Source organism: Myiozetetes cayanensis, unplaced genomic scaffold, assembly GCF_022539395.1.
Source record: "Myiozetetes cayanensis isolate MyiCay16 unplaced genomic scaffold, myiCay2020 scf4, whole genome shotgun sequence".
Taxonomy (NCBI): Eukaryota; Metazoa; Chordata; class Aves; order Passeriformes; family Tyrannidae; genus Myiozetetes; species Myiozetetes cayanensis.
Window position 1 is genome coordinate 47,216,839 of NW_026087631.1, and position 144,179 is coordinate 47,361,017.

The window sequence follows — 144,179 nt, forward strand, 5'->3', positions numbered from 1 at the left end:
GTAAGCAGGATTGCAATTTCATTTCCAGGTTGTCACTGTGGGGGACATGCCTTCTAAGAAGTCCTCAAACTTAGCAGCAATTCTTCACTTCTAGGACTACCACTGCAGACAAGGCAAGAGATTCTGAGCAAAGGGAAAAAGTTGCCTTCTTTCCCCCAGCAGATGTGGTAAGTACATCTCATGAGCACCAGGTGGAGGCTGTCACTACTACATCAATTATTGGGAGAGGAAATTACAACTTTTGCAAGGCACCAAGCTATTTAAGGAAGTTTTTCTGGATGCTAGAATCAGGCCAGGGTCAATGCCATTTAGAGGGTGGAGCTGGCAAGGGATTGGGTTTATACAATCATCCCTCAAATCTTATTCACATTAGTTCTGCCCTTCTCTTCCTCAGTTATTCAACTTCTCATATCCTAGTGATTTCTTATTTTCTTTTTAAAGAAAAGATCTCTAGCAGTATGTACATTTAAAAAAAAAAAAAAACAACCAAAAATCAAAGACTTTATGTTTGCACAGATAAATTGAAAGTTCAGAGCAGGATGCAGACCCATCTGTGTGCACATGGTGAGTTTTGGTGCCTGTGCTGCTGCCCTGAGCAGCTGTGTGCTGTTGCTGCTCAGAACCACTGAAACCACAGAAGAAGGTGATTTTTGTGCTGCCTGTAACAAAGCCCTGAGAATCTCATATTAAAGTAACTGACTGGGAAGCCCTTTTGAGTTAGGGTACTGGAGGCATTCTGCCATCTTCTCAGACTGGGGAATAGTAACATAATGTTGGACCTTTACTACAAATGGAAGGATTCAGAGGCTTCATATATCTATCCTTGCCCAAAGGCTTCATTTTTGGAACCTCTTAAATACCTAAATGTATTTTACCTGAACACACCACAAGAGATTTCTACACCTTCTGCTCATGGTTCACATCTGCAGGGCAACTGATGGTGATGTCTGTGTAAGCTCACAGTCACAGCATGTGACACAGTAACTCCTGCAGCGTTTGAACCACACCACACACAGGGAACATATTAAATATTGATGGGTCCTTTCCTTTCCAAGGGTAAACCTGCCAAATTCTTACATCTCCTAATACCCATCCTGGAAGAGGCTCAAAGCACTAAGTTTTGGGAAATATAAGAGTAGACTGTGCCACTATTATTTTAAGTGTTGAAGTGTAGCAGAGGCATGTCTCTCAGCTCATCTTAATCCCTGGTGCACAAAAGAGAAAAAAGAATGTTCTCCCTTTCTATTCAAAGCAACTTCAAATGTTAGGTGTTGTTATTCAGAGCAACTTTAAAAGTCAGATGTTGTTTAGTCACAGACCAGTATAAAAAAAAAAAACTGAATCCCTGCTCCAAGAAAGGGATTCCAGTGAAGCCTTTAAAGCTAGTGAAGTAGAAGGAAGTATTGGTTTCTCTAATAAAATTTTACTGTAGGCTCTAACCACAGCTTATCTCTACCTACTGAATTTGTTTACAAGGCTTTGCTTGACATATTAACGCCGGTACAATTTCCAAGACTGCAGGACAGAAAGAACAGGAAGAGAGAAGATAAGTGGATGGAAAGTTTACCCATTTCATCCCATTAGTTGAGACAAGAGTGTACAATGTACTGGCAACAGTATAGTCAAAAGAAGATGGGAAAGAAAAAGAAGGAACAGAATTAGACGAATAGACAATTAAAATACTTACAGTTGGGGTATAAAATAAAGGTTAAAGTATATCAACATCACCCAGAATACATGTTAATAAACTGTGTTCAACCTTGAAAATTGAATGCTTCAAATGGATGCAGCATTCCACATTCCATGCTGCAGTGATAACTTAGTAAAACAAGTACACACCACTCTAATTAGCACTTGGGCTACCAAATTTCAAATACTTTCTAAAGTTCTGGAACAAATGCCCAAGTTTACTCAGTTAAACCCAATCCAAAAAAGAACTTAAATGACACTTTGCTTAACAATGGAGCTGACACCAAATACTCCTGTACAGATACTAAGATAAAATCTGTGTGGGGAAAAAAAAAAAAAAAGAAGTGAAAACAACTCTTCAAAATATTATAGCCTTGTATTTGGTCTTTATTAACTATTCTTCAACGTATAGTCGACTTTGACCAAATGAAGCTTAATGAGATAGCACAGTATCATTTTTTCATCACACAGAAAATGTTTGGTCTCTAATTTCATAGGGTGTCTGAACTATACAGAAGCCCTTGTATTTAAGGTGTTGCCTTGTAAGTTTGTCTCTGATACAACCTAAGAAAAGAGTTGTCTGTAAATCCTGAATGTTTCAGTTTGAGCAAAACTAGATGCAGGTTTGCAATATTGTTCAAGTATTTGTAAGCTAAGAATTTAAGTACCAGTAGGAATCAAATTTTACATTGACCATTAAGAAAAAAATAGTTTTCCCAGCGTGCTAAATGAAATCACTGGGGACCAAGTCAGAGCAAGCAGATATTGTTCCCAAGCTTTTTAAAAGAATGCCTGTTGTTTCAAGAGGAACCGTTAAAGTGTTGTTTAGCTATCTCAGCCTTTTCTTTGCCTCTATACTTTCTGTGTGTCCTCAGTTATAATTCATAAAGGCTGAGAAGTTCACAGAAGACTGGCAAACACATTGCTGGTGGAGGTGATCGTGCCACATCCAGAGGGTGGCCAGCCACTAGTGGGGCTCCCCAAGGCTCAGCACTGGGGCCAGGTCCATTTAATATCTTTATTGGTGAACTGCATGAGGAGATTGAGTGTACCCTCAGTAAATTTGTGAATAACAAGCTGGGTGGTAGTGATGACATTTTAAGACCTGAATTTTTCACCAAATTTGCTTTTATTTCAATACTAGAAAAATATAATCCTTTAAAAATAACATTTACAAAAGCCTATGAGAGGAACACACTGTTTTTGAGTGTTGATGTATTTAGCAACTCAGATTTACACTAGGTCACAACAAACTCCCAGAGACATTAAATCTAGAGTCTTCCCAGTGACAAGATTTTCTTCTTTTGACTTCTCGCAAATGGTAAATTAAATCTCTAAAGAAAGGTGAGACACTCTTATTCCTCTATTCCAAGAGCTTAAAACTCTGAACCCTCTAAATCAGTACAACACATTTAGTTTTAAGAAGTCACTTGCACATTATCATTTTTCTTGTAACAGTGATGCTTTTATCCCTAATAACTCAGTAAAAAACTGTCCCAACAGATATCCTAACACAAGGCTCCTTATAAAGAAGAAACAATTCATTCCAAGGGTCTGTTCTCAATAAATGTAAACTGAATGTGCTCATTCCTTAAGGAAATACAGAGCAGCACTAATTCACACAGCTCTAGGATTGTGGAACACACAATGCCCTCCCCTTGAGTCCACCACAGAATGATTTCATACGTCAAGTAGAAAGCCACAAAAAGGCAGAGGACACAGAATGAATGTCAAGGGGATTTAGCTCAGTTTAAGATGTTTGCCTCCTCTCATTATTCTAGAATACGGATAAAGCACACTTAGTATTTTAAGTAAATTCTCCTAAATGCTTTAGATTCCAGCCTCTGACTCCAGTTTTAGAATTATCTGGAATTTAATTAAAATAAAAAGCTGCACTTTGAAAGGGCTCATTCAGAGCTGCTGGTTTATTTTCACTTTAACAGAGAAACCCTAAAGAGATAGTAATATTTATCCTAGAGTATTTGATTTTTAATGCTAGTAAAATGCAGTTCTTTTTAAGTTCTTAAATTAAGAATAGTTTCTGAACATAATGAAGGAATCTATTTTAATAAAACATTGTAAAACCAAAGACATTGACCAATTACACAGCATCAATCTTAAGATGATAACTTCATCAACACTCATCACTACTGTCTGCTTTTCCTACATTTTGAATTTCCAGTGTCACTACACTGCAAACTGCAGTCATATTCATAACCTTTATCTATACCAGTGTTTTAAGCCTTTTGCATGATGTTGTAATACATTTGGTATTTGCAAAACCTACAGATTTCTTATAAGAACCAAAGTGCCTAGTTATCTAAAAAGGCACACAGAAACAGGATAAAAAAGACTTGGTTTAGTATTGGAAATGCTTTCAGTAGGTAATCAGTCTTTCTTGTTTGATTATTTTAGTGCGGTTTCCTCAAGTAATTTTTTCTTTCTTTCATAAAGCTTCAGCTCTAAGAACTCTCTAGCCTCCCTTCTGGGGTCTCCTCTATCTTTGACCCCTACCCTCTGAGAGTTCAAAAATATTTTATGCAGTGCATGAACCCAGACTTTTGTTCAGCTTCAAAGGAGGATAAGATTTTTTTTTTCAGATAAGATTTAACCGGTAGGTTGGCTTGTGCTGGCCAGCATTATGTTGTGTGCCATAATTTTTCTACATTTAGACCACTGTGTGCTTCCTACAAAGACAACTGTGCAGCTGTATGCGATCTTCCTTTTAAATCAAACTGCTAGAATGCTCCAGCCTTTGCTTTACTGGATGACCAAAAACAACTGCAAATGGTCTAACACTTTAGATTATTAAGAAGGAATTTCACTGAGTTGTAATCAAGGGTGTTCTTCCATGCAGCTCTTGGAATAGCCTTGGATTTCATGCAGGAAGTTAACCAAGTTCAGGCAGTTTTGTAAGGCAGTTTTGGGGAAGTTTAACCAAGTTTTGAAGCCATTCCTTCCCCTCTGGATAGCTCTGGGAGACAAACTTCCCAAAAAAGTGAGGTAGAAACAGAGGAAAGGAACGCTCAGCTTGGCAGGGAGGGTCTTTTTACAAGACTGAAAAGAAAAACTAACTAGCAATTAAAATACAGTTTGGGTATGGCTTAAACATTTCATTTTTTTTCCCTGGAGTTAACATATCTTCCCATTTGCTTTCAGAAAGCTGAGGGAACTCAAGGAGCAAAACTGGCTGGACAGAAGAACTTCAGCCTCAGACAAGAATTTACAAGTTGTTCAAGTGCTAGGCCCGTGCAGCCAGAGCCCATGGAGAAGCTTACTTGGTGCCTGTGGCGGAATGACAAGAGCAAAGATGCCATTACTTCTTGGTGTGCTCCTTAGCCCAGAAACAAAAGAGCTTCACCAGCATCCTGTATATCTATTAATATTTAAAGACTTAATGGGAAGTAGCTATTCCTGATGAGTGGTAGACAGATGAAAGAGGTGGATCTTTAAACTTTCCCACCTGTTTTTCTCTGGGATTTCTTTAGTGAATTTAAGATTTCTGACCATATCTGAAAAGAAAGAGGAAAGACTAAGTTGAGATAATTGACACAGGTTAATTCTGCTTATTATGGATGTTTTGTTGTTGTCATTCCTCTTACTCTTCTTATTTCTTGGTTTTTACTCTTTACTACGAGAAGTTTCTTTACTACGAGAAGAATTCTTCCAAGGGCATTAGTGTTATTTTTATTGCAGCGGGTCTGGTAAAGAACTGCCACTGCCCAATTTAGCAAAGTATTTTTACTGACTTCCTAGATGCTCATTTAAAAATGAAACGGGTAGAATAGAGAAGAAAAATTGCTTTGAGAGGTGAACAATCATTAATCTAGTATGGGGCGAAAACTAATATAACTTTCCTGTCCTCTCATACATATGTAATCATGAAGTTATTTTTTTCTACCTCCTTTGTATTCCATTTCTCTGCTCTCAGAAATACAGAGATCAATACCATATTAATAGTATTTGCATTACACCTCATCTCTGCCTGGCACCATACAGGCTCCCTAACATCTCCAAAATTTCACTGGAGTTAAGTTTATAAATCCAGCAGAACACTTGTAAAACACAGAAAGAAGACAGTTAGGTATGTATGAATTTATCAAACTGGCACCTCCAGAGTGTTTTGTTAAGTCCATAGCCAGAAGCACAACCATCACTTTAAACTCCTTCCTTACCCAGAAGGCAGCTTTCATGATCTAAAAAACCCCCCAAACTTGTAGTGTATGTATCTATCTATCTATCTATCTATCTATCTATCTATCTATAAAATAAACCATGCAGAACATAGTTCTGTCCCTGTCTGCAGTTTAAACTCCTTGGTTAAAAAACATCAGTAATTACTTTATTACACGCAAGTGGCAGCAGAAAATTTTAAAAAAACCACAACTCTATACCTAGATGAAAAAAAATTCTCTACCGATGACATTTCAAATAATTGCTACTGTCTAGGAGCTTAAAAGCACAAAGAAAGAAAAGAGGCCAATACTTGCATATTCTAAACTATCTTCAGGTTTCTGCCGATCTTTCTTTTAAAATTTAAGTCAGCAAGTCTAACACGGTTCATTCAATTTCTCATCCATTTTTAATGGAAAATGCAGTTACTGCAAAGCTCTTCAATCTCTTGATCAGAAAATAAGGTATTGTTCCAGTCTGGGGGGGTTGGCGGAGACAAAAGTAGATGACAAGTTTGGAGGTAAGACGACGATGTTTACACCTCTGAAGTGTTACGGCTGGCACGCCGCTCTACGTTCTTCCGCCGCATTCTCTGACGGAGCCTCCTCCTGCCGATGGCGGCTTGCGCTGCATCACGGAAAATGTAGTCTGTCTGGGAAAACCAGTCTGCCGGAGGGCAGCCACTCAAATTACGGCTTCTGCAGGGCACGGCATGCGAGCAAGTGCTGCTCGCCGGCAGTGTAAGTGTCGTTTTCAATGCGAGTCGCCAAACAATGCCACTTAAACAAGCTAAAGTTCCAAAATATTTAATTAATAGAAAATATTTGAGTTTAACTTTGGTTAAGAAAAATAAAACACATTGATTACTCAACAATGACGCATCAAAGCCTCGGCAAATCCCACTGCCAAGACAAAACTTCAAAATATTAAAAATATTTATTTTTAAAATGCAATTAATTACTGAGACAAAAATGCTGGTTGCTCCGCAGTGACAGGAATACCAAAGAGCCCCTCCGCGCAAGGGAAGGTGGTGTGGGCTGCTTGCTACTCCTGATCCTTGCCATGAGGCACTTCCATGCGGTGTTCCAGGAGCGGCGGAGGCGTGAGCGGCGCTCTGTGCTCCGGAAAACGGCGGCGTCAGTGGGATCCCCAGAGACCCTCAACATATCTGTTTATACACAAATACATACATTTTTCAGGAAGGACACTTAATTTGAGGCTCGGCACAGGGACCCAAATGGCGCGGTTTTTTAAGGATCGCCGAGAAATACCCCGGCCCTCCGATCTGTCGCCACATTCTCAGCACCCACCTGGGCAGACGCGGTGCCTTCATCGCAATCCAACTGATCCACAGCAGTTCCGCACAGCCCGGCCATTCACCCCGGGGCTCCCGGGCTCTCCCAAACCGGGACATCCGCAGAGCCAACCGGGAGCTGGCACCGGGACGACGGCGCTTACCGTATTATTTATAATCGAGAGAAAATAAAAAAATCACCCCCCGACAGAGCTCGGGGTTTGCCTCACCGAGGAACGTCAAGAGTTTGTTACAGGGACGCGCAGGGACTCCCGCCACACAACGGCTTCGTCCGTCCCGCCCCTGAGGCAGGAGTGCAGGACATTTCTGTCCCCACTCCGCCCCAGCCTTTATCGTATTTCCCGTCCGCAAGTCACAACTCTCCCCACCCTTCCGGCTTTCCCGGCAGAGGTGACCTGATTTAGGCAGCGGCTGCGGGCCCCGCCCCCGCATTCCATTCCCTATATGGCGGCGGAGAGGGGGCGCCGCCGGCCACGCCCCCCTTTTCCCACCGTGCGCGCGAGGGCGCGCCCGGGCTTGCGCGCGGTGACGTAAGCGGGAGAAGGGGCTGGGACCGAGGGGGGTGGGCGCGCCGCCTGCTCCCCCCTCCCCTGCCGGGGCCGGTCTATTTACGTTTCTGAGCTGATTTGCATAAGGCCACGCCCACAGCACCGCCCCCCGGGCCCCGAGGCCACGCCACCTTCACCATATTAGGGCAGAGTGGGGCGTGTGTCCGGGTGCTCGCGGGCCCTCGCCCCCTTCCTGGAGCCGTTTATAGGGTACAGCCACTTCCGCTGTCGGCTTAGAAGGGGTGCGATCATGGCGGAGCGCGGTCAGCTCCCCCACCCTGCCAAGCGCCTCTGCTGCAGACCCGGCTATGGCTCGGGCTGCAGGCCGGGGCAACGGGCGGGCGGCGCCGGGCCCGGCGGCGGCGCGCTCTGCGCCGGATCTTCTTCCGTAGCCGCCGTCGCCGCCCTGGGGCTGCTGCCGCTCGGCAAGACCCAGAGCCCCGAGTCCCTGCTGGACATCGCGGCTCGCAAGGTGGCGGAGAAGTGGCCCTTCCAGCGGGTGGAGGAGCGGTTCGAACGGATCCCGGAGCCAGTGCAGCGCAGGATCGTGTTCTGGTCCTTCCCCCGAAGCGAGAGGGAGATCTGCATGTACTCCTCCTTCAACACCGGCGCCGAGGATCCCGCCGCCGGCCCCGGGGGCGCCGCCGCGTCCGGCGGAGCCGGGGACGCCACCGCCGCTGCCGCCGACGAGAATCGCTTGCCCTTCCGCAGGGGCATCGCTCTGCTCGACAGCGGCTGCGTCGATAACGTCTTGCAAGTCGGTGAGTCACCGGCCGGCAGAGAGGGCACCGGCGGCCGGGGCCACGGGTCTCCCTCTGCGCGTCACCCGCCCGCCGTTCGTCCCTCCCTGCGCCCGCAGCTCTGCGGCCCGGCCCGTGCAGCCCTTCGCTCCCTGGCTGTACCGTGGGCCCGGCAACTTCCTCCGCCGCTCTCCTCCCCCTCGCGCCCGAGACGCGCAGTGACTCCCCTGGCTCCGTGACACGGACTCGGTCTCTGCCGGCCCCCTTTAAATCGCAGCCCGGCACCTCGCCGTGTCCGCTCCCGGCCTGTGTAATCCCGTTTGGCTCTGCCCCCCTCCCGGCGCCCACCCCCGGTAATCCGGGTCACCGCCTTACCCCGAGCCACAATAGAGAGGAGATGCTGCTCCCCCGTCCCGGGGGGGAGACTCCAGTGGAAATGAATCAGCAGAAGGACGGCCGGCGGGGGAAGGAGGGGGGTGCGGGTTGCGTCGCCGTCCAAAATAAAGACATAAAAGCGTTGCGAGACTCCGGCAGCGGGAGTGCGGGGGGGATCATGAAACAAAGGCATTTCTAGGGCATCGGCGGCGAGCCGGAGGGAGGGGGCGCGATCCATGCTGCCGGGGTTGGTGGGGCTGGCGTGGGGGCTTTGGGATGAGCCGCTTCGTGACAAAGCGGGGGGTAAGCGCAGGTCTTCCTCCTTCTGGAACAATGTCCCGTTCTTCTTCCTCCCCCTCAGCCCAGCCGCCTGCCGCTGCTCTTCACCCGCTGCGGGCATCCCTGGTTAACTCCTCCCTGCCAGTGTTTAAAGGGCTGCAGAGGTGGGTACCCCCCCTCCACTTTTGGGGATTGTCTGCCGGAGGCGGCCGACCTTCCATTCAGGAAATGGAAGGGGACCCGCCCCCGGCAGATAGCCCCGTCCGCCGATGGGTGATGCTCTTTGTGCGACCCGACCACTTTGTTCTCATTTTGATGTTGTTCATTTGCGTCTTTTTTTGTTTTCGTCCCAGTTTTCTGTCGCTTCCCCTCCTCCTCTGAAAACGGAAAGAGAGACAAAAGAGGTTACTGCTCGCCTTTTGTTGACGGCGGCGGCTCGGTGTGTGTATGTGTAGGGCGCCGGGATCCCTCCCTTCATCCTCCCACAAAAACCTCGGCCCTGCCCGCTGCGGGCTTGACTTGGCGGGCACCTTCCAAACGTGCCGTCAGTTTTTTTGCCGAAGGGAAGACGTGTCCCTGCTCCTAGGTTCAGTGCCCCTCCCTTCTGCCTAGGGGGACTTTTTTTTTCTAAATCTAATTAACTTTGTTATAATTCTCATCTTTTGGCTTTCTCTTTGCAAAGGTCTGAGGTGCATCTGTGGTTCCTCAGGACTAGCAAAACCAGAAGTAGGGCTTTTTTTGGTTTGGTTGGCAGTGCTGAGATTTTTTTTTTCTCTTTTGCTTGCACTTGGTTCTGTTTGCAAGCAATGAGGAGTGACAGGAGTGCACATAGGAAGGGTTTCTTGGCTGATTGCATTTGAGCCAGGAATTTACTGTGAAACTAAAGCCAAGGGGCAATAAATAAAAGATGCAATCTTCTCTAGGAGACAGACACCCAGCATGGGCTTTGCTTTGCTTGCTTTCAGCAGTGGAATAGGCCTCAGTGAGTAGTTGTGTGAAAGAAAAAAAGTAACTTTTTTGTATGTCTTCAAAGCGGGGGTGAGGAGGGCTGGGGGGCACTGAGTAATGCTGGTAAGGGTCAATGTGAGGAAAGAAAACATGCATAAATACAACTGAGGTGTTGACTGCTTCTTCTGGAGCCCTCATATGCATTCCAAACAAATGCTATACTTACTGCTGTAAATACATTTGCTTTGTTGTATTCCCCCCTCCCGCCCCCCCTTATGTGAGCCTCCTTTGAAAGTCTGCGCAAAAATAGTGGTGGAAACTGGCGATATGAAAGATGTCAGTTGTTTTGACAGAGGCCTTTGGTGAGGGAGTTGGGTAGGCTGCGCCTTGCTCTACGAAAGTTCTTGTGTAATTGGGTAGGTAGCTGTGTGTCATTAAGGCCAACTCTTGCTGACAAGATATTCCTTGTGAAGCAGAAAGGTGCAACTGTTAAGTCAGTTCAAATAGAGTAAGTTGTATTGGGCAGAGAATGGAATTGGTTCCATATAATGTGGCTGAATATGTGGCATTGGCGACAACATTGAGTTTATGTAAGTGCACGTTTAGTGACCATATAAATGTTAACTTATGTTCTTTGCAGTACGAGTAATGGAAACTCCGAAAATGTTTATTACTGTACTATAGAAAAGTGCAGTTACTGGACAAAGTAAGATTTGTTACATAATTTTAAGCGCATTACTTGTAACCTGAAGTATTATTATAAACAGGGAATGCAAGATTTGATTTCTGAGAGACGCATGAATTTCAGTTGAGTAGTAGTTAAGTGGAACTGTTTGCTTCTGAATTTTACATTTTAAATTTTCTAGTGTAGCCCTGAATAAACGTTCTGACAATTTTATCATGGTAACTCATTTCAAGCAAGAGGATTTAAAAAACCTTGTGTCCAAGCTTTGCTAAAAATCTTCATGTGATTCTTCATGCCCCCCAACTTAGTCTTGTGTCTTGTAACAAAAATCCAAAGTAAAAAGAAGATGGCATTTTAGTGATACACACAAAAGATGTTCTTGGTAATCAGGCAGTAAAGTAGTCTGCTAACCTATTTTGAAGTTGAGTAGTATCGTTGTAGCGTAATAATTAGCCTCACTTAATTTTGAAAGCTTTTTCTCCAAAGAAGTTGGCTTCAGAATTCCATTCACATCTAATTTATTGATGTATTTATAGCTTTTTGATATGCTTCAATTGGACATGAAGGATTTTCTTTTTTAGTTTGTTTATTTTAAAAAAAAATAGAGAATGCAGGATCCTAAAGCAAACTTTCCCAGCTGCATGAAACAGCTCTTCTACCATGCGTGTTTTAAATTTATTTCAAACCAAGTATTTTTAGTAAAAATTACAGTCTAAGCAAGGAAGCACTTTGTGAGTAAATACAACAATCTGGAAGGAAAATTAGAAATTGACTGGGTTTCATTAAGATTCCAGGAGCAAGCAGACAGTTTTAGGTGGTGTCTGTTTGGTTTCTGAGGTTAGTCCTGAATTAGTACACAGTATGGTATTGTCACAGCTGTGGCTGTCAAGGTTAGAAGGAGGTGTGATCCTTCAATAGCACAGCTGACCTGGTGAGAGTCCTTAATGCAGCTATTCTAGGAGAAGAAAAAACCCCTTGTGCCTCTGCTGGTATGCCTCTTGCTTAGGGAAAGGCAGACTGCCTTGGCTGTAGTGCTATAGAGCTCAGCTAGCTCAGCTCCACTGCTGTAGCTGCATCTGTGTTATAGGAGCGCTTGAAGCGGTTATTTGTTTTGGGGTTTTTTTTTGGATGTGTCATACAAGTACTCCTGCAGGAACCCTGCCTCTCTCTAATTTGAGGGTGGTTTGTTTTTTTTTTTGCATGGACCCTGCTTGTGCATACAGGCCTTCCTTAAAGGAGTTATATGGTAACATGTGGCTCTGTAAACTCCATAGTTGTGCCTCTTAGGTATGAATGGCAAGGGAGTGAGTTGGAGGGAAGGGACTACTAGGGAAGGAAAACAATATAAAGAATTCATTGACTGGCACGACAGCTCTAGAATATAAGGTTAATATTATGAGCTAGAAAACTACCTTGTCTGTGGAAGAGGATTCAGCCGAAGAACATCATTATGGAGCTGCAGGCTCATTTTTTTTGAAACATCTTCAGTGATATGTGATTGGGCGATGTAACTAAAATACTCTAGAGAAAAGGAAAGTAAAATTTCTGTGTTGTAAACTACTGGTTAAAGGTCTGTGTATGTTTCTTTTGTTGATTCTCAAATGAAGTTAAAGACTTGAGATTTTTTTTCCTGATTCTCTTTTAATGAGAAGTATTTATCTTCTGACTCAGAGGTGCTTTTATCATCTGTTATTACAGCTGATTATTTCCCTCCTTTTCCTTTTTTAAAAAATATTTTTAAATATGAGCTGAAAGTTGGTGATTACTTCCAAAATCAGGAGAAGTCATTTTTTCACCACGAAGAAGAGAATTCTTTAGAAGATCATGTGGTTAGCTGCTGCATGTAATTCTGATGGCATGTATATTGTAGTTGGCAAATTTCAGATCCTTTCAATGGATGATGATTCAAGTTAAGTTTTGGTTCTTCCTAGCCATCTTTACTAAAAAACTCTTAAAACCTTTGAAATTGTGTAGCAAGTAAAACAAAGGTCATTTCTCTTCTTTCGGGGCTCAGTTATGAGTGCCAGTGGTATCACATGAAACACCTTTCTATTGATAAAACTATCACCATCATCATCATCGCAGCTAGGCTTTGCGAACGAAGATTTGAGAAGGGCTCTACCCATGCTTGCTACAGGCGCACTGATGGCTAAAAAGGCCAATGCGAGATAGACAAGTCCGGTTGCAGAAGGCACAGCAGAAAGACTCCCCAAGTGATATGGATAAGACGTGATTCTTTCTGCGTTGTCTTTTCTCCTCGAGAGTGATCCTGCGTGTGTTCTCAAAAGCAGCAGCAGCGTTATAGATGGTGTGTCTCCAGGCCTCCCGATTGGAGGCCAGGTGGAGACCATTGGAGACCAATGGTGGTGATCAATATGGCCAAGGCTGAGGGATTGTTTCAGGCAGTCCTTGTATCTCCTCTTCAGGGCTCCTCTCTTGCGGTAGCCAGTGGCAAGTTCCCCATAGAGCACGATCTTAGGGAGGCAGCAGTCCTGCATCCTGGAGACGTGCCCTGCCCAGCGCAGCTGAGTCCTCAGCAGCATGGCCTCAATGCTTGTGACTGCTGCCTGTTCAAGGACAGACGTGTTGGTCACACAGTCAGTCCAGTGGATGTTTAGGATTGTACGGAGGCAGCGCTGATGGAAGCGTTCTAAGAGGCACAAAGTGGTGGTGGTAAATGACTCATGATTCAGACCTATGTAAAAGGCAGACAGTCCAATGGCTCTGTGAACGTTGATCGTCTTTTTACTTTTCTTCAGGTGTTTGTTTCGCCACACTCTTTTATGGAGTTTACCAAAGGCTCTGTACACCTTTGCTAACCTGTTGTCTATTTCTGCATCAATCTTACCGTCTGAGGAGATGATGCTTCCCAGGTAATTAAATTACTGGACTCATTTGAGCTCTGTTTCGCCAATGATGATATGGGGATGATGGGAGACTTCTTGAGGTGCAGGCTGGTATAAAACTTCTGTTTTCTTCAAGCTGACTTCCAGCCCAAAAAGCTCAGCAGCCTCTGTAAAGCAGGATGTTAAACGCTGCAGAGCTGCTTCTGTGTGGGTGACGAGGGCGGCATCATCAGCGTAAAGCAGTTCACGGATAAGATGATTTAAGGTCTTAGTGTGGGCCTTCAGTCTCCTTAGGTTGAAAAGGCTTCCATTGATGTGATATCGAGCGTAGATACTGTTTTCTTCATCGAGGTCTGCTGTGGCCCTTTGGAGCATCATGCTGAAGAAGACTGTGAGTAAAGGTGGTGCAAGAACACAGCCTTGCTTCACACCATTGTCTATGGGAAAGGGCTCAGAAAGTGCATCGCCATATCTGACTTGACCGCGCTGGTCCTCATGAAGCGAGATGATCATTTTGAGGAACTTGGGGGGACATCTAAACATTCCAAAATCTGCCACAGGATAAAACTATAGCAAGTATTTTATTAGTAAAGCTAGCACAAATGTTCTATTGTGCTTTGAGTTGAAGTGACAGTGTAGCAGACAAGATGATCTTCACTGATGCATGTAATATGTATGTAATTGTTGATGAAACCTGTGGAACAGATGGCTTTAGTAAAACTATGTATTTAATGAAAGTAATACTGAGTTGCGTGACTAAACTAAGGCTGTCATTAGTGGGAATGCAAGCACTGTGTTTTGTGTTAACTTTTTATGACCTGTGATACCGGATTGTTCTGGTATGTGTAGTTACCTTTCTCCAAGGGGAAAACATTGTGTTAAACTCCGCCTGTTTGAAGAAGACAATTTTGTCTGCCGAAAAAACAATCATGGTTTCTTCTGCTATCAGCCTAAGCTGGTGTTTGGCTAGGAAGGTATGAGTAAAATAAGTAATGCAGAGTTTGTGAATACAATATTGTGGTAGAGGGATTAACAAATGTCTGACTTTTTGCTGGACTTCTTTTGACTTAGTTCCAAGACTACTAGAGTCTTGCAAAAATGTCTTCATTGATTCCAGTTTCAGTTTGCTTTAAGAAATAACTACCAATATTTCCAAGTTCCAGAGCAGAATTAAATAAGCTCATTTTTAAATATTTCTTCCTGAAAGGGAGATATCTAATGCATTCCAGTTTCCATGTTAGATTTGGAATGTGATTGGGGAATGTGCAAACTATTTTCAGTGTGTGTGCTCTGATGTACTGTCCTTGACCCTAAATAATTTCTTTGGAAACCCTGAAAAAAAATAGGGAAAAAGAAGTGAAAAGGCTGTCTTTTAAGACCAGATCACTGAAGGTGGGAAAACTTTGTAAATCAGCTCCTGCCTTTTATTCAGTCATTCTAAAAATATCTAACCTGGATTTGAAGAGAACATAAGCATTGTAGACTGATTTCAAGATCTGAAAACAAAACCTTATACTAATTGTGAATTATGGGGTAAATGTAATAGGACAGCATCAATACTGCTCTAGAATTCATTTAATTTAAGGAAAAAAATTATTGCAAATTACTTCCCATCATGATTTTAAAAGCAAGGACTCTATACAGAAATTTTATATTGGTTATGTAATAAAATTTTTTGTTGCTTTAGGTCCCCTTAATTTCAAGACTTTCCTCACTTCTGAGAAAACAATTTTTGTTTTCAAAGTCAGCATTCTGTTTTAGAAAGTAATTCTGTCTTTGTATATGATTGGTGTGTAGCAGTGCTTGAATTTAAGCCAGTTGTCATACCAGCAAACTTATGCCTGCTTGTACTCTCTCACTCTCCCTGTACTCTTAAGATTCAGAGATGAACAATTTATTAAAAGCAAAATCTGTATGTGAGGGTAGGCTGGAGCTATTTAAGAGTTAGCATATGACAAACCATTTTCCTTAAAGATCAGTAACTAGTTGTGCATTTTCCTGTGTCACCGTTTTGTTGTTTTTTTTTTTTTTTCAACTTTTTAAAATTGAACATTACTTAAGACTCTGGTAAAGTTCTAATTTAAAAAATGTAATCTACTCCAAGTGAAACAAAGTATACTGTCACATGCAGCAATTATTACGGGTGAAGGGTAAAGTATGTTAGATGGCACGCTCTGTCTACATGGGTTCAACTTAAATGTCACCTTCTGTCTAGGTAGTCTAGTTATGTCAAGATAAAGCATGACATTTCATAGTAGTGTAACAAAATATGAGTGCAAAGCCACCGTAGTTTAGAAAAGTAGCTGACATCCCTTAACTTGCTTTCTCTTTAGCTGGTTTTCTTTATGGATTAGGTAGGAGAATTTACTCTATCTTTAAAAAAAAAAAAAAAAACAAGGTAAAAAGGACCACCCTATTTTAACTGACAAAAGCTGTCCTAATTATGAACATACTGTCTGTGACATAAACTAATCTGAAATCTCAAAAAGCTTTCATGTGCAGCAAGGGTACAGATTTAATGCGAATTCTGATTGCCTGGAATGCAGTCAGCCTGACAGCACGTGAGTACTACTCTCCAACAACTGTGCTTGTTCTGGGATATCTGTCTCCTTGAACTCCAGTTTTTCCTCTCTGTTTACCATCTAAGACTACCTGTGTAAAAAACTTCTTTCAGCTGGGTACATGTGCAGCCCTTGACATGCTATCATAACCTTCTGTGACCTGGATCACTAGAGATGTTTGGTACTGTAGGCTGGTTTGCATTCTCCTTACAGCTACATGACAATTAGCATGATTTATGTGATGCCCTTGTGGCACATTATGCTGACGAAGTAGTAATATTGCCTTGGCCCTGCTATGGAAGACCAGAAAGTCTGGAGAACTTGAGATGTAAGTCATAATCTTACGATAGTTGTTTTCTGACTTAATTCTGCAAATGTACAAACAGACTGGAGGCGTGTAGCCTTCTAAATCGTAGAGAATTCCTTTGTGGTTGAGTCAGAAATGATAAAAGGCCTGCTGTACAAGTTGGATGTGGATACTTATTCTGATGTGACACCATTCAGTATAGGCTGAAGAGTCTCCTAATGGGGAATTTTTACCAATACCTTATTAAACCTTTCTGAAAAATCGAAACACTTGAGTAATGTTTAAAGTGTATTTTAAAGTAATTGTTATGTGAACCATTTTTATATGTGCACCAGTTTCATAAAGGAGAGTTCCTCTTTTATTTTTTTTTGGGGGGGGGCATTTTTATTATTATTATTATTATTATTATTATTATTATTATTATTATTATTATTATTTACTCTAGCCCTCTATTCCTCTTTGCAAGTGAATGCATTTGACAGTCTTGAAATACCTGGAAATTTTGCTGTAGAAAAGCATGGGCAATGGCTGAGAATGTCTGATGTTAATTAGAGGGATGCAGTAAGTTTAAATTCACACTAGTAGAGGTAGCTGGACAGATAAATAAGAAGCTCATTTACTTGATTATTGTGTTAAAAATTCAGGTGATCTACCTTTATCCTGCTTTATTTAAGAATCTACCTGTTTACATAAGTCATTTTTCATTGTTAATTGGTGTCAGATCTTTAATATGTTATAGCATCGTTGGAAAAATAACTGGGGGGAAAAGGCATAATGAGAAGAAATTTCACATAAGTATGTCTTAATATTTATTGTGTCTTTAATTTTTTTTTTTATTTTACAAAAGTTAATTGCATTCAAGTGATTGTTTTAAAGGCTGGGAAAATGAGCTGTTGCATAGCTGTATGACTTCTAAGAAATGAGACACTTTATTGAACATGTGCCAAATTTAACTGCTGATAGTAATGCCGTGACAGTGCAGGAACTATGCAGGAGTTGTGCAGGTGACTACAGTGTTTAATTTATACTCACTAATGAAATAAAAAACATTTGACCATTGAGGCACCTAAAATTGGATAAAGTTTTATGAAGTTTGAGACAAACATACAGTCTGGAAGAACAGAGGATCAGGTTTGCATGCATTCTAATTATATAAGTGTTTTTAAGCTTGTATTAAAAGCAGGTTGTTGTGTTAAAGGCTTTAGCACAGGCTGTCATTTGTTTCCTTATGCTTAAAGTTTAACTCTTTCCTTTTCTAAACTAGTGACCTGTCTGCATAGCAGTGTTCCATCATGTGTGCAAGGCATAGAGGCAGCACAGACTCTTTTCCACAGTTCAGCTTCTAACTTACCCTTGTCATTTCCACTTATGGTCAGCTATGGCTATGAAAGAATGGCAGATAAAATCTGTGTTAAGAATTCATTACCTAATGCACCTACATTTTGTAATAATCTTCTTGAGATCTTCTGGAAAATGTGAGCAAATCATTGTAGTGAAGAACCATACAGTAAGCTATTGGTTGCTTCCACAGCAGTTACAGACTTTGCTTTTACTCTCCTGTTTGTGGCGTGCACTGCTTTGGGAGGGTGGAAAGTAGGCTTAATAAAACAGTTGTTTGCATATTTATAAAGCTGACCTTAGTGACCACATTAAACATAACTTGTGCTTCTTCAAGACAGTTCTGTGGAGTCTGCTGATTTTAAAAGTTCAAGAACAGGGAAAAATCGATAGTCTAAATGAATTGTTTAATATAGTAGCTAAAGAAAAAGTCTGGAATGCTTTCATTTTGAAGTACTATGTTATGACTAATGACTGCTGGGACAATTGGTTGTGCTGCTGCTGCACATGCAAAATGAGTCTCAGTTCTTCCATTGATTTTGATTGTAAACTGAAACCTTGCAAACTGACTACAGTTAGTGTCTTGAGGATAAAATATCCAGTCCATTATATTCTGTTTCTGGATTTAGTTTAGCTATATTACACAGAAGCCTGAAACTTCTTAGAGTAGGGTGATGAAGTTGATGTAAAATGCACAGCTATTTTTTAACTTCCTTTTGTTGCAAGCCATGATATGTGAGAGCACCATCATGCAGCTTTCCTGGTCAAATATGAATGCATGAATTAATAGAGGTGACTGTAGCTCATCGTGCTAATACAAGAATGGTAGGCAGTGACTAGGAATGAGTGGGTTGTGATGTAACATATACTGTGACAGTCTGATGGGATAAGGAAGCTGAGAATAACTTGATCAGTCCTACATAAAAATTTTAGAGATAGCATGCCACTTAGCTTTACTGAGAGTTTTCAGTGATCAGTCATTGTCATCTATCCTGGCAATACTTTACAGACTTGATTTCTAGGTAATTATGTAGATGATAAAGGTAAGTGGCTGTTTGGTGGCAGGAGTGAAGTGTTTAGGAGTAAACAAGAGTTTGTCTTACTGAATAATATGTGCTTAAAGAGAAGAAAGGTAGTGAAATGCTGAGTAAAGATGCTTTGTAGATAAGAGGCTAGGAAGAGAAGTGGGGAGGTGGTGATACCTGAGATAAGGTAGAAGTCAGAGACCTGATGTACTTAAGGAGGATATAGTTCTCTCTATAGGGTCAACTTTTGATGGGTGTTAGCAAAGCCTTAGAAGCTGATAGATTCTTTCCTACAAAATGAAACACAGTTTTCAAAAGGGAAAACAGATAAACAAAGTATAACTTAGCTGTTCTGTAGCTTTTGAAATAGTAAGATATGTTTTAAGTTTTGAAATGGGTGTTCCCTCTCTTTTCAACTTTATGTTCCAATTTCAGTTTTATAAATAAGATGTATCTGATGTACAAAGGTAAGCTCTGATTTTTCAGATAGCACTGACTTTCTGTGAATTTGAAGGGTGTTTGTCAGATTTTACTTTATTAGAAGCAGAAGCTGTTTCTGTTGAAATGGTGGAGGATTGACCGTTACAGTGGTAGAACAAAACTGTTGACTTCATTTTGTGCAACTGTTTGAAAGAGATTTATTCATAGCATGAAATATGCATTGATAAAATCATAAACTATAACTGAATTTCATTTACTGTAGGGCATAGTTAAATTGTAATTTAAGTCTCCTGAGCAGGCAATAAATAGCTTAGCTTTAAAGCATTGCATATTATTGCAAAAAGAGAATATGTGTTTTCTTATTTCTCCCCCCCTTCTCCTCCCCCCCAGTTGTCAATATTTGTGGTACCCACATTTATGAACAACAGATTTTATTTTTTTTTTCCCAGGGCTATATATTGTCCTGACCTGGGAGTAAGGATGGGGAGTGCAGTGAGGAAAGACAAGAATCTGATGAAGAGCGATGCACACCTTTATTAGCTCTTTTTCAGAACAAAAGTAGGAAGGGGAAAGAAGAAGAGAACTGTTGGAGTTGCTACAGTGTTGATCAGCAGGACTGGAGAAGTTTTTCCTGTGGATAATAGGAGACCATGTGGAAGACAAATCTGACATTAATAGGGATATAAGATAAATAGTAATGTTTGGTAACATAGGACAGATGTGGGTGTTGTAATCACAACAGCTAAAAGATCCGAAGTTTTGTCGCATTTAAAAGAAAGGACTTGTATATGCTCAGCGGGACAAGGAAGGGTGCTGATGCGATCAGAAAGGTAAATACTCACAGCATGTAGAGTAAGCTTAAAGGAGCAAGATGTCAGTAAGATCAAAGCTGCTATTTGTTGATACTGAAAGTGTGAAATGATAGCTAGTGAAATGTTGAACTGGATGAATGGAAAGAGATGTGAATCATGGGCATGAGCTTCAGTGAATCTTGCCTGTTATGAGGTCTGTCTTCCCCTACCTCCTTGAATAACAAAAAGAAATTTAGAAGTAGAGATAAGAGTTGAGAAACTGCTACTGAAAAGAGGAAGCAGAGGAAGATGACTGAACAATGAGACAACTAAGCTGTGATTTTTTGGAAGTAGAAGGAGAACCGCAAAAAGTAGTAAAGGTTTAAAATTCAGGGAGGGGAATCAACACTTTATAGAAATGCTGAAAGGTACAGGAATCTAAATCCAGAAAATATCTCCACTGAGGACCATGCTGAAAGCCATCCCACTGAGATGCACTGCAGGAAACAGCAAAGGCTCAATGGCAGAACCACATTCCAGGCAAAAGGGCCTTGGTGTATTCAATGACTTTGCTGTGGGAGTGAGATGGTGATGTGGGACAGGGTTGTGGTGTGATATCACACAGGCACCTCAGTCAAAAGTTAATGAGTGAATGAGGTGGGAGAATCAGTAGCATAAGAGTGCAAGAAGTTTGTATATTAGCCTGGCATGCATGTAGCTTGTTTGGTAGGAATGGGGTTGTCTGTAGTTGTGTTTTGGTCCAGAACCCGGGAGGTATAGCATGCCATTCAGCCTTGGTGAGGAAATAAATGTCATGAGCCTGTGAATGGAGGAGTGGGGTGTAAGTGAGTATACCGAAGTCAGAGCAGATCCACTTGTATTGCAACTGATGCTGAAGTGCCAGAAGCAGAATGGGAAGGCTGTGTTTGTAGGGTTGACTGGAGGTTGGACTGCTGTGGAGGTTGCCTGCAATTTAATCTGTGTTCAGTAGCTGGGTACAAGTAATGTACCCAGCATGTTCAGTGCAGGCTGGAGGGACCTTTGATGGCCTCATCCCCTGCAGAGCTCACTGCCCTCTCACCCTGCTCTCTGCACTCAGCAGCTCCACTTCCACAGGCAAAAGCACTGCTGGACCTTTGGTCAGTTGGCTTTGGCAGAAATGGATATATTTGCAAGCAGGGGGCTGTTGCAAGGTTTATGGGCAATATGTGCTGTAGATGTCTAACAGCAGTGCCCCAGTGTAGTGGTTGCAGCTCGCTGACCCTGACGTGGGCACGCTGGTGTGGCAACACAGGGCCTCCACTACCTTGAGCAGTGTGTATGAGCTCTTCGGAGGCTCTTGTACCAGTGTACAAAACCTAGGTTGTGTCCTAAAGGTGGTATGCTGAACAAGGGCTGAAATCAGTAGTCTGTGGTCTTTGTAAATATGGGTTTAAAGCTCAAATACAGGTGCAGTGTTTGTATTCTTTTTAAGGCTGACAACCTTAGGTTGCCTGACAAAGATCATAAATGATAAAGGCCTTACATTCTGAGAGCAGTTCTAACTATATTTCCAGCTGCAATTTAGCAAGAATTATCATTCTTGCCCCCGGTTTATTCTGGGGAGTGGGCATATTCTGGTTTGCCAGGCTTGCAGCCCTAAGGAAGCTGCTGATGTGGAAGCACAGTATGGCTGTAAGCACTGGAGTTCTTCTCCAAAAGCTCATTCCAGCAGATTTTACTACCTCTTGTTACTCAGTGAACTCCTCCTTGGATGGAGTACAAAAGACGCCTATCAAAATTGTTTAACATTGTGAAATACTCACCATGAATATGGTAAATGAAAGAACTGACTTACTTACTGTGCCTTGGCTCATATACTGCTCTGTTCCTCATTGCGTAACTTAGAACAACAAATGCACATTGCTGTGCTTATACACTTGTATTTTGCAAAAGTTTTTTGTGATTGCCATTTGCACATTTCACCCACGGTGATGATCGCTGTGTGTTATCCACCCTGAAGTTATGTAATTGCTTCAGGCTGGTTTAAATTCAGACTGCTGTCAAAGGAACGCTGCAGTTCTCCTCAGACTTGCAGCTTGTGCCAGGGCTTGTGGAGCTGTGTTGTGAGCCAGAGAACTGACGTTATGAATTCAGATCTTGCTGGGTGAGTTTCACCTGGTTTATTGGCCAAGAAAATGCTACTGTTGATGCAAGGGAGAGGAGATTGCAAGAGGAGGCACTGAGAAGGGCAGGGCTCCTTTCTGTGTCGGCCACACTTGGACTGGCCTAAAATGACCTAACTGCTACTTGGGGAAAGGAGATGGCTGCTGTGCTTGGGAATTTACCTGTGGCAAAAGGCAGCCTGTTTGTTTCAGAGACCTTAGCACAGGCCTTTCCCAAGCCCAGGTTGTGTGTTGGCCCATGTGAGTGAGCTGTTTTCCACATCGCTTCTTCATCAACAGTGGGGCTTTTTTGTGTGTTACAAAACCTTGACCAAGCCATGAGTACCTCTCCCACACTCTACCAGTGGTTAAAAGAAAGAGAGATAAATGTTTGCTTTGAATATAAGAAAGAGGAAAGAAATACCTAACCAGTTGTGCACATTCATATCTGTCTATATTTGCACAGCTGTTGCAAAAGATACTTTTTGCCTTCAAAGTTCATACTTTTTCTCTTGAGGCAGTGCTGAACTTCAGCACTACTTTCAAAGTAGTTTTTCTCCTTATTATGCAGTTGTTTGGTGACCTAATAGTGTGTTCAATGCTTATTTTCGTCATAGCTGTTGACTTCCGTTGCTAAAGTAAGCATTCAGAGCTTTTTGTCTGATGAGACCTGATGAGCCAACAGAGCTAGGAGCGAGGTGAAGTCTCTTCTTTCCTTCTTGAACTTTGGTCTGTTGCCACTTGAGTCTCACTGAAGGCTGCAGGGTTGTGGTAGTGTAACAGAGACTGTAGTTGTCTACCATGGTCTTTTTTACTGGTAGAATTACTTGAAAAAGAAATGATGGAGCATGACTTTCAAGAAGATTTCAAGCTGAGTTTGTAGGATAGGCTTGTGGGGGGGGTAAAAAACCCTTACTGCTTTTAAATTCAGTATTTTTATATGAACATCACCGAGAGTCTAAAGTAGCTTTGTGGTGTTCCAGTATCATTACAGCTTCCCCAAACAGAACAGCAATTAAGCAGAATGTTGGTACTTTTGTATAACTTCTGTAGTGTGGAAGCTAAATGACAGCTACTTTGGTAAGTGAGGTGTATTTACTGAAATGGTCTGTTTTCAGAACTCAAAGCCAGTGTATGATTTATTCCAGATGGACCTAACTAAGGTAGAACTTAGGCTGCACATAACTGATGGAGTTATGAAAGCCGTGTTCCACACTGTGCAGTGCAGATGAGGCCATTTTTAGGACAGAAATGGCTTCCCTTTACCATAAAGAGAGATTTCATGGAACTTCATGTGCCTGTCTGGGAGAGGGTGTTTAGCTTTCTCAACTGCTTATGCTGGGCAGGATCAAAGCTTATTACTGCTTGCTTTCAACAGTAGCCTGTTTCAGTGAGGAAGGATTCATCTGTGTTGCTCACATCCTAGAGCCCTTCTACAGCTCTGCCTAGATAATTGTGGCTGTCAGAACCGTTAAAGCATTCATGAGCAAGACACCAGGTCCTTCAGTTGTACAAAGCTTAAGCAGGGTACTTTACCTTTCTGGGTTGTCTCCTGCTGGAAGGAGAAGACATGCATGACCTGCATGACCTCCAACTGCTAACAGTGTCTAGATCCTTCCAAACCTTTGCAGGTGGTGTTTATTGTACATGTTTATCCAAGATCCTAAATGAAATATTTTTTGTTTGAGGAAAGGGAAGTTTATGTAGTCTGGAATCCTTTCTGCTCTATAGCAACCCTGCCAAGAATCTTATAAAATTGATGTCTGCTTATTTTAGGCTGATCACAGGTGCTTAATGTGATACTTTGCAAGCTGACAATGACTTCTGCAAGCCAGGCTTTTTAAAGAAGTGCCAGCTTGAACTCTTGTCTACTTAGGAGAATGGAATGCACTTAGGTGTATCAGTCTTTCAGTTTTTATACAAATCAGTATTGTTTCATGGTTGTCTTGTTTTGGACCCCTCCACCCCTATTTTTGCCTTGCTCTTTTGAAGATAAATACAATCAGGAGAAACTGGCTTTTCAGTACAGGGTTTTGAAGTATGCACAGTGCTGTTGCTCACATGAAGTTAATGAATAGGAAAAAGAACAATCTCCATGGATAATGCAAGAGGTTCTTTAAACACACTCAAATAAGACAAAAGTGTTCAATTTTGAAGCTTGGGTAAGTTACATTCAGCATAAGAAGCACAATCCCAGGAAGGCTGGAGGCTTATGTGGCCTGGGTGAGGGAAAAGGAGAGGAGCAGTGCTTGTAGACTTCCTTTATCTTCGTTAAATTCTTAAGTTATTTTGTCTACTATGGGTGGATAGATATGCTTCAGTTTCTATATTTGCACAAATCCAAGATTGTGATTCATGTAATTCTAGAAAAAGTATGTAAAATTTTTTTCATAACTAAGTTTTGTCTTCAGTGTGGGGAAAACTATTTTTGCCTTTACTTATTGGACAGTCAAAAGAGGGTTAAAACCCTGAGATTTTTATGCACTGCAGTTGAGTGAGCATACACAAATCTGCCAAGTGTAAAACTTACTTGGATTAGTGGTTTTTAATGGAACAGGCAGCTCAGACTGGATATTTAATCACAACTCTGGGGTTGAGTGAAAAACAGTCTACCACCAAAATCCAAAAGGACACACCTAGTTCTTTGCATACACTTTTGCTCACAAGTTCAGAATTTTATGAAACTGGTTCAGGAATCCTGACTTGCACTTAACCATCCTTGCCAAAGCTCTCCAGAAGCATTACGTAAATACCCTCACAGCAGCTGGAGGTGAGAATGCTGCCTGTGGGTGCATGGCCAGAAGCTGCTCCCTGTCAGCTGCTCACTGTAATTTCCTCTCTTTGGACTTTTATCTTTTACATTCCTGAAAGACAGCTGAGTACTTTCCACCAAGGGCTAAAGTCGTGTAGTTTACTTTCCAGTCACTTTCCAGACTGTCCACAGAGCACTTTCCATGGAGCAATGAATGTGCCACAAACTGTACCTCTGCATATTTTTTTTTGCTGCAGTAGGTGTGAAGTTATACAAGGTTGTTTGACCTAGCAGAGAAGTTTAAAACTACTCTTGGATTTCAAATCTAAAGATATGAGGAAAACCTAATACAGGGTTCAGATTACTAGGACTTCTACAATTGTTTTATCTGCTTAAGTGCTGTTTAAATTCAGGCTAGAGTTGCTGTTGGTTATGCTGTGCAGATGGTAAGTTTAGTTCATCTAGTAGTCTCCTTAAGTGTATCCATCTTTAACCATAAAACTGTGCAAACTAGGATCTGGGACTCCTGCAATTATTTTTAGCACACAATTTCTTCTAAATGCATCCCAGAAGAATGTAGTGTGCACAGTGATTTGGTAAGCTTCCCTCAAGTTGAATCTGTCACAATCAGGATGCAAGTCCTTGATCAGTTGTAGCGCACAATACTTTGGCAGAAAGAACAGTCACTGAGCCTCTAAGAGGTGTCCATTAGTATTATCTTCCCAAGAATAGAGCAACACCAGATAATAAGGAAAATAGATGTTGTGTGCATAATGATTGAAACTTTGGCTATTGAGAGGCCTCAGAACATTGGTCATTTGGATCACTTCTGTGAAACTTGCTTTTAGATAGGAGTGGCTATTCTTGACTTAGATCATTGTGAACACTTAGTAAATTGAGATATTAAAAGCAAAGTGTCAGTTTTGGAATCACTGGCATCCCTAAAAGAAGGAAAAATGTATATTGAATGATGAGTTATGGTGAATATACAGGTTCACACTGCTTCTCATTGAGCTTCATGATGGTTTAGTTCGTTTCTGTCTTCCTCCCCACTCCCATGTAATAGTGATGAGAAGGGAGTTTATTATAAAAAGACAGTTGAAATTTAAACCACCTATTTGTAAGCAGAATGTGACATTGGCCTCCACAGATGCAATGGTTGTGAACTTTTTGAAATCCTTCAATTCTTAATTGCTTGAAATGCGTTCCTGATGACTGCAAGCTTTTTCATCTTTTTGCATGGTTAGTCAGAATACAATTTGGTGCATCTTTATAAACCTGCTTTAATTTGATAAATGCAGAGAGCACAAAGGAGAAACCTCTGCTGAAGACTGGAGTAGCATTAATCAGTGTAGTCAGTTAGCAAAAATGTGTTTCCTCAGAAGAGCAGATATGCGTGCTGTATCTTGGTCATCATTTGAAGTTAATACTTGAAATAATATATCCAACTGGGAACTGTGCCGTAACTGCAGGTTATTTTAAGAGGGGGGAAAAAAAACATAGTAGGTGAAAGGAATCTGTGACTTTTAACAATTTCACTGAAAATTGTTAAGTTCTTGAGCATGCCTGAAAGGTGGAATAACTTTTTCTTCCGTTGACAGAGTTCAGAGTTAACATACATTATCCTGTTAGATCTACATCAGCCCGCCTAGTCCGCTTAAAGCAGGAACAAGAGCTGTGAGAAAACCTTCGTTAACCCTGTGTGCTGATGAAGACTCTGCTGTTCCTCTCATTTCACAAGTCGCAGTTACAGGGAGATCGCCCATTTTTGGCATTCTGTAGTTGATTACATTTATCGTGCTCTTTACACAGGCTGATTTTGAAGGCTAATAAAAATAGGTGTGGGGAGATGGACAAATTGTCCAGAATATATAGAAATGCTTATATGTTTTGGAGACTTTTGTCCATTGTAAACACAGAAACTACTTGCCAGCTTTTGTTTTCTGCCAGTGATAATAGATTTTCCATACATCCACAACTGTTTATTGTATAAACAGCTGAAAAAGCTCAGGTTTTCAGGGGTAAGGTGAACTGGCCTTAGGTAGAACAAAGACCTTTGGGAGAGTAGGAGAGACTTTTGTGGGTTTTTTTTTCCCCTCCTGGAACACCAAAGTAAAGGCAGCTGGCAATATGAGTGGAAATTAGAAACGTGTCTGGAAACTTAATTCCCCCAACTGTGGTGTTACTGAAGTGCGAGGATTTATTTTTACCTTACTACCTTAAAGGATGTTCATATTTAACAAGTACAACTATGCTTTTTAGATTGTGAAAAAAAAAAAAAAAGGGGTAATGCATGGAGAATAATTCTGTTAGAGCAACGGATGGGCTTGCACAAGTGGTGTGATTTGTCTTGTGGTGAGGAATGAGGGAATTGCTGGGGTTAAGCTAGATTAAATAAATAAACAAACCCTCTAGGTCCTGGGGCTTTTGGGTTTTCCTGAATTCAGCATTATGTGGGAGTGTTAGAGAAATAATAACTAAAAATAAGCAACCCCTGATGTTAGTAAACCAGTATCTGATATGCTTGCTTTTGTAATGCTCCTTCCATAGCCATGATACTGCTTACTTTGCGTATGTTATGACTTAGAGAACCTTAAAGGAATGCTACTCATCTCCTTAATTTTTCTGTGTGCCTCAACCGTTACCACAAAATCTTGATTTAGCTCTGAGAGTACTTTAGCTCGAGTGTTTTGTGTATTCTGCCAATTAATCCTCTAACTTGGCAGCAGTGCTTGGAGAGAATTTTCTTAAGGAGAAATGCATGTTCTGCTTTGAAGGAATGCTGCTACTAACATTTGTGACTGGGTTGGAGGAGAGCTGTGGTAGCAGAGATCAAACCAAGTTCTCCAGGCACAGAGAAGAGGAACTTGACTGCAACAGCATGATAACAGAAAAGCAGCCCAGCTGCACTGTGCAGGATAGATGACATATAGAAAGTAATATCTGCCACAAATGGAGCAAGGCAGTGTTGCACAGTTCAGCTGGTTTGTTTGCTGATGGTGAATTGCTTTGCCGTGGAGAGCAAAACAAAAAAGTTTTTATTACAACCTTCAAAAATTCTTAAAGAGCAAAATAAAAAGTTTTTATCACAACCTTCATAATTGGCAACTGGATGTTTTTGTCCTTTGGTTTATAAACAGTTATGAATCTACCAGTCTAAAACAATAACAGAAACTACTTTCTTTTGTAATTTGAATAACATTTCTAATATGACATACTACTACTTTTAAAATGCCTCCTATTGAATGTTCTGGGAGGCTTCCTGGAGAAAACTTATTAATGAAGTTATTACACTGTATTAGTTGAGGTTTATTTTTTCTTGTTCATTTTTGTGCCAGTCATAAAGTCTCTAAACTGCGGAGGTTCTAAGACCCATGTCTTGCATATAGAAGGCATTGAGCTTAATTACAGCAGACTTGAGTGTTTAGGCTGCTTTTACAGAGGACAGGATGTGGTGTGTTCACTGAACAATAGAAAACAATTTAAAATTTGTTACAGCCACCTTTGTTCTAAGCTTCTTACACTTGTTTTTAAACCACTCTGATTTGCAATTATTCAGCTATACTGTCTGTAAAGAGCAAAAGATTGTCAGAATTTAGAATCCTTTTCTTAAAGAGCATAATAATGTATTTTTGAAAACTGATATGTGCAGGGTTATCAAAGCACAGAATGCTCAACAATAAATGATCACTCAACAATAAGTGATTTGTACTATTCAAAATGTTCTTCTGTATGAGTGAGAAAGTTGAGCTGATTCTTGACATAGAAAGATAATAGATAGCCATCACTGTTCACCCCCCAACCCAAAATGACCTATCTCTACTGTAGATTTAACATTTTTTTGTTTCCTTTTTTTTTTTTTTAATCTTGCTTGTGGTTAGCTCTGTTAACTATTTAAGGCACCTTTTGCATTATGTAGAGCAGCATTCTTAGAGCTCAAGAAATCATTTTGGGTTCTGTTTGGCTAGATATCAGTATCATTATGTTCCCTTTCCTGCTCTTCTGGCACCCTTCTGAAATTTTTATTTGTGCTCTGTTTTACATCTGCTGCAAATGAATTGTGGAATAAAGTTTCTTGCCCATGACCCTCATTGCTGTAGTTTTTCTTATCTCATGTAATTTGAAAGCTTCACTGGCTTTTCTTTAGTTTGATACTTAGATCCGTTCTTTTTCTTACTGTGCTTATTATGGATGGTTTCTGAAATTCTGCGTAGAAGGTCTTAAACCTTTTTCAAGGGGGCATCTGCTGTTCTTGAAATGTAGTTCTTCCTGTGAAGAGCTGTATACAGTAACAGTTCTTAAAAGTTTTAATTTACTTTTCCTTTGCAGTTTGATTGTCTCGGTAGAAACATGGGGCTTGGCTGAACTACACTGAGTCTGTACAGTATGTCACTGGACATTCTTGCTGATAACATAACTTTGGCTGCATCTGCAGTTGAAGAACATGAAATCTTGTCTTGCTGTGATGAACCTTAAATTGAGTTTGCAAGAATTACATGTGCTGTAAGGCATACACTACTAATGTGGAACATACTGAAAGCTGATTAAGTGATTGCAGAGGTTAAGTCTGATTTTCAGCAAAACCAGAAATGGCTGAAGTCAGATTTGTAGAGTATTTTATACCTAGGTCTGTGCCTAAGTATATAGCATAGCAACAGTTATACAGGTAATAACTTTGTGCATGTTTGTATTTGTTGACACTAAAATGTCTTAAGATTAAACACAATAAAAATAGGTCCTCACTGGTTTCTTTCAAGAAATTACTGCTTCATGAAGAATGAGATTCCTAAACAAAACAACACTGCCCCTTTTGAGCTTTTCACATCTTTCAGCAGGCATTAACCACTTTTGTGTTTGTGGGCAGTTGAAATTAAGCTTTAGAATTTTTAAACAGTTATCAATATAGCTTAACCCTATTGCCTTCTTGGTTTATGTGGTGGTAGTAGTGTGGGTGTTTTAGTTTTGGTTTGGTTTTTTTTAAGTGATTGGCTGAATTAAAACTCTTTAGTTTTTAGGCAGAATTAATCCAGGGAGAAAACTAGTTCTGTTTCTGGGATTTTGACCTCTCAGTCAAGACTGAAGAATATTGATTGGCATGCTTATAAAACTGATAGGACAATAAATACAAGCTCTTTAGGGATCACTTATTTTATCTGACTTCTTCCAAAGATTTCTATCTAGTTTAAAGCCAGGGCCTGGCGTATTGGTAAGGAAGTCACTATGATAGTAAAAAAGTGCTTCCTTAAGTTCAGGAGGAGCCTTCTGATTTTATTTTGGCTTGGCACTGGGCATCACAGAGAAGAGTGTGGCTCTCCCTTTAGGTATTTGTACAAATTGAGGTCCCCCTGAACCTTCTCTTCTGCAGGCTGAACAGTCTCAGCACTCTCAACTTCTTTTCCTATGTGAGGTGCTCCAGTCCCTACATCATGTTTGTGGCCCTTTGCTGGACTTTGTTCAGTATGTCCATGTCTGTCTTGTAATGGGGAGCCCAGCTCTGGACACAGCACTTCAGGTGTGGCCTCAGCCATGCTGAGCAGAGAGGGGGGGATCATATCCATTGACCAGCTGGCAACACACTTCCTCCTGCATCCCAGGATGCCACTAGCTGCCTTTGCTTCAACTAACAATTAAGAGAGCACTTTAACTTTTTCTGGTTTCAGACTACCCTTAAACCCAAACAGTAGTGAAATAAAAACACTTAAAAAGCAATCACAACTCCTCATTTGTCCTGCCTGTGTAACTGGAACAGTTTCCTTTGTAACTTTAAGAGGGGTTAGTTTTCAAGCTTGCAGCTTTAAAACCAGCTTTGACATCAGTCTGTTAGTGGATGGGGATTGGAGTTGGTGCTGCTTTCAGTTATGAGGAGCTACACCATTAGTTCATGTATTGTATATTCTTTTCTATTAGCATATTGCTTGCTAACCACTGGTTTGTTGTAGCTGTTTCTATGATTTGCTTGGATTTATGCTTAATAGAACTTGGTTGCTTTGGTTGTCATTGACAAGACTCTTGAGGAACGAGGGTATTCATGTAAAGTTTACCTGGAATGCCTCTTTTCCTCACTTCTCCGTTTCCCTGAGGTTCTTGAATAGAGCAAAGCATGGGTAAAGAGGAATTGAGGATATCTCGTGGAGAAAGTTTTGTTGTTATATCTTCTGCATACAATAAGAAACTCCCAAACTGTTGCAGTATGGGGGGCTGTAATAAAAGTTGCACTTTTATTAGAAGAAGAAAGCTCTGTAGTGCTTTAACCTTCTGTCTTCATTATTAGCCTCAGTTGAAATGGAAACACTGGTGTTTGCGGACAAAGCTCTCTCTTAGGATCTGTTCCTTCTCCTTTCTTTCCTCTCTTCTTCTTCTGTCCACCAACAAATGTCAAGATAGCTCGACTATTCCAGAATGTAAATATATGTTATGATGAATCTCCTACAACTAGATATTACTTAAAACCAAAAATTATAACTGCCAAATACATGTGAGTGGCTACTTTCTGGACAAATAGTGAGAAGTGTTTTAATATAGAATAGAGAATGCTGTGTAAGTGAAGTAGTTTTCAAGCCAATGATTATTTATCCTTAATAAGAATTGTATTTTTGCAGGTGCAGTTTATCACAGCTAGAGAAAGTGAAAAGAAAGGGAAACAGCTGCAAAATTACATTTGAGAAGTGAAATTATTTAATGTTTCTTCTTTTTTAACAGCAAACCTTTTCTTGGAAGTAGTCTAAGAGTCTCTCAGTTTCCACAGTCTATGACTTTTCCATGTACAGTAAGACTTGCAGAATAAGCATTTTCATGCTGGTGACAGGGTAACTAAATAGCAAGTGTGTACTGGTGACTTTTTTCCTTCACTTAAGAAAAGTTGGGGTTTCTGTTTGCAGTACAAGCCAGAAGCTAGCTTTCAAATGGAGTGGTAGACAACTGTTCTGTGCTCCCCTCTCTTCCTCATTTCATGCTGTTTGAAAAATTGGTTGTGTTTGCAGAAGATAAGTACTGCAGGAAGGATTTAAAAAAAAAAAAAAATTAAACCAGCTTTATTTCCTAAAGCTTAGATGCAGTGTCTGCTATTGTTTCTATTGTCATTATAATAAACAGCTTCTTTCTCTCATCTTTTGATTACACTTGAGAAATACAGGTAGGTTGTGTTTTAGAAGGCTGTTGTATGGTTAGAAGTCTGGAAAGCAGGTGATAAAATAGGTACAGATACCACCTTGCAGTCAAAGTCTTAGCCCTTACTCTCAGAAGTTGTGCAGCAATGATAGAGCATCATAGATGTTTGCAAGTAATTCCTCCTAAATAAAACAAAAAGAAAGAAATAAGAATGTGTTCTGGAAACAAGTAAGCAATTTGTGTTTGACTTTTAACTTCAATCTCAGAAATCTAATATATGCAAATTCTCACAGTCTAAAATGGTCTTTCTTTTGGGGAATTTAGGCCTAATTTCCTACTTCCTGTCCCAACAATGCAGACATACTTATGTCTTTGAACGTTTGTTGGAAAGCCTCAAGCATGAATGTGTAAGGATGAAGTCATAACCACAACCTAATTGTCAAATACTTACTACTTGTTGGGTATATCCATTAGGTGGACCTGAATTGACTTGGAATCTGTAAAGCTGTAGCCTTTCTTTGTAGTCTTGAAGACCTCTTGAGTGGGTGGACATAAACATGCAGGAAAAGGTCATGCTAGAGACTATATGGCTGACTTGAAGTGTTTTGTTTAGAATACATTATAGAATGTAATGTACTGTCGCTTTTAAGAGGATGTTAGAAAAATTCTAAGTTACAGAAATAGACGCTGTTGACCTTGAAAGTAATACAGAGAATTCATGGTATTTAAAGATAAGTTCATACATTGTGTAATGGATCACTGAAGATGTGTGACTAGGTAAAAATGTAAAATGTTTAGTATCATGCCAGACATAGGAAAGTATCTGAAATACAGCAGAGAATTCATTATTGTTATGTTAGTGACAAGTGAACTTTGTTCATTCACGTTTCCTACACGCTATGAACATGTTTAATGAAGTATTCATTTCACCAATCCCATCAATACTGAAGTTTTGCCTTGCATCTTGCTTAAAATGATTTCAATTCTGTCATCAAAATTGTTAAGAAAACATCTGAGTTCAAGACAGCTAGAGTAAATTTGATTCTTTCAAGATTTAATTTAGGGGAGTTTGGAGTTCTTTACACAGTGCACAGTGAAGTGAAATAGTAATGGAATTTAGGGACTGAAGAGCGTCTTTATGGGTTTGAATTTAAATACCTAACCAAATGAGGCAAATGGATATTTTCAATCCAAAAGGCAAAGTTGTTTGGGTCTAAGCAGCTTGGTATGGCAGGGCTGCTGCTGCAAGTATGTGGGTAGAGTTTTTGTTTTGGTTTGTTTTCCTTTTCTTTTTCTTTTTTTCCCCTGGCAGAGAAATTACAGAGTGATAAAATTCCTCTTGGCTCCTGTTCCAGTCCTCTGCCTCTACAGGACACTATTGCTGGCACCAGAGAGCAATGTAACTGAGACTATATCATGGTGTTTCAGACTTTCTTTTAAGTTCTGTACACTTCACACAGTTTTCTGATCTGTTTTGTCGAGATGACAATGACAGAAGGGTTCTCATCAGAAGGTGTAAGTAGGCAAATCAGTCTGTTTGCTCTGGCTGAATGTGCTTCAGATCATTTTCTCTGTAATTAGGAGTGGCAGGGTGGGCTGACCTCTTGTTTTTTCCTAAAATTTTTGAAATGCATTGTAGAGGTCTGTTAGGTTCAGGCTTTGGTGAGCAGACGTGCTTCCATTTGGCCAGAGCAGAAACCCTGTCTTCAGTGTCTTTAGGTTAAGAACGTGTTATTTTGTGCATAGATTAGGCCATGTCTCATGAGGTTACTAGGATGAAGCCATATTTCCTTCTCAGTTCTCTCATTTTGCTCAGGGGCAGTGAAGCAGCAGGAGAAACTTATTTGTGTACACGAGTACAGAATTCTAGCTAACACATTTCATTTGACAGTTAAATATTTCGCTCTCACCTGTAAATTATTCATGTCTTTGCCTTCTACAGTAATTCCTAAGCTTGTCCCTTCAATCAAAAGCCCTGAAACATGACACATGGAGCGGATTCTCAGTAGGAGTTTTGGCATAGCTTTGGCTTAGATGTTATAATTTATGCCCTTGCATAGTGACTTAAGTATGATATCAGATTTTCAGATAAAATCTGAGGTAACCAGTGCTGCCTAATTAAAAGATTTGAAAGGCTGCTCTTATAAAAATACTTTTAAAAATTTGGATTCCCTGAAGTAACAGCAATGTGAGTTTGAAGCACAGAACTTTGATTATGACTTAGTCCTTGAGAAATATTTTAGTTTAGGAGGAACAAGAAGGAAATTCTGCATAAATGTTGTTCATATTTCATTGTTGCTAAATTCTTTGTATTTAGAGCATAGGGGACTTTTCTCCAACAAAGTTGGCCATTCTGAGTAAACAGGTACTCCCTGGGGACCATTTTTTTTTTTGCCTAAAGATCTTTGGAGAAGATGACATGCAAGGTTGTTTGGTTTCTACGTCTCAATTTTGCAAGCCCAGTTTCTGGTGTTTTGTCTGTTAGGAAGCTTCAGGAGGCTTTCCCAACAGAGGTTGTTCTGAGGCTACCAAGAGGTTACGTGGCTACTGGTCTGCTTTGACCTTCATTTTTGTCTTCTCAGGGGGACTGCCCCTTCGCAAAGGTAGTGTGGATCAAGCTCCTTGAGACCTCGGTACTGTTGTCCTTAGCTTGGGCAGTCCTTCATGTTATTTACATCCTGTCCCTAACTTGGGAACAAAATCATGTAATGCATCAGGATACAAATGACACCCTCCCCTGCCTCCCTCCCCTCACAGCATTCTGTAAATACAGATAGAATTGAAGGCTTTGTTATTTTCTGAACATGTTTACTGTAGGTCGTGGTGTTGCTGTGATGACATCCTGCAAATTATGCATTTTACTAGTGTGCCTTTGTTTTCCTGTAATGGTAGCTCTTATTGGATAGTAACTATTACCCACATTTTTGGCATTTGTTGAAGTGGCTTTGAGTCACTAATGCCTCCTAATTTTGTCCTATAGATATTACATGTCAATTTTTCAATGCACTTGGCAATTTTTTTCCTTTCTTTTATTTTATGTTTTGTCTCAGCAATGTCATTTTTAAAAAAATGGCTTTTCTGTGTGGGTGCAAGACAGGAATGTTTCCAATTTTTTCTGAACCATAAAAATGTCAATAAGGGTAGTTACTCAGAAGAGTCTGTTTGAAACAGGTGACTTTGTAGCATCTTATGAGCTGTGTTTAAGTATCTGAAACTCATTCTTTTATTTCAGTTGTTTGATACACAATTTTAGGACTGTATCGCTGGAGCATAATATATTGCCGTTGTATTTTTATGTTTTATTTGAACGTAATGTGATGATGCCTTTTCAGTTGCTAGAGTTGCAATTCTGATTAGCCAATGATGCTTTCTTACAGGTTATTGCATTTTATCATGAACACTATATTGTAGGCACAAAAATACAAGAACGTTTGTAGTTTGAACCAGAACAGCTCTTATTAAGGGCTGGAAGATACCACAATAAACTTCAGCATGTTATGTGAGTGGGATTTGTGTCTCTTGTAGATGCTTGGCATTTCAAGAAAACAGGTTTAACCCTTGTTAAAGGTTTGCTAAACTGTTCTGAGAGTAACTAGCAGTATATACTCTGAACCATGTCGTAATGAATTGCAGAGGTTGGAACTTGGTGTCTTTCACTTGAAATTGCAAGGGATAACATTCCGTGTATTCAGAATGCTTGTTGAAGTACTTCATGAGTGGTGTGTTGTGGTGTCTTGTTAGCTAAAGGTAGTGGTGACAATAAAAAGTGTTCAGGGCAGATGTTTTCTTATCAGGTGAGTAATATACTGACATGTAGGTTCTGGACTTTTTACAATTTCAAAATGCAATAGGGAGAGAACAAATGTTACTGGGGGGGTGTGTGTTCACCTGCTGTCTTTGTATGGTAACTTGCATTATCGGTTTAACTAGACTTAATTACTTTGTAATTACTTTTTAAACTACTAAAAACTTTTAAAAAAATAATTGCTAAGATGTGTTAAGTGTTTGCAAGTACACTTTACCACATGCTGTGGGAACTCTGTATATACTTACATATGATTTAGGCCTATGATTGTTTCACATACATTTTTTGCACTGTCAGTATAAGCTGGAGTCACTTTCAGCTGCTTTGTTCTGTCTTCATGCTACTTCTTTGCTTGTACCAGCAGAATTGTTCTGGTTTGGATTTTTTCCTTTTTATTTTGGTGTGTGGCCTGGTGTGATGATTTAGATCAGGGAACTTAACCAGTGAAAGATAGTGGGGTTTTTATCTTTTTATTTGTGTGGGGTTTTTTTCCCTCCTAGCTGGGTCCATTTCTTTATCAGTTGAGTATATAAGACCACAGAAGGGAGTTTTGGTAAAACTTGATAGGACAGAGTAGGGGGCAAAAATGAATGTCAGTGTCTGATGGTCTTCTGTAGCTTCTGCCACTTCCCTAATGTGAAAAGTAACTGAGATGAGTTCATGCCTGCAGGTATGTTAGACTGAAGTACCATGTTCTTCCTAATCCTTAACCATTAATGAAATACTTTATTACCTTAATTCTCCTAGTCTGTGCTTATGCTAAATCTCTGTCCAAGGAAGAGCATGGAGTCCCCTTTGTTTGTGGCTTATAGTTTCTCCTACCAAGCTCTTAAATTATGTTTAACCTGGCGGATGAAGTTTTTCCAAAAAACAAGATGGAAGGAGAAATCAATAACCATCCCCTGCTACCCAAAACTAAGAGGAAGAATAAAAATACCTGACAACCAAGTACTCCTTTCCTTCAAGTGGCTCTTTCAAAGATATGGTTTACCTGATGTAGTTCTGCATGTAAAAAAAAAGACCATGTAAAAGCTTAAGTGAGTGTCCTCCTATCCTTGTCTTTTGCTTGTTGAAAAAAAAGAAACAAAAAGGTAATGTATAGTTCTGAAATATGTTGAAGTTGGCTAAGAAAAATGGAAGGAAAGTTGTTTGTTCCCTCTGCAGCATCAGTCATGCAAGTCCTTGCTGTAGAGTTCATGATACTGAAACTCTAAACCTGATAATCAAAGCTTTGTTGATACACTGTAGCATGTGCTTGAAAACGCTCAATATCTTTGCACTTAACTATCCACTGCAGTACAAACTGTAAGGGTGGGAAAAGGACAAACTATGGTCGTTTGAAACCCCCTTTTTTAGACCTCTTATGAATGAAAATTGGGTTTGTAGATATGACCAAGAATGAGATCTTTTCAAAGTGTGGAGATCTTTTCAAAGAAGAAAACTATGTCTTAGTCTTCAGAAATGAAATGCAAGGCTTCAGTTTGTTCTTAAGTAGAACTTGTGAAGAGTTGCCAGCTTTAAAAAGGGTGCAGCTTAGCACTGGAGTTTGTTTTAAAAATATTTGCAAGGCTAGTAATTTATATTTAAGAGCAATAAAAATAGAAGGTGTTTATTCTTTATAAGAACTGCCTTGGCCTTTCTCACGAAATGGAGATTTTTAAGCTGAGCTGTCCTTTGGCTTCCCTTTGCTTCCTTGTTCATGTGTTAGAAAAGGTTTTAACCTCTCTGGATTTTCTCTTCACTGTTAGAAGCTTTTTATAATCATTCTTATCTGCCTTACAAAGAATAATTTGTTTAGACTTTAAAAAACCATTATCTTTGGCTGAGGGTGGAGATTTCAGTAGATGACTGAAGGACCTTTTCAGAGCTTGTGTATGCTGCCACCCCAGTACTTCCCATTCACCTCTACCCTTACCCACCAGTACTGTATTCTACAGTGTTTATTATTTTGTCCTCTTTGTGCAAGATCATGTGTAAACTTATGTTACCAGGCAGCCCTAGCTCTGTAAAGTTTATTTTTAAATTATGCTGCAAGAAGATTTAGGAAAAAGGGAAAAAAACCACAAACCAAACACAACAACAACAAAAACAGAGGGAAGAGAAAGAGTGAATGAGAAAGATGTGAACACATGGTTTCTTTCAGAGGCTAAATAGGCAACTAAAGTGTTCAAAAATCATTACTAACATCTTCTCAAATCAAAAGGCTTAAGAAATAATTATAAAAAACTTAGAAGATAATTTTGAAATTCCATAGTTATTTGCTTCTTGTAATGCTTTAGGCGTTTGTAGTTTTCAAACTGTCCTTTGCATCTAAAAAGAGAAGCTTAAAAGTAATCCAGCGGATGAAAGGCAGACACAAATAAAACTTTACTGTTTTGAATAAAAGAAACTAAACAGCAAGTTGAAAACCATGAGAAATTTAGTATTGTGATAATTCTAGGAAGATTTTTGAAGATTACAGCTGCTGCCCATCCTAATATCAAGATGTTCAGCTTTTTCAGATGGTGAACTAGTAGTGAAACACAAATGTGGTGATACTAAATGATGCTAGGATCAGTCACTATCCATTTTTCAAATCCCAGAGAAAGATTTGAACATGATGCGGTTGGTTTCTCTGCTGATGACCTTTTTTGAGGAGTACTGAGATAACTGAGATGAAATATGGTGAAAACTATCCAAAGGACATAATTCTCTGACAGCATTACGTGGAATCACTATGGGAAAATGTTATAAACATGGTGGAAAATTTAAGCCTAAATTTAAAATGTCTGTCCACTGCTACATCTGAAGATAATGGTTATTTCAATTTTGTAACATACTGTAGTGACTAAAAGGCTGATATACTAATTGTTTCGCAGCTTGTGTTTTATCAGCAAAGATGATTTAGGGGCATTGATGGAACAGAAAAATCGGAGGAGGCTCACAGGGAGGAATTTTTTGGAGTTCACACAAGTACCACAGACGAAAACCTCAAACTGTGAAGGTGGAAGCTCAGTAACTGAAATTCCTTCAGTGCTGCTGTCAGTTACCCAGTGGAACGTTTCTGTCAGTTTTTGGAACTGGCATTGTTAGAAGGATTTCAGGAAGGTTACTACCTCAATAAATCCATGGTAGATACATGGATAAATCAATGGTAGATAGATGATATGATAGATCAGATACAGCAACAGATCCTTTCCAACTCAGTTATCTATTAAATATAAAAGAAGTTCAGAGATCATATATTTTGAAGCAGAGACCAAATTTGTAACTGTCAAGAAACCTAAAAGTTATGGCCTCCACAGAAAGTGTTGGCACCCCCTAGTGTGCCTGAGTTTTTTGTGTTGCTGTATGTGCTGATGAAATCTTGCCTTAAAATATGTATGTTGTGGCAGTTGCAGTAGCTATGGGGAACTTTTTATTCAAATAAATGCCCTGGTGCTTTGAAGGCATTGAACTGATTTATTCCATGCATTTAGATACTGGTGTCAGTTATGCATTCAGATAAAATACTTTTGCTTGTTGTAGTTAACTCCTCAATTTGTCCAGTTTGCCATGTCATGCAATCTGGACAAGATTTACAAAACTTAACATGAAAGGAGTTGTAGAAGTGTTCAGTGTTTGTTGATATTTAAAGTCCTTAATAGTATCCGTTAAAATTGTGCATGCCACATGTGTGGCAGTCTAATAACACTGTAGTTTCTGCTCTATTTTGATGACTGGAGCTTCTACACTGCCTAAGAGTGGTGATTACAGAAGGAAAAGGGACTTCCTCTTGAAACCATGCTTTAGACTGAATGGAGGAAGTGTGAGGGAAGAGTCATGCTTTTCTTTCACCCATCCTACCTGCTAATTCAATTTAGGAATACAGGTTGATGCTATGATCTCTCTTTCAAATTAAAATGCAGCATGAAAATATTTCACTACAGAAGTCAAAAGTTTTTTTGTTTTGCTGGAAACTGTCCCTGAGCAATGTCCTGTTCTAAGGAATACCAGGTAAGATGGTTATCTCCCTGTTCTGTTTTCTTTAAGTGGGAAACTTTAAAAATCAGAACTTTTTCCAACTAAGAAGGTGAACATCCATTTTGGGAAATCTAGCTTGTCATTTAAAAAAAAATGTAACTGTAAACTTAGGAGTCATTGTCAATGCTGTATTTGCCCCTCTTCAGGAAGGTCATGAATTTTTTTTTAATATTTTCCCCTTCCAATTTGGGTTATCTGACATGGTTACAGGCATATGATTACTTATGTTGTAAATGATAGTGGGGAGCTGGAAATAGCTGATTTAAACTAAACATCTGTAAAAGCTTTTCTGGTTTTTGTGTACAATTTTCGGTGAGAGTTGTACCTTGTCAGCAGTTTACTTGCTAGCTGAATTAAAAACTCTCTCTAATTTTACTAACAGATTATTTGCTTCAGGTTTGCAGTATATGTAATGCTGTGGTACTGAGATGCTGCTGATGCTCAAAAGGAGGAATTTTATATAATATTTCATAGGGTGGCTGCTGTTTTAAGATGAGTGCCCCTTGCTGGTTAAGGCAGCGTGTACTGGATAGATATTCACCTAAAAGGGCAAAACCTCTGTATGTTCTAGAAAGTGTTTTTGCATGGCACGCACTCTAAAACCCAGAGCTCAACTTGATTCATAAAGAATAGGGATCTGTGATGAGAAACACAACATTGTAGCAGATCTGTGAGTGCTTAATCTGGGAATTGTTGCATGCCGTTGGTGACACTTGTGCCTGTCAGTGCTAAACTAGTTTGAGCCCTTGTGTTTAACTTCTTAAAAACCTCTTTTGAAAAGAGTGTCAGGGACAGTGAGACTTAACTGTGATTTGCATTATTCTTGGTCTTACTTTGAAAACAACTCGTATGTGTTTGGAGGGGGAGAGTTTGAGCAGCAACAGTTCCATGACTGTAATGGAGCTGCAGTTGGGGAGCAGAAGTCTAAAAATGGGTTGTCATGTTCAGAGGGTCACAAAACATCATGGGTGGAGTGGTGGGAAGAATTTTATATACTGCACCATCTACAGAGGTCTGGAATAGGAACCCTTTCAAAGGTAGCAGGGCTATGTGAATGCAGTGTGGGAACTAAAGTGTTGTGACCTTCAGAAAGCTTCCTTCATTTTCCTCAGATTTGTAGAGGTTATTGGAAAACATTTGTATAGCAGATGTAGCTGGCGGTAACCACAGCTATTCTTAGCCTCCTCTCCACGTCTAGTTTTAGACGTGCTTGATCTGAGCCCTCTCTGAGGGCACCTCGGCGTGACCAGTGCATCCTCCATGCTCGCCCTGTACCGAGCCCCAGTGCAAAGCCAGCGGTACTCTGCCTGTTCTCTGCTCGTGTGCATCGACCATTGCGAACGGTGGCACCTTCAGGCTCCATGTATAAATATCATATATGAAAATGTGATTAAAATCAGAGCTACTGTCTCATGCCTAACTGTCAGCACGCGGACTTGGGTAGAACTCTGGAGGAAATTAGGGCTGTGTTCCTGCCAGGTTTGCATCTGCTGGGCCGTGCTGGGGCTGGCTCCTCACGTTGCAACCCGCGGTCCTGGGCGAACGGGACGGCGAGTCCCCGGTCGGTGCAGCGTCCCGGTCCGTGTGTCGGCGGAGCGCGGCCGCGGCCCCGGTGCTGCAGGGGTTAAAGGCGGCGGGGCTGCGGCGCTGTGCAAAGCCGTGCAGTGAGAAGGAAGTGCATTGCAGAATGCTGAGCTCAGTACCCTGGCTCCCGGCCAAGCCCGCTCTTGCCTCGCCACAGCTGAGGACTCCGTGAGTGAGGGAGTTCCCTCCCACCCGCGGCCTGTGGAGCTGTTCAGGAATGCCGCCGCCTGACGTCAGGGAGTCGAGCGGTTCAGCCCGGGGACAGACGGGCGGGCCCGGCCGCGCCCCCGCGCCCGCTCCTCCCCGAAATTCCATCCCAGGCTGCGGGAGGAAGGCGAAGTTGCTGTTTACCGAGAAAAAGCAAGTGGCACACACACGCATCGCCGACCTGGCGCTTTTGTATTTCGTATTTGATGTTGCAGGTGAGCCCGTGGAGAGCTCTGAGCTCTCGAGGTCGCAGGGCTAGTGGATTTTGGGGAGCGGGGTGTGCCCTCCGCCGCCGGAGCTCCTGCCCTGCCCTGCTGTCCGTCGGGTGACAGAAGCGCCGTAGCAATAAGGCACCATGGTGCCATCACAGCCCCGTGTTTCTTGAGTTAGGGGAGAGCTTATGTAGGAAGGTATTTGGAGGGTGGCAAAGTGTTAAGCTTTCCGTTAGAAACTAATAAAACTACGTTGGATTTGATTGCTTTCTGAGCGATGTTCTCTTCAGTTCTTTAACTGGGTTCAGGGCAGATCTGTGCTTCTGGATTATTATGAAACAAATGCAGAAAATGATTACAAAGAATCTAGGCCGTTTGAGAGTGACAGAAAGCATGTTTCACTATCAGCCTTACTTTCAGTAGAGATAAGTGGAACATTACTTAAATATTTCCCTTTTTAAACGGATATTGGGAAATAGGTTGAGTGCAGAGACTTCTTGACTGCCTTGATTCTTGCTAAGTAGGTCCAGGCAACTTTTTTGAAGCTGCTGGTCTTTTAATTCAGTTTTTTGGGGCCTACCTTTCCTCCTATAACCAGTCATGTTGTTTGTAGTCTTCACTATTAAAATATGCAAAAATTCTAGGGCAGTGTCTATCATTACAAGTCCCTGATCAGTGTGCACTTGTTGCAGCGGTCTAATGCTGTTGTAAATTAGACATAAAGGTTGCAGGACTCCATTCAGAATTTAAATATAAATACATGATGGACTTTGCTAACTAATAGTTCTGTGAAGGAGAGGTGAAGTGGAAAAAAACCCTCAAGAGAAGCCCATTTCTCTTTCCTCTTCTGCTTTTCCTATCCTGTTAATGATATTGCAGATATAGGTGGCATACCTGTTCCTAGTAGTGAGGAAGACAAATGAGAGGACAGTTAGCAGAGTGGAGATAAAAATTTCTGAAACTGTTAAAAACTTGTTCATGCAAGGCAGGTCTAGTTCATGAAATTAACTGTCAGATGGTGTTGTAGCCAAGTCTTAACCAGAGCCAAAAACGACCAGAAATACTAATATGGAAAAGACCTTTTAAAATTTGTTTGAGTCATCATCTAGTCAGTGGTTGGAGCTTTAGAAGTCAGAAATAGTAAATTTTTTCTGTACTGCTGACCTACTGCATGACTCTGGGTGAGTCACTCTGGTGTATATTGCTTTCTCCACTGTCCTTTTCCTGTCTTGTTTGTTGGAGATTATTATTAAATTTTGTGAGTGCTGCTGGACAGTGCATACCACAGTGGTGCCTCAAGTTCTGTCTGAGGCATCTGGACAGTAGTAATACAGTAGTGTGACTACGAGGAAGCCTCTGGGTTGCCTCTGTGAATCAGACCAGTTTACACCTCTCATTCCAGCAAGCAAATCTGGAATTTCCTCTTGAGTTATGAAATTACTAAGTCTAGTTAAATGCAGCATAAACTATATAAAACAGAAGTTTGGAGCTTTCAAACTTTCTAAATAGTGCAGGCTGTGTAACAGAAATTGCCTACAATGGGTTTGAGCCACGAGAAACTCACTCTCGTTCTGCATTTCTGGAAAGAATTGGCACCACATAAAATTTAACATTTACTTCTCAAATTCACTGTCAGAGGTTTAATTTGATGTGTGGAGGTGGATTTTACTAGAATATCTACCTAAGCATGATTTTAAAAAAACTTAGATCTATGAATTAGCACAACAGAAACTCTGTTGGTTGTGTAGTCGGTTTTCATTGGTGTCATGGTATATATGTTTCCTATATTTCATGTTTCACTTCTCTTAAAGCCTGTTTTTATGTTCAGTTATACTTCTTGTCCAGGTACCTCAGAGTCCCTTGTCATCCTGACTCATAGTGAAAAGTAACTTAGAAGCAGTTGACTGAGAGAGAGAGGCCCTTCTCCTTTAAGTAAGTGAACCCAGTAACACATCTACTAAGAAGTCCTGTGGAGCATAGCATTTACTGTAAGTCTGAAAAAAAAAAAACAAAAAAAAAAACAACAAAAAACAACCAACGAACCAAACACAAACAAACCAGTGAAACCAACCAACCCAAAACCAGACGTATAGAGGAGCACTGGTGCCAAAGTGGCACATGTTTTCCTGTTATTGCTCTGCTGGCTGATGGTCCTGTCTTGCACAGGCGCTTATCCATCTGTCCTGTGCAGTATTAGCAATTCAGTACAATGTTAATGTAAGTGTGCAGGAAGAAAACTGCAAAAGGCTTCTAAAAAAGCTAAAACAATGTAGTACATTGTTTTACTTGTACTGCTAGTACAGCTGTTTTGTCCCTCTGATAATGGGCAGAGAGTAATAGTCAAAAGATCGGACTCCCATGTGTGTACTAGCTGCTTTCCCAGGATGATTCTCATTTCTGTGACAATGTATTAAGTGCCATGTTGGTTTTTTTTCCTGTGTCAGTTATTTTGGCAAAAGAGTGATTGGACTAAATTTGTGTCCTTATTTTAAATTTTAATAACTGAAGACATTTGAAACACAACATGGACTTGCCTCACTTCTTTTTCAGAGGCATACACATGCAACTTCTACAGAAAGTACTTTAGCAAGGGCTCTGATTAAGACAGCACTTCTTGTTCCCCTCCTTTCTCCCACTAGGTCTTTTGGACATCGCATCTGGTGAACTCCTGCAGCCAGAGCAGCTGAGAGCAGAACATTCACAGCTGGTGGTTAAGTTAATAATAAATTAGGCAGCTATTTGATTAAGTAAGAAAATAACACCCAACAGAACCAGTTTCCTGAGTATTATGAGCAACCAAAAGTCATGTGTTTTTAAGTGCAGCAAAGGCATTTCTAGTGATTCTGACAAGAATACTTTGCAGAAGATGACAGTGAAAGTTTTCCAAGTGTCTCCTTCCTCTCCTCCCTCCACTTTTTTTCATGTACTATAGCACAAAAAAGGCTTTGTTTTGCTGCTGGTTTTAAATTTGCATGGCGTGGGGGTGGAAATACCCCTCTTAAGCTTTAAAATATCAGAATGGGTTTGGTAGTTGTTTGATGTTGGTTTGGGCTTGTTTGGTTTTTTTTTTTGGCCTCTCCTCTCTGGTTTGGTGAATCAGGAGGATGAAAATCTCTCGATTCTTGCCTTGATGGGATTTGGACATGGTAGTGGTGGCAAATAAACAACCTTTCAGTCTCATTCCCTTTGCTGTGTATCATTTCCTTTTCCATTTCTTCTTCCCCAGACGCTTGGCAGCTTTTGCTTCAGATCTGTCTGCCCAGCATCCCATATTGTCCCTACACCAGGATGTGAGCTATTGTGAGAGTGTAATTGGTGCCCTTTGCCAGGAGATCCTGGGGCATTGCAGGAGTCTCAACTGAGCAGCAACAAGGAGGAACTGAATGTTAATATGTCTGGGAACCCCATGCCAAATGCAATGTGTGGCTCTAAGAACTCTGTGGCACCACTTGATGAAGGTGGCTGGCTTGACTATGTTACGTACATTTTTCTCTAATGATTCAAATAACAGCAAAATAACTGTCCCCAGGGGACTGTGGCTAAATGAGTAAATGGAACATTTTCTTAAACTTTTGTTAAAATGTCCCTGTAGAAAGTTTGTTAACTTTGAAATCTTGTATCTTTTTGATTCAAACCTTGGTTTGAATTTTATACCCTTTTAATTGGAATTTTTATTTGACCATATTCCACTTTTTTACCTTCCTCTGTAAAACATAAACAGCATTTTATTACCTTTAGTAATAAATGGCATAGCTTATTGTGCTGAGTATGTGTGCATACCAAAAGCAAGACAACAGTTGGCATGGTGTGGATGTGGCTGGCCTGTGGTAGCAGGAGGCCCAGAGGTAGAAAAATCTAGCTCCTGCGCAGTTGAGAAGAATTTAGTTAAAGAGATTTGGTGTCCTCTTTCTTGTTAATGGCTTCTGATAGCTTAAGTATCGATGATTATATAGCACAAAACATGATATAATCTTGTTCTAGTCTTGAAGTATATTCGCAGAGCTGCTTGGTGCTAGCTGATAAATTCTTGTAATAGTGTGGTACTTACAGGGATACTGTAATAGTACATTGAGATACAATGTTGTCTGCATTCCTCTACTGCTTTGATATTTGTTATATCTCTAGGAGCAGACTGGAAGAGTAAGGTCTTGTTTTCAACTTCATGACATTTTGGAAACTTCTTGAAGTTCAGTTATGCTGTTTGAAGTGACAGTTGCTGCACAAATCCTTATAATCGACGTGTTGTTGTAAAGCTAACTGGAATTAAAAATAATAAGGAAAAATAATCACAAGTTTTGTTATAATTGCTTCTGCCTGTCTGGTATTAAACTACAGTGGTTTTAGTAAGAGTTTATTAAAAACCTATTAGCTGAAAAATGAGTAATGTAAAAGTACAGTATCTGTACTTTTGTGCTGATAATGGTATAAAAAAATAATTACTGTGTGTTCAGAAACAACTTCTGTGGGTAGCTCTGTACTCACTTTTCCGTGCATTGATATTTCAACAAATAACACAAATAACAATCACAGGAAAATGACAAAGCAGCACTTTATAAGCGAATCTATGCAGGCTGAGTTGTTTCTTTGCTCAGTGCTATTTTTTTACCCTGTTTTGGCAAAAAGCAGTGAGAGAGACTCTTTACGTTGACAGGTGGGAACGTGAAGACATTTTTGCCTTTGCTTGCCTCTGTAAGGATCTGTTGTATGAAATTTTTTTGTTGTCTTCAGAACAATAGCTGTGTTTTGTATTACCCATTTACATTTTTTACATGTGAACTAGTGCCTAGCAACATACAGGCAATGCTTTTGCTGCTACAGATTACTGTCCCAGAGTGTATACTATCTGGCTGTTAGGTGAGCAGGATTGTGAAGTGTCTGTGTCTCTATGAGTCTGTTACATCTGTGAATTGTTACATTTGGCAGTGGAGTATTTGAGCTGTGGGGCATCCTGAGTCTCAGAAAGTACTGTGAAAGAACAGAGAGGAGGTTGTGTATTTTTTCGGTTTTATGGTGAATGTGACTTGTTTTTCTTAAATAGAAATTTCCCCTTGAATAGAAATTTACCCTTAAAACCCAATTCCCAGTGAATTCTGAGTGATACTCTTTGGCAAGCAGAAAGTTTCCCAGAGGGGTTGCCAATATAAACATCTTGCGTGCGCGCTACTTTGGGTTCCTCCTGCTGTCCCACCTCTTTGATACAACTTAGTTGGCACTGGCTTGGCCAGCCACTGTTATTCAGGCTGCTGAAGTTGAGCTGGTGCTAGTGCTTGGGAATTACGGCATAAAATTAGTCTCTTTACCCAGCAAGACAACCATGTAGCGGGGAACATTATCTGCAGTTTGTTGTCCTGCTTCTGTCTACTGGGAGGGGGAAACGAATGCAATGCAGCCCAATGGATTTTTAAGAGCTGGAGGAAGCAAATGACCAGGTATGAGCTTTGGCTCAAACTGTACCCTGATTGGAATACTTTGAGTTCAGCATGATTTTTTGTGAAGAATATTTGCAGTTTTTTGAATGACCTTGTAGCTTATAAGGTTTTCACAGAAATGCAATTCTTAGTTTAGCTGGTGGTGGTTATGAAGAGTTGATGAAAACCACAGGTGCTTTTGGAGGTGTAAGGCCTGGTGTTAGAGACTCTGGTCCCAAACACTTATGGTTATCTAGTTTAAAAGCACATAGGCTTTGTTTATTACTTTTTAAAAAACCAACACTTATATGTTATATAAACAATTGTATTTATGTTATGAGTAATGATGTAGTTTATTAAAATCAGGACTAGCAAGATGAGCAGTATTGTGTTGATGGCAAGTCAGTGCGAAGTATGCTTGGAAGTTGTTTCCGTTATTGGGAATTTCACATTGTGAAACTTGGAGCTTGTCTCTGTGGAGCGGATGGAGAAAGTTTTATACGATATGCCAAAAAATATTTCTTCAGTAATTAAAGATTATTTTTTGTTTGCCACCATTTGAATTACCTGCTTCATTTTTGAGGTTTAATTAAGATACAGTCAGCTTGTGCTGACATGGATGTAAAATCAATTCCTAGTTTGCCTGAGGAAAAGGCTTTTTTTCCTTTTGGGGTCTGGCTATGTATTTTTTGTTAAAGAAAAAATCATTAGCAATTTAGAGAGCAGAAGCAAATAGCCATTTTTAAAATTCATGGCCTCAAATGTTAATTTGATGCTTTGAGGCATAAATGACCTTTCTAACCAGCCCAAACTTGTCAAACAAAGAAATTACAGAAATAAAATAATTTGTTCTAATACAACAGACTGCCTTTCAGGGAGAATTTCAAAACAATTCTGCCTCCGCCTTTTGAACAGCATTAAATTTTGTCTTGTGCTACATTTGAATTTAGATTTATGTGCATCGTTGCAGAGATGCTGAGGGAATCTAGGCACCCTGTGCAAATTCACCTACAGACTTCAGCTCCTAGAACCCAGGGCAAGTGAATAATGCTTTCACCCATAGCTACCCCAGCTGGTATTACTTAGCACTGGAAAAGCAGATAGGTGTGGGCCAGAAGCTGAGGGGAGGATTAAAAGGGGATTTCTTTCTTGCCACAGAACTGCAGAGTGAGGGAGAAAGAGCAGAGAAGTAAAACTAACGCTACTTCTTGAAACCTTTCATATAAGTATTTAGATTGCTGTATACACCTCCAAGGTCAGATTTTAAAACTAAGTAAAAGGATTTCCTAACTACTAGGGATTTCATTGAGACTAGAACTGTGATTAAGTCTATCCTGTACAAACAGGAAAAACACTGGTTACATCAATGATAAGCCTGTCATTGTCAGATTTACTAGAGAAAAGAAATACAGAAAAGGTCAAGGTGGAAGATACAAGGCAATATAAAAAATAAGTGTCTTTTACAAGATAATGCATTCTTTTCTACCTCTATGCAAGAAGATAAACTAAATTTGGTACTCAAGTAACATTCTTCTCTGTCAGATGTGCTTGTAACAACTGAAATTTATCTCTTGAAAGGGTGACATGTTTCTGAAGCAAGCACCACAGTATAAGCTCTTTCTTTAGTATATAAGTCAGTAGTATTCTGGTATCACTGTTCTTGTTTTACTGCTTGCCTGTTTTTGCTTACCTATATTTGTCTTTGCTAACATTGATCTACATAAAAAAAAAGATTATCTAATTATTGAATTTCTTGCAACTTCAGAAATTGAAGTATGTCCTTTAATTATTTGCTGTTTTTTCCTATTACTTACCTGAACAGAGATTTACATGGCACAGTCTGCTGTATAACCTATGTTTATCTATCTACAGCATAATCCTGATGTAAGTTTCTCACATAAATGTGAAAAGGTCACACTTGTCATTTTCAAATGCTCAGCAGCTGAGCAGTGTCATAAAATCTCTGGATCATATTGCTAATGTTCATTAATATTTGGTTACTTGAATCTTTTATGTTAGGTTTTATTTTATCTTAGGGATGAAAAGCACAGCTTGGTATGCAAATATTTGAGGAAAGTTAAAGTGATTCCTTCATTTTTTCATTGTGGGGTTTTTTTTAAGATCTTCGGAAAGTTGTTTTGTATAAGATGGGAAGAAGAGAAGATACTTACTTGTTTACTTTCTCTCTTGGCTTAATAGATTGTTCATATATAACCCCTAATGATAACTTTTCTGACACTTCAGGACCCATTCATGAAGGTATTTTACTTTGATAGACTCACAGATTTCCATGCATATTGCATGATCTTCTCATAAAATTAGGTTGTGTTGGATTTTTTGATTGCTTATGGTTCATGGTTCTTTTTGTTTTGATTCCTAAGAAGAAGCAGCTGTTCTTGTGGCCTGAAATTTTGTACAAAGCACTCAAGGCAGATCAGATGCTATACTTGGCCAGATGCTAAACTTGTGTGTATTGAAACATGTCACTTCTTACAGAGACTGAGTTTCTCTGACTCAAGAGAGAGAAGAAACAGAAGTCTTATCATTGCTTTAAAGAGAATTCAGTGTTTTTTTTAAACATCAACCTGTGAATAAATTTCAGGAAGAGAACAATGAGATCTTTCTTTTCTACTGCAGTGTCTGCAAGATCAGCCTGCGGAGCTGTTCTAGGCTGTAAAGTGCTTGATCAGTCTGCGATGTTCATTCGAATGTAAGAACAAGCTGTGATTGCCCCAAGGAATGCATATGCATATACCAAACCAAGGCAGAGTTGCTAGTGGAAAACTTAGGCCAACATCACATAACTCAACTTACTGAAACAAGTATGAACAACAGTTCTTAATTATCCCATAGCTTACTAAATTTGCAGTTGAGTCTGGTAGTTGATCCAGGTTGCTGTCAGATGATATTTTCTTGCACACAGACACATATACTTTTGCTTTAAATTTGTGCAGGTATTTCAGTTCTAGTTGTGCATATCTTAAGCAACTACTAGTTGCATTTTATTTGGTTATGTGAGTACTGACGTGAATAAGTATCTGGATGGAGCTTTAGGTGATGTTTTAAGCACAGCAGAACTTGGAAAAAAACCAAAAAGCTGCTGCAAGAATGCTGTCATTGGCTTTTATGCAGCCAAAGCTTATCTGGTCTCAGAGGCCGTGGCCTGGTTTTTTGGTTTTTTTTGGTTTTGGTTTTTTTTTTTTTTTTTTTAAGGAGATCGAATTCCTCTACATGCCTATAAGATATCTACACATTAATTTTCTGAAAATGCTTCTTCACCTGTTTGGCCTTAAGTGTGTTTTGTGCTGCCATGACAACTCAGTCACAAAGAGCGTTGAGTTTGTGCTTTCCAGGCCTGATTAATACAGTGTACTGCGATTAGGAATAGCAAAAAAACACAAAGGCTCTTTTCCAACTTAAATATTCCCATTGCTCTCAGGACTTCCCCAGCTTTCATTGTGCATTGTTTCAGGTTAGTCATAATTGAAATATTTTGTTGAGTGTGGCTCAGACAGTGGGAAAAGCCCCTGGAATTTATTGGAGCTTTCAGCCTCTGAGCAGCATAGTTTTGGGGTCTCTTTGAGAGGGATCTACAACTTGCTATGTACCTGAAGAACAACTGGACATACTATTATAACAGCATTTCCTATGTTGTATGTACTAGCACCAGTGCTTATCCAGCAGGAATTAAAGATAATACAACCAATATGACTTACTTTGCTCTTGACATAATCTTTAGTCACTATTACTTCTTTCCTGTGATAGTGTCAGTGGGAAATGAGTTTGTGAAGAACATTAAAGCAGTGAAATGGAAAAGACAGCAAAAACAAAGCTAGATATATGTAATTTTTTGGTATAATGGTAACTGGTTTGATAAAATAGCTTTAGAGTTTTCCACTGTTAAATGTGAATTACTAAATGACATTACTTTTTTTTTTTTTTTTTTTTTTTAAATACAGGTGCTGTAGAAATGTGTACACAGCTAGTGTTTGAATAAATAAAGCCTAGTAGCCAAATGGCAGTAATACTTAAAAAGTTGAGCGATATGGTTTGGGAAGCATCCAACTGGAATATGCTGCATTTTGCTAGGTACCTTAGATTTAGTACATAAGGAAAGACTTTAAACAGGTTAACACTGCACTGGCCTGCAAGAACAAATAGACTATGACAAAGAATAAAATAATGTATTGTATGTATTGAAATGTATTGAAACTTGTATTTGATTCTTTCTGATAGGTGATCCAAACTGCTGTCAGACTGTATTTACTTACATGTAAACAGATGTGCTTGTGCTCTAAATTGGGTTAACTATTCCAAACTTAGTGATGCATATTTTAAACAACTGTTAAGTACTATGTTTCAAATAGTTTCTGATTTCACCAAGACTTAAATTTTCCAGCAGGTACTTTCCTCGCCCCTACTCTATTTCATCTTCCTACTTGAAAGTTTGAGACTTGGTACATTTGGCTAGCTGCTATATGACTGGAGAACTTTGAGGGAAGAAAAGTATGCAGGGTATGCATGTTTAGGGTACTCTTCTCTTCTTCTTATATTTTTAATCTCTTGTGTAACTGCTTACAATGGTGCATTAAAACAGTCAGCTTATTGGTTTTACCTGGTTTCTAAAAGTAGGATATAGACTGGAAGGGTATTAGCATCAACTTAGACACACTAAAATTTACTGGGAGGTAATGAAATGGATCCAGCTCTTGGTGACCTAACTTTTTCTAAGACATGATCATCATCATGGCTAGGCTTCGCGAACGAAGATTTGAGAAGGGCTCTACCCACGCTTGCTACAAGCGCGCTGATGGCTAAAAAGGCCAATGCGAGATAGACAAGTCCGGTTGCAGAAGGCACAGCAGAAAGACTCCCCAGGTGATATCGACGAGACGCGATTCTTTCTGTGTTGTCTTTTCTCCTCGAGAGTGATCCTGCGTGTGTTCTCAAAAGCAGCAGCAGCGTTATAGATGGTGTGTCTCCAGGCCTCCCGATTGGAGGCCAGGTGGAGACCATTGGAGACCAATGGTGGTGATCAATATGGCCAAGGCTGAGGGATTGTTTCAGGCAGTCCTTGGATCTCCTCTTTAGGGCTCCTCTCTTGCAGCAGCCAGTGGCAAGTTCCCCATAGAGCACGATCTTAGGGAGGTGGTAGTCCTGCATCCTGGAGACGTGCCCTGCCCAGCGCAGCTGTGTTCTCAGCAGCATGGCCTCAATGCTCGTGATTGCTGCCTGTTCAAGGACAGACGTGTTGGTCACACAGTCAGTCCAGTGGATGTTTAGGATTGTACGGAGGCAGCGCTGATGGAAGCGTTCTAAGAGACGCAAGTGGTGGTGGTAAATGACCCATGATTCAGATCCTTATAAAAGAGTAGACAGTACAATGGCTCTGTAAACACTGATCTTAGTACTTTTCTTCAGGTGTTTGTTTTGCCACACTCTTTTATGGAGTTTACCAAAAGCTCTGTACACCTTTGCTAACCTGTTGTCTATTTGTGCATCAATCTTACCATCTGAGGAGATGATGCTTCCCAGGAATTAAATTGCTGGACTGATTTAAGCTCTTCTAAGACATGAAGTGTCATCAATAAATGGTGGCAGACTTCTTTCTGTCCTTATTAAAAGTGGGGTAGGTCTTCCTGCAAGGTTCCCTGCCTCTTTCTCCTCCCTTCCCCTTCTTTTGACGTGGGAAAAGTCTGCACTGTGCAACACTCAAGGCAAACAAGCCGCGTACCCCCTGCCCCCCATCATGTTTAGGCTGCCTGTTTTCTTATGCACTGCTCTTCTTTGGAGGAGGGATTACTCACAGGTTGTGCTGTTCGCTCCTACGTGAGCAACAGCGTGTGCTCTTTTCCTCTTTTTGTTTGCAATTCACCTTCTGTTGGTGTTAGACAGCCTTCATCTGAGGTGGGTCAGTTTGCCCTGCAAACTTTTTCCATGTGAACCTCTGCTTGTCAGAGCGCAGCAAATAGGAACCAGTTTTTGGCAGCTGCCAGCAGATGCCCTTCTGGGGGTGGGAGAGGCTGGGAGTCACAGGGGCATTCCTCCAGGATAGCTGTCAGCCTTGTTGTGGCTTAGCCCACTCTGCTGTCCATACTTTTTCAACTGTCATTCCTCAGTACAACACTGTTCAATCCACGATACAGGGAGAATATCCATATTCCCCACTCCCCACCCTGTGCAAATGATTTTTGTAGGTTATGAATATAAATAATACTCCAATGCTGCAAACACTAGCAAACTGCCTCTGGTGTGTTGCAAGCTTTTTCTCTACCCTTTTGAAGTGGTGGAGGAGTAGACTAGTGGTGTGAAGTATTCAAGTGTTGGAATGAGAGGCTTCCTTACAGGGAGGTGTTTTAAGTCCTGAGGACAGCAAAGCAAAACAGACCTCATAAGGCCATTGGAAGCACAGGTACTTAGTGAGATTGCAGTTATTTTCTGTCTCTTCGTTACCCTAAAAGAACAGTAAGAAGGAAAGTTTCCTCTGCTTTCAAGAAAGATGAAGAACTTTCTTACTTCTTACTGGAGAACTCCAGTAATAAGCTCCAAAATAATGTTGTTCTCTCTTCATTAAGACATTTTTACTTGCTTAACAAATAATTACACAAGGACAAAATAGTTTGATTTCAGTGCAGTTTACTGCTGATTTCACTATTAACTCTGAAAGAATAACTACAAGTAGTATTTGTTTGAGCCTGGTCAGATGATATAACATTTTAAAAGTAATGATTTCTTAAAAAACCACCATTTCACTACAGTAATAGATCCTGCAAATGTCCTCAGAAACACTTTGTTTGACTGTGAAAATGAACTCATATAAAAATTCCCTTTCCAAATGTGGTAAACACTAAGGTTTCAGGGACAGTAGATGAAAAACAAAGTTCCAGGAATTCACCTGAAATAGAAATAATGCCGTAGATTTTCCAGCATTCACTTATTTGGAAGAATGAAGAGAAAATAAAAAGGTTATGTCTTGTAATATCCTGGACAACTGGACAATTTTTTTCTATTCAGCATTTTTTCAGAAAGGAAGTATTTTCCTGCTTTAAATGGTGGTTTCTTCAGCTGTCTTGTTTTTCATGGTCTAGAAGGTTTGTAATTTCCTTTGCCCTCTCATGTAAAAAAGAACCATCATCTTTCAAAACAAAATATGCGAACAACGACATGCTTATTCTTGAAAAGAAAATAAATTCTATTTCTAACTAGTTTTGTTTCTGGCAGGAATACTTTAAAATCATATTACATATCCCAAACAGATCCATTTTCTACTTGATGACTTTTGTGTAGATGAATTAAAAAAAAATTATATAAATTAGTCTCTTTTAGTGGAGTCTTGGTTCTGCTTCATGATTTTGGTATTCAGACTGTTTCTCTTCATATGGACTGTAAGGGAGTTGTTGTCTTTGTTAAATATACCTGTGATGGAAGAAGTAGATTTTTGTTGTTGTTGTCTGTTTGTTCCAAAGCTGGCATAATTAATAATTAATAACTCTGCTTTCTGTCATATACTTCATAGATGTCAGTAGCTATGACGGTCCTTCCTCACTGATGGGAAAACCAGTGCCTCATCTTGAAGAGGTATCGATGTGATGTTTGAATAGCTTTCTGCTTTAAAAAGAAAGTTCATATATTTCTGTAGCAGCATAAAGAAATTAAATATTTATATTGTTTTATAGCATATGTTAAGTAGATCCAAAACATAGATTATCTGAGAATTTTCCTGTTGTTCTATTGCACACAAACTCTGTGTGTGCGCCTGTGTGTTTAAGGGGCAGATGATGGTGTTCTGTTCTGCAATTCCTCCCTGGTACAGTCTTCTCTGCAATCCATACTCTTGATCAGCAATGCAGTGCAGACAGCAGCCTGTTTAAGCCTGCTGATACCTTTATGCTCTCAGACAATGGGGTGATGCTCTGCTTTACAAAATTCTCAGGGTAGAATTTGAATTGCACATCAGAGGAGCCCTCGTATATATTGGGTGAGCAGAAAGGCTCAGTCCACCAGAGTCCTTTTTGTCCTTACAAATGAAGGATGTCTACTTTGCAAATAAAGAAAGAAGGGTTAAGAAAGCCTTAGGCATCCTTTCATATCAAAACAATGGGCTATTTGAGTATCACATGCTCATAGCAGAAAAGAGAAAACTAGATTGAGTCTCTGTCTGGCCAGAAAGGGCTGTCTGCCACTCCTTGCTCGTTTGGAGCTTGGAACAAGGAGAATGGATCAGTTAGAATTTTGTTCCTAGTATCCTAAAGCAGCCTGTGGGGATACTTCAGTGTAGTTATAGCTTCCAAATATTCTTAACGTCAAAATAGCCTGAAAACTAATTCTAGAGCAAATGTCTGCCTGCATAATCCTGAGTGCGTAGTTGAGATAAAACTTGTTCTAGCTATGTATATTGGGATCTCCTTTGCTTTGAATTTACATTCTCCCTTCAACAGAGAGCAGATTGTCATTTACTCTAAATCAGATCTAAAATAGTGTTTCTCAGAGGGCATCAATTCAGTTATGCAGAGTAGATTTATTTCCTGTACTTGGGCTGCTTTGGAAGTATGTAATTCAAGTCAAAATGTGAGGTGGCAACCAAAGGTGCTAGTGCTTGCTTCCTTCTAGAGTAGATGCGCAGTTATTTTTCCACCTGAAATACCTGTGTTCTTAATCAGTTTTCCCTGAATGAGATGTAGGGGAGGATTGTGGGGACTGTTTAAGATGACATTTGGCATAGGAGCATATTGAAGTTTTTCCTGAAGGGCATGAAACATCTGACATAGCTGTGCTAGTCCCACACTTGACTACAAAATGCTCTAGCTTAAAACTTTGATTTTTTTTTTTTTTTTTTTTTTTACCTCTGAGGTGGTTAGCTATGTCAACAAAATGATTTGTAGCTGCATGTGATAGAACTTAATGTTAGTTACCGTCTTCTAGAAGAAAGAATAAAGTCTGTTGCAAAAGCTGCTGCTTTAATACGAGTACTCACATTTCTGGTGCCAAGAGTAGCTTGGAGTATGTGTCCCACCAGTTATCAAGATATGATTCTCTTTCCAATTCACTTCATATTAAAACAGTGTAAAAGTATAGACTGGGGAGAGAGACCTGGGAAAAGAACTAAATTAGTAGTGCAGGCCAGAAGATTACCTCACCCTGAGTCCTCGGGTTTTTTGGTCTAGAATAGTCTATGTGCTGCTTGTTTGGGGCTGTGTTACAAGGAACACCAGGGTAAAGGCCTGTAAAAAGTACAGTGTTTTTCAAAGGGAATAATGATACTTAAGAGCACATAATATCTGAACAAACAGGCATTGAAAAGCATATAATTCTGCACATTATACAGTAGCATGGAATATACATACTAGTAAGGTAGCAGATACAGTAGTTGTGAAATTACTGTGTAAAATAGGAGTCTTTTGCAACAGGGTGCTGCTCTATGTGGGACTCCTTCACATGTAATGATTACCTAATTTTATCTCAATAGTCCATGAGTGACCAGAGGGGATCAGGGAGGGGTAGAGTGTTCCAACAACCCAAACCAGGAGGATGTGCTGAGATGTACTTTTAATGGAGCAACATTTCTAAGCTCTTAGGGGTAAAACTGATAAAGAGGGATGCTGTCATGGTTTAGGCCCAGCTGGCAACTAAGTCCTACACAGCCAACTGCTCACTTGCCTGTGGTGGGATGGGGGAGAGAATCAGAAGACTAAAAGTGAGAAAACTCGTGGATTGAGGTATGGACAATTTAGGGAAAGCAAAAGCCAAGAACACAAGCAAAGGATAACAAGTAATTCGTTCACTGCTTCCTATGGGCAGGCAGGTGTTTAGCTGTCTTCAGGAAAGCAGGGCTCCATCATGTTGTAATAGTGACTTGGGAAGAAAAACGTCATCACTCCAAATGTCTCCCCCTTCATTCTTCCAACTTCCTTATGTGCTGAGCATGGACACCATATGGGATAGGATATCCCTATAGTCAGTTGGGGTCAACTGTCCCAGCTGTGTCCCCTCCCACCTCCTTGTGCACCCTCAACCTCCTTGCTGGTGGGGTGGGGAGCAGAAAAGGCTCTAACTGTATGTAAGCACTGATCAGCAACAGCTTAAGCATCCCTGTATTATCAGCACTGTTTCCAGTGCAAATTTAAAGTAGTAGTCCATGCTAGCTGTTATGGAGAAAATGAACTCTACCCCTGCCAAAAACAGCACAGATGCTCAGCTGTTTGTATTCAAACTGAGGAATTGTTGGGCAAAGGGACAGGTGGGCATGTCAAGTGTGCCTGTTGCAGGGATGAGGTGGTGATAGGTTTAAGTGTCTCATTAGAGGTAGTAGATGTCTTGTTTTCTGCTTCTTTTCGTGTGTGCAACCAGTGGATAAACTAAAAATAAAAAAATGCATACTTGAGAATTGACACTGAAAAGGTGAACAATGTTTTCCGTCATCCCTCTTTCAGAACATGTGAGAATGCTTTTTGATCCAATTAATGTAGATCACAGATTGGGAGATTCAGCTAGCACTGCACATTTTACAGGCATTGTCTTGTGAGAGCTGAGAGGTAGGAGTTTTCTTCATAAGAAACAGGATTTTCTTGCTGAATAACTTGCAAGATGGGTATTCTAGATTCATTACTGACATAATTATGTGTTTTTAAAGTATTTTGGAAACAGACGGTCTGATGTTCAAATATTTATGTAGGAAAGTGACCCCACTTAACCTCAACAAAACATCAACATTGCTAGTTAGGACAAAGCTAGGTCTGTGAATCTGAAATTTGAAGTCTTGCTTGGAGAATAAGAAAGGCAGGAGATACATCCAAATATGGCATGCCACACTCTCATCCAGAGATTCAGACTGCAGAGGGGAAAGACAGATTTCTAAGCAAGTTGCTGATAATGCTTGTATCTCCTTATATCTCCTCCTTATCAGAGGAAGAAGCCTCTGTTTGACTAAGTAAACAGGAAAAGCCATATGAAGAGAATGGTAATCCTTGTTACATAGTCTGTTTAATCTCTTATGGTATAGTGAATGATTTGTTTAAACCACTTCTTGATAGATAAAATAATCTAAATCATAATTGACTTTCTGGAAACATAGTGCTGGTTAAACAGCTCTTTTCCTTCCCATTTGGCTGAAGAGGGTATTGTATGGACTTTGTTTAGGCATCATAATTTTAAAATATGGACAGCTCTGACACAGTATACCCAGTTGTCTTCCTTCAAATTACACTGCTGAGAGAGAACAGGGAGATTTGCAGAAAGGGATGGGGATGTTGTTGCAGGGGACAAGACAGAGAGCATTCTTTCTAAATACTTTAAATTTCTTTTAAACCATTTAAAATATGAAGAAAATAAATCTTTTATGTAAGGGCCCTGACTTCGAAATATTTCAGTTTATTTTGCTGAGACCTGGAATACTGACATGCTTAAAAATTAAAGGCCAAGTTTTCAGGTTATAGTTCTCTGTCATTGTAAGAGAGGCTGCATACTGACTAATTCTCTTCTACTTTTGTTTGTCTTATTGTGGCATAGAACTACGTCAAATACTAGCATGTCTCTCAATCTGAGTATCTTCAGCAACACTGAAAATGTTAGTGTCTTGCTGTGTAAATGCACTGTGATGGTACAGCCCTAGGCAGATGACAATCCTGTATTGTGCATCACTGAATTTAGTCTTACTTTATGTAAGCTGGACAAATACACGTGATTTTCTTCAAGAACTTGAAATGGTCTTCCTTTTTTGCCTTTCCCAAATATATTTAGGTAGGCTATGTTAAGAGTATAAACAAGAGAACCTTTCATTATTGCAAAAGGTAGACCTGTAGGTATGAGACCACTTGCATCAAAAAGGAGATAATAGCACTCCTACAAGAGCATGTCTGATTTGAGATAAGTAAAATTAACAAACATTAAATCACAAAATTAGTCAGGAGTGTACTTCCAGTGTCTTGTGGGTTAGGTTTCATGTTCATCAGCAAGCCTAACTCTTGACTACTGTAGAAGTCAACCAAAGCTAACAAAACAAGGCATTAAGCACACCTCCACAGGTACACCACCTACCAGTTTATCACAAATGCTAATATTTGTGGTATAGATAGGTTATCAAAAGCAGAAGCCCAGGAAAAATAAACTACAAGAAAAAGCAGGAATCTCATGAAAGCAGCTTGTTGCTTGGCTCACTGGTAGAGACACTTGCCATCCTTGAGGTTTTTGTCTTCCGTTGCCTTGTTTCTGCGTCTCCCCACATTACACTAAAAAAATTGAAATAAATTGTGGTAGTGTTGTAATTATTTCTTTTTCCTCAGTCAAAAGGTCGTTGTAAGGTGCTTCTTGGCTTGGCAGTGAAAGTTAGAAAGGTTTTATATTGCCAGGCATATATTTGTGTGCTTTTTGTTTGGGTCAGTCTAATAGCTTATGTACTGTAAAACTTGGTCTGGAAGCTGAACTACAGGATGCTAATTGCCAGTAACTTGCTTAATAAATGACAAATTAGATTGTATTTTGCCCTATAATTTGTCCTCCTTTCTTAGATTTTCTTTAATCTGTCCAGGAAGTTTTGGTTCCTTGATTGTGCAGTTCTGTTTTTGCTTCATCCGCCTACCTTTCCAAATTTTTCATTTTCACCTTGCTGGTGTTGGGAAGGTTTTGGTTTTGTGCGTGTGAGGCATGGGAAAAAAAAAAAGAAAAAAAAACTTCTGTTGCATCTTATTGTTCAATCCTATGCATGTTAATAGAGGCTTGAATAGCATGTTATGTGCTATCGTACTCTCTAGAATCTAACAGATAAGTGTAACTTCTTAAATTTCTAAGTGCTGCAGGTTAGAGGTGAATATTCCCAAGAACTTCTTGGCTTTTGGAAGGAAGAATGGTATGCCTTGTTTACTCAAAGAGAATTAGTGTATGGCTTTAGAGGAGGGGGTGGGCTTCTCTTTACCTCATAAAGAAAATTAACTTTTTTGAAGAAAATTGCATTCTGGTCTTGCCTATGTTGCTTGAGGAGCAACCAAGTGCTCTGAATTGGCTTGATAGAAGAATGTACATTGGGCTTCTCCACCCTCACACACCTACCCAAGCTACCAAGTGCTTGCTGTGCACGCAGGTCCCAGACGTCAGAAATGCCGAGGAATGTACCTATTTTTTGATTTTGAACAGATAGGTATTTCTGTTTTATGGATGTGAACAAATATATGAGCAACTTACACTGAAAATTGTCTCTCCCTTTGAAAATCTGTTTGTCTTACATGAAGCCTGTTCTTCTTTGTCCCTGTCTGGAAAGAGGTGGTGTGTGTCTGTATGGAAAAGTACTCGTATGTTAAATCTTATCACTCAGTCTTGATGGGGTGCACTAGCCATGGCTACTGCATTTTAATTTGATTCTATGGAGTAACAATTGAAATTGTGAGAAGTGGAGTAGGATCTAACTTAAGCAACGGCAGGGAAAAATTGTGAAACACAAGAATCTGATTTCATACAGTTATATCCACTTGTGTGGGTTTGGGCTGCATGCCAGTGTTATCAAGGATATTTTGGCATGTAATACAAGTGGTCTGTGCTGACCCTTTTTTAAAAATTACTCTTATTGTTATCACAGTAGTTCTTTGGGAGATTCCAATCCCCACTTGTGACTCCACTGCAGTTGGCTCTGGAGAGCTAGAAAAAAAGATACTTCCCCTGATGCTGGCTTCAGCCATGCAAGGGTGACTCACTTGTGATATTGGTAAGTTTTTAGACTTTAATTCTGGAACTCTTTCAACTCTGGTTTTAGTGGCTTTCTCTGTCTTGCTTTGTCAGGAAATACTGTGTTGTACGTCATTATTTTTGCTGGAATCCTTCGTAGTGCCCTGGTGACTAGAGGAAGTTGCTGGAAACATTTATCTTGTAAAATTTACTGTCCAAAATGAACTGAGCTCCTCCCAAAGTCCTACGTAGAGACTATTGCTTCCACACTTAAAAGCCTTTTTTGTCTTTTCACCTCCATTTTGATTATGGATGAAATAACAGTGAATAACCTGACTCTTGCCGTAATTCACAAACATTTGGTAGAAAACTGAAGCAATAAAAACACAGATATTCATGGATATTTAGTATACAAGTGGAAGAACAGAATCTTGGCCATAAAGAAAGGGTCTCCCTTACTTTCTGTGAGTTTTTGTGACGCTTTTCATTTGGTGCAAGGGCAGCATTGATTTCTTCTTTTTTTTCCCTTCCCCTTTTAAACAAAAGAAAATTATTTATTCCACAGTTAGTAGTGGAAATGGTAGTTCTCTCTTTTAGTCAAGTATAACATTTTCTGATGGAAGGTCAGTTTAGATTCAAAATTATGTTGCTTGTGCTTTTGCATAGCCTAAATTTGACTTGTTTGAGTGTGGTCTTAAATTACTCAGTGAAATGTTCTATGTTGTTGGAATGACCTAACTACCTTTTACTGCAGGATGTCTGTGTTTCAGGCATCCTGTGCTGAGTTTTTCAAACTGTAAGTATGACTGCGGAAATCCAGACACACTCTTTTCAGGAATTAGTTATTTTCTCATATTTTTAAAATCTCTTCCCAAGTTTATATCAGTGATTGCTGTTGTCTTCCTTTTTAGGACTTTGTCCACTTCTGATTAAAAATACAAGTTTGATTAAGCCCTTCTCAAGCATATGAGAAAGCAATTTTTTCTGATGACAAAGCAATGCATCAAACAGGATGTAATTTTAAAGCTTTTTCCTTCTTGCTTCTGTTGAACCTTTGTGCTGTTCTGTGGCCGATGTTAGCTGAATTCTGTTTGTCTTTGAAAAACCATATAGACAACTGCTGCTGCTAATTCTTTACTGTAGAAATTAGGTTGAACCCTAACTTCAGACAGTAAAGTGAAGCTGATACAGGCTTGTAACATAAGCAAAGGACATGTGGTAGCAGCAATAAAGAATGTGAAAAGAGTTGAGATCACTTAGTTTTGTTGCTCTTATTCACTTGCAGTGACTTTCCCATTTGTGATCTTGATACTTGTGCTGTAACAAGTAGTCATAGTTTCTCCCTGCAAATGTGATGAAAATCCAAAGTTGTAGTAAAAGCTAAAATGCTTTCTTTCACCTTGGGAGGTAGACACCTCAGGCTATGGGGGAGGAGTTTCTGCTGCTTGCTTCCTGCCAGAAGGATGGCAGCTTCTCCCTGCCATACTAGGAGTGAATTCCTCCTCAAAAACTGTTCACAAATGTCTTTGCACTGACTCTCTGAAGACTGCTCATAGTCAGTCCTTGTTCTTGGGCACTCTCAGTGTATTCTCAGGGTGCAGCTCCTTGCAGACTGTTTTTGCTTTCTCCTGTCTCAGGCTTTTCCCTTTGCAATAAACAAGGCCTGTGAAATTTGTCAGCAGAGTGAAGGTCTGTTTACCAAAATTTAAATGTAAATTAGTAATCTCTCTTGACCTCTTGTTTCTAGTTTTCCTATGGATGAGTATAAACTTGAGCATGATGCTGACCTATATTCTATTACAATTTAACTACAGACATTTTAGTGTACGTTAACAGGATGCTCTGAACAGCATGGTGAGTTAAAAGGTCAATTATATTGGAGTACCTCCATTTATGGGAGCCCCTGGTGGTCTAGTGGTAAGGGCGCGGCGCTGTCACCGCGGAGGCCCGGGTTCGATTCCCGGTCAGGGCCACTCCCCGGGCAGGTGGAGCTCGTTAGCCCTTAAAGGCAATCCATCTACGTCCTGAGGACCTCGCTGCCACCATCCAAGCTCGCTTGGCCCCGGCAGATGAACTTTAGGATTAAAGGGTGAGCTCAGTTCTGCGCACACTGTGTCTCACCTAAAAAATCCAATGCGCAGGCTGGAAGGTGTAGAGACCTTCCCTGGATCTTCGCTCGCGAAGACTGGCCATTATTATATTACCTCCATTTATAGCAATTGTCTTGAGTATTAGTTACCCTTTTCTTACCTCCTACCCTTCATTTTGCATTTTCTTCCAGTTTCTCTTTAGTATCACAGTAGTTTTGATGACCATGATTTCACAGTTCTAGTGCAGCAAGCTGCTATGACATATCCGGCCAGTTTCCCTCAGCCCAGCTAGCCTATTAAGTCTCCCTCAAAAGTTTCAGGCTTACTTTTCCCACATTTTGCAAAAGTTATGATTTCTTCAGCATAGATAGTAACCTGCAGCCATGGCCTGCTGGCCTTCTTGACCTCACAGGATTCTGTTGGCATTCACGGTTTAAGTGAATCTCAGCACTGTGTTTAACCTTAGATTGAAGAGGCTTGCCCTGCTTCAGCTCTGCTTCTGCTTTGTAAGCCATAAACATCATTTACCATGGCATCCTAGATCACAATTTGAACATCACTATGCTAGAGTAAAGTTTTGTATTACTGCTGTCCAGAAAGAACTTTTCTAAACATCTCTTGTTTACACCTAGATTTTGCTGCTTTCCCTGTGTCTACAAAGCTAACATGGGGTTGATTATATCCATATTTAATGAGTTGGAATGCAGACAGCTTTCAGGTTTTGCATAGATGTAATCTAAGGTTGTGAGCCAGTACTGGTGATAATGTCCTTCAGTAATTTGTGTGGTGTTCCTGATGGGGGTGGGGGGGCAGGGGGGAGGGGGGGGCAGGATGAGTTGCAAGTTGTTTAACCACAGGGAAACAGTGAAACCTTGAGGGACCTTGACGCCATGCTCATTTGGTGAATGTTTTGCTCAATGCCTCCACCTCCAAACAGCATGATCTGCTGCAGTCTGTAGCTATCTTGAAGCAGTCCAGGCCTGATATGGCTGTTGGGCAGCAGCAGGTTATTTGTTGTTTGGACATCCTTTCCTTTTTTTTCGGGGAAGAGTAGTCTAGATGGATCTATCCCATCCACAATCATCCACAACTCCTGCTTGGTGATAAGTGGCTGCTTCTGATCATCAGAGATATGATCAAGTTTGTCTTGAGGCGTTAGTGGAGGCCTTTGTCTAAAGGACATAATTAGTTGAACAGTTCTCAGAACTGCAGGTTTGGGCTGGAAGACCTGGAATACTGATTTTTTTTTTTTTTTTTAATGTGACTGTTGAATCCATGGTGTTGGGAAAAATTAAGTTTATTGTTCAAGTCACTAGTACTGTCACTGTTGAAGCCTGCATGTTTTTGGTAGTGTGCCAGTGGTAGTGAACCTTCAAGTTTTCAGTGGGGTGTGTGTGCATGGTCTTATTTAATGCTACTCCCACTGTCTTGCTGGCAAAAGTTCTGCAATATAAAGTACTGAGTATTGTCTTTATGGAAGGGAGTTGTGGAATCCAGGTGGTTGGTTGTTACAGATCATCTGTGTTTGGTTGCAGTGGTAATGCCAATTTTATTCTGGTAGTGACCTTTGAGGTGGCAGTGACCTCAAAACATAAACTTGTCTATACCCTGGGCATTCATTACATACAGTAAACATCTCGTGCTGCTGTTGTTAATTAATTTTTTCCCCCCTCCTTAATACCTTTGTACAGGGACGTTTAAGATACAATGGGTGTTTTCCATCCTAAATCAATGTTTTCCCTGTTTTATAAATAGGCTGTTAACATTAGCTTCAGGCTCAGTGGTGGCATGCAAAGTTTTGACTTCATAATAATTTCAAAGTGTGCTGTTCATCTGTTTTTAGAGTGTTCCAAAGTTCACACAGAACTGAATATAGGATACTACTTTACCATGTTAAAGGAAAACTACTTCTTAAAAGACAAAATTTTTAATGAGGTAAACATGGTTTAGACTTTTGGTTGTCTTGGGGAAAAAAATGCAACCACTGATGTAAGTATGAAAAATTAGCTAATGGGCATGGTTGGAAACTACTTTCCATAAGCATTTCTTGCTGTAGTTGTTGTTTGGTAGGCAAGATTAAGCAGAGGTGTTTACGTTTTTACACAGTGATAATATGTTTGCCAAGTAATACAGTAGTATGCTAGCTCATAGGCCTGCAAGTTATTTTAAATGATTGGTAAAGATAGAGTGTATGATTCTGATACCAATATCAAGTTATGTAGGGTGAGATTACCTTGCACACTGAAGACTACCCAGCTCCCACAATAAGCTCTTCCATTTTTTTCCCTATATGTAACTTCATCTGTTGACTTCTTCTGTGGATGTAAAACAGCTAATGTGTGTTCCTGACTAAAAGTATATATACATGGGAAAAGAGTCAGTGGTCAAGGAACACATGCATTTTCCAAATACAGTTGGTGGTATATTTCCTGATTTTAGGATAATGTGTGTGTAGTGGATGAGGCATTCTCAAAAGGCACATGGCAAAAAGCTATTCTACAGCACCATTTTTAAAGCTGTGAGATATTACTGTAATCCAGTTCTGACATTTTTATATTTTCTGTAAAATATAAACAATACCCAGTGGTGATGGATGGTTGCATTTCCATCAAATCCTTCAATTGCAAGTATAAACTTAAAGTGATTTTTTTGGGGTTGGTTTGGGTTTTTTTTCTAACCACTAGAATTACTGAACATGTCCCCCTCTCTTCCACTCTCCCTCCCTTCCCACTTCAGCATTTCACTTGGCTGGTTCTGGTAGTTCTTGTTCATTTTGGCCTGTATGTTTTCAAAATGTGTCTTTGGGCTTGGGTACATTGAGGATAATGTTTTTTAACACTGTGTGACAATAGAAATGAATTAAGCTAGTGAGATATCATTGATGATGCTTGTTTAGTGCAGTAATTTTGCTGTTTAGCCTCTTAGATTAGTGAAATCTACTATTCCAAGATTCCCTTGACTTGAGGAACTAAAAACCTAGCTGCTGCTGCTTCTCCACATACCACTGTTATTTCTCCTCTTTATTGCTTTGGAGTTTGAATTTTCTTTTGTTTTATTCTAAAGTGTTGGGTTTTGTTGTTGAGTCTTTTTTTTTTATGACAAGCATATATACTTGTGCTGGCAAATACTACATTGTAATAGTGCAAATTTTCATTTATCACACAGCTGTACAGTCACAGAATGTTTTTAGTTAATGGATTGGATGCCGTCAAGCAGATTTTGGCAAAAAGTGCTTTGTAAAATTCACAGATTTCTTAATGCTTTCCTCCTGATGGCATTTGGCACAGTCTTCTTCCTAAAGTACAGCAGCTGAGAACATTATTTTATTGGCTGTTAAATAATTTTTTAGGTATGTTTGTGGTGAGTGTTCAACAAAAGCAAAATCACTCTGTTAAATAGCTTTATTTTATACATTGTCTTAATGCTCCAACTGCTTTTCTAAACACATTTTTGCAGAATGCAAAGCCTCTGCACATTGAAAATGTCAGCAGGACTTGAATTGCTGGTCACATGCCGATTTGAAAACAGTAGAACATTTCAAACTGCAGCAACTGAAGGGAAAAGATGAAACATGCCTGTTCTATAAATAGCTTCTTTAATGAAAACATGCCTTTCCACCTGCAACTCTTTTGTTGTCTTTAGATAATTATGAATGAGCTGTTAAACTAAAAAGCGTTCTTCAGTGTTCTTGGAGATTTTTGGAATGGATAAGTATTTCCAACCAAGATTTTGTAATTTTGGGTAAAAGAAATTTTCCCTTTGAAGGGAAGTACCTCTTTAGGGTGAGGCCTTGCAGGTTTTAGCTGAAAAGACTTCTTCTGCACCTTTGGACCTCTGAGTGAAATGTTATTATATTCAAGTCCCCACACAGGTAATTCCCTCTGTCTTCTTGCAGGGGCATGTAACATCTTGCTTCTTGGCAGGCTATGAATTACTGCTGATGAACACCTCCTAGCAAAGCGCAGTGCATCAACTTTTTACCTGCTACTGACTTTTCATACTTTACTTGGAGAATATTAGGTGGTCAGGGTAAAAAAAGATTAAGGCTGTGTCTACAGGAGGGGAACAGCTCTCCCTGTTCAGTATACTGCAGTGTTGGGAGCAGTGGAGAAGGTGTCATTTGATGTCTGGTATGTTAATTATAACAACCCTACCGAAGCTTCTGAGCTGAAATTTCCTGAATTGTTTTCTCTGGTTATGTTGAAATGTTTTTAAAGGTTATATTTACTAACAATAATTTATTTCTTTAAAAACACACAAATAGAAAAAGAGGAGGAAAACAATGTTCCATAATTACAAGGCATTCCTGATGGGATAGTTAATACACAGCTTCTACATCTTTAACCTGCAGGGACAGCTGATATTTTTATTTAAACTCTCTGAGAGTTAAGAAGTGTAAGGTACGTTGACTCTATTAGTGCTGTCATTGTTTAGATGAGAGTCTGTGTTTCTAAAACTTGCTTCTTGCAACACGAATTCTTAAACTCGGTGGAGCGGAAGCCATGAGCCATGTTTGTGTCTGAAAAGGGATTTAAGGGCAGGTCTGCTTTTAAGTCTGAATATTTCTGGAGACCTTCATGTTTCTGGGAGGATTTTAACTTTTTGAATGTTTGAATTACATACTGAGAAATTAAAAGTGGTAGTATTGTTGGGATAGCTGGGTGGTCTCTTTCATTATTTTATATCCATGTAATGGAATATCTTTTACTAGGCCTTCTTCTGCTGGAATTAGTAGGAGTTCAGATACTTACTAAGAGTAGGATCAGGCTCTTTCACTGTACAAACATTAGACTTTGCCTCAGCTCATGGATTAGAGAGGTTTTTTTGTGTGCTTCTTAGAAAATTGATACTAAAAAAAACTCCCATGCAGTTTCTTTGGTACCATCAATCCAAATTTCCCTTAGTGGGAATGAACCTGAAACCAATAGAGCTAGTTAAGTTTTAACGAAGTTTCTCTTTTTGAGAGAAGGTCTTTGGAGGAACGTGCTGTGACTACTTAAAAACCAAAGGGAAAGGCAGAGGGAGAAGCTCGTGATGAGAGGGACAGTTCCACTCCCATTTTCTCAGCAAGAGTTGAGTGGAGATGAGCAAGAATGCTGCGTAGACCTGGGCTTGTTCATCCTCTCCCCTTCCTGTCTGTGCACTTGACAGTTTACTGCCTCTTCAGCCTCAATTCTTACCTGCTTTACCTGGTACACATTCTCTTGTAAAGTCAAGGTTAGTGTGTGCATGACTTTCTCCAGGATAGAGTATTAGACTACTGCAGTTGAATGTAATCCAGCCAGGAATGCTGACAGCACAGCCTGCTCTGAAACATACAATATAAACAAATGGAAAAAAATGAGGGATTTTCCTCTCTGTTTCCTCTAAGTTGAAGAACCTTTTAAAAATTACTGGGGGTACAGCATTTTTTATTAGACCTGTGTATATATTTCTTTTCTTTCCCCCCTGTCTAATCTTCATGTGACAATGCTTACTACAATACACTTTTCTGGTATTTCAAGAATATTACATCAGTTTTTGACTTCGAGGGAGTGTGGGTTTATATTGTTTCCATTGTAAGTAGCTAATGTATAACACCTTATTTGTTTCTATCCAAGATTTTATATGTACTGTCCAAATCTAATACTGGTATGGCATATGAGATCTAGTTGCTTTGCCCTGTATCTGTGCCTCTGACTTAATGCTTGAACTGAAATCAGTGTCATGCTTACGTAAAGTCAAAAAGAAACCCTCTATCACTGCTATTCAGTGATAAAGCATTGAGAGCCAAACCTGGGCCTTCATGTTGGGCAAACAGATGGGTTTAGGTTGGATCTTCAGCATTTAAGACCTTGTGCTGTGTCTACACATGGTGTCTTTGCTGAAGCAAACGTCTTATAGTATACCATATCTCCTTACAGTATAAACAAGCATAGCTCTTTTTCCTTGTGCTTTGTTATGCTGCATGGAAAACAGGACCATAGTGCAGATGTCTGGAACAGTTGTCTCATTCAGCGTTACAAATCTGACATCCTGTGTACTGGTAACTGCAGCAGTTTGTACGTCTGAAGAGCTGCACAGATGTGGCTGGGTCGCTTGGGGGAAGGTGAGCTTTAACATGAGCTCAGTGGTGGGAGAGTTGAAAGCAAAGAAATTAAATTACTTGTATCAGTGAGTCAGTTGAGACTAGGGCTTGTGTTCATGCCACTAGAGTGCAGTACTTCCCTCTCACTTATTGAGAGAATGGTTGCATTTACTGGTAGGTGCTGAGGCTCCCTGGTAGGGGGTTTGGAAAATTTGCTGCCAATTTACTGAGGTATAGGAGTTTCACCTCAGTCCTTATGGGATGTTACCGTGCTTCTGCAGCTGTCGTCTATCAAGTAAATATTTCTCTCACTGTCAGACTTCTATGAATGTTGTGACAGAATGGCAGTGGGCTTATAAACTAACTTTTTACTCCCCTTTTGATTTCATCTCATTGGAGATGAAAGCAGTATATACAAAGGAAAGGATTAATCATATTTGTAATTAAGCAATTCTTGAAGATGTGCTATTTCTCAGAAATAGCCAATGACTTTTACTCTACTAATAAAAGATTCTTGATAATGAGATATATTTTACCTCTATCATTAAGTTCTCTTTTTTTCCTTGCACAGGTTTCCACTTGAGCGGCACAGTAACAGAGCCTGCAATGCAATCGGAGCCAGAAACTGTTTGCAATGTAGCTATCAGTTTTGATCGTTGCAAGATTACCTCAGTGACCTGTAGCTGTGGAAACAAGGACATATTTTACTGTGCTCATGTTGTGGCACTCTCTTTATACCGGATCCGCAAGCCAGATCAGGTCAAACTGCATCTCCCCATTTCAGAGACACTCTTTCAAATGAACAGAGACCAACTACAAAAGTTTGTACAGTATTTGATCACAGTACACCACACAGAAGTTTTGCCTACTGCTCAAAAATTAGCAGATGAAATTCTTTCTCAGAATTCAGAAATCAATCAAGTCCATGGTGAGTTTGATACTTGTTCTTCCTTTTGCTTCATCCCCTCTTACATTGTAAGCTTTTTTGTGGCATTGAGGAACATGACCTGCGTGGTTGTATTTCAGGCTGAATCATTGTGATTTTATGGTGTTTACTAAAGAGGATTTTGTTATTGAACCTTTGTTTCAAGATATTTAGAAAACATTTCTTTCTCTTTGGAAAAGAGAAAAGAATAAACAGCTTGATGTCTCCAGCATTGTTAGTGTGTGCCCTGATATGCTTCATGCTTGTATTTTCCAGCTATTAAAAACTGAGTAGTGGTGTTCTCTATATAGTGGTGTTCTTTTATATTGTTTAAAAGTAAGTCTTGCCAACTTACCGCTAATGGTGTCTTTTTATTATTTTGTTCTCTGTAGTAATGTTCCAACATTTTAATTGTGTATAGAATCATAGAATTAACTGGGTTGGAAGAGACCTCCAAGATCATCACGTCCAACCCTTGATCCAGCCCCACTGTGATTACTAGATCATGGCACTCATCTTAAAAACCTCCAGGGACGGTGAATCCACCACCTCTCTGGGCAGGCCATTCCAATGCCTGATCACTCTCTCTGTAAAGAACTTCTTTCTAATATCCAACCTAAGCCTCCCCTGGCAGAGCTTAAGCCTGTGCCCTCTGTAATTTTGTTTTAATGGTAAAGCATAAAAGCAAGTAGGTGTTACTGGTTTTTTTGTTCATTAAATATATTTCTGTTAACCTTTGGGAATTTGTTTCTATATGAAGTCAGGAGAAATATAAATCCTGTATTTCAGTGCTTTTTTCCTGTTAGTGCTGAAGCAGCTACAGTATAGCAAAGATCTTGATCTTTCCCACTCTTTTAGCTGCATAGGGTTTTAATGGCTCTGTTTTTTGTAGTGAACAATTTCTATTTGTTAAAGGATGATGGATATGACTTCAGGCTTCTGACATGGCTTTTTAAATGGACCCTGTTGAACTGAAAGCAGGTAGTTGTGCGTTCGAGGTGACCCAACTAGTATTAGAGTACTGTATTCCTGTTAGGTCAGCTCGTAGAAATGTCCTCTTGGGTGACCAGAGCTGTAAGCATAAGGACAACTTAGAGGGGAAGAGTAAGTTATCTAAATACCTACAAATATCTTTTTCTTTTTTTTTTTCATTGAAGGAACAGGTCCTGTGTTAAATATTTAAGAGGCATGACCATTATTCAAAGAATTTGCAATACAAACAGAAGCAAGAAGAAAGAAAAGCACATGTATGTTATTTACATTGCAGGCAGAACAAAATGAGAATGTTTCCAGTAATAGGACTCATCTGCTGCGTAGCCGCTCTCCTTAGGGTGATCTGACCCTGGCAGGCCCAGACAGGTGATGTTGCAAGAAAATGAATTCAGGAGCAGTGCTTTTTTTGGCATTGGGGGTTGTGGGAATGTGGCCAGAGGCAAGGCTGTTGCTGTGTTGTTGAAGGTAATGAGAAGGTCAGAGCTGCCTGGTGACAATGGAAAGGAAGTGAAACTTAAAGGAGATACAGGACATTGAGCAGTAGAGGAAAACGCTCAGATTTGTGCACTGAGGGCATGTGTCATGTGAGAGCTGTTAACAACCTGAACATGAGGAGCTAAGGGGTAAGGAAGAATTAGAGTATGAGAGAAGCACAGAAGATTCAAAAGTCAAGGGTGATTAGAAAAGAGGAAGGCAGGGGTGGGAAACAAAGGACAGATGATGGCTATATTAGTCTGTATTAGCTATACTGTAGTTAATGTAAGAGAAATGACAGGCTCTTGCAGTGACTTGATTAATATGAAGTCTGCAATTATACTAATTGTAAGCATGTTAGTCTTTGTCAGCTATTTTCTTACTGTCAAAATACCTCATTACTCATTATTTATAAAGTATTTTTAGAGATTTGAGATTTATATCACAGCTCAAATAGCAAAAAGAATGGGAAATAAAAAACTAAGTTGATGATCAGTTACGAAATTTAACAGTGAATCTGAGTAGGTTAGTTTGATACCACCACAAAACTGAAATATTTCTTACATGTATTGCTGTTCTCCTAGTCAGCAAGATTGCAATATTATATTGACTGTCACTATTTCTTAATAAAATGCCAAAACCTAAAGGAGAAAATCCAAGCAGTGTAAGAAAATAAACTGCTATTACCAAAGAAAGCTGGGTTACAAAAGACATTCTGTAGTTTCCGACTTTTCTTCTCGGACACATAAAAACATGGCCTGAATTTTTTTAATGTTCACAATACTAAAAAATTAGTTTTTTCCTTAAATGTAAATGTAAATTCCTCCGATTATGTAGCAAGTAAGTGTTCTTCTGGAATTCATAATATAATTCTGTTATTTTGATCTTTAATCAAATTCCTTAAATTCAAAATAATAAAATTAACGAAAAGAAATCTGTGAAAAATACCCAAAAGAAATGTCTCTGGTTCTAATATCGTAGGGTGATGAATCTAAGATGACCCTTCACTCTATCCTATCTCTTGTACTTCACATGTTAAGTTTAATATGAAACTGTCCTGTACACCTGTATTGTGATGAACAGTTTGACCTCGCTGAACTGGTGTCTGAAGAGAAATTATATTATTAAATGCTACTTGAAGGCACAGATGGGTGAAAGGAAAAATTTGCTTGTAAAAGTAAGAGGAGACCAGGCACAGAAACAGCAGAAACAGCTTTGATTAAAGATAAGCCCTGAATCTGGAGTGGGATGAGGAAATTCCTTTCAATGTGACTTAAAGGTGTTTTAATTTCAGGGTGGTTCTGTACAGGACTTGAGCTGTTAAATTTTTAATTTTTCTTGCATGATGACTGTACTAGTTCTAGTTTTCATATATTTGCAGTAATACACAAAAGAAATCACCTCTTGAATACTATTTATTTGTATGTATGAATGGTCTGGGACATAGAAGAGCTCTGACCACAGTGTTCTTGTCTTGCTTATGAGCTGAATAATAACAGATGATTAGATGGAACAACCCTGCAGTACTTTCCTTTCACAAAAGGCGAACTGGGTAATCATTCATTTGCTCAAAATTCTGTGTTGTGCAGCATTTGATGACTGGTTTTGGCCTGATGACGCGGGTTTTGAAATAATCAATCACTTTGAGTTCCTTGGTGGATACAAATGATGCAATGTCCTTCTTGCTTCATGGCTGAGCCTCTCTGCAGGAAAAAGTAAGAGGATGCTGTTGGAAGCACAGGAATGTATTGTTTAGTCACTAGCTTCTGGAGAGACAACTGATTTACTGGGAATCCTCTTCTGTATTTGCCATTCTCTTTTCAGTTGGTGGTGATTACATTTCAAGAGTGTTTTGCATGGTTTTAGAGCATAAAAGCACATCTTCCATCTCATGTACTGACGTTCTCATGTGACACTGCTACAGCTGTGCATGTTCCTGATGATTTCAAAACTGCAGTTCTATAGTGTGTGTAACCTCCTGTACTGAAGACAGTATAGGAAAGTATTAATGCTGATACCCTGATGTCTGCACTGCAGAACTGTTGGCCTCACATTGGGTTTCAAGAGCTTTCACACTGAGTTTCAATGTGAAAGCTCTTATGGGAAGCTGGGTGTAACTTCAGATCCTGCTTAGATGAGACTTTTTTCCTCCCTGTTAATTTTTGTACTGTTGTAGAAGAGAAGGCAGTCAGGTGTGTATGCTAGGAAGAGAGCAGTCAGGATGACAATGGGTTATCAGCTGTGTTTGTCATCTTGTATATTTCTTTTCATAGGTATGAAACTTTCACTTGAATAAATTGGTTAGAAGGTCAAACTGTGTTCGTGAGAATTTGAGTAGAAATGGGAAAGTAACTGCAAGATGGGAGGAAAGAGAGATGGAAGGTCTGTTTTCATATTAATCTCATATTAGAGTTAATTTCTTATTATGTGCATAGTGGAAAAGAGTCTGTCTTTTTTGATATAAGGACATCCTGGCAAACCTATTAAATTTTTAACTTGTAACTGTCCTTTTTCTTTTTCTGAGTGTGTAGTGCTGATGTTACAATCTCTGCTCTTAGAAGAACTATATGGATTTCTGCAGAGTTTCTCCCATTCTCTGATTGTCCTACTTGCAAAAAAGGTCACTTGCCAGTACAAACCCACATGCAGATGAGCTTAAATTTAAGGGGGAGAACCTGGGAGAAAGCAGGTGAAGTATATTTGTCTTCTGAGTAGGAGAGATATCTTGTTTCTATAGTTTTTTCTGTATTTGTCCAGGCAAATATAGGTACATCCTCAGCAAACATATTAGCAGTGCTGGAGAAAGCATTCAAGAAGGAAACATCTATCAAAAAAAAACCTTCAAAGAAAATTTCAGAATATCTAGTGCTGTTCTTATATATTTTAAGTTCAAAAGGGGCAATCTAGAGGTATAGGTGAATATGTGTTAAAATGTACTTAATGTATTTAACTGAAATTACTGGGGTCTTAGTGGAAAATTGTAGGGTAGAGTAGGGCTGAACAACAGAATAGAATAGAATCTATTGGTGATCTACTAGTAAAGGGATTGTTAAATGTTAAAGAAGATAAATTATTTAAAAAATTATGAAATCTTTCACAAGACCCTGCCTAAATTGGAAAAATTGGTTGAGAGATTAGTTGCAAAATAAGAATGTACGACATATCAGGTGAGTTTCCTTTCAAGAAGGATGAAAACAAAGTACTTAAGTGCTTAGTATGCAAATTGTTTGGTGACCCAAATTGTTTGGAGTAGCCAAAACTAGAGATATCTCAGAAATTCAAGTAGAAGTAAATAAGTAGTACAATGTAAAAAAAAAATTGAAAGATCGGTAGCTGCAAAATGAAAAAGTAAAGTAAAATGAAAAAATAATTTATGAAAGTCATAATTTTAGGAAAGGTATTTTCAGACACATTAAACATAAATATAAAAATTGTTATATAGAGGGCGATCAAATTTTGTTAAAAGACATATAAGGTAAAATTATTTAAAATAAAGCAGCTTATCTATACTTATTGCTATATGTATGATGTTTGTGAGATGTGGACTTAAGCAGGAAAGGTTAGATATTGTTGGTAAATAAGTTAGTGCATTTTGCTGTATATGCAGAGGGAAGAGAGAATTTTTTTGAAGTTAAAAACCTACTGGGGGATTTATTAACTTTCTTCAGCAACTTAAGATCATCTGTCCTGTCTTCATATTTTGTGTTATTGGCACTGACAGCTTCCTAACAGTTGGTGTTTTTTCCTTTGATGCTGTGTGCTGCTGAACAAATGTTATAGGTCACCCAAGAGTTCTGAAGTTGAGTACAAGATGAAGTGGCTTATTGTCTAAACTTTTGGGGAATCAAAGCCATAATAATATTTTTGAATAATTAATTTTATGAGATTTTGTTTTATGTAATCATTGTTTAGATTAGGTTGAGCATACTAAGTTTATTTATCAATCCGATTTTTTTTTAAGTGGTTCTCCTTCTTAGAACTTGTGAGTTGATTATAGTTAACATGCAACCTACTGTGACCTTAAATATAAAAGGCTGCTAACCTGTTTTCAAATATTACTTGGGTGTTTAGTTTTACAAACAGTTGTGCACAATATTCTTGCTTTGATTGCTAAGATTGCAATTTAATAATTTTATTAAAAGACCATGAATATGTATAGATGGCTGTATCTATATACTGATTATAAATACTTCATTTATTGTATTTAACTGTAAGTACATAAAGTAAAGTGTATTTCAAAAACCAGTCATGACAGAAAAAAGCCAGAGTTTGGAGAGAGGGAGATTAATGTGTTAGAGTCTATAAACTGACACAGTTTAATTACAGGTTTTAATATTTAGTATAATTGTACAGTACTTTTCACTTTCATAGCTCAAATGTGAAACCCTAATTTATCCTCGTGACATCTCTCTAAACCACATAAGTAATACTTATCCCTAGATTACAAGCAGGGAACGGGATTTAGCCTTGGTACCAAACTGCACAGCAGAGTTTAAATTCATGGCTGCCCATATTCCTCTCTGCAGCCAAACTGTCCCTCTGCCAAGGCCTTGCAGTGCCACTTCAAGACTGTGTTGCACTCTGAGCAAAGCTACTGCCTTTGGGTTGAACCTTCAGCTCTGCCTGGTGTTAAGCTTGAGCCTTCCTGACGCCTATTGCTAGGCCTCCTTCTCATAAATCCTAAGGCCCTCTTGTTGCTTGTTCAGATAGTTCCTTATCTATTCACCCGGTCCCATGTTTTCAGAGGAGAAGGGGCAGTGTAGAAATCCTATGCCTGATCTGTGTTTGAGTGGGAGAGGAAACAGCCTAGAGCAATCACCTGACTGTAAGTGAACCTGAGAAGTGCCTAGTTAAGAGACATGGAGATGGTCATGTCTTGACCCCAGAGTAAGAATGACATGAGCAGTTGGAGCTGAGGCTTCCTTGGCAAGACCATCAGGATGTCTGGCTGCTGCGGTGGTGGGAAGGTTTGGACTTGTGCCTGATCACACATGGTTTCTCCCTACCTTGTTGGTCCATGGCTGTTGACTGAAGACTGCTCACAGTGTTGAAAAATCAATGAATTACAACTGTAGCTGGTGCTGCTTACATGTGCTCTGAAATGTCTTTGTACAACCTCATGAAAAATTTTGATTGTACTAAGTGTAGCCTATATAAGATCTTGTAAGAAAATAATCATTCTGAGTCAGATGTGTCTGTAGTACTGTGCTGAACAGCATCATAGAGCTCAGACTCTTGGCTTCTTTTACAGTCTTCTGGCCTCCTGGCTTGAAAATAACACTGGTGTGAGTATAGCAATACTGAGCTCCTGGGAAAGGTATATATGGGATCATATTGGGAGAAATAGTCTTGGTGGGGCAGTGCTGCTGGCCTGGGGCAGTGGGCATGCTTGTTTTGTAAAGGAATCCTGTTGTTAAAGAATCTGTGGTAGCTGTGTTGAAATTTAACCTTCTAGCACAAACTGACCGGTGAGCTTTTTGATAAAATGTAAACAGTTACAGAAGGAATTTGCTTTTTTCCCCTAAATAGGGAAGCTTAGCTGAGGAACCTTAGGCTATTTTTAATTCAGTCTGAAAGCAACCATACGAAGATTATGTAAAGATAAATATCCGTTTAGGTGAAGAACAAAGATAAATGTATTTTGTATACTATGCTTTTGTATAGTTCCTTTTCACTGCTCCTTCTGTGTTAGCACAATGAAATATTTAAACTATTTTCAAGGTGATACTGCAAACCTGGATCTGCAACAGCTGCACTACTTATTCTTGTGAGGCTTGATTTCCCTTTTTGTCCTGTTCGTTTCAGCCAAAGACTTACATGTATTTCATGTAGCTGATCAAATTGAAAGCCCCTTGTAACTAACATACTAAAGATAGAAGCACTTGCAGAAAGAGGTTTTTCATTCCTTGGGTTTTGTACTGTCTTGGATTTGATTCCTGTCTTTTGAGACACTATTTCCTGCGGTAGGCAGGAGAGTTCATTCACATCTTCAAAGACACAATTTCTTATTAATTTGACTATATATGTGTGTACATGTATGTGTGTGTGTGTGTGTATATATATATATAAATATGTATATATAGCAATGCAGTTTTCCCAGCTGTAGGCTCTGAAATTGGAGGCAGTTTAGGAAGTTGCTGAGCTGGAACATTTTTTTGTTTACTATCTCAGCAACTTGTAGACAAGACATCCCTCTGACTCTTTAAATCTTCTGATTGTGTTTCACTGTATAAAGTTTGCAGCACTTCCTTCAACCATTTAAAAGCTTCATCTCCATGGCATAGCTGCAAGTGTGAAATGGAGGCTTGAATCAATAGAACCAATGTTTTTTTCCTATACATCTGAAGAGTTGTAGCTATCTTTGCTTTTCAAATTCTCAAGACTTCTGTGACAAACCCCCATTTTTTTATAAATCTGTATAATTTTACTTCCCAGGCAGTATTCTTTTCTTTTTTTGGTTACATAGGTAATATGGACATGGATTTAAAAGATAGATATTGTGTAATGTGATTCAATTTCTGACATCTTTGCAAAACCTAATAAATAAACCTAGACAGAGATTACACAGTTGTGACAAATCCAAAATAAAAATGTTAATTTGAGTCTCAGGCATGCTTAAAGCACCTTACATCTGGTACAATGATGCCTTACCTTGAGCTGAGTCCAACACTCGTAGGTAAGTACGTTTCAGTGTTTTCAGTTTGAAGACTTTTTAGAAACTGTCCAGTGGAGGTGCAGGGGTCTTCAGAAAAACAGAGGTCTCTAGATGGTGCGAGAACTTGTTTTAGTTAATTTTATTGTCCTTCAGAAGAGGCCCCTGGGGAAGGTCACTGGTCTGAACTGCAAAACGTGAGCCTGTGGCCAAAATACTGCCTAATGTAAACCTAGTCATTTTAGTTGACCAAGCTAATTCAGGTAGAGTTGCTCTGAATGGACTCTGTGCAGATGACTTTGCCTATGTAAAAACGCTTCCTTTGGAAGCAGTATTGTCTTAAATAGCTGTAACTCTTATTTATGATGGAAATGCCTTTAGTGCTTTAAGACTTTGGATTTGTTTGGGGATTTTTTTACTCTTTGTTTAGCTTTGCAGAGCCATCACAGCTCAGAGGCACCGAGGTGATGATTCTCCTCATGTTCACCAATAGCAGCGCTCACTAGCAGTCACTTAAACCTGAGCAAGATTGCTGAAGGTACAGGAATTACACAGATGTTTTGGGGAGAGTGGTTTTAACATCACAGTTGTAGAAACGTAAATCAAAGTCTTAATTTTCCCTTTAAAATCATTTTGGTATAGCTGCTGAGATGGGAGGAAAAAGCCCTTCACCTTGATTTTAATGTTTTATTAGAAAAGAGAATATTATTTATTTAAATACCTATTCATAGACTGTAATTTCTAAGTGCTTAAGACTACTGAGGAGAAATTTATGTCTATTTTAAAAAACGTTTAGATTAAAACCAGGGCATCGAAAACAGGATAGAACACAAATCCAAAAACCTCTGCAGTACTCCTCTCCCCTGGACTCAAGAACCTCCTTTCTTTATATAGAACATAATGATTTCTTTTCTTACTGTTTGCAGGTGCTCCTGACCCAACAGCAGGTGCTAGCATAGATGATGAAAATTGCTGGCATTTGGATGAGGAACAAGTTCAAGAACAAGTTAAACTCTTCCTCTCCCAAGGTGGATACCATGGATCAGGGAAGCAGCTCAATTTGCTGTTTGCAAAGGTGTGTTGAGTACTATGATTCTTTTTCTCTCCCATGTTCTCAAAGCCAGTGTGTACTCGTTTGTATCTTACTCAAAGTACTGTTCTAAAACAAGGCAAAATCTTGGGAACACAATGTGAACTAAATGAGTTGTACAGCAGTGGACTGCAATCTGATGTGTCTTGATCAGCATAAGGGATATGAAGTAACATTTCAACTACCTACAGCTCTGCTGTTCTCTTCCTTCCCACCCCCAAAACATTAGAAAAACCTGTAGAAATCAGTTTTACAGGAGCTTGCATAATGCACCTCTGGATTACATGTGGAAAAATTCTCTGAAGAATTGCAATTGGATACTAAAATCAAAATTTTGTAATAATTGGGAAGGCAGACTATTTTTTCTACTTAAAAATTTGATGTCGCCCATATAAATTGGATTTCTAAACTTAAGTGGAATATTTAACATTGCAGGATATTGTCTGTACTGCAATTTCTTTGCTTTTTTTTCAAGTTTGTATTAAAAGACTCGTTTCCTAGGTGCGAGAGATGCTAAAAATGAGGGATTCAAATGGAGCTCGCATGTTGACGTTGATAACAGAACAGTTCATGGCTGACCCTCGTCTGTCGCTTTGGAGACAACAAGGAACCACAATGACTGACAAGTATAGGCAGCTCTGGGATGAACTGGGTAAATGCATAGACTCATTCAGGCGTTCATATGTATAATAAAGAAACAATTACATATTTGGAATTGAAAAACTGTTACTGTGGTACAAGGCAAAGCAGGTTAGAGTTTTCTGCAGTTTGCCTTGTTCAGTTAAGATTTGGTGAAATTGAATTTCTGATCCACAGCATGAGACATTTGCAGTTGGAGAGGAAACCTGGTATGAAAGAAGTACAATTCCAACAGTTTGTAAGTACTTAAGGATATAAAAGGAATAAAGCAAAAATTGGAAATGTAGCTACACAACTGAGGCTGATTATATAAGCTGCTGGTGCTGAACTGGAAAGGTTAAGGAAGAAATCAATTCACAACTAGAGAAGTCCATTACTGAGCAGGAAAGTAGATCAAATAACAGAAGACTAACATGCTTACTACTGATTTAGGGGAAAGGTGACCAGATACATGTACAATTAGGAGGAGAACACAGGCTGAAATGGGAAAGGAATATTTAAACTGGTGAGGTCAGAGCACACTTGCTCTGAAGTGTTCCATAAACGAGTAAGGTTTTCAACTACTTCTTCAGACGTTTTAAAAATTTGTAAGAATTTCATCATAGAATGGTTTAGTTTGGAAGGGACTATAAAGATCATCTAGTTCCAACCCCCCTACTGTGGACAGGGACATGTTCCACTAGACAGTGTGCCTAGAGTGCCATCCAGACTGGCCTTGAACATTTCCAGGATGGGGTATCAACAGCTTCTCTGTGCAACCAGTTCTAGTGCCTCACTGCCTTCACAGTAAACATTTTTTTTTCAGTATCTAATTTAAACTTAATATTATAGCAGACAAAGCTCTGTCAAGTCTGGATTAACCACAAGTGTAACAAACATTTCAGTATGTCATTTTTATGGTCCCTTGGCTTGCTGAGAAATAACAGTTTTTGCCAAACAGGGCACATGCCTAGCTGGACATATATGCAGCAAAATTGTATCCCACCGTACTGAAAACTGGAGGGTCTCATGCTTCACTGCTTACGTGGGTTGAGCTGGTAGGTGGTGAGAGAGGCAGAACCGTGTTCTCCGCAGCGGTCTTAACGCATGCTGTCAATAAACATAAAAGGTTTTGTTAAACTTTTGTAGTGGCTCCTGTTGCTCAATCAGTTTTGTATTAACATAATTTTCTTGACAGCAACTGTCTGAAGGTAGAGGAGGTGGAATCTATCTGCCTGCGGCATCAAATAAGCAATACTTTTGGATTACTTCAATTTAGTTTACCTCTATTTAATCACAATTCGAGATGCCATTCCCAAAAAGCTGCAGTGGAACTGTCAGCCTCACCATTACCTGAGCTGCTGTATTTGCAGTCTGAGGCAGACCATATTGTTTCAGTCATGAACTACTCTGTCACCTCGTAACAGTATCAAAATATGTTGCTCATGTACCGTGGTTTCAGATGCAAATATATTTCAATCACTTCATGTGTGCAGTAGGCAAAGGGTAGAAGTTGGTCCTTCTGCCTCCAGATAGTGTTTGTTTTGCTAAACTGTCCATTTCTTCTTCCCACCAGTGCTTCCACTGGTGCTTAGCAAGTTCCCTCCAAAATGCTGTTATTGAATGAATCTCTCCAGCTTCACTCCTATCTGATGTGAAAGTTACAAGCTTCTGCAGTGTTTTTACTAGGATTTTGCCTTGAGTGTCACTGTTTTCACATTAAACACATCCCTTTTTCCATGTGAAACCTGCATATCAAAACAAACAAACAAAAAAGAAAATAAAAAAGTGAATGTACTGGAGTTGAAGGAGATTTTAAGGGAGACCAGATTTACGATAGGATACTGCAGAAGGAAAAGCAGGATGGTCCTGGCAACATACAGTCTCTACTCCTAATGGAAGAGGTAACTCTAATATTGAGTTTACGGGAGTGATGATATCATTATGTTACAAAGTCACGTTTACTTCCCCTCTTGTCATCTTCTAAGATGTCAGAGAACCAAAATACTAATAGAGGGAGTGAGACAGGCCTTTGCACACTTACCTTTTTGTATTGTTGATTTAGAGCAATCTGGGAGTGGCATATACATATGTCTTTTAGAAAAATGTTTTGCCTGTGCGCTCATTTGATTTCACAAGTAGGTAGCAATTTAACATTGTAGTTATGGAGAATTTTAGGACATAAAAAGTACGTAAGTATAGGCTCTGTTCAATAAAGGTTTGCTTCCTTCCCCTTGTATGCTGTCTGCCAACTGCTAGGCATATGGCCACTTTGTCAGTTCTATCTTGGCATAGATTTTTAAGCATACTTAAATAACTTCAGCTTTGCTTCTTGACTGGGTCATTAAAGCCTTTCATTAGAACTTAACTGGTGCTTCCTGCCTGACATTGGGCATTGATAAGGGTACTGGAAGGACACACTGAGCTCTGATCAGAGTTCCTGTTGAAGTTTATGGTATATTGGGCTTGAATATTTGAAGGTGCTGATTTGAAAACAACAGCAACAAAACCCCCCATACCTAAAACAATAACAATAACAACAAAACCCCCTAAAATAAACTATTGAAACCACCACTCAAGACCCTAAATGAAATAATTCAGGTCTAATATAAATCTGGCAATTTTTTAGTACAGAGACCTAATTTCATATGCGATTTACAATTCAAAAGCATCGTATTAACAAAAACCGCCTTGCACATAAGTGGGTAGTTGGATTTTAAACCTCTAGATTGGGAATAAGAACATAATAACTATGCCCATCAGATTTATCTGTTGTACATCAAAGAATTGGATGAGCTAAATGCTACTTATGGAATGCCAGAGGTGTACTATTGAAAGGATCAAGATTATAGGTCAGTGCTCTAAGACTCCTTGTGTACTTCTTGTACTAGAAGAATTTGGATGTAATTTCAGTGATGCACTGGTGAATGCTTCCAGTTTGCACAGCAACACATGAATTCCACTTTGCAGAGTTTAGAGCAGAGTTTGAATTCTTCATGTTGTTGCTGTTTAAATGGTTCTCTGTACATAATTTTCATATCCTGATCTTTTGGCATTTGACTCTTGGTGACCATGGTTGAAGGCTTCAGTATGTCATAATGATTAATTATCTGAAACTCCTTGGTTTACTTTTTAATTAAATTGCACTGATGAGAGGGTACGGAAATACACAGTGGATGCTCGCTGATGCTTGTTGAACTGTGTGCTGGTTTAATAGTAAACCAGCAGGAGAAATGAACCCAACTTAAAAGAGATTATAAGTCTGAATTACAGTTTAATAAAAATAATACACTCAATACAATTATACAGATAAACTCAAAACTCAGATGTATGACCCAACACCCTGGGGCACAAACAGAATGGTGTTCCTTGGCCCCTGTGCTGAGCCCCACGTGGTCCCCCTGAGTCCAAAGTAAAAGGAAATGAAAACCTGTTGGTGAGAGTGATGGTCACAGTACGGTTGAGAGTGGTGGTTGCGGTCTAGTCAAGGTTCTGGTCCTCCTCTGGATCCAATGAGTGGTACCAGAAGTCCCAAGACCCCAAGATTACATACACTCAGGTTTGGGTGGGAATGCCCAGTACTTCCCCCAGGGTGGGAGTTCCACAATGGGTGATTGTGAGTCCTGTGATGTTTTTGGAATCCTTGATGGCTCATTAGCAGACATGACCCCTCAGGCTGGGTGTGGAGGCGGTACTGACTACCCGGAGGGGAGTTATCACACCTGAGTCATGGGTGTGAGGACAGGAACATCCTCCTATCTCACAGGCTTCTTAACACGCAGCTGATAGCCTGAGGGGTCAGGTGTGCTCTGAGCAGCTGCTGCAAATGGTCTATTGTTAACAGTTTCTGGGAAATGACATAGTGAGTGTAGAATACACAGTTTGAGTTACACCCACACAGCGATGAACTGATCCTGGCTGCTCTAACTAGGACAATCCATGAAATCTCTGATTTGAAGGAGAGGTCAGTTAACCTTCCTTGTAGTCTAAGGAAAAAAAAAAAAGGACCGTGAATCTTAGTACATCAAGAAGTTGTTAATATTCATCCATGGAAAATTAAGTAAAAGTTGTTTAGTCTCTGAAAAAATGAAAATATTTCCTTTAAAAAAGAGGAAAAATTGACTTTGCACTCCAGCCCCGGGATCATGATGGCTCCAAGGCTCTGCTTTGCAAGTAAATGTTGAGTACTGCCAGATGCCAGACATTGGGAAGAGACTGTTTTGTCGGGAAATGGGATCTGCAAGTTAATTGGTGTTTTCTGCAGGCTTCTGGCTGTGAAATGAAATTGAAAGCCCTTTAGCCACGTGGATAAAACAGGACCTGAATACAAATGGTACATGTCACCATCAGGGCCCACTGTGAAACAGTAGTGTTCCCATTCAAACACTGTGCCATTACAGATCATTTAAATATGGGAATTACATTTAAACTAAAAGCCCCATTTGCCTCTTATTGAAATTTAAAAGTCCTCTTAGCAAAAGCTAAGTGACAAATTAAATGAAAAAAGTGCCCACATTTTTAAAGCTGTAATGCAAAACAACCTTTTATTGCTTCTCATGTGCCACGAATGAATCATTATACTTGTCAACCCTAAACCAAGCCATAATTGCTACTGTTATCAAAGTGGGGCTGCTCTTGTGACATCTTAATAAAGCTGAAACTGTTAAATTAAATCCCAGATGCTTAATCTGATGAAAGTAGTCAAGTAGAAGAATCTAAGACAAGTATCTACTGCTTGATGGAATGGTGGAGCCCAACACATTGTCAACATGTAGATTACAGGATCAGATTTTTTTTTTCTTCCTTTTTTTTTTTTAATTGTGAACTGCCATTTTTTGGTATCTTCTTACCTTACTGCTTACCTTCATGGTGAAGAAACTTCATGTAATTTGCATGCTTCGAAACAAACATTTCTAGTAAATTTCCTCCATTTTGGTATGTAAGAATTCTTAAAGGGGAGGAGGGCTGGTTTCTTTAAGTTAAGGAATAGCTTCTTGTGGAGTAGAAATGTGATGGCTGTTTCACAGAGAAGAGGCTGTGTCCAAAGTGCTCTTTGGCAAGGCAGGGCAGTGGATAAAATTGGAGGATGTGTTCTGGGTTTGCATCATGCTGACCCTGGTTGCTCACCTTATTTTATGATGTTGAGGAGAACTTAAGTAGTACTCTGTACTTTCAGAGTATGTAGTATCTTCCACATTTTAATGCATAATCTTTTCCTGCCTACCTCAACCACCTGTTGGCATCCAAAGTTTTTAAGTATAGGAACCTCTCATGATACTGCAGTGAGCTTCATTTATGGGGTAAAGTTTTTTCCTAGTGACATCCTTAGAATCCTTTCTATTATATACTAAATATATTCTAGCATACTAACTGGGCTGTTGCTATAAAGGTATTTCTTGAGTGGAATAATATGTCTTTGCTGTAGTAGTTCTAATAGTCTTAATAGTTCTTCACTAGTACTTTGCCCTGTTACAGACCGCTTTTTAGATGTTGGATCAGGCTGATGGTATGTTTTGATTTCACACTTGCTGATATGCCAAAGGGCATTTTCTGGATTAGAATGATAAATTTATGTGTTAAAATTTGAACTAAAATATCATTTTACAAGATCATATAGATATAGTGATATAGAGAAATAGTACAATATATTTCCTGATAGATTATGCCTAAATTTTTATGAGTAGCACTTCATTCCTCATCTAAACCTTAATTCCAAATGTTGAGTTTGAGCAAGAAATCATCATAGATCGATTTGCCATGAGCAAACTAATGATCAAGTGTTAAATAGTGATTTTTTTAATTTTAATTTGGAAACTGCTAGGAGTTTTTCTGATAGAAGATTTTATAGTCATCTCTAGAAAACAACAAGTTTTCTTTTAACCTGAACTGAATGAAACTATTTTCCATCTATATTTTCATCTATATAAGGCATTCCTTTTCTGTGCAATTAGAGAGACAAACTTGTATGAATGGGACATGCCAGCTGTTCTAAACTTAGTGCATAAGTTGTTGTGCTTAGTACCTAAGTGGAAAGGGGAAAAGGATAAAAGGAGCTAGGGTTGTTGCTAGTATGCCTCTAGAGAAATTCCTTCCTGATGCCAGATTTGATGACTACTCCAGGGCTACCATGAAAAAGAATCGATAAACTTAAGCATTTATTACAGTTTTGTGGTCTAGTACCATTTTTCTGGAGCTACATACTTCATGCAATTCTTCTTAGAACTTTTCCCCATATTTTATGGTATTTAAAAACAAGGGTTTTACATTTCAAATTTATATTCCTATTGTTATTATATCATTGAATATCCTGAGTTATAATGGCATTGTGTTCTGCCTTATAGCTAAGGAAGGTATCCATGCCCTACACCTGTAGAAAATAAAGTTAATTTCAAATTTCTAAGTATACATTAGTCAGTTGCACATAGTGCATTTCTGGCCTTGATGTGAAAGCTGTGGATAGTCCTGTATTTCAAAGGAGGTGGGATGCAGCATTCTTGGAACCATTTCCATTAGACTTTCATCGTGGGACTTTCTGGGCAGAGTGGTAACTTACACATATTTGTACCTTAAACTGTATCATATCCAGTAAGCTGTCTTTCCTGAATTGATAGTTACTTTCATTTTGTTTAGTCTTAGCTGTCATGGCCCTATGAAACGTATACTTTAGTTCATGTGCTTAAGGTTACACCTGCTTTTTCACAGAACAAGCTGTTAATATATGTCAGTGTCTGAATGATTTGTGCTATTGGAGGCACTAAATTAACAGTAGGTCAGAGCTAGCATCACAAGATAATTTTTCTTCTCTAAGGCCTGAGTTATGGATGACAAATTGCTGTTATGGCCTTGCAGTGTCTTGGCTGTTCTGTCACCTTGGTTTCCCCAGTGAATGCAGCCAGGCAGCAGTTCTGCAAAGTTGGATTTTGTCCGTGTTTCCTGAGGACTTTTACCTTCCTCCTCCATTATGGACATTGCCATAATGGTATTTGAAATGAGGGTGTATGAGGCCAGAATATGACAGAAAGGCTTTGGTTGTTTGTTGGGGTTTTGGGGTTTTTTTAGGTAATTTCACAGAATATTGTGAATTAGAAGGGACCTACAAGGATTGTATAATCTAGCTCTTAAGTGAATGGCCCATATGGGGATCAAACCCATGACCTTGGTGTTAATAGCACCTTGCTCTAACTAACTGAGCTAATCCTGTGGCATTTATCAGATTTGAGAAATAATGGTCACAGTAATTACCTTTGGTCTGTAAGCATAACTTGAGGGGCTTATTTAATACCATACAGAAAGTTGCTTTTCCATTCAGTTTACTTGGATGGAAAGTACTTCAAATCTCTTTCTACCCACATTGAAACAGTTCTTGTAATTTTTATTCCTAAGCTGTTGAACTGATATAAATGTCCTAAAAAATTGCTGCATATGGAACTGGTACAAAACTCATTGCATCCCTGACTGTGGAATCATGTCTGCCAAGACTAAGGGCAGAGTTTTACTGAGCCAAGATGGTTCTTAGCATTTTTTTTTCCTTCCTCTCAACCTTCATTTTTCATATTTCATTAACACTAAGCTGCCATTTAGTTTTCCAGTGCCACTTCTGGTAAATACCAGAGCTAGAGAGAAGTGATAGATTCATGGGGAGGCATTACTGACTCTTCACTGATTTCTCTGAGCTTTACTGTGGTTCAGCAATCTAGCATTTTGATATTTTCCATTTTTCTGTTTTGAATGGATACTGGAAAAATAACTCAAAAAAATTGGAAAAGTAATTTAAAGTGAGAAGTGCCAGAATCTCAGTCTGCTTGGGCATGTCAAAGCGAGACAAAGAAAATCCTTTTTAAGGATATCCTAATTTAAGATAACCTATGTAGAGTAATGTGGAGCCCCTGGTGGTCTAGTGGTAGGGGCGCGGCGCTGTCACCGCCGAGGCCCGGGTTCGATTCCCGGTCAGGGCCACTCCCGGGCAGGTGGAGCTCGTTAGCCTTAAAGGCAACCCACCTACGTCCTAAGGACCTCGCTGCCACCGTCCAAGCTCGCTTGGCCCCGGCAGATGAACCTTAGGATTAAAGGGTGGGCTCAGTTCCGCGCACACTGTGTCTCACCTAAAAAATCCAGTGCGCAGGCTGGAAGGTGGAAAGACCTTCCCCGGATCTTCGCTCGCGAAGACTGGCCATTATTATTATTATTATTATGTAGACTAAAAATTAGCTGGAGAAATTTAACTAAAAATGAGCTTAGTATTTTGATTTGTGGTAGTCAGGCAGTAGACTCTAAGCAGGAACCGTGCTAGATTCTTATATTAGAAGTTGTAATTCAAGTATGCTGTTTTTGTAAAAACTCAACAATTGTGTTTGGGCTGGAAGATGAAGGTGACTTGGGAAATGTTGGAGTATGAGGGAATTCAGACTAGACAGTCAGAATTTGTTCCTCTGGCCAGTTACAGTGCATTATTTACATCCTGTGAGCACAGTTGTGGCAGTCATAATTCCGACTATGTGAAGGGAGTGTTTTCACTTGCTCCTCTCCACGTTCCTCTCAATGATAAATTTAGATAGAAGTGGCTTAGTAACTTCGCACTTATAGTTAATAGTCACATTAACTTTTCTTCTGAAAATAGATGGTAACTTCTGAGAGTGTATTACTAGTTAAAGTACTTAAAATATACATGTTTTGGGCAGGAACATACTTTGTGTTCACCATCTGCCTGAAAACATTGGGAACTACTTAAAATTGTGAAGAATTACATTAAGATACTCATGAAGGACTATTTTTGTAATGTATGTGTTAGTATTAGAAGTACTTTTACCTTCAGTTGATTAATTGTAAACAAATGATTGAATAGTTTTGTAAATATGACTCAAGTTAATAATTTGCAGATTCTTTATACTTTCCTTTAGCTTTGTAGACTAATAGCCTATGCGTTGCTACAGTGGTTAGGTTATAGGGTACTATTGATGCATAGAAGGGTATCTAAGGAGCATGTGACAGATCCTAAGTGATCTCTTGGGGAGATAGTAGTCTTAGACTATTACACTGTTAAACTGCACCTTTTAAGCAAATTCCTGTTCTTATATGAAACCCTTTGGTTGAATGACAGGGTGTCTGCAAGGATGCAGCAGTTTTTAAAACGTACTCAAAGTGATGGAAGTGTGTGGTTAGTTCCTTTTTCCTTGTGCTAGAAGTTGAAAACGTAAGAAGAGAAAGCAGAAGGTTTCAGTTACTTGACTCAGAGACAGAGCATATAGTTGCTGATAGCTTAGAAAAGAATCTCAGTATGTAAATACCTGTTTCAGCCAAATATACATGTGCCTTTAACCCTTGGAGCAGCAGCAAGAGAGAAAGGGAAACCTAAGGAATTAGGCATTTTAATTTGTCTCTGTCTTACTCCTCCACTCTCTCAAATACACACTCGGAGGTTACTGTGCAGAAGGGCAGTGATTACCTCTTGCCATCAGTGCTGCAGGTAATCTATTGCATTAATCAGCCAGCTAGTGTGAAATGCATGGGGAGCGATTATATTATCATACACAATACAGTCAGCATGAAGCACTTGTCAAGACCAATACATCAAAGTTTAATTCAGTAATAGAATGAATTAGAGCAAAATGAAACATTCTGTTCTCCAAGAAACATAATACCCATAGAAAGCCTTTTTTTCTGAGGGCTGAACAGAGAAACCAGAATGCAGGAATTTTTATGAATAAAATTGCAACTTGGATGCAACTGAATGCTGAGAATAGTTTTCCTTGGGGTTCTTATTGAAGAGAGAACAGCTCTGAAGTGCTTTACCTACCTTCTATCTCTTACCATTCTGTAAAAGCAACTGTTTATTGGGGCATTCTCCAATGGGACTTCTGTTCTAATGGAGATCTCTCCAAACCTGGAGAAGGGCAGTGGCTTTGCCAGTTATTCTGAGGGCACTTGTTCTTCTCCTTGAGAATCAATAAATACAATACAGTACCTTCTTTAAGGTTTCCAAGTGGCTGTCCCAGTGAAAGTGTGTTTTGTGTTTAAAATACAGATGTAAACCTCTTTAAACTCCTTTGCTGACACTTCTACTTTAAAGGGTTCTGCCTGCTAGTATTGTTTCTCCTCTGGCACTTCTAGTGGTGGAAAATGATGCCTTTGTAACAGAAATTATTAATCTCAAATGGGGCAGAGTGGCAAGTGTGCAGCAAATGCCAAAGCTGTTTTATTTGCTGTTCAAGGGTAATGATCTTGATTACCTGGCTTAATTTTCTTTGAAATGGTCAAATGCTACTAATCTTGTAGCTTAGTTTTTAAGAAAGAGTTGTGCATTAATGGGAAGGGCAAAGAAGTGTCACAGAGATATGCATCTGTTTCTTGTGTATTATAATTTTGAAAATGCATTGATTGGTCTAAAATATATCAAATGTAAAATTCCAAAGCAAAGGCCAAGTCTCAGCTGTTGACTACACAAGTATGGTAAATGAGGACATGGTGACCTAAGCTCAGCTATACAGCATCCCTGACAAGATAGCTTAAGGTTTCTAGGAAAAGCAGATTTATTGGGAAGTCTGTAATCCAACAGACAAATAGAATTGTATACCAGGTCATCAGTCATGGTCTGTGTCCTAGCACCCCACTGAAATTGTTTCCCTTACCACCTTCCCATTTACTGGGTCAAGAGTAAAATATAATGGGGTTTCTGAAAAGTGAAAAATGTTTAATCACAGTCCTTGCACTTCCTTTAGGTTCACGAATGCATGCATGCACAGGATATGTGGTTATTATGACATCTCCCTTTGACTTAATACTTCTTAGTGTTTTTCAACTTGCATATGTAAATCCTGATCAATGTAAAGGCATGCTGTCCCGTTTTTTCCCATTAATTCAAAGGTATGGATGTCTCCTGAGAAACACAAAAGCACTTTTGTTCCCTTGTATGTATAAGGAAGGCCTGCATTGTTAAAACAGTAATGTAACCCTTTTTTTTTTTTTTTTTTTTTTTGGGTGGCATGATCAATACTAAAGATGAGTGACAACTGTGCATTTTCAAAAGGAGGTCTGTCTGAACCAAAGATCTGTTTTGGCAAAGCTGGCTTGATTTCCAAGTCAAGAGGATTAGTGTTGGGTCAAAATAGGCTTCACTGCAATGTGACAGCTGTAATACTCATTCTCTTGTGAAATTATTATCAAATTGCACTTGCAGCATGTCTTATTTCCCAATTATTTAGTGGGGAAATTTTTTTGTATGTTGAATTATGATCATTTTGCCACTATGCTGTGAGGAGTTCTGTATTGGAAAGATGTAGGTTTGAGTCAAGGTATCCAAATATGAACTTTACTTCGGGTTTTGTAACATGCAGTTTGGGGTGGAGGAAAGATGTGTCAGCCTGCTGAAAAAACAGTATGAAAAAACACCTGGTGAAAGGGAGACAGGAAGAAGAGAGTGTTGAAAGAGAAAAACAGTCTGTAAACACAAATACTTGCTCTGAATTTTTGGTGTCTCTTTAAGATTTATTTTTATTACTTAATGAGACTTTTGTTCATATTGCATATGGCATTGGTGACATCATTAAATGTAGTCAAACATGTAAACTTAATGCTAGGAGTGTGTTTTGGGTAAATACTTTGGAGTGTAGACTGTTGCCAATAGGAGTTTCTAAGCTGAAGTCAGTGGAAATAGTTTCAGATACCTTTCTTGCAAATTAGGTAGTAGTTTTCTCCATTGGCCTCATCTGTAGTAAGGGATAGGCATGAGCAGCAGTTTCCCCATTCAGGAGCCATTTGGCAGAAAATAGGATATCTCTTATTTGAGGTTAGTATAAGCCTTCAGGTTGGTGGCAGCATTCAAGAGCCAGCTCAGGGGGGCTTCTGCTGAGCAGCATCAGAGTGAAATAGGAAGAATATCCTCCAGGCTTCTGCCAGTTGGCATGTGATAAAACTCTGGGCACAAGTGACATTTTCCTGAGTTTTCAGTGGTAGGAGCAGGACAGGAACCAGTGAATTGAAAGAGCCAGAATGGGGCAGATGTGAGGGGAGGGGGAAGGTGTTTAGGGATCAGGAGTAGGAAGGAATACGAATACTGGCAAATGCACCACACTTGGAGGCCGTGGGGAAGAGAAGGAAGAAGAAAATCCCCCCTCTCCCCCCCTAAAACCAAACCAACCAAAAAGACCTAGAAACCCAAATAGTCTGAAGACTGTGGGGTCATTCGCATTATGCATCCTTCTGCCGGATGTTAGGCTTTTTAGCACTTCCAAGAGCTGAGCCCAAGGCTCTTTTTGTTCCCTTTCTTCTCCTGGGGGAGTTTTGTCTTTCACTTCTCTTCCTGCAGCGAATGGGGCAGCCATGGAAGCTGTGTAAGATCTCAGGTGTGCTTGCAGCTTTCTCTGAAGTTATTGGGAGCACGGTGCAGTTGAGCTCTATTGAAATTTAAATAGTTTGTGTGGGTTTTATTTGGAATACACTTGTCCTTATGCTTCATTTACATAAAAATACTGGGCTTTAGAATGGCTGCTAACAATGTAGTTAGGCTTGACATAGTTTTCCACTTTAAACCACAGAAGTTTTTAAAGAATTTAGGTACTTTGGATTTTAGTTGCCCTTTCCTGCCTCATAGATGTATCCTGTGCATAGTGGAGCTTCTGAAGGAGGCAGATGAATTTTTTTGCCTCTAGTGGTGTTTCTGAGATGTGGAAAAAGAAAAGGCTACTCTTTTTTTTTTTAAGGGTATGGTGGAATCAGTAGGGAGTGTTCTGCCTTGCTGGATGATTAAAATACTTAACCAAATGTGGTTATGATATTCTACTTTGCTTTTCTTTCAGTCGGAAAACACTGGGAATCTGGTTACAAAGTTTTGGGTTTTTTTATTAGATGCTGAGAGGTAAAGTGTCTCTGTAGTGCCCTCAAGTGATACTTGATTTTGAAAATAAATAAGCAATCCCACTTTAACTATTCCCCAAGGCTTTCTAATGTGCCTCATCTTCTGCTTTGTTTTGCATATTGCAAGAAATGTAGTTGTACTGAATGCTAAATAAGAAGAACCAGTTGTAATTTGACTTGTTTTTAAGAGTGAAGTGTGCTGGCAAGTGTGTCTAAAGAAAACCATATGATCTGATTATAAAAAAAATATTTTAAAACTATTGACCTTATTCATTCCCATAACAAGTTTTGGACACTTAAATCCCAAACTGAAAACACTTGCTGTACTATATTTGATTAATGTGCAGTAATAAACTGCAGTAGTATAGTCTCTCTCTGTTCTGAACTGTAACTTATCATATTTTGTTGTGATTTTCAGATTTTTTTATATTAATTTCCAATTCCACATTGGTCTTGAATAGCCAGAGACTTGTAACCTTAAGGATCAAGCTGTGAGTCCTATGCTGTGGCTTACCTGAGTTACTTTAGGAACGAATAGGATGTAGTGGCCTGGTCCCTGGGTATCCATTTTGCATTCTTAGCAAGAGAATCCTTGAATATGAGAATTTCACTCTCCTAGAAGAACCAGCTGCATTTTTATTCTCTTTTGATTTCTTTTTTAGCCTGTCATGAGGATTGCATAGTCTAAGCATATCCTCACAATCTCTTGTAGTGTATAAGGCACGTTCTTAATGAGCAAATGAACTGTTACTAAACAGTACTTTCAGATGACTTTATGCTTCTGAATGATGAAGGGATAGCTGATTTAGAGAAAAATCTTTGCATTTGAAGATTGCCACTAGACACCCTAATAGTATTTATACAGTCTCAGGGAGCAGTTTCCAAAGTGGTGGTAACGTGTGATATGTCAGTACAAATTAACTTTCCCTTAGAACTCTCAAAACAGAAAATGTAGAACAAATTTTCTACTGTAACAAAGTTACTGAAGTACTTGCCATAAAAATGTCTTATCAAACTGCACAAAATCAGACTACACAAAACTCATGTTTACTGGTTATCTGAGATCCAGATGTTTTTGGGAATGGGTTACATCATCAAGAGTATTTCTGATGGATTCTGAGTGTGGAAGTATGTGTTTAGGAAATGTATGTCTTACTAACATGCTTCTTTGGTTCCTATAATGTGACGCTGGAAGATACATAATTCTCATCCATAGAAAACCCCTTCTGATACAAAAAATGGAAGATAAACTTGGTTAATGTTCTTCTGTAACTTTACGTGAATTCATTTCTGCCTTTTACTGATGTTCCTGTCTGATGAGCCATACACTGGGAACTCTGGATTTCTAATACAAAAGTCCCACTAATATTTCTTAATTGAGAAGGCTGACTTGGTACCATCTTTCAGCTGTTTCAGATTGACCACACTAGCCCCAAGCACCTGCGTGGGGAATTACCAGTCTGCCTGGTATTAAGTGTAGCTGGGAAGCAAACAGGGTAGCCTTTGAGGGGAAAGAAAGTATATGGTATATAAGTCTGCAATTAGTCATTGGCTGCTGCATTTTAATAGAAAACATAATTTAGCATTTTTTTTAAAATCAGGTGCTCTGTGGATGTGTATAGTCTTAAATCCCCACTGCAAGTTGGAGCAGAAGTCCAGTTGGCTAAAACAGCTGAAAAAATGGAACAGTGTGGATGTTTGTCCCTGGGAAGATGGAAATCATGGAAACGAGCTACCCAATTTAACCAATGCTTTGCCTCAGGGTGCAAATGCTAACCAAGGTGAGCCTAAACGTATGCACTGACTGCAACATACAATATAACCTCTATCTTATATACTCTAGCCTTGCAGAATTCAGCACTCTTTCCTAGGGCAAGTAACTTTCTTGTTGAGGACTGACCAGCCAAAAATTAGTTTTACTAATACTGTCTTTGCAGAAGAACAAATAAGTAGGTTTTTTATTGTACTGGGGCTGCAACATTTTCAAAGCAAGCATTTGTGTTAAGTCTTCTAACTTTTCACTTGGTGCTTCTAAATATTGTTGCATAAAAATTGGATGTCCTTGAATTATGTTGTGTAAAACCCTGATGTTTCTTTGCTTGACTATTATCTTGTATTTCTTCTGGTGTTGGGGTTTTTGTTTTATTTGCAGTTACAAAGGCCTGATAACTATTTAAAGAGAGATCTGTTGAAACTACATTAATCTTGTATGTGAGAAACTAAAGCAGCTCTTTGTGGGATATGCTCTGTATGTGTCATTTGCATTACCAGGTGCATGGAGGGTGTGGAAGCAATGCTGCCATCTTGGAGGATGTGTCTTTTCTTACTCAATATCATGCTTTCTAATCTAAAATGTGATTATCAAATCTGACAGAAGCTTTGTACAATCCTCTTCAAGCACAGATGGCTATTTTGCTAATAACTTGACAAAGTGCAGGGTATTTACTCAGGAAAAAACCCTCATAATCCTAAAAACCCTCAGTATTGATGGCAGATTTGCACTTAGTTGGGTTTTTTCTTGTTTCTTTTGCTTGAAAGATTACTGCTGAAGGAAAAAGCTTGGTTCATTATTAAATCTCACAGCTAGCCAGGGGCATGTAAGTTCATTCAGCAAGTGACTGCTTACAGAGGTATTTTGCTTCCTCATGATGTTCAGACCAATGTGAGCGGGCTAGTGGTAACTCTGACATAGCTTCTCAACATTCACAGACATAGTGCCATGTTAGTAGAAAAATTTTGCCATCGGAAGTTGTCTAGTAAGGACTATGTCAGTCCTATAGCTTCAGTACCTCACTGTATTAACAGTATTTGTATATGTTCATGACAAACAAGGTTATACAAGTGCTCAAAGGTAATGTCACTTCTCAAAGAGAAAAACTACAAATCTTTTGTACAGTTTATCCATCCCTCATCCTGACAAGTCTCGGTCTGAGGAGAAAAACTGGTCATGGTTGAGTGCCATATACTTTCTAGGTTGTTTTTAGGGGAGTTTGTACATGCTGTTGAATGTCCTTCACCTCTATTTGTTCCCTCTGCAAAGTCCTATTTATCATCAGCTGTGCTGGTTTCTAAGATTTCTCTCTGAATGTAAATGGATGGCACACACGTTGTCTGAGCTGTGGGTAATAATAGGATGTGAAAAGTCATCTGCAGGCTGCTTGGTGGAGAGGGAGGCAAGGCAGACTGCCATTGGCTGGGGTTTGGTGAATAGGCAGAAGATAAGAATACTGTGAATGAGTAAAAGCTGATGCAGCTTTCTGAACTTGTGAAAATGACAGATTCATCGAACAGACCACATAGGACAGTGTTTACTCGAGCCATTGAGGCGTGTGATCTGCACTGGCAGGATAGTCACTTACAGCACATTATCAGCAGTGACTTGTACACCAACTACTGTTACCATGACGACACTGAAAACTTGCTCTTTGACTCTCAGGGGTGGCCCCTCTGGCATGGTAAGTAGCTAAAGCAGAAAGACGTTTCCATGACTTGCTGCTTTGTTCATTTTCTGTGGCATTATTTTGGGGGGTGGTGGTGGGGAGATGGATGAAGAGCCTGGCAAAAAGAACAGAGGCTTCCTTGAAATGCTGTCTCAGAAGTAGTCCTTTAAGTCTCTCTTGCATAGTTTTAAAAACAAAATAAAACAGAAAAAAAAAAAAAGCAACCCTTTTGAGTAACCTAGCAAAACAGACCACTGCAAATATGGAAGCATTGCTATTCCTCAATTATCTTCTCTGTTTTAGAACATGTTCCTACAGCCTGTGCAAGGGTGGATGCATTACGATCTCATGGATATCCACGAGAAGCACTGAGGCTAGCAATAGCTATTGTTAATACACTAAGGCGGCAGCAACAGAAACAGCTGGAAATGTTCCGGGCTCAGAAGAAAGGTAAATGTGGGGAAGAGAAGGGCAAAGGACATGCAAGTGGACAGTAACACCAGACAGGAACTTCGCACAAGGAAACTGGTTTTGAAACTAAAGTGAATGAGGTGACTTTTAACTCTTCAGTCCAGGTAGTGGTAATGTCACATTCTGGATGTCAGATTTTCTGTAAGCTGTGTTGTGAGCTGTGCAGGGCTCTATTCAGCCTTCTGCAATATATCTGATATGATAGGCCTTTATCCCAATCCTGGGTTTTGGTTACAGAGTGAAAATAGTAACCCTGTGTAATTTACAGGCTTTTGAGCAGAACTTTGCATTTAGTGTGTCAGGTCTTTAATTTTTCTCTCTCTGACATAAAATTTTGCTGAACTCTATATTCTGAGGTGTAAGCCTGAAGTTGACATTGAAAGTAACGAGGCAAAATCTGCACTCCAGAAATTCATCAAATTTGGCAGTGTGTTCCAAGAGAATATCTTCTAATGCTTACAGTGTTTCTGAATAGAGGGGGATTGGTGTTTCTTTTGTTGGTTGGTTCATTGGTTTTGGATTTGAAATGCTGTCTCTTATAAAATATTTTGTGGTGTTTCTCTGATCACTACCCTTGGATTTTTTGAAGGAATGTTCTCCTTCAAATATAGTTTCTGTCATGTGATCCTTGCAACCCAAAATAATCCTGCACTGAACTTTTTTAATTTGAAGTGGCAGTGGAAGAAGAAGATGGCTTTGTGGTAGAAGAATGCATGAGAAAAACTAGAATTACTTTCTCAGCTGCTACAATAATCCCTTTGTTCAAAATTTTTTTACTTCTTATTTCCTACTCTTAAATGTGTATATCCTCATGCATTGTAGGTAAAAATAACAGTGCGAAGTCATATGTGTAAATTTTTGAGTGTGTGTTCAGATGTTTTCCCAGAAATAAGTATTTAGAAGATAAGGTATGCACCTAGCTGAAAAAAACTGAGCTGCAGTTCCTATGTGTCTCCATATTTTTTCCCATAGTACTCAAGGAAGAACATTTTCTTTGAGCACTGATTTTGGTAAGAAGGGAGGTGTCCGTGTCAGTGTGTGTTTGTACCACTGGCAGGTGTGAAGAGTCTGTTGCAAGTTGTGTGCTGGTTGTAATACTACTCCTCTTCATTCCCAGTTTCTAGGGCAGCACATACGCTTTCAATACTTGTGTTAATTTCCTTTCCCTTGAGCAGTTTCTATAGCTGTCAACTAATATAAGGCTATTATAAAACAAAAAAATGGAGCATGTGAAATGTGATCCATCCTACCCCAAAACAAAGAAGTTTGTTGTTTCTGTGTTGTCACTCACTGCTTTTTTATTTTTTACTCTAGTGGAATTTGTAAAAGATGTTCTTTTTATACTGCAAATTGTGCTGGTCTTCTCTGTAACTAGCTATTTGTAAGAAAGACAGTGATTTACTCATTTGTTTTTCATATTACATATCAGTGGATTCTTTAAAAAAACCCTACCTTACTGACAAGTATGTCTGTGTTTCATTTTGTAGCCCCATACGTCTCAATAGGCAGGAGCCTATTTAAAGCTGTGTGATAGAACATGTAGTTACTCAGAAATATGACATTCCATGAACAAGATAGAGTGGAGGCAGGTAGAAGTGTGACAGCAGAGAAACTGAGTGTCCATAATGACTTGTATACAGTTTTTAAATGGTCATCCATAATGTGTCTGACCTCTCATAGTTCCGTTGTGTCTATGTGTCTAGGAGGAAAAAAGTTGGGAGTTAGAGTCAAAGGAGAGTGTTGCCATATGACTCTTAATAAAAAAGGATTAGGAGAAATCACGCTTCCTCCAATTCACTGCACATAACAATTTTTTCATGTCCTGAGCAAATGATGGATGAGGGCTACAGAAAAAACTATCTGTAAAGGTATTTGTGGACTGAAATTTTAAAATGACCAGAAAATGATCCAATTAAAGAACAGGGTGGGGGGTTGTGTACCTCATTTAAACATTTGATTTTATTTTTTTAAAGTAGCTGTCATCCTGAGTTTAGTGAACTTTTTATATACATATATATATAAAAATAAATATAAATAAATAGATGCAGGGTAAGCTCATAATTTATCAAATTGGTCATATTTTAGAATACTTTAATTTATTTCAGTTCCATGAAATTATCTTAAAATGTAGAAGTGGTACTGTATCTTTTGGAGTGAGGAAATAGTTGCGAATATTCTACTAAAACAAGAATCTTTGTTGTAACTCTTCAATGGACATTTTAAGAAGAGTTGCTGGTATCAAGGAAGAAATTTCAAAAGACATTGCAGTCGAAATTTTTGACCCATAATACACTTTGCTAGTACTCAAAAAGTTTGGTTTCAATTCTTCCTCTTTTTTTTTATATCTTCTTTTACATATTCACAAAGGGCAGTGAATTCATGCTGAAAGATACTATTTCCTCTTTCTATGCAGAAGCTACTGGAAATACTTAAAATTCTGTACTGAGAGCATTTTGAGCAGTTTTACTTGTATGACTGTTTTGAGGGGCTAATGTGAGCTCTCTTTCCCTCCCTCCTCCCTGCATGTTTTCTGTCATAGAACTTCTCCACAGAGGAGTAACCTCAGTAACGAATCTTGAAGGTTGGGTGGGACACCCTTTGGACCCCATTGGCACCCTTTTCAGTAGCCTGATGGAAGCCTGCAGGGTGGAGGATGAGGGTTTCCATGGATTCTCGGACTTCACGGGTAAGGCCAAGCAAAGGGAGCAATCTTCTATATGTCTTCATTTACCAGAGGCGTTTTTCTGTCTTACCTTTTTGAATCAGCTTCAAAGCCACTGTTTTTATAGGATAAGAACTCACACTTGCATTCCTTAGGAAAACTCAAGGGAGAGAAAATGTTTAATGTAAACTAAGAAAGCACTTAAAAATTACCAGTTACTCATTCTTGAAGGCTATTCTGTATTTCACACTTGAAATAAAACCAAATAAGACTTCATAGCAGCAGTCCTCTCCACCTCTTTCTGAGAAATTGCAGGAAATCACAGGGTCACAGAGTTGCTGAGGTTGGAAGGCAGCTCTGGAGATCATCTAGTCCACTTGGTCTGCTTGTAGCAGGGTTACGTAGAGAGCACGTTGCCCAGGTCTGTGTCCAGTTGGGTTTTTTGAATAGCTTCGAGAGTGAAGACTGTACAACCTTCCTGGGCAACCTCCTGCAGTGTTCAACCACCCTCATAGTAAAAAAGTGTTTTCTTATGCTCAGATGGAATTTCCTGTATTTCAGTTTGTGCCTATTGCCTCTTGTCCTGTCACAGGATACCACTGAGAAGAGTCTGGCACTGTCTTCTTTACATTCTCCCATCAGATATTTATACATTTTGGTAAGATCCTCCTGAGCATTCTCTTTTCCAGGCTAAATAATCCCACCTGTCTCACTCTCATTATATGAGAGGTGCTGCAGTCCTTTAGTTACCTTGGTGTTCCCGCACTGAATCTACTCCGGAATGCCCATCTGCTGGGGAGCCCACAACTGGACACAGCGCTCCAGATGTGGGCTCAGTCACTAGTGCTGAGCAGATGGGCAGGATCCATTCCCTCAAGCTGCTGGCAACACTCCTAGCACAACCCTGGATGTTACTGGACTTCTTAGCTGCAGTGTACATAATACTTCAAAACAATGACAGAACACTTAAAACTGATCACAAACGTAGTCTGTAAATGGCAGGAGTTTGAAAGTAGTGTTGCTATATCAATACATGATTTAGAATAGGAATAGGATGTGTACACCCATTTTGATTTCAGTGTTTTCTTCCCAGGACTTTAACTGATTAATTCCTTATTCTCAGTCTCTTTCCACTGTTGGGGTAGCTTCTTAATACCACTTGTGTGGACAGAAACTGGATTCATCCCTTTACCTGCAGATCTTTTATATCCATATCAACAATCTTCTTGGGGCTTTGCCTCAAAACTCCTTTTATTCAATTAGATTTTCTTCAATAAATTTCTAATCTCCTATCCACCAATTCTGGAAGAACTTTAATTAAAAAAAAAAAAAAGTGGAAATCAGATTCTCTACAATTATTAAAAAATCAAAGCAACCCATGAAATTGTGTGTTGAAAAGTAACTTCTGCACACACATATGCAATCTTCCAAATGCATTCAGCCTTTCCACTTGCTGCAGTTGCCCATCTCCTGGAATAGGCTGGAATAGAGTTTTGTCATATGTTGTCTGTCAAGTGCCAAGTTAATTGATAGCAGTCTTTAAAGCAATTTATGGCTTGGCCTGTGTGGAATTTGCTTGTAATTGATACTAAAAGTAGGGCTTCTAATGTTAATTATATGCATTTTTATCAGAAACACTACTGTAACGAATTAAAAGCCTGAAAGGAGTGCTAGCAAAATAGAGGATACTTTAAAGATGTGGAGTTCCCAGGCCTATTGTATTTGCACAATTCTAATAGCTTCAACTGAAATCTATGCAGGTGCACAAGCACCTTTCCTTTCCTCTTACACATCAAGGCTTTAAGGAAATGCAGAAGTGGATGGGGAAAGAAATTGAAATGATCTTCCAATTTTGTCTTCATTAACCCAAAGCTAGAGAACTGCCTTTCTCTAAATTGTGCAGTTTAAAAATGAAAACTTTTATTTTTATTTGAGTGGATTATTTAAAACCCACTTTTTGTGTATTTAAAACTCACTCTTAATGTATTTCTGCCCCATAGAATGGGATTACATACTTTAGATTGGATTTTGAGACTGTACTAATAATTTAAATAATTTAAAAAAATTAATACTAACAGAGGAAGCATTTGTATATGTAGCATTGTAGGCAGATTATGGGTTAGAATGGTTTACTGATCTGTTTCTCTTTCTGTGTCACCCCTTACAGAGAACATGGGGCAATGCAAATCTCTGGAGTACCAGCACCTGCCTGCTCACAAGTTCTTAGAAGAAGGGGAATCTTATTTAATGTTGGCCGTGGAAGTAGCATTGATAGGGCTGGGACAGCAACGAATAATGCCTGATGGCTTGTATGCACAAGAGAAGGTTTGTCGAAATGAGGAGCAGCTCATTTCTAAGCTACAGGAAATTGAATTGGATGATACTCTGGTGAAGATTTTTCGAAAACAAGCAGTCTTCCTATTAGAAGGTAGCTGAATATAGATGCTAACTGCTCCTTTAAATTGTCTGGGCTTACGCAAGCACATGGAAAGAGTGTTCCTGTGTAAACTGCCTTACATGTTTCAGATGGTTTTTTTACTTAGAACTCCAGGAAAAATACTTTCAGAGTTCTTATGAAAATCAGACATACTTTAGATGTTGCATGACTGTAGAGGTATGGCATATATTGACCTGTAAACCTTTTGTTTTTATTTCGATTACATTTTGTTCTTTACATTTATTGTGTGTCATAATCTTAATAACCTGATTATACAATCCAGGCTCACTATTATATAATGCAGGCATCAGTTATTAACAGTTCTCAGGTAGCAAAATTCTAGGAATTTCTTGTATCCTGAGCATGGGACTGGAATGGCAGCTGTATAAATGTATGAAGATTTTTACCTCTATTCCCAAGTGAAGAGCTCAGAAATTTCACTTAGAATTGCTGAGAGAGAAATGTAACTTTTTTTGGTGGCAATTAGGAAAACTACTTGCCTTTGAAGCTTGTATTGTATATAAGAATGAAATTTGTGTTAAAATATTGAGGCTTAAGACCTGGTCTTGTGACTAAACTCTGACCAAGACAAACAATTTTTGTTTGGGAATTAGCGAGTGTTGCAATAAAATCTGTACATAGAAGTGCATACTTTTGCCTTAACTTTCAAAAAGGTTTAATATGTAGCACTTAAGCCTCACATTCAGATTGTAGTTTCATGGGTTCTGAGGTTGTCTTTCTGGTTTTTGGTTTTTTAAATGGAAGAAAAAGCTTTAAAGGAACCAGTTAGCCAAAGGCATGGTTCAGGTTTTTGAGTGCCTGCTCAAGGGGTGGAGGGTAGTGTGGTACTTCTCTAGTTCAGTTGGGAAATTGTTGCAAAGTACTCGGGTTTGCTTTCTTTTTGTAAGTCCTTACTCTTTTAAAACTTCCTCTTTTGTGGAAGAAGGGCAGTATGTTGCTTAGGGTTCTCAGCTGTAAGTCACTGGTTTTGGCCAGATTGTTAAAAGCTTGTGCTGTTGGAAATGGTAGAAAAGCTACACCATAGGGAGAGTTTCCGTCATGATATGGCTGTACTGCTGCTTTATGGCCTTTGGACAAGAACAGCTACTGTCTAGATCGAGCTATCAACTACCACACAGGATTCCTATGTATTATAGAATCAGTTTGCTGCATCTGTTTACTGGCAAGGATGCTTTATGAGGAAAAGACAGAATTTCTCTGACATATTCTATGATAATTCCAGTTTATGGCTTTGATCACTAAAATTCTTCTGTTTACTTGGAGTAGTAGAGCAGGAAATCTGCTAATATAACTACCTAAAAAATTGGCCATTGTGAGTAGTGTGCAACAATGGTCTTGCATTAGTGTGTGATGAGAAATCTGGCTCTTCTCTTAGTTTAGTTGACTCCATGTTAGGCAGAAACTGCTGGCCCACACGGAGGAAATGCTGTGCAGTGATTTAAGAGGCTAATTATATCATTTGAGAGTTTTTAGTTAAAGTCCTACAAATACAATAAGGAAAACTTAATGCAATATTAAGCTGATTTCTGTGCTGTTAATGCAAATTAGTACATGCTGTATGTAGCTACTTGAGTGCATGGGAAACAGAACATGAGACTGTTTTGCAAGAACTGTTCTAACTTTTTGTTTGACTGCTAAGTTAATGGGAGAATATATTTTCATATAGATGCTTTCTCTTGTATTCTTTATGTCCTAACTGAGTTTCTGGCTGCACCACCAACTGGCAAACATTTCATTTTCATTTCATTTCGAAGTCCTTTCATTCAAGCAATGCCAGCTAGCTTTGAATGGCTTTCAATTTAATTTTAAATTATTATGAGACACACTGTCACCTACTAAATCTTCACTGACATTTCCTTTGTAATAAGCCCTGGCCTTCAGAAATGCCCACCTGTGGAGCTTGGAATTTTTTCACGCCTAGCGATTCTTTATCATTGCAAGTTTTGCTAAAGCATCAGTCAAAAACATTGCTGATACAGCTTGGCTGTTCCTCCTCATCTGCTTCAGTGTAGAGTAAGGGCATGTTAGCTTGAACTGCTGCTGAAAGCAGTTTAAAAGCCACATGTGACTCCACAGTGAAAAAGTGAATTCACACAGCTGTCCATCCATCCAAGTGTGGTAGGTTGGAGTCTCTAGTAGAAGTTGTAGAAATTCTAGGACTGCTGGATGCTATCTGTGCAATAACAGTCCACTGATACAAGATTCTTAGTCTGTATCTTGCAACATTTAATGCCCAAACCTCTTGTCACTGAAGTAAAAACCGGTTTGACACAGTTTTCCTGTTAGTAGAAATAACAGTCTTAAGTTTGCAGGGAAAATATAGAAATGGGATTCATATGCACTATGAACATTTAGAACTTGGCAAATAAATAGTTGCATTTAACTCTGGTGTTGTTATCAGTCCTGTTGCTGCTGTTGTTAAGTTGAAATCTATACTTCACTGAGTGAGAAAAAGCCATTGCCTAAAAAAAAAAAAAAGGGGTAGTTTTCCCACAAAAAATAGAATTTTTGAGGTCATGTGGCTATAATGGACAAACAAGAACCAAATGGACTTTGATGCACAAACTGATCTAGCATTCTCTGAATCACAGAATTGTTCAGGTTGGAAAAGACTTATAAGATAATCGAGTTCTACCATTAACACAGCACTATAGTGGTCACTGTTAAACCATGTTCCCAGGTGACACTTCCACAATTTTACTGAACACGTGCAGGAATGGTGATTCCACCACTTCCATGGACAGCTTGTTCCAATGCCTGATCACCCTTTCAGTTAAGAATTTTTTCCTAATATCCAATCTAAATCTCCCCGGCCCTTGTTACCTGGGAGAAGAGCCTAACCTCCACCTGGCTTTCAGGTGGAACTTCTTGTCAGGTAGTTGTAGAGAGAATAAGATCTCCCCTAAGCCTCCTTTTCTCTGGGCTAAACAGCTGTCTCAGCTGCTTCTCACACGACTTGTGCTCCAGGCCCTTCACCAGCACCTCAATGTCTTTCTTGTAGTGAGGGGCCCAGAAGTGAACACAGGACTTAAAGTGTGTCCTCACCTGTAGCTGGTACAGGGGGACAATCACTGCCCTGGTCCTGCTGGCTACACTATTACTGAGCCAAGCCAGGATGCCATTCATCTTCTTGGCCACCTGGACACCCTGCTGGATCATGTTCAGCTACTGTAGACCTGCACCTCCAGGTCCTTTTCCATTGGGCAACTTTCCAGTTACTCTTCCCCAAGCCTGTAGCACTGGCTGGGGTTGTTGTGATCCAGGGGCATTGTGCACATCAATCCCTATGCATCCCATTGGGGTGTGACTGCTTTATCACAAATGCACCAAGAAAAAAAAAAAAACTGATTACAGTAGGAAAATATCTTTAATTGAAGTTACATGACCAATCACCATAGCAGCACCTGATCCCTCAAAAGTATCACTTGACATTAGGCATTTAAATGACTGTTTGGTTTGGACTTGGTCAAGTTTTGGTATATCTAAATGGTATTTAGCATACTTCCAATACATTGTGTTTATATATTTCACTGAAAATAGCAATATAACTGTAACTTTTTAAAGCAAACTCTGTCTTTGGATACCAGTTCTAACTGAAGGTATAGAGAATGCTTTTGAAGGTCCAGAAGTTGGGTTTTTGCAGTATATAAAGACTGACATTCTGTTCATCTTTCCTGCAGGTGGACCGTATAGTGGTTTAGGTGAAGTCATCCATCGAGAGAGCGTTCCAATGCACACATTTGCCAAGTATCTCTTCACCTCTCTCCTACCTCATGATGCTGAATTGGCATACAAAACTGCACTGAGAGCCATGCGGTATGTATTCACAGGTTGTCTAGAAAGAGCACCCAGTAGTGGATGGGAAAAGGGGAAAAAAGCTTGGTAATCAAGACCTAATCTATTTTTCTCGATTACACATTCTTCCCTTCAAGGAGAAATTATTTTGGTTCTGTCATCTATAAAAGTAATTGTTGTCTGTAGTAACTGCAGTATAATGATTTGTAAATGTTCTGTTAGTGTTTATTTACACCTGTAAACCAGGATTTCCTGTCACAAATCCTCCACTCTTGGAGCATGAGATTTTGTGTTATACAACCACTTTAGTGTATGTGTTTTCTCACCCCTGTGGTTTTATGTTTAAGATGGTATTGATATAAGGAAACAAGGAAAGAGGCATTTCACTGGAAGTCTCAGGATCATTTGTTGCTGAACCTGTTCAATAGGACTATTTGTTTCATTGGCCTTCTTTATAACTTAACTCTCAATGATAGATCTGAACCCATATGCTGTGGTCTAAGCCTGTGCATTTTTTTTTTGTGCTTCATAACGTCTTGCCCTCTTCTGGGTGAATGTTGGGATTTAAATGGAGTATATCCGATGACAACAAAATGTCTGATTTGCATTCCATTTGTCTTCAGTAATCAGGAAAAAGATGTTTCTCAGGGAGTGTTTAGTGGGTGCTGGCTCTATCTCAAGGCAGACCAGGTTGGTAATGGTGTCTAAGAAAAGCCTTCTGAATGAGATTTCAAGGACCTAAATTATCAACAATAAATCCTTTGTCCACACAGAATGCAAGGAAGAAACTGGCCTCATCTGAATTGTCTGGTTTCTGTGAAGAGCCTAGTAGTTGATGGTTGATAAAGAGTAGCCACAACTTAATACTAAGAGCAATCAAGTCCTAGAGTTTAAAAAAGAAAACATGTTAAGCTTTCCTGGTCATTATTACCAAGCATGATTGCACAGTGATTGAAGGACATACTATCCATATAAGTAGTATTTAGCTTCAACAAATAGTTTGTGCCTATATGATTTGGAGGTGTTTATTCCGGAACTACTTTCTCCAAATAGCTAAATAGGGAGAAAATAATTCTGTATTCAAAAGAATAAATGGGAGGCCGTGCATAAGAACAAAACATAGCTATTGTCAGGGCAAGCCAAAGGTCTGCTTAGCCTGTTTGGCATTTTCCTGGCTCCAAGAGATCCTAGTAATGGAAGTTATGTGAAAGAGTCTAAAAAATAGGAAGAGTGACCTCAAATACTTGCTGCTTATAATTAACATTTTAGGAAATACATTGAGAAGACAAAAGTACATTACTGATGAGCTATTGAGAATATTCAAATATATGATCAGAAAGCTGCCTGGACCGTCTAAGTATGCTTCTATTCTTTTATCTCAGGGTGAGTTCGTCAATAACTAGTTATATCACATCAGGAAGATAGTACCAAATGTGATAGCTGGGGGTTTTTTGGATCATTTTTTGGTTCGTTTGGGCTCTCCCCAGAAACCAGTCATAACTGAAAACTTCTTTTTTGAAAGTTTCCTTTCTCAACTTGAAAAACAAGCAGGACACTGAAAGATCCAACTGATGACATCTCCATTTAGTCCTGGGTAGCTCCAGCCCCCTTTTGCTGTAAACCTGACATCTTGGTCAAAGAAGTTACTCTTCAAATAGACCAGTATAAGAAAGAGTTGTCAGAGTCCATCTGGTAAAATCACGGGAGACATCAGTGCAGTCAGGGCTGTTCTCCATAGCCCTTGTGTCATAACTTTATAAAACAGATGAAATTTCAGCCTTAAACAGTAATCGGTCTTTTTGTAGCTTGATATGTGGCAGTCTTCAGAAATGTGGACTTCTATCTTGAACTGTGGTGATGGCAGATTTAGACTCTTCCTATTCTGTGTCTGCCTGCATTCCTCCACACTTCGCAAATTGTCCTGAGGAAGGTTGATTAGTCTTTCCATTCACACCAGTGTTAGTTCAGTGCATTAAAGACTCCCAATACAAACCAAATGAAAAAGTAACGTAATACTGCCTCAAGGGGGCAAGAATAAAACATGAAGATTGAATGTCTGTCTCATGGCTGAGTGGTTGAGTAGTCAGAAGATGAAAACTTGAGCATCTTTTCTTCCATGGCAGGGAGGAAATGGCTGTGGCAAGCACAGAAATCTCATGTGGAAATTAGTAAAGGTACTGCATAGAAATCTCTCCAGCTGTTCATGCTTTTAGAAGTGAAGCGTATTTCTTTTCTCACTTCAACTTTTATTAACGAGGTTAACTTCCCAAGACCCCAGTTAATTGGTTCTCCAGACATAAGCGTTTAATAGTGTCAGTCTGCACACAAGCCTGCATGGGTTAATGACCCATGATAGCATCTCTGGAGTGTTTAATCTCTCTGTTCAAAAACACCTGTTGCTGCTTAATTTTTTGAGTCCTGTTTCAGTGTGTGGAATGTTCAGTTTGAAATCAGTGGAAACTGATACCACAAAGCCTTTCATATGTGCACCTCAGGTCTGCAAGGACAGAGTTGTCCTACCTTGATGGTCACTTCTGTCTACAATTCTCTGCTTGCACCACTGAAACATGTGGAGCAAAACTTTGATGAATGTGGATCTGCAGTGACCTAGTTGACTGCTCACTTGGAATCTGAACTTGAATATTTGGCTTAGTTTGGCTGATCCCTTGTTAAGCATGAATTTCACCCCAGGCTTTGGGAGCCAGATCTTAATGATGATGTTTAATCACAAGGTAGCTTTACTAAAACCTCACTAAATAATTGATGTTCCAAGCGGGGAAAAAAAAGAAAAGGCAAGAATGCTGAATCTCTCTGTGCTTTTCTGATGTTCCCCAATCTTGCCATAACTGCATGAGAGCTACCAATTCACAACAACATTTCTTTTCACAGCAAAAGACCACAGAATCTGGCAGTGCAATTCAAAGTACCTAAAGATTTCCCCAAAACAGACTCTTTCTTTCCTGTTCTTTTTCTATTTACTGTTACACATAACCTAATAATCCCTTTTTTCATTAGGTAGTTGGGATTTTTACTGTTTATTGAAACTATCTTATAATTCATCTCTCCCTGCAACCTCACTCTATGCTTGGAAAAAATCAGCTGAAGAGTTTATATGTGTTTTATTCTTACACATGTAAAGAGGTGTCTCAGTGGTACTAGGGAATAGATTTTACTCAATACAAGAGTAAAAAAGGAAGGGTTTGGGGGATTTTTTGTATTAACATGCACATACACGTGTCTGAAAATGTTAATATAGCCTGCTGATAGTTATTTATGTGGTGTGTTGAATTTTTTTGGACCTGCTTGATGCCTTCCCATGTATTCAAAATTACCTTTCTCAGTGAATTCTTAAATGGACTATCGTATTCTTTTTCTAAATATACTATCATATGCTTCAGCACCTACAGAAAATTGATGAAACTTAAATCTATCTTGCTGTGAGAAAAAAAACCAAACATGTACCACAGTTGCTTACAGAACTTAGGTATTTATTTAACTCAAGAAATTTTAACTTTTGTTTAAACGAGGTTATTCCATGAGAAATATTCTATCACAGAAAAACACAATGCATTGGATTTTCAATATTCAGTAGTTGCAATTTGGTTGACAGAAGAGATCCAACCTTTTTTTACTCCCAGGTGACTTCCTGCTAGAAAATCACTTGCATATGCAAGCTGGTAGAAACAAACCTCCGGTAGTAACCCTCATCAAGAAGCTAAGCACTGGAAAGCTTTTCTTCTGGACATTGCCTTATTACTCTCATTTGATGTCTCATTAACCCTTTATGTCCTGAAACTACACTTAATTGTTTTGAAAAAAAGCGCCTCTTTTTGTTCACTCCTGCTTTTTGCATTGGCATTTATAGGGTATCTGGTGTACTTTCTGTATCTAGTGTATTGTAGATGCCATCAGTTCAGTCTCTGTGTGTGGAAGTATGCAGCAAGGCCGTGGAGACTAGCAGCAAGGAAAGAATGTAAATAAGAAGTGAACATCCAATCATATGTGAAGGCTGGTAATAATATATAGATAATAGAGCTAAGAATAGTTTTGGTATGTAAGATTCTACAGTCAGAGTGTGAGTGCAGCTGTGTGAGAACAAGATGTAATATACTGAATGAAGGAATAAAAAGCTGAATTTAGGCCATCATCATGAAGTGCCCAGTTTTAATTTTATGGTCGTCCTCAATATACAACAAACAACATTTGTGGGTTGTCACTTGGATTGTAGTAGTCAACAATAAATACGTTAATTTGAATTTTCTAAATATGAATGCTCTTTGTTGGAGAAAACTGTTGTAGATTGATGCATACTTGATTAAATTTTTGCTTCAGGATTAGTAAACAAAATCTGATAATAATTTTAAAGGAAACTTCCTCTGTCACTCCTATTTGGGACCCTAACTTTGGATTTTGGTACATTATAAAATGTTGGTAGGGTAAAGTTTAAGGACTTCAAAAAGTAGTCATAGTTGAAAAGTAGAATGTCCTTTTGGATGTAATTTCATGTCTGAATTAATTGCAAGGTGAAAATCTAAATGACTAGTTGAATATCTTTCTCCATTACTTTGAACATTTGTAAGTGAAGAAGGTGTGTTCCAAATATTCAAAAATATTTACAAGGTCTCAGTACAGCAAGAAGTGCTCAACTTTCCTTCCTTGGGGCTGTGGTTCAAGGATTGAAACACTGGTAGGAATTAAAACTTCACCTCTGTATACTGTGCAGAAAATCTCTGCTGCCTTGGCTAATGAGTTGCTTAATTGTCCTGTGAATTTCTGCCCTTTGATATAGTCAAGTCTGGCAAATGGAATATTAAGATTCCTCAAGAAAAGAAGTGGTTTTCCAGTATTGGGGGTTTTTTAATGTAACTAAAAAGGCACATTTCAGCAGGACCAGGGAAGTGTTTCTTCCACTGTAGTCAGTGCTAGTGAGACTACACCTTGCGTACTGAGAACTTGTCCAGTTCTGGGCCCCTCAGTTCAGGAAGGACGTTGAGGTGCTGGAGCAGGTCCAGAGAAGAACAACCAGGCTGGTGAAGAGACTCAAACACAAATCCTATGAGGACGGGCTGAGGGACCTGGGGTTGTTTAGCCTGGAGAAGACGAGACCTCATCACTCTCTACAACTCCCTGAAAGGAGATTGTAGCCAGGTCGGCATCCATCTCTTCTCCCAGGCAACCAACAGTAGGACAAGAGGGCATGATCTTAAGCTCTGCCAGGGGAAGTTTAGATGGGATATTAGGAAAAATTTTTTTACAGAGAGAGTAATCAGACATTGGAATGGGCTGCCCAGTGGGGTGGTGGATTCATCATGCCTGGAGGTTTTTAAGATGAGACTGGATGGGGCACTGAGTGCCATGGTCTAGTAATCACGGCAGTGTTGAATCAAGGGTTGGACTTGATGATCTTGGAGGTCTTTCCCAGCGTGGTTGATACTGTGATTCTGTTTCATAGACAAGGCCAAGTGTTCTTTCTGCTTTAATTTAGCTCATGAACAACCAAATGTAATAGTCGTTTAATGAAAGAGGATTTCTTTCATATTTCAGGTTGCTGGTACTGGAATCTACAGCTCCTTCAGGAGACATGTCCCGCCCTCACCACATTGCATCTGTTGTTCCAAACCGGTATCCTCGCTGGTTCACCCTAAGTCACATCGAATCCCAGCAGTGTGAACTGGCATCAACCATGCTGACAGCAGCCAAAGGTACATTGCTGTCAACTAGATGTATGCTTTTAATACTGCATGGAGTAAACAGATTATAAAACTAGTATTTAGGAATCCAAATTGCAGTCTGACGTGAACTTGAAATGGTTACAACAAGCTGAACTGGCTTAAACCTGTCACATAATTTTCTAGTATTTAAGCTAGCTAGGTGGTATCTAGATGACCTTGGTTTGAGCCTGATGAGACAACTTTTTGTTTTTTTGACACTTGGCATTGACTGTGAGACCTAGGAGTCAACAAGTCACTTCTAAAATTCACAAATCAAAATAACTTCTGACCCTAACACCATCAGATACTAGACGAGTTGTGTGCAACAAAAGGGGTGCATGTGTTTTATATGTATGTGATTTAAGTATGGAAGGTTTCTAAAAACAAGATGTGTGTAACTGAAACATCATACTATTGCAGAGCAATGGCAGGCTCAGTTATAATACATCTCCGGGGGTTTTGGGATCATGTTCTCTTTTGGTTATTCTGTTTACACCTTGCAGGTGATGTTCAGAGACTGGAAACAGTGTTAGAATCCATTCAGAAAAATATACACTCCTCATCACACATCTTCAAACTTGCCCAGGATGCATTTAAAATAGCAACACTCATGGACAGCTTGCCAGACATCACTCTTCTGAAAGTTTCTCTGGAACTGGGCCTTCAGGTATTTCCCTGGTTTGTTGTGTTAGTAGAATAATATAGTTGTTGTATTACAGCAGAAGAAAGGAATTGGAACCAATGTTGGTGGGTATAGCTTTTAAGCACAGGAAAGGATACTCTCTTTGGGTTCTGTCTAGAAGTGTTTTAAAATTCTGCTTCCTGATGCAAAGCTCCGTGTATTGGTAAACATAGACCAGGGGTCTGCACAGCCCCTCTTTGCACCATTTAGGTGGAAGAGAGAGCAGTCTTTGCCTACAAGACACTCTTCTGTTCAAGGGTGAGAGAAGACCAATGCAACGGTCTGGCTAGATAGCAAAAGTATTCTACTTTTCCAGGAATGCACTGTATTTTCTGTGTGGCCTTCAGGAGTTTCTTACTATTCCTTCTCTTCTTTCACCTAAATGAGGATTGGTACATGCTTGTTGAAAGTCAGGGTCAACCATAATGACCTGTTGCTAAGGCAGACTGTGCTGACAACAGCCCTCTCATTTCCATCACCAAAATCCTATACTCCACAAGCTGTGGTGTAGTCAGATGCATCTGACTCAGCTTGAGGTGTACAAGCACCTCAGATGAGTTTTCAGGCTCTTCGGAGAGACTTTCTAAGCTAAAAGGAGACAGCTAAGTAGTAATACTTCCTGACACTTTTGAATCTTGGAGTTTACATGGTTCATTTCAACAAAAATTAATACCTTCATCCTTCTTCAGGGAATTCTTAAAAAAACAAAAGCAAGGCTCAGAAAACCATTTATTACTTTGCTTCAGTAAATAAAGCTCCAAAGATTTCTGGGGCAAGGATACTTTTTATGCTGAAGTAAGGTATTATTTGTCTATTCTAGGCTGTTAGAAACCAAAGCCTTTAACAAAAAGCTGAGGTTCTGTATGCTTTTTTAGCCTTCCATACTTTCCAAGGTCACTGTGGAAACCTGCTTGTTTCTTGACATCCTGGAATGTTTCAACCTTAAATGTTTGTTTAAGTGAGAAAGGGAAAAACCCTTAGAGCTGACCTGTGTGTCACTTTAAGTGTTCACCAAGTATCATTCAGTGGAAAAAGCACACTTCGGATATCACGGTATTCATGGATATTCTTGTGTGGTTGACAGTGTCATCAGAATGTCTTCAGTGAGGTCTAGTGGAAGTAGTATCATAAACCCATACTTTCTCCTCAGTCCCAGGGTTTCAGTCAGATTGGTGTAGAACTCATCTGACACTTCTCTGTCCCAAACTTACCAAAGGTGTTTTAAGAATCTTAAAGATTTGCTTTCCAGAAGGAGGATGCATAACACTTTTCTGGTAGCAACTCCTGGCTGTGTATTTTTCTACAGTAATGCTTTTCCTGCCAAAAACTTAGTGTCAGTACTGCCTCTAGTGGCCTACCAATTATTCCCCTTTCTCTTCCCTTGACTTAGTTGTATTTAGATTGTATTTATTCACTGTCTGGTATCTGATAGTTAATACGACATTTATATGCCCTAGAAAACTCCTTCTGCTCTTATATGGTAAACTTAAACAGCAGTGCCCTCACAGGTATACAGTTCTACCTTAGCTACAGCAGTGATGGGGGATGATACCAGCACTTTCACAGCTCTGTCACTGGGATCTCTGAGAGAGCAAAGTCTCTTACGTTGTTCAAGATTTGAGAATGGACTCCTGGACTCCTGGGTTCTTTATCCTGTTTCCAACAGCAGCATGTATTATGTGACTCATCAGACGGAAGGCCTTTAAAATTGGCTGTGAAAAGAGTTCATCAACATGGCTAAATGGACATGGAGTATCTTATGTGTATTCTGTCCTTTGGTACCTTACTGGCGTAGACACTGTAAGATCTGTAGGTACAGGAGGGGCTTCTGCTCCTCTGATTTTCTGTTGTATTTACATCAGTGCAACTGTCACTGCACACATGCAAACACATAATGCTGACAGAACTGCTGGGCAAATCAGTGGGGGTTATTCACACATTGTACTGTCTACTCTTTTACATGGGTCTGAATCATGGGTCATTTACCACCACCACTTGCGTCTCTTAGAACGCTTCCATCAGCGCTGCCTCCGTACAATCCTAAACATCCACTGGACGGATTATGTGACCAACACGTCTGTCCTTGAACAGGCAGCAGTCACGAGCATTGAGGCCATGCTGCTGAGAACACAGCTGCGCTGGGCAGGGCACGTCTCCAGGATGCAGGACTACCGCCTCCCTAAGATCGTGCTCTATGGGGAACTTGCCACTGGCTGCTGCAAGAGAGGAGCCCCGAAGAGGAGATACAAGGACTACCTGAAACAATCCCTCAGCCTTGGCCATATTGATCATCACCATTGGTCTACCCTGGCCTCCAATCAGGAGGCCTGGAGACACACCATCTATAACGCTGCTGCTGCTTTTGAGAACACACGCAGGATCACTCTCGAGGAGAAAAGACAACGCAGAAAGAATCGCGTCTCGTCGATATCACCTGGGGAGTCTTTCTGCTGTGCCTTCTGCAACCGGACTTGTCTATCTCGCATTGACCTTTTTAGCCATCAGCGTGCTTGTAGCAAGCGTGGGTAGAGCCCTTCTCAAATCTTCGTTCACGAAGCCTAGCCATGGTGATTCACACTGATTTGGCAAGTGATGTCCTTTCCTCCCAGACCTGTGAATGAATGAATGAGTGAATGAATGAGTGAATGAATGAATGAATGCATAAACTTACTTCCAGTATGCATGATGAACAGGTTTTGCATTGGTGTAGGAGTTAATGATTGCTTGACCATTTCTTGCATCTCTTACGGGTGGTGAGATCTTCTGGTCCTTTATAAGAAATTCATATAAAAGTTCATCAAGACAAAGTCAAGGTTACTGCATGTCAAAGAGAGCTTGGTTTTCAGATAAGGTCATGTAATTCCCAGGGACCACTCATCATTTTCAGACTTCTTGACTTGTTGAGAAGGTGTCTTAATTGATAAGCATACATCTTGGATAGATCTTGGGCAGATGTGGAGTTCTCTTTTAGGAAAAGGTAGCTCAAAAAATGAGCAGTTCTTTGGTTGCATTTGTTACAGTATATATCAAGAAACTTTTTGTTCACAAAGAAACTATTCCATGTCAAACAACTAGATATGGTACTGTTTTTAATCTCGAGTTAGGACTGTCTACACTGGATCTGTTATTATACCCACTGCATGTGCTGAAGGCTCTTGTGACTGCTGATACTTTTACAGAGAAAGAAGTCATCACAGAAAACTTTCAGAGGAGTAATCATTCACACTAGGTTTTTTACCTGCTTACTTCCCTCACCAGTGGCTGAAATCAGTCTATAACCCTGTAATTTCTCTTGGATTCAGCTTGGGGGAAGCTGAAAATTCGTCATGGTTTTTGGAAGAGTGTTAGCCTTCAATTTATGTGACCTACAGTGCAGGAGGTCACAGTTGCCTTCCCTTTGATGGACAATGGGACAGTTATGTTCACTCCGAAGTCTGTGCCTGCCTGGTTTTTCTCCAGGAAGATTTCAAGCAAAGGCTGGTTCTATGATTTATCTTAGACTTAATTGACTTATCTTAAAATTTTAATATTTTAAAATGTGTTCAATTGCTCCTTATAGATCAGTGTGCTTTCTTTCAAAATGCTGTTCTCCAATCTAGCACTTAGGCTCCTTATCAATCTCTGCATCATCAAATTATCCATCTACAGCATAGGACTAAAAGAGGTGGCAGGTGTAACAAATATGGCAGAGCTACGTGCCACTTTGAAGTGGCACTGAAGTAGGACTGGGAGAGGATATGGGTTGAGAACCCTCTTACAAATGCTGATGACTGCAAGCTGTTTTGTAAGTGCATTTGTTAATTTTAATATGTAAAGATGATTATTGAGAGTTCTATGGTTGACCTATTATGTGCTTTATTTAATTGCTACAAACAGTAATATCATGGTACAATTACTGATATACTGATGCACTGATATACTGTGCATAGAGGGAGGAGAGATTATATAATTTGAGTAACTGGTAATTGATTTTTTTGTTGTTTGGGAGGAGGCTTTTTTGTGGGGTGGGTTTTTTACTTCTCCACAAATAAAATGGTCTCTCTCTTCTATCCTTAAAGGATCTGCAGTTGGAATTACTTTCTGCATGCTATTCTAATTTTTTCAAATTTTTTGACATATCAACTGAAAACAAGGTAACAGAGAGGGGAGGGCAAGAAACTGCCATTTTGAACTCCAGTGTACTCAAGTAACCCTAATTTAAGGCCTAAAGAGCCTCGGTTTGCAATAGGATTAATTTGTATTTTGTTTGTGGTGTTTTAACAGGTGATGCGGATGACGCTGTCCACGCTGAATTGGCGACGGCGGGAAATGGTGAGGTGGTTGGTAACATGTGCAACTGAAGTAGGTATGTTCTGAAATGTTTCTCGTATCAGCTACTCTTAGAGGGGCTTGATCTTTCTTGTCAAAACCCAGGTTCTGTAAATGCCTCTCACTTCCTGTTCATCTGTAAAATTCCATTGGTGAGAATGCATTATGGCAAGGATTAGTGGGTATTTTTAGGCACAGAGGAAGTGAGGGAATAGTTGAGTAGTGCAGCAGTGTGACTTCTTTATCCCATTAAGTGGGGTGTGCATAACCTATAGGAAGTACCATATACAAATACTCAATACCCAAATATCCAATACAGCAGTGGGAGAATGGTATTCTCAGCAGCATGTTCTGATATTTCTAGGCTTTGCCATAGATTTCTTATGTGTCTTCATGAGGCATCCCTTAGCTTCTGTATTATGGTTTACCATCTGCAAGATGAGGATACAGAATCTGAAAATGAAGATGAGTGCATTAAAAACTGTGAAGCTGTTAAAAAAAATTTCAAAAATCAGCAGCTGTGGTAATGAAAACAATATAAGAACTTACGATAAGGGAGCAAGGGAGCAAGTTTTATTGTCAGTAAAGGTATTTCTGGAAAGCATGCTTTTCTATCGTATTTATTCCGTCTTCATATATCTGAGTTGGATTGTATTGCACAGATGCGTCTTGAATTTCAGAACTTTAGAGAATTGCTGCTGCTTGTTCTCTGGATTAGTTTATCCTTTGCTTTATGTTTAACTGGGAAATTATTGTTGTCAGTAGCTAGCATGGGGGAATAGAGCTTACCTTTCATCCAGAAAGTGGTTTATGTCTGCAAATTTTCGTACAATGCTCTTGTTTTATTGCTGTTATATCTTTGCTAAGATGATTTTTGGTGAGGCTGTCTTACAGATATTAGTGTCTGAGTATTATGTTGTGCAGTTGCATATCAGCAAATAAAATACTGGGTTTAATATTGCTCTAAATTGGTTTACATATCCTAATACAAGTGTCCCATAAAAAACCTATAATATCATGCAAGGTGCTCTTGAGGCTTAATGAAGTTGGTAAAGCTAGGAATCTATTTAAATGAGATATACCTCATTTAAAAGGTCTTCTCTGGCTATGCTGACTTGTTGCAGATGAGTGGAGGGTTGCACAGGAAGCACCAAAGTCTTAGAGAGAAAAGTAAGACCTCTGTGTGTGGTTTAGGTGGGTCACAGATATATCTAAACTCCCTCTAGCAATAATAAGACACTCTAGTTGGCTATAAGGTTCAATTTATGGAACCCATCAGTCACTGTTTTCTCCCCTTGCTAAACACACACATGCTGGGAAGTAGAGTGGTATGAAGGAAAACACCTATTTCAGTTAATATCCAGTAGTTCATATTGCTCAGAGTATTTCCCTAATAAGGATCTTGATGCTTAAGTGCTTATGAATTTGATTGATTTAAGGTGTGTTTAGTAAGTTCTGCTAGGTTATGCCGTGGTGTTGTACTAAGCCATTTTGCATAGTTTTCATATTCTTTTGTGGACATGCTATGACTTGAGATGTACAGTGAGAAAAGAAGTTGAAATTGCTCTGTTGTGCAGTGTGAGGGCTGCTTTTGAATGATGTAATGAGACCAAATGAAACATTTTATCCAAATATTAAATAATAAGCAAAACAGCTCAGGTATCACACAGGAATTAAACCTTATCTTGCAGGCTATTTTCATTATTCTCTGAGTTTTGGTGATTGTTACCGTTTGCAATGATTGCAGAGTTTGCACAGCAGGCTTTGTTTTAATGTCCTCTTCCACCACACTCTCTGGTTGAGCCCTTCTTACGGGGCCTTACTGGTAATCTCTTAGACTTTGCAACAAATGTAATCTCTTGCTGTACACCTGTGTCTGCTAGGTCTTACCAGTTATGGCTGATTCCTTCTTTCCCTCCCCAGGTGTTTATGCACTGGATAGTATCATGCAAAACTGGTTTACACTTTTCACTCCAACAGAAGCCACTAGTATTGTTGCTACAACAGTGATGTCCAACAGCACCATTGTCCGTCTGCATCTGGACTGCCATCAGCAGGAGAAGCTGGCCGGCAGTGCTAGGACGCTTGCTCTACAGTGTGCCATGAAGGATCCTCAAAACTGTGCCCTCTCTGCACTGACCCTATGTGAAAAGGATCACATAGCCTTTGAGACTGCTTACCAAATCGTTCTAGATGCTGCTACAACCAGCATGAGCTACTCACAGCTTTTTACTATAGCACGGTACATGGAGCACCGTGGTTACCCCATGAGGGCCTACAAGCTGGCCACTTTGGCCATGACACATCTCAACCTGAGTTACAATCAGGACACACACCCTGCCATTAATGACGTTCTGTGGGCATGTGCGCTCAGCCACTCCCTTGGGAAAAATGAGCTAGCAGCTATAATACCTCTGGTGGTCAAAAGTGTCAAGTGTGCAACAGTACTGTCAGACATTTTGCGTCGGTGTACTATGACCACTCCTGGCATGGTGGGACTTCATGGGAGGAGGAACTCTGGTAAGCTAATGTCACTGGACAAAGCCCCTTTACGGCAACTCTTGGATGCCACAATTGGAGCCTACATTAATACAACTCATTCACGTCTCACTCACATCAGCCCACGACACTATAGTGAGTTTATAGAGTTCCTCAGCAAGGCACGAGAGACCTTCTTAATGGCTCATGATGGTCACATCCAGTTTACACAGTTTATTGACAACCTAAAACAAATCTACAAAGGCAAAAAGAAACTGATGATGCTGGTTCGTGAGCGATTTGGTTGACAAAAATGTGTGAATGAGGGGGTTGGGGGTGGGAGTGGTGGTTTGTTTTTACTTGAGCCTGCTTTTGTATCCTTTTTAACTTAAAGAAACAGAGCCACACTGGTATTATATGTGTATAGTTATATTGAGTTTGCAAACTAAACTGTCATGTTGTGAAAGTTTGTGTGTTTAATTATTTTTCTTTTTTTCTGTTTTGTATGAGAGAGGTTAAAAAAGGTTTGGTTTACACTGAGTATATGTTGTCAAGTGGCAAAAGCCCACATTGCTCTCCTGTTCTTTCTGTATACGTTCACAGCCTCAAAAACAAGCATATATTGCAATGGCTTTAGAAACCAAACAAAACACCTCCATCCTGTGATAAGTACCTCGAATGGATTCAGCTTTACTCCTTTGTAACTCATCCTTACATTTCAGCATATTTAACAAACCAACAAATGAAATACTAATAGTTAAAAGGCTGACCACGTGGCTTTGCAGTGCTGTTCATCCAGACGCATGGCACACAAGCTTGTGCATGTGGAAACTTAGCAACTGTCAACATACATTCTCAGGGATTTATCAAAAAAATTAAAAAAAGAATGAGAGCATTTATTGTACTGTATATATATTATAGTATATGTCTGAATATTGAAAAATATAACATTAACTAATTTATAAAAAAAATTCTATGTAATGCAAAATACTTGAAGCTGCAGTAGCTTGGTTTTAAACAAAAAAAAAACCTATCAGAAGGACTAAAGTGCGCCTTGCTTCAGAGTTGGCTCAGGTGGTGAACTATATGCTGGGCATCTATGCAGAGCCACCTTTTGGATTGCATGGTTGGACTGATACCTATTGGGGAAAATTTTATATATATATATTTATACAACCTGTGTATACATATATATGTATACACATATACACACATGCTTGTAACAGGCACTATAGTATAGAGGGACAACAAAAAATATACAGCCAGAGCAGCAAGCCTTAGCATTAAGAACACAGTATGCCAGAACTGGGGTTTGTGCCTCCTAGCCTATGAAACTTAAAGAATATCCTTTTTGACACAAGACACAAAACATTTTCCAAAATAATTGACATGATACATTACGCCTTTGCAGTGAGCTAATAATAAGCTAACCTTTGTGCACAAATAACATATATATTATATATATATATATATATATTCTGCATAGGTATTTTGACTTTGTGCAGGACAGAAAGTTGTGTAGGTATGACTGTTCTACTTTTCAGTTTGTTTTTTTAATATATTTTATTTTCTCTAGAATTACTCAAACAAAAGCAGCCTTCTATCTTGCCTTGTCTTAATGCTTTAAAATAACCAAACTGGAGATCTAACTACCAAACTGTTCATTATATTATTAAGTACCAACTTTGGTTACAGTATAGTGTCTTTACTTTAGCTGATGGTTCTGTATCCTTGTGCTTTTTAAAGCAGTTTTTGTTTCAGTGCAAAAGTTGTCCAGTGTCTCTTATTCCCTTCATTAGAGAACATGCTAGAGGTATGTTTGTAGGTATTTTTGTTTAAAAAAACTACTTCATGCTCTCCATTTTATTTATTATAATAGGTAAAAAGGTTGTACTTCATCACCCATGTAAACATTCTCATGAAGTTGAAAGTAATTAAGATTTGATACACTGATATCAATTTATTTATGTAACTAAATCACTGTTTTATAAACTTGTTAATGATCAATGATTTTTTTGTTTTGATTAAAATTAGTTTTTTGAAAGTTGATTCTGCCTCCTTTAATGCTGTCTGTTAATGGAGCTGTATTCTGTTACAGATAGTTCATAGATCTTGAATGCCCAGGTTGCAACTTTGGTGCATTATGGTGGTAAGCAATATGATCATCAGGCCCAGGAAATACATTTTGTGTTTCTCAAATATTTGCAGAGGATTTGGAATGTTAACAGCTGCTGGTGGTAGAAGACCTGGTACTTCACAGGAGGGGCTAAATGCTGCCTGAGTCTGCAAATGTGTGTTCTATACAACAAACAGTAAGCCTTGACGTATTGCCCTGGGAGGATTTGTTGAGTGGGTGGGGGTGTGTTCCCACTAGTGAGTTATTTGGGTGACCGTAAGAGTTGAGATGCACTGCAGATATATTCAAGGACAGTTCTTTCTGTTTGTGGATTGGCTTTTCTGAAGTATTTTTGTGTATTTTGAGTCATGCAGCTCATCCCACATAGCATGAAGTTCTTGCTCACCAGCTGATATCTGATGTTTTTGCTTTTTTTGAGCCTTACTCTATCAGAATTGTGTGAATTTTCCAGCCCTCAGAGAATAATGGAATATGACATGGTTGAAAACCAAAGAGGAGCTTTCTGCTTTCCCACCATTTTTGTCGTTTTAGGAAAGTTACCTGATATTTGACTACATAACCTAAACATCTTCAAATCCTTTTTTTTTTTTTTTAATATCTTCAGCTGAAAAGATAATTAATATCTTCTTTCAGAACTGTTGGAAGTTTATTTGGCTTGTTTTCGTGACTGAGTAAAGTCTGTGCCTGCACTGGTGCAGCATAGTGCCGTTCATGCCATGTTAAAAGCCCTCGAGGACTAACAGAGGCTTGGACATCTTTCTAGTAAAAATGTCTCGATATGTACTGCTTTTGGTTTGTGGAGGTAGGAGGAATCCAGGAATGGAATTCCACAGAAAAACAAAAAGCCTGAGGGATCTTTTGGTGAAAGCCAATCAAATATTTCTATAATTCCTGACAATGCATATGAATTTGGAAGTGTAAGAAAGCCTAACCAGAATACAATGTCTCAAATTCTTTATCTTCTCTTTAGAACCATGTATTTGAGATACACAACTGAATACCACTGCTGTCATTGCTTTCAAGTGTTTGAGTGGTTCTCATCTTTAAACGAGAGCTTCTTTTAAATCCAGGTTTGCTATTCACTAGTGATGAGATCTGAATATTATTATTGCATATCATAGGCTACCATTGAGTCTTCATTCTTCTGGAGAGTCGGGTGAAGTCTTGAAGTATGTGATATAATTTCTGTATTATGAGACTGTTTTACAGCCCAAGAAAGTGACTTTTACCCATAAGTTTGTTTTCAGGTTACCTGTAGTGATTCTGCCAGAATAGAAACCAAAGAGATTTTCCTTACCTAAAATACATTATCTTTGTTTAACTCTTCAGTGTTTCAACACTTCTTCATTTCAACTTCCATTTTTTTCCTACGAGAGAGAACTGCACAGCTTTTCAGCACGAAAAAGAGAAAGAAGAGAGTCTCAAGGTGCAACTGAAATCCAAAACCACTTCACCTGAAGTGCTTCATGTCTTATTATCAGAATCTTTAATTTTTATGCTACAGCAATGGAGCAAAATCTGGATTGCTTGTACATGACAAGTAATTTTTTAGATTGTATGATTGTGAGTAGTATTTTCAGGCTGGGGCTGCAATGCCAAGACTGGTACTGTATTTCATTGTGGTTATCCAGTAGAACAGATAGAGCTCTTTCAAGAATAGTGCATCTGCTAATAGGTGCAATGAGCGCTTTGAATGACTAATCGACATTTCTTGCAGTACAGTTGAAATTTTGGAGGACTCTTTTTACTGTCAAAAAGTTAATTTCACTTCTTTGTATTTTTAGGGCTAGAAGATATTGACTACTTTGTATTATTAAATTTCTCTTCAATAGAAATCTGTGTTCCTTCATTTTCTTTGTGTAGCCGTATAAGGTTTCTTGCTAGAGACTTTCAAAGGACTGTGAAAGTCACTCTGTAATATTCTGTCAAATTAGTTTGAGCTTTAATTTTCTTTCAGGTTTCTTTAGTAGCAATTCAGATTTTCATATAACTGAGTGCGAGTAACAAGTGCAGCAAAACTGAGGTGGTGCTTACACAGAGGGGAAATGTTACTTTCTGAGGTATAGTTAAGAGTGAATTTGCACTAAAATAAATTTTTCTCATGGAGATGCCTTCAATTTGATTAAAATGTATATTTTTACTGATAAATCATACAGCCTTCCATTTCTGCTTTAAAAACAAAAGTCCTAGGGGTTCATCTAGTTTTAATTCAAGATATAATTTTGAAAATGGCAATGTAGCTAATACCTTTAGAGAACTGGGAAATTTTTACTCTCTGGATTTAAACCATAAGCTGTCCAGAGCAGCTACATTTTATTTAAGACTTTTTAAAAGCCATTTGGTTCCTTATAACCTCGAGTTAGTGTCTGGAGAAAGAATCAGACACTCTAAGAGAAATACTTTTAATTCAGTGAGAAAAATAAGATATTTTGGCAAAAAGTTTTACAGGAGTAAAATACAACCCAGAAAAAATATTTCACTAAAACACTCCACATAAAAACCCATTCCACAGAAAATACTACAAACAGTCAATATACTAGCTTTAGTAAAATACAATTCATTGATTTTAAGTTACCCACAAGAGAAGGAAGAGAGCAAAAGAAGAAAACAAAAGGTAAAGAAAAAGAGAGAGGAAAGGAAAAATGATTACCGACAAGATCTGATGGTTCACGTGGTGCAGGTTGCAGGAGAGAAGAGAGAGTGCATTCACGTGGAGTGTCATGAATTTATACAGTTTGGTTTTCCCTCACAAGCAGGTTATCCGGTCAGTGCCTTCCCGGCCAGAGTGAGTTATGCTGTAACCAGTCACAGGCTCCAGGGGTGTGGTGTGGGCAGGCATCCAGGCAGGTCTGCTTTGACTGACAGCCTGGCTACACAGCCTTCAGTGACACCATGTGCTTTGCATGGTCTGCAAGGCCTTCTGGCTCTGCCACATGCCCTCAGGTGGACAAGCCCTCTTAGCTGTAGGTTATGTGTTCTGAGTAGGCCTTATGTAATAAGGCATGCCCTACCATGTAACCTGCAGGTCTAGGCCCAGTCCTTCCCCCCATACACACACACTCACAGTGAGTTGGTTCCAACCCATATCAATAATTCAGTGAGATTCAGATCCAGTATCTCACAGAAGTACAGTATCCTCAGGTATCTTCCTCTGCGGTTTTGCATAAAGTGTTCAAGCAGTTTTCCATCCTTTTAAGTGTTTTCCCCCTTGAAAGTATGTATTTTTTGCAAGGATATGTGGGGAAACAAGGACCACAAACCACAGAGTGTTTTACTTGACCTTTGCCCTGCAACAGGCAGACTATGTTGAATATGAAACAAAAAGCTCTGTAAGATTCTTAATTGGAGAGACAGGGTCTCAGTTAAATGAGACACAAGTGTTTTGCTGAGGATGAGTTATGAAGAAGACCCAAACTCCTCCCTCTAAGCAATTGTAAATCCAAGATTGAGTGGCTCCAATTCAGGGGGAAAAAAAAAGTGTGGAAAAAGGAAGAATAACAGCCCTTTATTTAAAGATATATGTGTATTGGCAGAAACAACAAAAGAAAACAACCAAACAATACTCCTACACCCAAAAAAATAATCCCCTTTAAAACAAACAAATAAAAAGGTAAACAGTTCAGTGTGTGCCCTTTGGTGCAATTCTAACCACAGTCAGCAGGGGGCGCTGTTGGACCACTTATTGTCGCCATGTGGGGAGACACTCTCCTGGGTGTACTGGAGAAACCGAAAATGGAGGTCTTCCCTCCCCCCACACTGGGAAAGGGGAGAGAGAGAAGAGAGAGAAGAAAAAGGTCCTTCCCAACAGGAACTCACTCTGTCCTGCTGGCCGAATTGTGCGGTATAGTTTTTTTCCCTCTCCCTTTGATGTGCACAAGAACTGCTGCCAAGAAAGAAAAGCAGGAACGAAGGAGGGGAAAACCTCCTGAAACAGTTTCTCTCTGATGAAAATCTAAGCAGAATTCAGAGGTGGCAGCCAGGCAGAGAACAAAGCCACCTCCAAGCTCCTAGTCTGACCTTGTTCCAGCTCTGGCCACAACCTGAACTCCTCCCCACCCATTTCCCAGGAGAAAAAAAAAGTAAAAAAGAACTCCTTACCCCTCCCCAAAGACAAGATCCTGTGGGCCATCAACTAGGAATTTGATCTTACCAGCCACTTTTTTATGTTACTTAACTGCCTAAGCCACAGTCAATCTGCACATTCAACATCCCCTTCACACAGTGGGCAGAGGGAAGGGGAAAATTCCTGCTTAGTTTCTAAGAACCAGTAAACCCATGACAGACAACAAAGTGTCAGAGACAGCTTTACTTATGAGAAGAGGTAGTATGATTTGCCTTCCATGCAGAAGTGTGCACTCCATACTGCACAGGAGAAATGAGTCTTGCCTTTGCTGACACCCTGGGCAGTTGGCATCAAGCAGCATCCAACTGAAATGTTTTCCATCCATCTTTACAGTTAGTATCAGTATCCCTACAGTTAGTAAAAGCAGGGAATTGTATTCTCTGAGAAAAAGAACCTCTTATAAAAAGAAAATTACATCAGCTGATGATTTGCAGACAACTTCAAGGTCATAGGATGAAACTATATTTACTACAAAGTTATTTTATTTAAAGTTATTATTTATTACTACAAGTTATTTCTAAAATCAACCTTGATTAATCTTTACAGTTCTTTGGGTAGAGAGCAGTTGTGGCTAGGAGATACCACAATCGTGAACTGCCACAGGAGTCACCCAGTGAGTAATCTTTTACTGAGTTTTGTGCCAAATGCATTTCATTTTTTTAACTTCCCTTTTCTTCCTCTTTGTCTTTTTGCATTTAAAGGGCTTTGTATTTGAAAAAATGTTTACCTGAAAGGTGATGTTCTTGTGGTCTGATGATGTAAAAAATGCAGTGAAGCAGTTCTTGGTGACTGTGGTCCTTAGTGTTGGAAGTATTTTGTGGAGCAGTGAAAGAGAAGGGTTGTTCATCATGCTTACTTGGGGGCTGGTGAGTTCAGTGAAGACCTAAGGCAGCAGCAACAGCTGTCTAACGAAACCAGCACTGTTTGCCTTTCTGTCACTCTGACCTTGGAGTTGTTTGTCCGACCACAGAGAAGTCTTGGTTTGGCATCTCAGGCGTCAAAGGCAAATCACTTTTCATAGCGGAATTTTGGAAGGTCGAAAAATGAATGAGGATGATTGAAGACAGAGTAAATACTCCTCTCGTGAAGCTGCTGGAATTACATAACAGCTAACCTTGGCATACACTTTTGGGAAACCTATTATTTGTAAGAACAACAGTGGCAAGAGAAGGAGTGCCAAATTCTGCCTTGGTCAGTGGGCAGGAAAAAATCATCTGGAGTTGGTGGCCTTCATTTCCAGATGACCTACACTGCATTAAACAGCACAATAACTATTTGTAATGCTCTCTATTGCTTGGCTTTTCCAATGCACAGGGAAGAATCAGGCAGATTGTAACTTGTCAGAGGCAAGACCCCTGTGTCAATACAGATATCTGACCCAGTGCATACTTGGTTCTCCAGCACCCTGCAATTTTTACCTCAGTGAAGACACTTATCTCCAATTTTGTCATGCTGCAAGATCTGGGGACTTTCAATTTTGGAAGATGTGCCTCTCCAACAATCCTCAAAAATCCAGGGTCTAATTTAAAAACATAATGTTTTAAAAGAGCTTTGATACTGTTTTGGGAGCAGTATAGCTTGGCTGCTACTTAGTCATTTAGGAGTTCTTTCCTATTTGTCCAAATCATATAATGAGAAACTGAGAAGCCTAATAGGCATGTTCAGAAATTTTAGTGTGAGATGATAGCAAAATACTGAAAAAAGACTGCCTTACGGAGTGGTGATTGTAGAGGTAGACTGTACTCTGAGAGTTTTCAAGCTGCTCTGAATCTCTCAGTCTTTTATAGGAAGGCTAGTCCAATTGAGAAAGACCTATCATTGCACAGTGGCTTTGATTTCACAGCCTGCTTTTTCCCAGCTATCACTGTATTCTCCAGCTGGAACTGGACTTTTTGCTATGTCAAAGGCTTTTTTTTTTTTTTTTGCTACTTGCATGGTGTTTTTGGTGTTATACCATGTTCTTCATCGTGGATTGCATTACTTTAACGTACAAACAGTTTGTCCAAGTTGGGTTGTTTTGCTTTGTCTGGAAGCCTTGGTAAGTTCCTGCCTCTCAGAGGTAGTTAGGGGTTATTGGTGCTATTCTCAGTTGAGGAAGAAGTGGCACAGCTAGAGGAAGCAACAGGATTCTACTCTGACCTTGATGTCACTAATTTTGTGAGCATTTTGACTTCCTTACAGAGCAAATGCAGGCCTTGTAAAAGGCATTTGGTCTGGCATTTGGTCTTACATCAGAAAGAATAAAATCAAGAAAACAATAAGTACTGACAAGAGTTTGGAGTGCATCATTAAACATATACATGGCCAAAGCACAAGTTATCCACTCCTAGAAAAGTTCAGACAAACCAGACAGGATGCCAGTTGTTTAGTACCCAGATTGTCTGTGCATAGATTGTGGGGGGGTGTGGGAGATACACCTGGATTCACTAACGTGGCACTGACTGTGTTTAGAGTATGAAAACACTAGTCTATGCACCTGTTTGTCCTGCTGAATTGGAGAACAACAGGTATTTCTGGCACACTTGCCACATTGGCAGTCTCCCTGAGCTATCTCATTGCTCATCCCTCATTACTTACATTTATGTTAGATGTTACCAACAGCAGTCTCTGTTTACTGTTTTCTGTGTTACCCATATCTCTGTCTTTTAGTGAAGGGAAATAAAATGAATGGCATTTCTAGCATTTGGATTGGTGCTTGAGAAGTGCCGCTGCACTGATAGCTCTGAGCAGGAACCTGAGCTTTAGCAACTACTGAGTTCAGGACCTAAATTAGCCAGTAATTTCACAGTGGTTTTGTCTTTGCTGCCATTCAAGTAGGTAAGCATGTTCATCAGAGGGAAATATACACTCAGCCTGTGAGTCTACAACTAGTAGACATGTTTGTTTCTGTTCATAACTATATATGCCCATGGTTCACGGGTTATCATTTATAGGCATAAAAAGAAACTGAAGAAACTGCTTGTTTCCTCTTTTCATTAGTACTAAATGCTTCTCTACTGCATAAATGGTGGTGAGGATAAGGCAGCAGGTTGAGCTCTTTGCAGGGCATGCAACTGAGGTTACAGATATTCCTTACAGCCTCCTTATGTTGTGTCATCCCATCTCATTGTTGACTTAGAGTTTTTTATTTTTTAATTTTTCTAGATTTTAGAAGTAGTTGTACAGTAAATGTAGACTTTAACATAGCTGCATTTTATCCCTTACCCTTAACACAGTAGTTACACATGGCCAACCCTGTTACCCATTCCCATATCAATCCCTCTAAATTCCACTAGCCTGTTTTGTCTCATTTTCAAAGTAGAATTGTAGAGAACACCCTAAAATCTGCACAAGAAGATATAGACATAGGCACAATGACCTTCAAGACCAGAGCCCTGGAAGGACTCCAAGAAATGCACATGATTTGATGAAGATGAAGATGAGGAAGAGGGGGTCCTAAAATTCCCCCCGAGTCACTTCCTGAAGGGCATGTCTGGGGGCAGAACCGGGGTGTGGCCGGTTGGGGATTGTATGGAAATCATTATAAAAGTTTTAGCACCTGTGTTCAAGACTGCGCACATGGTTTTTATTTCTGTAGCCTGGAGGCTCATTAAAACCTCTGCTGCTTATCTTAACTCCTACCTAGTTTGGCCTCCATTGCCTTTTAGTCAACACCATCCGTGAGCTGGAGTGACTGCTGCCTTTATGCCTTTGTTTAAAGTGAAATGGTCTTTTGTGCAGCTCTTAGCTTTCTGTAGATGTTTCAACTTGCCAGCAATTCTGGTGGTTTTCTGTATGTAAGAATTCTGAGAAATTAAATTGCATGTTTGAACTGCAACACTGTGGATTTGTGATTAAATTCAGAAACTGTAGTTTTGGAATTTTGCTGTAAAGTAGTTCAGTGCATCCTTGATATCTGGATTTTCCAAACAGTGATGATTTTCATCTTGTTATATTTAACATTCAGCAGCAAAACTGTAGAGCCCTCTTCATTTTACAGAAAGCACATAAAATACACAGGTCTCTGGAAGCCGCAATTTCAAAAGACTAAATAAATTTGGATTTGTGGGTTTTTTCCTACAAATACTTCTTATCCTATATACTGAATGAGTAGCATGAGTACCATAGTTCCTATGGTAGATCTCAGGTATCCCTAATGTGAAGATGAAATGTAAATCTGAACTCTCTTTTGATTTAGGTCTCTGGATTAGCAAAATATGGGATCAGACAGCTGAGCTTCTGTGTGTGAACAGTCACTGTGAGGTCAATGGTTACCTTTCGTAAAGTACTTCACTAAAAAGAAGGTTTAGAAGTGCAGTGCTGTGCACAGTGTGCTCCTTCAGCAGCTGGCAGCTGGGTCACCTGTGTAGTAATGTCCTATGGGACATCTGCCCAGAGCTGCTGGATTGACTCTCCGCTTCAACACCTTGCTGCAAAGCTCCTCCAACAGATCTTGTGAAGAGCCTGTTCTATTCTGCCTGGAGGGAACAGAGCATTTCTGGGAGCACTTCTGGGATGCACAGCGCTTGTCAGAGATTCAGAAATGTACTATAGAAATATATATAGAAATAGGAATATGTTAGGGAAGCTGTAGATTGAACTTCCAAGCTTTCTGAAATAGAGAAGCTTTTAATCTAATTTCCTTTGTTTTCTTTTTAAGGGCTTAAAATAAAAAGCAGAACAAGAGTGAAAAATCAAACTGCTTCTTCGCAGCTCTGTTTCACTCACTGATTTTCTGCAAATTTGTCAAAGCTCTTTTCAGCTTAGTGCTTAAAAAATTTCTCCTATTGAAAGATAGCTGTTGTAAGTGCCTGGTAAAGTGGGTTTTCAGACTGCTGCTTGCTTTCCAAATTACTCATTACACTCCTGCTGCAGAAATGAGTGGGGAGAAAAAGGAAGTTTCCCTTCTTAGGTGAAGCTCTCCGGTAGTAATATTATAACCCGCAGAAAGAGTGAATATGGTCTCACAGTAATTACTTTTAAGGTTTGTAGAACAAATTATTGTGGACTACAATATGAGAGAAGTAAAAGCTATGATGTCAGAGGCTGAAGACAAATCATTCCTTTGATTCAAACAATTTTTGACTACAGAATTGCATTCAAGACCAAGATGCCACCATTGCTTTTATATATGCATTTGTGTGTGCACACTTTTTTAAGTCCTGGTATAGAAACAAATGAATTGAGACTGTTCCTGGCATATCTTTACAGTTAAGTTATAAAACACTTTAAAATAGGGGTTTTTAATGGAACACCGACCCATCCTTAAATATGTTGATGTGAATAGGCACCACCATAATAAACCCCATGAAGGTTTTAAAAGATACATGGTTGGTTTTTTTTTTTTTCTGGAAGAGGATAGACTGGCTTTTGCCTGAAGTGAAGCTTGGCATTTCTGTTCTTCAAACCATTTAAATTTTCAGTGGCATCTGAGAAGCCCCAGGTTTTATTTAACACTTGAGATGGTGCTGGTATGTAGCAAAATGTCTGATATCTAAAAGTTTCTACAATTGCAATATAAGAATGACAGCTCTTTTCAGAACATGTAGTTTTGCCTACATGTGTAATACAGTGCATAGTCTTTCCAGCTTCTTCCTTACTTTTTATTTCCTGAAATAAATCCCAATATGGAGCAACTGTTCTCTTTTTTGTGTTCTAAGTGCAATAACTACACCCACTTTTGTTAAAATTGCTCACATGATAAACATACTTTCTTGTCATTAACTTTAGTCTTACTAATTTTCTTACAGATATATAGGTTTCTACCTTTCCTATAATCAAGAGTAGACGGAAACACACTGCACTTTTTAGCACTGGCTGTAGCTAAAACTTTTCAGCTAAGCTCTCACGACCTTCCCTGTTGCTAGGAAGAGGCAGCCAGCTCCCAATAGTGGCAGGGAAGCTCTGCCGCAGAGCTGTGCCGCATCTTCTAGTTTCTCAAGGCTTTTGAGTTTGTCTTTCATACTCAAGAAGGCAAAGCAGATCTGTAACCTGAGTGCAGTGTTACGATTTGTACTTGAGCTGTGATCCAGTGAAACATACTAGCTCCAGAAAGCAGCACAAACAGCAAACAGCAGCATTAAACACAGGAGTGCTGCTATTCTGTTGAACATTGCTGAGCCTTTGCTGGGACTCACCACAACAGTCTTCCCTTTTTCTTGCCTTAGATCTAGAAACAACATATTTTTTCAGTGGTTGGTTGTTGTGTTATTGTGTTTCTTTTTTTTTCCCCGTGGAACACAATGTTCCCTGGCACAAGGTCTCCTGGTGTGTGCCAGCAGCCCACTGCAGCCTGGTGCCCAAAGTGAAAAATGTGGCACAAAACTATGTTGACCGTAGGGTGAAAAATTGCCTGAGAAGGCTCAAAGACAAAGCAGGGTGTTGTGTGGTCAGACATGGGACCACTCTTTCACGTGGAAGTGAAAAAGGACCAAGCTGCTTTGTGGTGAAGTTCTCAACTGGCGAGGAAGACACTGAAAAAATGCTTTCAAATCAAGAGTAGGTTTAGATACTTGAAAAAAACTTTACTTTGAAAAAACTGTGCAAGGGGTCAGGCACTGAAAGAGGCTGTCCTTGAAAATTGTGGATACCCCATCCTGAAAAAGTTAAGGGCAGAGCAACCTGGTCTAGTTGAAGGTGTCCCTGCAGGGTGGTTGGACCTATGGGACCTTCAAGCTTTCCTTCCAAACCAAACCACTTAATAATAATACCTGTGACAGAGAAAATGAGGTGACTTGCCCTGTTTGTGTCTTCTGAGCTGTGGTGTAATCAAAATTTATTTTAACTTGGGCATTAGAAAACAGTCTAATTGAATACAAGCTTGCTTTCTGCTCTGACGGAAGTGCAGTATCACACAATTCCTTTCATTTCTTAAGTCCCTCTTGTCAACCACCAAGGATTTTTCTAATTTCCAGCATGCAGAAGGTGGCTCAGGGAAGATAGGTGATGTGTCAGTTGATGGTCAGCAGAGTGGGGAGCAGAGCAGCCTTCAAAACCTCAGGCATGAACTGCAGGCTAGAATTGAGCAGCTCAGGGTGACCACAAACACAGCTGCTCTCAGCTCATGATGGTGGCAACTCTGTCCCTTCAATAAACCAGCTCAGATGTAGTATTTCCAGTTATGATTTCACATCTATGTGCATGAGGAATTCCTTGGTGCAAAAGTTAGGTGTAGTCTGGGACATAACCTAGAGAGCCATTGAAACCTAACCAGTGTCCTGAAAGGCTGCAGCTTGTACATGAGCATCTAATATTTTGTCTTCTCCAAAAGAGCACCAGATACTAAATTCAATATCCTGAAGCTCCATGATCTTATTTGTTAGGCTTTTTTTAGTTTTCCCTCTAACCTGGCTGCCTTCTGCGGCTGTCCCAGAGAGAGGTGACATTCTCAGGTTACGGCCCTATTCTTCACTATACTGTGACTCATAGCATGTAACTCAGGTGGCAACAAAAAGCAAAACCTGTGCAATGAATCTGGTCTTTACATGAGGCTGTACTTTTGTGAATTGTGGGAGTTTTCCTCTGTAAACTTCAGCACTGCAAGTGACATTAAGAAACCTTCTGTTTGTGTCAGAGTAATAAAAAATACAGCAGCTGTATATTATCTAAATGAATCACTCATTGTGAGCTGCTTTATGGCTTCATGTGAAAATTAAAAATACCTGAATTGAAGTTGTCAGGTAAATGGTTTTATTATGACACTATCTAAAGACCACAGCATGGGTGCAGGTGTCCTTGTGTCACCTATATCTCCAGAATAGGCATGGGAATTGGCACAGCAAGAATCCTTCGATGCAAAACTATGCAACACTTCCCTGGTGCCTGCTTTCCTTCCTGAGCCTGATACCTTTCCAAGAAAGGATAACGGCTGCTGCTGCGCAGTATATTCTGGTTAGTCAATCTATATCTCTATTGCTCAGATAGTATCAATGTGGCAGTATATGAACCTCAGATAAAAATTACAAAAATATAATTTAGGTAGTAGTTTGAAAAAAAATTGTTATAATAGTTGTGAGTTTCTTTACTGTTTGCCACAGAGCAGAAAAAAATTGGAGGGATCAGGAACAATAAGCTGCCTAACTTTCTGACACACCTGGATAAAATCAACTTTACCTGAACAACATTTGTGTTAGCACTAGTGTCATGGGTTTGCTCTCGACCAATTTTTTCTCACCCCTACAGAGTTATTATTCGTTGAGAGAAGGTTTATGCAGACAAAAGAGACCTGATTGGAGAGAATAATATTAGGATTTATTACTAGTAAGATAAAACTAAAGAACTATATCTACAACAATTCTAATTAGGTAAAAGTATTACGTATTTACAAAAATCGCCCTCCCCCCTTTGTATCAGTTCAGGAGGACAAACAGTCTCTTTCTCCATTTCGGAAGCTTCAGATCTTTTAAATAACTTTGCAGCACTTAAAAGTTCTTCTATTATCTCTAGGACAACAACTCCAAGTGGTGGCAGCTGGAATTTTTTCTCTATCTAGCTCTCTTCTATGTTGGCCTCAGGGCTGGGCCTACCCCCCATCCTGGGCTAACACCGGAGTCTGGGGGGTTACCCAGGCCCTGAAGGGTCTTCCATGGACTGCAAGGGGACACTTGCCTACCATGGATCTTCACCACAGAGTCACAGGGGATAATGGCTTTTGAGTCCACCCCTGTTTCCTGTGGAGTCCCTTCCCACAGGAGAACAGTCCTTGATAGACCTCTCCGACATAGGTTCATCTCTTGGGCAACAGGTCTTCTCTTCTCTGCTGTCCCTCAGGGTCACAAATTCAGCTGCACTAGCATGGATCCCTCACTTGGATCCCAGCATCTTACCTGAGCTGTTCTGCTCCAGTGTAGGTCTCTCTCCATGGCCTGCATGTCTCCAGCAGGACTCTGTTTCATTTCAGGCTTCTCATGAAGTCTCAACTTCCTTGCGCATCAACTTACTTCAGTGTAAGCTCCTCTATGAGCTGCATGGGGGTCTCCTCACCCCAACAAACTTCCACAGGTGGCAGGGTTTTATTTTTCAGTCTTTTCCCTACTGAAGGGAGAGAGAGAGACAGAGAGAGCAAGAGAGGGGGAAGAAGCAGCCCCCCCTTCGAACTTCTCTCTCCTACTGCTGCCAGCTTTGACCTTGGAGGTCTGTTATCTACCTACTGGAATTCCTTCTGCAGCGTTTCTCGTCCAAGCAGTCAGTAATTCTCTAAAGTTTTGGGGTTTTTTCTACTCTGTTACATGAGAGAAGGGGGGCTTCAGTACCACACCTGCCCCTGGCCCAGCGCTGGGAGAGGAGGGTGGAAGCCCTGGGCAACTTAGGGTCTACCTCCTCTACTATATGGCTACTAATTTTATCTGCACAACCACCTTCTCTTCCGTTTTCTAAAATATATAATTGACAGAGGCATTACTAAAACTTTTGATTGGCTTTTTCTACAGAAATCCACCTGGAGAAAACCATTTTCAGCCCCAGGGGAGCTGGGGGAAACCCATGACACACTAGGTTTGTCATCCATGTGTTTTGGTTCAAAAACAGTGGAAAAATGGATGTTTTATCCTATTATTCACTTGTCTCAATGTACCATGTAAAATTAATAGCATAGTGCTTTCAGATCCTGAGAGAATTAGGGAGTATCAGAGACAACAAGGATTTAAATATGTAATGGGAAGTAGGCTGCATTCAGGGATTCCTGTAATAAAGATAATGGAATATGGAAAGGCAAGAGGGTCAGCGAGTTTTTTTTTTTGTGTTATCTGCTCTGTAGAAACTTCTCTAATAATTGATACAGTTACAAAACATTTATATCCTATCATGCTTGCAACACGACTCAGGTATATTGATAGGAATGACCTTTGCCATGACCACATTCCCAGACTGGGCCCCTCTGAGATCTATTGTTAGTAATGCTGATTGGAAATTCAGTTTAAACACAGTCTGGACTCAGTAAAACTAAGTGATGCTTCTGATTAAGCTGCTCTGAGTGACTAATTGGTCATCTACACTGTTTCTGAGGGGGCCATATTAAAATTATTGCCTCAAATATGGCTCATTTAGCTGAGGTGATTTCTTCATCTGACCTTGACCATTTTTTTCTCTCCTTAGTGCCTTTCCAGAAAGACCCACTTCGTACATGACCCAACAGCCAAGGGGCTTACAGGAAAAAGAGGTTGATTTCACCCCAAAGATTTCTCTCACATTAGAAGTTCAACAAAACACCCTTGAGCTCTGTGACTGGAATCTATGCTACTTAGACTAATTCATGAGTAATACAAATTATGCCCAGAAAGACCAAAGTCAACATCAACTGCTGAAACTCTTTTTGGGAAGGGGGAATTCTAACTGGCTTCATAACTCATGCATATATGCTTGTATGCCTCTGATTATTTCAGCCAGACCTCCCTGCAATCACCTCTTCCACTGATATTCTTTTAGCACAGGCAGTGAGCAAAAATAGTTAAGTTATAGCTACCACAAATATTGCTTGTAACATTTTGCATATGTTATGGCAACTTTTTAAAAGTGTATTTGCAGTATCTTCATTTATCTTGGAGATGTGAAGTCATGTTCTTCAGCATAAACTACACAAAGTGGGCTTGCTCGATGCCTGGTCACATAATTTCTTTGGTACCTAAGTTCAACGGAGCAATAAATAATATTTTCCATATAATGTTTCTTTTATTTTCACATATTTCTATATGATCAAATGGGAAGGAAGAAACACTAAATTCAACTTGTAGAAAATGAGAGGAATACAATGAATATATATATGTATAGCACTGAAAGAGAAAAAAATCTTCATACATGAAATCTAAGAAATTCATCATCATTGTGCAGGACACATGCACAAAACCAGAAAAAATGCAACAGTTAGAGTCACAGGAGAGCTAGATAAGAATTTAGTGTGGGGAAAAAAAAATCACCATTTGCAACAGAAATGGAATGCCCTCTGATACATCTGAAGATGTTCATGATTTATTGGAAGTAGTGAACCCTTGCTTGTGTGTTTTCAGCAGGTTTTCGAACTAACTCCAGTCATTTTCGACTTGCAGTTTTGCAACTCCTTCTTGCAATTGTGTGATGCTTCTGTGAATAGATTCTGAGTGATCAGACAAATTCTTACAGCACATTCCTTGACAAATTCCTTACAGCACATATCCATGCCCTGAGGTCATAGCTGTGGTAGTTTTAATCTAGACCTTCCTTCGTGACCAGTTTGTAACCAAGGAAGGGGCAGGGTTCCCAGTATTCCATATGATTTTCATGTAAATTGGGGTATAAATATGAAGGGAAGAAAGGCCTTCTGTCTCTTCTCTTCTGGTGAGGTTCGGGAACAGTGGGTCCCTGCGTTGGTCTCGCTTATCTAAGGCTGAGGCCTGCAGTGACCACTGGCCTGACACGTGGAGGATTGGAGAGTGCTGGCCATGTCTGCCAATCCTGCTTTCCTAAGGGACGTGGTGAGATTTCTTTTACTAGTTATTTTGCTAGTTCTCAGGTTTGATTGCATATATCTGTTCGGTGTCCCTTTTTGTCCCCTTTTGCCCCTTTTTTCCCCTTTCCCTATCCCTTCGGGGGATGTTTGGATTTCCTTTTGCTGTGTACATAGCATCTTAACTGTATATAACTGTAATATACATAAAATATATTTTTTTATATAACTAGCTTGATTTCGGGTTCTTCAATTTGCACAGTTTTTTTCCTTTGCCCTGGGGGAAGAAGGAAGGGGGAAGGGGAGGGAAAATTGCTGCTGTGAGTTCGGGCATTTGGCAGGGAGCCAGGTCTGAACCATCACAATAGCAGAAGTCAATTGTGGCTCTATTCTGCAGTACAGCATGTCTAATTGGGTTAAAATCTAAAAGTAGTTCGCTTAGTACCTTGCTTCTTACATGCGTTTGCATTGCAAACAAACATCCTAGTTTGTTTAATGTGGCTAATATTTTCGCTATTCCTACAGGGGAAAATAGTGAAGAAAAAATTTGGGATTTTTTATCCCAATAGGTCATAATATTGTCACATTCTGCAGCAAAAGTGTAAGTAGAGCGTAGGTGTCCCTTTGCCTTAGCAGTGTGCAGATAATATCAGTAATATTTGGGACCAGTAAGGTCAGTCGGCCAATTGTACACTGTCTTTTGACTGCATATGTTGGAATTCACGGCCATGCTCTGTCCTCGCAAAGGAGAAATAATTCTGGAAGACTGCGGCATCTGGTTAGAGTAACCATCTGAATGGTTTCCACTATTGTGTTGTTGCACCACAGTGATTCATTTTCATATGCATCACTATAGGCTCCCATGGTTATCGCTCCTCACATGAGGTAACATTTGTGGTGAATTAAGGCACGGACTCCTCATGTAGTGAGCAAGAGAATACATTTATTGATACAGCAAACTCCCCTTTTATACTCCTCTTTGTGCTTTTCTATATATAGTTACTATTTTAGTACATTGGCAACTCTTATAGGTTTGCAAGCCACAGTGTTTACACAGATGAACAATTTAGTTGTGTCCTTCGATATTGCAGTTCCTCATCCTCCTGTAAAGTCTCTGTCTACTGCTCCTATGGTTTCGTTCCAACAAGGGCCAACAGGTCACGGTCTCTCTCTTCGACTTGAGGAGTTTCAGCCAGAGGCCCAGCTAAAATTCTGTTATTTTTTTTCCCTCCACAAATTATAGGTATTTGTAATGCAGGGTGATGATTTCCTAGCTTCACATCTCTTTGCATAGTCCTTTATGTGATCCACTTGAAGTTGACCATTATGTTCCTCATAGCCTTTTAAGAACTGAGGTAATGTTCATTATGTGTTCTTGACAGCAGGATAACAGCCACCCTTCCTGCTTAAGAGTTACTCTTCCTGAATGAGCCTAAGCTGCTTTTTTCCTTGCCAAGCTGGTTTTTCTGTTGCTCTACTGAGTTAACAATTTTGATGAAGTTGCCTGCAGATTCCATTACCCTGGTCCCTTATGGCCTGTATGCCCCATACATTGTCATGTGTGTTAAGATTTCCTAGTAAAGGGTTCTGCTTAGATGGTAAGTGAATATACGGATGAAAATTTAAAAGCAAGATTGAACGTGCTCATTTAATCTCATCAGTATAAACATTAACAATTTTCTGACCTTTTCCTGTAGATAATGTAAAGCCCTTCATCAAGTTCACTGTGATTTAAAATTAAGAACAACATTCCTTTTAGGTTGGTTCATTGAAGTCCATATATGAGTGAATGTTCAGGTTCAACCTCAAATTTTCCACCGACTTCTAAATTCTTAACCTGCATTCATAACCTTCTTAATTACAGGAAGGTTGGATGCACATGACTATTCACTGATCCCTCACAGGGACTCTTTATATGCAGAGGGATAATATAGTTTACCTCTTACTATTTTGTAGTAAGTATCATTTACTAACATGGCAGTTTTATGAGAACATGCTTTTTGCATGTTTTATTCTGTCTTTTCTTTCCAAGATATTTTCTTATTTACTTACTGAAATACTATCAACATCTAGGATAAAGAGATATTTCTTAGTACCTAAAATTTATACTTCTGCTGCAACATCAAATCTTCTGCATCTGTTCTTTACTTAGGCTACAGCTCTGTATTACAATAACTTGCACAGCATCCCTTATCAAGGGTGATGCAATCAGGACTTTGGGAAGAGAGTTTTGACTTTAGTCAAAGAGGTGGGAGAGAATTTAAAAATATGTTTTCCTTGTATTCCTGCAGGCCCAGGAAAAAGATTGAGCATGTTTCTGCCTCTGATCTGCTCTATGCCTGTCTTGTGCTGGTGGGATAAGAGTCTCCCTTAGCCTGAAATGGAGTTATTTAACTTGACTAGCAGAACTGTCATTACTGACTGCTCTACATTTATAGCCCCAGGTTTTATTTTATCCTCCATTTCTGCCCTGCAATTTCCTTGGGGTCCTACACAAGACCAGATCATTACACCAAATTGCCATGATGGTTAAGGAGAAGATTCTTAACAACAAATCTCCGACCCAAGCCCCACTACCATTCCCTTTTTCTGAAGGTTTCATGAGTTAAAAATTTGTTTGTGTTGCCTCTTGGCCCTTCTTGTGACTTTATGGTTACCAGAAAATCACACGGATTCACTCTGCTGGTGCCTCTTGCTTATCCTGTGTTTCTTTAGACTTCGCAATCCCCTTACCTTCCCTTTCCTTCTCATCACTCCCATCCAGCACTGCACGAGCATTCCAAGGTCGAAAACTCTGCTGTGCTAGGCCACCCTGCATCACGGGATTTCTGTCCTTCCCCATGGTCAGAAATCTCTGTTGGAGGTGGCTTTCTAACTGAATACTAACATAAGCTATAAAGCTTTGTAGAAGGATAGGAAACGTCCCAAAATCAGGCATAGTTTTAAACCCTTTGAAGTCTTCTCATGCTGAATTAGGAACTGCATTACAATTGGGAAGGAAAATTACTTATAAAGCAGTTTTATTTCTTTAATTTTAAGACAACTCCAAGCTTTTTTCAATCCTTCTGCCTTTTTTACCTAATTTGAAAAAAAGGACAGCTCTTCTTCCTCTCTCCCCCCTCCAAGAATCAAAAGAAACATCTTGTTTGAGGTTAAACTAAACCTTTTCATCCACTGTGCAAAAAGCAGATAAAGTGCATTAGGTTGACTTTTAATAAAAATACATTTTTGCAATGTCACTAACAAACCAACTGAATCTATGATTCACATAGCTGAAGGGAAACATCTGCTTTGAGTCAAGAGCAGAAAAATTGACTTGATGCTGCATTTGACTTTCGTTATCCTTGGAAAGGGAGGATGCTTGAGTCAGCTAAAAATCAGTAACATTCTCAGGAGCCCACCTCCTGATGGCAGAGGTGCAGGTGTAAGTGACAATCCAGAAGTACCAGTTCACGTTACTTCCTTCAGTCCTACTGCGGTAGCCTCCATTTTCTATGCCCAAGTGAGCCATGAGTGTGGTGCTCTTTCCCAGAAATAATACTTTCCTTAGCAATGCTCCAAGCCCTACTATTTCTGTGAGGAAATGACCCAAGGTAGCTCACATGAACAAACCTGCCTTTGGTAGAGTTTTGTGTTCAGTTTTTAGGCTGGGTTCTGTGTTACAGGTAGAAAATGAGTAGATACAAGTGCTTGAGGGAAGCATGTTTGAGGAAGACATTGCATTGCCCCTAAGAAAGAAACGAGACAAATCCATCCTTTCCCTATGGGAGACTTGCCTTTCTTCTGAAGGAAAACAAAAAACCATAGTGCAGCGCTTACAGCCCACCTGCTCTGTACCCCTGACACAATACCCAAAGCCCTTTCTGTTGATCTTTCTGTTGTTTAGTTGCTCTTTCTTCTGCTCTCTCTGGTTGTACTTGGTCTAAACTCAGTGATGAATAGAAATGATTAAAATGGAAAATATATAAAAAGTTGGGATATTCTTGAAAGATTCCTTTTTTTAAACTTAGAGTCTAGTGAAATCTACCAAGGGAACAACTCCCAGTTGTCTCAAGTAGGTTTTTCTCAGTACCAATGGAAGTTTTCATATCTTCTTTCATAGGGTGCTTTTCTAATCTCATTTCAATCTCAGGTAAACTCAGATTCACTGTGAAATAAAAAAAGGCATTTGCACAAAGTGGATAGAAAATGCATTGTTTCCACAACAAGTTTTTTATCCCATTAATCTATTACACTGTTGCCATGGAGATTTTGGCAAAGCCAAGGTGAAGAGTACTGATGCCTGCAGCTCTGCACAGGGTGACTCACAGGCGACACAGTCTGTAATGCTAACACATTCTGGAGAGCAGTGCCTGTGCTGTTAGGATGCCTGTTGGGCTCTTGGCCCCAGCCATGCCAGGTGGATGGAAGCACCAAAAGACATTGAATCCCCTCCCAACCTCAGTCAAAATTAGTCCTTTCTTTACGTTGGGCGGATCAGTCTTCTGTCGTAAAGCAAGACTGTGTTTGGCTGCTGAAGGATCAGTGGTGAGCCTGTAAAGATAGCCTGAACTTAATAAGAAAGGCAATCATTGTGAAGGATTTTAGTAACTCAAATTATTCTATAATAAAGTTTATTTATTTTCACCTTATCTCTGAGCAGTCTTATCTTTGCAGATATTGATTTTTATTGCTCGGATGGACTTAATTTATTTTCAGTCTTGGAGATGAATATTTATTTTTAGTAAATTCTATTTTAGCCTTTTTGCCTTCATATTTTTCCCTTATGAGTGGTAATGGAAGATCTTATTTCCCATTTTTTCTGAACAAACAATGGTACAGTTTGTTGTGAGCTACAATCATGATAACAGATCAATTCAAAGCATCTCACCTTCAGGGTGCAGTAACTAAGCCCAGGACTGAGAAACAATAAAAATGAGAAAAAACCCCTGCCTCTGAGACTTGATAAAATATTTTTGTTCCAGAGAGCAAAAAGCTTCCCTTCTCTGTTTTGCAGACCTCATAAGGCCCTGCTCAGGTTTCTGCATAGTTAATTTGTCAGTTTATAGTATAAATTACCACGTTAAGTTAAAGCTGAATTCTTCCAAACAGAGAGGGCTTGAACACCTGAAGTGTTTTTGTAGTACAGGGAAATAGTTTTGTCCTCAAGCCATGGCAATTAAAGTGTTAGGGGATACATGACTATTTCATTGGACATTGTCAATGACGGCCTATGAAATCATCTTTTATCACCATTGTGTACCATGCATGTCCAGATGTAGGATAAAACATGCATGAGTTGCCTGCAGCCCTGAAAATAATTATACTCATTTGCCAGTAATGTAGAAAGTGCATTCAACCAAGTTACCACCCATCATAATGGCACTCCAATTGCATACTGATTAAGTTTAATGTCAGAGACAATGGTGTTGACATCAGAAACAGAGGGTGTGGGGAATCACCAGTGCTATAAAAATAAAAGCATGCAGCATTTCACTTATTGTAAATATCAAGCAACTTCTGGTGCTGACACTCAGCTGTTTGGTTTAAGGCTCCCAAGATTACAAGAGGTTCTGCGGAGCAGAGACTGAAGACTATTACATCCACCACTTATGAAGGGCTTCTCTACAATTAAGTGTTACGTGCTATGTATATACACATATCCCTGTGTAGCACCAGAGTCACACACTTGAAGTCTTTCTTTTCAATGGACAACACCAGAATATGAGTGAAAAATAAAATGTACTTGATAAGATCCAGTGATTGGTGAATAGGTTTTTCAAGCATAGAATGAGAATAAATATAAGTAGGACATAGGAGTATATTCTGTTTATTTCAAAGAAGAAAGTATCTAGCTGTTTTAACAGCAGAAATCATCCAAAAAGGATACAGACTTTGTTATTTAAACCCTACAACTTGAAAAAAATATTATTTGGCAAAATACTTTTCCGGATTAGGTACATTATTTTTAAATGAAATATTTTATAGTATTGTTGAGTTTTAAACCACCATCGGGTAAAATAACCACTCATAACAAAGTGATGTCTAAAATTTTTTCAGATGCATAATTTCAGTTATATATGCAGAAATACTAGCTATGGTGCATGTATAATAATGCACATATGCCTTATATTTGAGCAGTCTCCTGGATTGCCTACAACTCACCATGTTACTTTTCAGGCAGTTGTCTGGTGTTGGCGTCCCCCAACACCACAATGGCATGACGCCTCCTCTAGCTGGAGCAAGAAGGATTTATCATCAAAAAATAGGCTCCCCTTGATACAACAGGTACCAACCACCAACTACAAGTTACCTTTTCTGCCCCTGTATCTAATTCTCATTCATAATATTTCAAACTCTTTTAGCTGTTCTTTAGAAGAGAGACATTCACAATCACGTATCGGTGTGGAGGGGAAACTCTTCTGCCCCTCCATCCTCCTCAGTCTTTCCGAGAAAACGTGTAACCATTGATAAGTGCCCTCCTGTAAGGGGATTTATTTCATCAGCTTTCAGTGATGGCAAGTAGTTCATAATGTTTTTAGACCACAGTGAATTCCAGCTCCATCTCTTTTTCCCATGCTGCATGTATTGCTGTATAGACTCTTCAGCTGGGATACTGCTCATGTCAATTTTCAAAGAAATGCCCTTCAATTCCTTTGAGGTATTTTCAGCTGTAATCCCCTATTGGCTCCTACTACCTCATCTCTGTAAGGATATTTTCTTCTATAATAGGTATCTTTATACCAGTGTCACTTTTACCTGTGATGTATCATACACATCTCTGCAAAAATTTGCATTATAGAGGTGAAGTTTTCCCCTTTAAAAGGTAAGAATGTCTTAGATATTTCTCAGCTTTCCAGACAAAGAATATTTCCAGGTGCCATCCATGACATCGGAAGGTCTTCCAAGATAACTCCTCTAAAAAATCAATACTTCCTTGTGTCGTACACATGATGCATCAAAGCATAGACATTTAAATTTCCATGTAAATAACACCCAACAGACTTGTGTAAAATAGACAAAAAAATAAAATGGTTAATTTAATTTTCTAATCTATTCTTTTAAATCTAATTTTTTTAGGTGTCTTCATTTCAATAATGAACTCTTTTTACGTGCATTTGCTTTCCCATTGGTTTTCTTTAGAGCTCCTAGTGGGAAGGGCGAGATTAATCTTGTTTTGCCTTAATAGCTTTAAGCTTTTGGCATGCACTTCCACCATCACCATAATGCATAATGAATTACCTATAATACCTTGGGTTTTTTTCATAAAGAATTTGGAATTTGACTAAAAAAAAGGGCAGACACCTTCAAGAGGAGGTATGGTTAGCTCATTAGGCTGTGCTGATATCTAACTTCACGTGTGTTTGACATACATCCGAATGTGGGTGGATGCATACTCTCGATCTAAAGCCAAATACAGCACTCCCAATGAGACAGTGTGTGCTTCATATCATGATCAGGGGAGATTCTTTCCCTTTGAACATTTTATCTGCATGTACAGAGATTAACGTATTTCTCACCTCCTGAATCTTTACACATGGTAACTTCTTGCCTCAATGGTCAGTCTGTGGACCCTCACAGCATTTCTCTTTTGCACTTAATTTTTTATGCTGCATGCAGAACAATCCTGCGAGACACAAAAAACATATGCTGCATCCTGGAGGTTGTAGGGGAGCCATGTGAAATATTGGGTGTCAGGTTACTTAGTTATTCTCAGTGTAGGAACAGTATTTTTTTGCAGATTGCCTAACCAGAATTATCGATTTGGCATACAAAGGGAACTGGCTTAGCTCTCTCTCTTTAGTCTTCTTTTGGAGACTGGAGTTTTTTCCCTGTCATAAGAATGTAAA

At 39.5% G+C, this 144,179-nt stretch overlaps 1 protein-coding gene across 2 annotated transcripts; it reads left to right on the plus strand.

Moving 5' to 3' along the window:
• Positions 1–7,975: 7,975 nt before the first annotated feature.
• Positions 7,976–120,744, plus strand: ZSWIM6 (zinc finger SWIM-type containing 6). Of its 2 annotated transcripts, XM_050330047.1 has the most exons (14): positions 7,976–8,486; positions 69,661–70,017; positions 79,060–79,208; positions 79,725–79,875; positions 94,292–94,471; positions 95,969–96,145; positions 96,434–96,580; positions 99,141–99,287; positions 101,431–101,691; positions 105,402–105,537; positions 111,061–111,218; positions 111,731–111,894; positions 116,173–116,254; positions 118,141–120,744. In XM_050330047.1, exons 1-14 carry the CDS (start codon positions 7,976–7,978, stop codon positions 119,001–119,003), a joined length of 3,483 nt encoding a protein of 1,160 aa, XP_050186004.1. In that variant the 3' UTR covers positions 119,004–120,744. The 2 variants fall into 2 exon arrangements, with proteins under 2 accessions (XP_050186004.1, XP_050186005.1); XM_050330048.1 differs by lacking the exons at positions 94,292–94,471; positions 95,969–96,145.
• The last annotated feature ends 23,435 nt before the right edge of the window (positions 120,745–144,179 follow it).

Bases quoted from the DNA above. Each gene is read 5' to 3' on its own strand.
- ZSWIM6 (XM_050330047.1), top strand. From the start codon at position 7,976: ATGGCGGAGCGCGGTCAGCTCCCCCACCCTGCCAAGCGCCTCTGCTGC. The intron at 105,538-111,060 runs GTATGTATTCAC...TTCATATTTCAG, and splicing joins ACTGCACTGAGAGCCATGCG to GTTGCTGGTACTGGAATCTA. The intron at 116,255-118,140 runs GTATGTTCTGAA...TTCCCTCCCCAG, and splicing joins AACATGTGCAACTGAAGTAG to GTGTTTATGCACTGGATAGT.